The following is a 122,842-nucleotide window of genomic DNA, read 5'->3' on the forward strand; positions in this document are numbered from 1 at the left end:
ATTTTACCAGGATCTGTAATCCAAAAGCTCTACTACACTGAGCTCTAGTAGAGGGGAGGCAGGAGCCTACAGGAAGGAGAGAGGAGAACCAGGGAAATGAAGGAACATTTAAGTAGGTCCTTCAAGGGTTTGAAGCAACTGTCCAGCACTGGCAAGGGGGATGGCATTGTGCATTGGGGAGACAACCAAAGCAAGGATATGGGGGTGTGAACATGCCTTCAGAGAATGGGGACGAGTCTGTTGTGTCCTTTCATGTGAGGTCCCACCCTTGGTTTGCAAACACCTGCCCACTGCATAAGCAGTAGGGACTGGACGTTTTCTTCCAGGATGGCCAAAAAGTCCTCTATGTCGCCTCTAAGTCAGGCTGAGGCTAGCCCAGACACCCCAAGAACACCGCCACCCCCACAATCTGCAGGCACAATGACCAGGGAGTGACAGGGGTCTTTGCTCAGCCTGGCTTCCCTGAGTTCCTCCAGCCCAGCTAACTCAGGCGGGACCTTACTCCCTGCCTTTATGTATGGCCAACACCACCTCAGGAAAGATGTTCTGTCCACCATACCCCACAGACCTGGCAACTGGGCTTCTGGCCTTCACCATGAACCTCTTGGCTTTATTGCCACTGAATTATTAGCTCATCTCCACAGGCCATTCTCTAGCCACACTGGTCCCTTCTTTTTCCTTAAACACCACCTCAGGACCTTTGCATTGCCTGTTCTCTTTGCCTGGAATGCTTTTCCTTCTCACCATTCAATCTCAGATCACATGGTGCCTCCCAAAGTCCCTACTTCCTGAAGCACCATTTCCATTCTTGCACTCCCATCACATAGCCCTGTTTATTTTCCTGTGAGTTTTTATCACCATTTATTACCACCTTAAGTATTTTTTTTCCTGTCTCCCCCCCACTCATGGAAGAAAATCTTCACTGTCTTGGTCACCTTGCAGCTACCAAGTGCCTGGCTTACAGTAAGCACTTAAATATTTGTTGACTGACTATACGATGGAATCCTTATTTCTGGTTGGCTTCATGGCTGCCCAGTCCAACTTTGGAGTGTCTCCTCTCCTCCCCCACACATTACTAATTGGGGACACTGCCTGCCTTACCTTGGGGTCCCAATGCTCATCGTCTTCCTGGGATTCCATCCTTGAACACCTCCTAGACTGGCCCCTGCCTCGGCCCCTGCTCCAGCGGGCAGCTGAATTCCAGAGCCACTCTGCCCACCTACATGCTCATCCTGTCCCAGGGCCCAAGTTGGGGACCAGATAGCAGCCTGGGGATGTGAGGTAGGCAGAGGCAGCTGCAGGCTCCGCAGCTGAATCGTGGGCCTGCTCAGTGCATCTCCATCTCCTGCCCGCCTCTCCTCCCTGTGTGGGCCTCTGAGAGAACATCCCTCAGCGGCATCACCTCCCGCCCCATTCATCCCCATTAGCTGCTGTCCACACTGGGCCGGATGGAGATCAATTATCAGTGCTGGCCACTGAACCGTGCTAATGAGGATGTACGCTTGCTTGGCCGGCGGCGGGGATGGGTAAGAGGTGCAGCGGAGGCTGAGGGGCAGACAGGGGCAATGGAGGTTACCTCACTAAAGGCTTGGGGGACAGGCCCCCTCTGGGGACCCTAGTAGGTGGCCCCTGGGGACAGAGACCCCCCCAGAAACTGAACTTAAGTTCAAGCTATTGCAGGAGCAGAGGAAACAGGGGATTAGGGACTCAGGGAGCAGATGTCACACTGTGGAGAAAAGGGGTGCCCCAGGCCTGGATCCCACTGCCCCTGACCTCCCCTCTGTCAAGAATGCCTTCTCTGTGTCTACCCCACACCCCAAGGGCCAGCTTGGATGCTTCACCTGCAACACTCCTAGACCACCTCCATTCTCACCTGGAAAGAAAAACCACCCAGCCTTTTTGACGCCTGGCCCCATTGGACCTCACTCTGTATGATTCTGACTATACCAGGTGACACTGATCTGTATGAAAACACCTCCAATCTGCCACACAAGAGCAATGCAAAGGAAAACCACAAGGGGGAATGTCTTCTATCAGATTGGTAAAGATAGAAAGGTGAGTATGGCAGCTGGCTCTGGCTGCTGGGACGGGAGGGCAGGTGCACCTTAGTAAATGGCTGTGACCTCTTCAAAGGGCAATTTGGTAATAGCTCTGGACATCTAAAATGCATGTGCCCTTTAAGCCAGCCATCCACTTCCAAGCATTTATCCTCCGAGATACAAGTGCCCAAAGATAAAAGTACAAGGAGTTCACTGCCTGCAAACATCCGGCATGTCCCTCAGGAGTGGCCGTGAAAGTCAGTCAGGCCACATCACACCGTGGGGCGCCCCAGCCCCCTGGCCTGCAGAGGGCCCATCTCCCAGCTGCTTGGGGAATAGATCAATTAATATAAACAACGTGCTTAGAGGAGTGCCGTGCACATAGTAAGTATCAGTTCTTGCTATTAGTATCAGTTTGCTGTTGTTGGAAAGAGTTGGGTGAATCTATACATACTGATATTATCTCCCAGAAATACTGGTCAGTGAAAAATGCAGACAGAAGAGTGTGCAGCAGCCATGCAGCGTGTGGACTGGGTTCTACTTGCTTTGTTTCTTGAGTAGAGCTGCTTTTGAACACATCTCCAGAGGACAGGACAGGGCTGGCAACTGTGGCTGCCTCTGGGGGAGGGAGGACACGGGCTAGAGGGAGATTGGCACATACGCTCCATGCAGCTTACAGTTTGTAACCACATGCCTGCACCACATTATGCAACAAACAAATCACGTGTAATGACTGGCAATTCACCTGTCTGCACCTCCCACCAGACCGTGAGCCCCCTGAGGACAGGAACTGTGTCGGAATCACTGCCGGACTCCCAGCTCCCAGCATAGCCTGGCACTCAGAGGTACAGGGCAAATGCTGGCTGACAGGCGAGCCTGCTGGGATCTCACGTGGCCCCTCCGCTGGGACCTGTCTCTCCAGGCACGATTCCTAGGAGATTCCCACAGATTGGGGGTGGGGCATACCAGGGCAGCCTGGGCAGGGTCTGGCCTGGGTGGAAGGCAGGCCTGGGGAGCTATTTCCCAGACAGGATCACCCCAGACACAGGACCCAGGTGTTCAGGTGTGTCCACGCCCCTGGGCACCTACAGCAGCCTTCAATCAAGGGCTAGACACTCGTGTCACCATGGAGGCCCCTCTGTATGCAGGATGCTGTGGTCCCCAACCGCCCACACAGCTGCACAGTGGACCAGGGAGGCATTGCTGTGGCAATAGCCTTGGCAGTGCCAAGGGGCTAATTGCGTGGCTTTCACACCTCTGATGGGCATGATATCCGGTTGATGCCTGAGCTGAGGAGCAAAATGAGGCCCCCAGGCCAGGGAAGCATCCTGCAGGGGCCACCTGCCATCAGGCCCAACGTGGAGGCACCCTTTCCTGTAGCACTGTCCTCCTGCCCAGCAAAGCAATGGCTGCTCCAGGGAATGGGGCTTGGCTTTGCCTCTAACCAGAGACTTGGGGTGGAAAGAGCCCCAGAGCAGGAACAGCTAGACTGTCCACCATCCATCAGGTGAGGGACAGAGAGGCAAGCATGGCTTGTCCCTGCAGGAAAATGCCCCCACAGTCACACAAAATGAGCAGCTTTAATGCACAGACATGATTGGGTCTTCAAAACACACTGTGAGGGCAGAAAAGCAAGCCGCAGTGAGATGGGGACGGTCACCTGCCACTTCAAACACACAAAATACAATACTGAATGTTTTCTATAGGTACATAATATGAGTGCAAAATTTGGAGAATGCAAAAGGTCCAAAAGGATCTATAGCTCACAACTGGGGGAGGGGAGGGGTGTGGAACAGAATGGGACGGTACAGGGACCCGAGTTTCTTGCATTTTTAAAGTAGGTTGGGTGCCTATTTTACCTGTGCTATCAAAATAATTTAAAATGAAAATCAAAAGTCTTTGCTCCATCTTGCTTTCTCTAGGAGGCCCCCTCTGAGGACCCAATTTAATACCAAGGCTTGCCCCACCTCCACACAGCCAAGGCTCCATACTCACTCTTTTTCCATGGCACTCACATCCTCTCCCAGGTGAGTGACTTGTTACCCAGCTCACTGTGTGTCGTCTCCCTTCCTAGGTTAGGGGTCAGCCATTCTAGCCCACTGCCTGTTTTTATACAGCTCAAGGGCTAAGCATGGTTTTGTGTTTTTAATGGTTGAAAATCAAAAGAGGGATAATATTTTGTGACACATGAAAGTTATATGAAATTCTAATTTCAGTGTCCAGAGAATTTTACTGGAACACTGCCATGTCCATTCATTTGTCTTGTCAAGAGCTGCTTTCTGCTATAAAAGCAGAGTTGAGTGGCCCGAAAGCCTAAAATATTTACTCTTTGGCCCTTTGCAGACACAAGCTGCTGGCCCCAGGTCTGGAGGTTGAGCACCACGAAGGGGATCTCCATTTTATTCCCTTATGTGTCCCAAGTGCCTACAACAGTGTCTGGCACATAGAAGGTGCTCAGTAAGTCTGGCTGAATGAGTGAAAGGAAGTGTATGTGGTGGAGCATGTCGCTTCAGCCTCCTAGAGAAAGTGAGGCCCCCCCAGCTCTGTCTGGCGGACATCACCACTTGTGGGAGCTGGAAGGTGGGCTCATATCTCCTGGAACACTGGGAGATTCGGGGGTAAGGAGGGGGGCAGTGTCATTTGCTTCAAGTTCCTGGAAAGGACAAAGCAGAGGGTGACAAGGCCTGGATTTAGCTAAAGGGTGGACCCCCAGGTCTCTGGAATGATGACCTGGCCTTACTCAGCCACAGGTGCTCCCCTCAGTGACCCCCACACCCACATCCCCTCTCTGCCCTTGGATAAGACGAGGAGGCGTTGGCTGCACTTTGGTGCCCTCTGGTGGGCACCTAGAGTGGCTCCCTCCAAGGCGGGTACCACCTTAGCCTCACGGGCCATCCTGAGAGAGTTCCCTGACCTGACCTCCCTAGCCCATCTGACCACTTCACCCAGTGATCCAAAAGCTTGCCAGCCCAGGATCTCTCTGTCCCTTCCGGTTCCCCCTCCGGCCCTCTCTGAGACAGCCCAATGTCACAGGCCCTCACACGGAGCTGGAAGCCCCCACTCTGGTTAGACGAGGCAGGCCCAGGGCTCCTGGGGAGCTCTCAGGCTGCCAGGTAATGCACACCTGTCACCTCCAACATGCACACCTCCCTGACAGAGGGTGGGAAGGTCACCCTGGTCCATACGGCCCAGGGACCCGCCTAGAGGAATGGGCAGGAGTGGCCTTACAATCTCCCTTGTGTTCTTTACACATCTGGAATGGTCCCAATGTAAGAGCTCCTCAGTGCAAGGCAAAGAACTGCTCTAGGTTCTCCTTTGGGGACAGATTTGTCTGTAACCAGCGTAATATCCCACCTAGCAGTGATCTTCATGTGCCCGTCACCATGTACACATTACACCACTACAGCTGCTCCATCTGCCTCTGCCAAGAGACTGAAGGCTCAGGAGGGCAAGGGCAGTTGTGAGCTGCCTCAGTAACCCCAGCCTCCAGCCAGTGCCTCCCTGAGTGGATGGTAGTGGATGGGGGATGAGTTGGTGGGTAGATGGATGCATGGATGTCCTGCAGCAAAATTGAGCTTTGCAAAACTCTGGGTCCCAGCCAGGGTCACAACCAAGCCCTACCAGTCACTCCTATCCCATCTCATGAATCCTAATACCAAACATAAGCTGGTTCCACCACTTCCCTCTGTCCATGCCCACTGCCCCTCGCCCACTCCGTCCTCTCTTGGACCCCAGCCTCCCTCATGCCGAGCCCACTACAGCTTCAGGGCCTCTAGGGCAGCTGGTACCAAAACCTGGAACACTGTCCTCCCAGAGCTTCCCAGAGACAGCACCCCCTCCCCAGGTCACCCCATCAAGGGGTCCCTTCTCCCACAGCCCAGCTGTCATTGTTTAGCCCATCACTCTTACATTCTCCACAGCATATATTACCAACATGAATGCTTACTTGCCTACTGTCTCCTTCACAAGAAGGCAGCATAAGGGCCAGACCCTGCCCTTCCCTTCGTCTCCAGCACCTAAGCGGTTGCTCACCTCCCACTTGGGGAATGATAGCTGACTGCCCCTTACTGGTGGGCACTTGAGTTCGCAGGTCTCACCCTGATGTGTCAGAAAAGCAGGACGAGTCTGGTGCAAAACTCCAATGAAAGGGGCCAGAGCTGGGTGCCTTCTCCAGCTGTGTGCTGGGCAACTTCCTCCCCTGTCTGAGCCACGGTTTCATCAGAAAAGAATCTCCACCTCACAAGGGGATTGTGAAGTTGGGGGGGTGGGGGGGTAGTGAAAACATTTGAAAACATGAGACACGTGCACAATACTGTGAATTGCATTTATTGTAACATCTATAAAACACTTGCAGCCAGCGCCTGTCAGGGACCCAGGACACGTCCAGTCTGCATCTGGGAGCCACGATGCTGGCTGCATGCCCAACGCCCTGCCCACCTGGCAGCAGCTACCAGCATACCTGAATGGCAGAGCAGCTGGGGCCCCGATGGGTGACTAGCCCAGAGAGGTCTACAGTGGCACAGGGGGCCAAAGCTGGCCCCCACGCCTTTTGTTTGGCTTGCAGCATTTTTAAATTTTTTTCATTAGTTGCCAACAACTTAAAAGTTGAAATATTTTACATAAAAATCTGGATTTCTGCTTCTCCAGATTTCTGACATTAGACCTGCATTGTTACTTCAGAGCAGTTAGCTACAACTTAATGAAAGCCACCAACTTCAGATGGGGATCTGTGCTTTGCCCTAGACCCCAACACACCCTATCGTCTCCCAAGGCCAGTTGCCATTATCAACCTGATCGTGCAAATATTTCTTGTCACAAAACAGTGTCCCAGCTCCAGTACCACTGGGAAAGTCAAAGTTGTACTGCAAAGGCCTCACTACTCAAAGGCCTGCTTCACTCATCTATGAGCTCCCTGGCCCTCGGGACACCTGTCTGAGTTTGAGATCTGGGAACAAGCCCAAAGCGCTCCTTTCATCCACAGGGCAGCCCAGGGAGTGGTACAAGTCACTCCACACACACTCCTTCATGCAGCTAAGAGGCAGAGCTGGGGGCAGTAGCTAGACTCCCCCAAGTCTGAGCCAGTTGGCTCCTTCTGAAGTTGTCAAGCTCCTGAACCCCAAAGCACTAGTAAGCAGGGCGGACACACCAAGCACTTGGCCGCACCCCGAGGTTGCCAGAGGAAAGCCAGACGCAGGGAATGCTGTGCTGGTGCGCCCTCTGGTGGCTGCTCTGCAGGCCACGGGGAAGAGTCTGAATTTGATTCCAAGTAGTGAACCCAGGAGTCAACAATCATCGATGGCCCCCCAACCAGGCTACCCAACCCCATGGGTGCCCAGCTCTGGGCTTCCAGCTACTTCTTTCCCCAAACCTTGCTGCTCTCTATACTACCCCTAAGCCACCCTCCTGGGCCCTCTGGCACCCGTCTCAGTCCCAGCAGGGGCGGCCCCTTCACCAGCCTCTTCAGGGCAGGGTCCAGTCTCCCCATTCTTCACATCCCTGTGCCTCACTCCAGGCTTGACCACAGCAGCCTTGCGGTGTCAGCAAGGAATAACCCTACAGAGGTGGGGGAGGTCACCTCCCTGTCTATGAGTTGGGCAGGGCACTGAGGTGAGTAGGAATGGGCCAGGCGGGCATCAGAGAGCAGGGACTGTGTGTCCCAGGAGACTGCCACTGAAGAGCTGCTGGGGCCAGATCGCCTCTTCCCGAGAAGCTGGGGATCTGGACTTTTATGTGAAATATACCAAGTTTTAAAAGTTGGCTCAAATGTATGCATGACCCAGGCCAAAGAAAACAGGGCAGGGTAGGTCCAGGCCAGGGGCCCTGAAGCTGACACAACCTTCGAGATGGTGGGCGTAAGCCAGTGGTTTTCAAGGTTTTGTTTATTTGTGTAGTTTGTAGCCATCATCTTGTTTGAGCCTGAGAGGAAAGCAAAGAAGAGAAACTTCTTGGACCCATTTTAGAGTCTGAGACATTGAGGCTAAAAGTGGGCTCCTGGTAGGGTCAAGGTCACAGCTAACAGATAAGGGAGCTCTGAAGCTGCATGAGGCTGTTTCTGGGCAACAGCAGGCCCCAAAGCCCACCCCGTCGTCACCATGCACAGTGTGTCCCAGCCTGGGCCCTTCCCAGACGCCTGGAGAGCTCACCACACAACGTGTAAGAAGTGGCTCCCTGTGCACACCCACACCGACACACGCGCCTCCATGCACACAGCTCCAGGACAGGCAGCCTAGGCAGAGCCACGTGGCTTTCTCTGTGGGCGCACAGCACACCCGCACACGAGCCCCTTGTGGGGCTCAGGTCCAAGCAAAAACGCATCCTGCAGCCTTGCCCATCCCGGCACAGTGGAGGGTCCCTGGGAAGGCCAGGCAGGTGGCCATGGCCAGCATGGCAGTCTCACCAGTTGGCCTTCACTGCCTTGATGTCACTCACGAGGTTCTGGGCCAGGCAGATGCCAAAGATCTGTGAAAAGGAGGGCAGGTGAGGGAGAGGCAGGGTGGGGGGTGGGGGCCCAGGGTGGGGGGGCAGCATGCGGGGCCTCGGCAGTACCTGGAGGAGGGCGATGCCCACAAAGACCCCGGCCACGATGATCAGGTTGTCCTGCAGCCACTTCTCAAACTGGCCCACGCAGCCCTTGGTGTGGATGGAGTCCTGCTGCTCCAGCTCCTGGCAGGGTGGGGGGCACACAGGCACTGCACTCAGCCCACCCACCACCTCAGGCCTCATCTCAGTCCATCCTGCCACGCTCACACCTGCCCCGGGGCCGGGCGCCTCAGCCTTGCTCCTCAGCAGGCCTCCGCATGGCTGGCTCCTTCTCATCATGGGGGTCTCAGCACAGATGCCCACTCCTCCGAGACATTCTCTGAACTACCCAGCCTCAATCCCATCATCTCCCTTATTTTATTTTCCTCCAAGCTCCTAGCTGAAACGGTTACATTACTGTTCACATTTATTTATCATGGAGCTTCCTGCCTCTTCCTCCACTGGACTGGGAGTGCCTTGACAGCGGGTTCTGTGTGTCTCAGGAGCACGAATCCCGTGCCTAGGGTAATGCCTGGCACCCAGTGGGTACTCACATAAGTTGGAATGAGTAGACGCACCGGTGCCCATGCCGATGGGCCCACTGCCCCCATGCCTGGCAGTACCAAGGCCTGCATGCCTGGATGGTTCTTGGGACGCTGCATCCCCTCCCCCACAGAATCCTTGAGGCCCCTCACAGGAGCTTATGGAGGGCCTTTGCCATCCCAGGGCCCCCGGCTACCCCCATCCCTGGCCCTGGCCCTCTCACCAGTTTGAGCCGGACATCATAGCCACACTGGGTGTTGAGAACATCTTCCTGAGGAGAAACAGACCAGTGAGCCACTGGTGAGGGGGCACCCCCAGGGCCCATGGCGCCCAGCACTGCAATGGTTCTTGCTTCTCAGGTGAAGCAGATGAAATGTGGATTCTACCGCATCCACTGCTCCTGAGCGAGGCTCGCTGGGGCCCATGCGCCTCTTTGCCTGACGCCAGCACACGCCAGCTTGAGGTGCCTCCTGTTTAGGAATTGTACCTACTCACGTTTTACAAAAATGCGAAGAAACCTGGCCCTCAGTGTCCCAGATGAACTGTACTGGAGGGATATCACTGTAAGAATTTTTTGCTCTGAAACCATAAAGGGATCAGAACCCCCACCCCCTGCCACCCCAGCATGGTGGCCCAGGAATGTGGCAGCCAGCTGCAGCCTGGGTGGCCCCTGCCACATACACCCATGACTAAGGGAGTGACCCAGCCCCCGGCCCCAAGACAAACTTCAGGCTGGCCAGGAGCAGACACTGCCTGAGCTGCATTTAGCTGGGAACACAGGGTGCTGGGAGCCCGGTGGGCCAGGCCATGTGCCCGGGGTCCTGCAACTGCCATCTCACCACAATCAGAGATAGGTTTCGCTGAAAAGGCACAGCCCCGGCTCCAGCAGCCCTCAGTGCTACCCACGGACACAAACTCCCCAGCCTGGTAGGGGTACCCCATGTGAAATGACCTCCTCCTGACATGCATGGCCCCTAGGGCAGGGCCAAGTGAGCCCTGTGGTGGGTTTTTCCCACCCCCTCACCAGCCCCACTCACCGAAGGGTCCCTAACGCAGCAGGAGAAGGGCACCCCACAGCGCTCCCGGCTGGGATTCAAGTCAGTGCAGTTGAAATAGATATTGAGGTTCCAGTCGTTGGGCCCTCGGGCTCCACAGCAAGACCACTGGAAGGGGAAGGGGAGAGCCCCAGATGAGCCAGGCCCACCCTGTTTGGGGACAGGCCCAGGCTGTAGAGAGACAAGACCGGGCTGGGGAGGGGAGAGGGGGTAGAAGCAGCCAGGAGGGGGGATACCTCCCCATACCTCAACCCCAACAGACAGGCTGGGCCCGGGCCCGGGCCCAGGGCCATCAGAGCAGCTCTACGCTCCTCCCCAGGTTGGTGGGAGCAGGGAGGAGTGGGAAGGGGCTCCTGAGCTTGTCCCCCTAACCCAAGAGAAGCTGAAAAAGCAACGATGGGGCAAGAATGTTGGCCCAAGGACTCTGACTTCCTCCAGGACACCCTGAGGGGTGGGTGCCAGGCCAAGCCCTGTGGGGAGAGGCACCACTGAAGCCATCGGTGCCAGGTCTCCCCACACTTCCCCCCGAGATTTTACGAAGCCCTCTCTTCCTTCCTGCCACCATCATAACTTTCCCATTCCACTTAGTAAATGCTGCTGTCAGCACCCATATCCCCATCACCCCCACCCAGAACATGGTGAGACACCTCCCTAGGTAGAGCAATGGCGGATGTGGGCTGTGATAGAGCAAGGTGGTCACGACCTAGCAGGAGAGACAGGAGCGTGCAGCACGGGCTGCCGGCCAGCCAGCCCTTGAGGGACCAGCTGAGCAGCAGACACAGTAGGCCACGGCAGGGGAATGAGGCATGGCCGCGTAGCTGTGTGTGCACAGGTCCTCATCCTGGCCTCTGCCAGCCTCCTCTCCTCCCCAGCACCTGCTGGGGAGCACTGCCCCCTCTCTTCACAACCCTGCTCCCTCTCCTGCCCCAAGGTCACCCCCCACAGGCTCTCCCCTTCTCTACCCTTCCCCATTTCAGTCCTTACCACAATTTGTAACTTTACACACACACACACTCCATTTGTTTGCTTTGCTTGTTTATAATCCGTCGCTCCCCCCCACTGCCATCCCCACAAGGACAGGTCCCTGCTTTTTTCACTTCAGAATCCCCAGCACCCAGCCCAGGGCCTGGCACACGATAAGCCTGTAACAATTCCGTGTTGAATGAACAAACCACATCCTAACCACCTGGCTATATGTCTGCCTTGGACCCAGGTTGAGAGCTCCTGAAAGCAGGCACCAGCTCTAATTCATCTCTGGATCCCAGAGCAGACAGGATGTGACTGTGTAAATGAGTTTGACTGGGGGTGACTGTGTGAGCAGGTGAGAACTTGTAGGTGTGAGGTATCTAGGATTTCATGAACTGTTCACTGACTGCTTCTCCACAGGGGTAGGTTGTAAGCTTGAGGGCAGAGCTTCTGTCGGGAGTCTCAAACTCTAACATGTTCAGAGGTCAAACAATTAATATAAATGAGAGAAGAGGGGGGCGGCCGGATGGCTCAGTTGGTTAGAGCGTGAGCTCTGAACAACAGAGTTGCTGATTCGATTCCCACATGGGCCAGTGAGCTGTGCCCTCCACAACTAGACTGAAGACAACGAGCTGCCTGAGGTTCCGGAGGGGCAGCCGGATGCCTCAGTTGGTTAGAGCCGGAGCTCTCAACAACAAGGTTGCCGGTTCAATTCCCACATGGGTTGGTGGGCTGCACCCCCTGCAAAGATTGAAAACGGCGACTGGACTTGGAGCTGAGCTGTGCCCTCCACAACTAGATTGAAGAACAACGACTTGGAGCCGATGGGCCCTGGAGAAACACACTGTTCCCCAATATTCCCCAATAAAAAAAAAATTTTTTTTTTTAAGAAAAGAGGAAGAGAAGAGAGCCGACAGGTGTAATAGAACACAAAGTGGTGGGGACAGTGGCAAAGCACCCCTGCACTAGCAAAGACGGTAGCAGCAGTGTAGCCCCAGCCAATACTGTGGGCCCAGGGTTTAGTGGAAGGGAGAATCTATAATTTTATACGACATTTCCTCCCATAAGAGTCATGTATGCGCTGACCTACAAGCTGCCACTTTGGAGCTTCTGGCCTCTGTTCCCCAACCCTGTGTCTCTGCAGGGCTAGGCACATGAGGACCCGCAGGGATCAGCAGGGGCTGGCCTCCCCTCGGACAGGGGACCTCCTGGCTCTTCCTGGGGTCTGCCTGGCCTCAGTAGGTGAGGGAATGGTCCCAGCACACAGGGAACTTGCTCCCACACTCCTCTGCCCAGCAGGTGCCTCCTGCAGGTGGCTAGCCCGTGCTGGACGCTGGACTCACGTATTCCTGAGCAAAGTCAATGAGGTTCTGGAGGTCAATGTCGTCCCGATAGGCCTTGACGTTATTGTTGATGAAGAGGTTGAGCTGGTCTCGAATCCAGTCCTTGAAAACGAAGGCCAGGATCCCTGTCGCCAGCTCCAGGAAGAAGATGAGACCGAGGAACACGGAGAACTGGGCATATAGATGGTGGAGGTGAGTCACAGATCCTGGGGTGCCACTGGGCAGAGCTCCACCCCTCCCCCACCCTGCCTGGATCTAAGACCACCACCCAGAATCCCCACCTTCTATCATGTCAGTGTTGTTTTATGATGGTAAAGACAGTGCTGTCTTTATCTATGCGTCCATTCCATTTCCTCTAGTAATCACCTGTTTTCTTTGAGAAACTACCTTCCACCTACACCTTCAGTTTCTGTGGCTCAGCTGGAGCATTCGCCACCTCCTCCCCCATTCCCAGACAGAGGATTGGGCATGCTCCGGGAGCTCACCCATCAGAGCCCTACCTCCCCAGGGGCCACAGGGATTGGTCCAGAGACAGCCAATCAGAACCAAGAAGATACAATTAAAGGACTTGGACAGAATAGTTGAGAAGAGCCTCAACCTCCAATAGGAGTTCCTAGGAGGGGAACATGAAGCTAGCACCTACCACCCACCGTTCCTGGGCATCCTTGTACCCCATGGGGAATGGAGCCAATCCAGAGGGTTAGGGCTGAGAAACAGAGAGACCAGGCCAAGTGACACTGTGGTGGCCCCTGGATCCGAATGTGCGGGCAGCCAGCAAACCCCTAGGCTTTTCTTAGTGACCCAATAAATATCCTTTTATGCTTAGGCCACTAGTTTTCAGTCACTTACAACAGAAAGGATCCTATAAATATAGATAACACAAATCTGATGATTATTGTTATAATAACATAATAAAACTACCTGTTATTAAGCACAAACTATATGCAAGAAGTGGGCGGGAGGAGGTTGGGGTCCCCAGTGGATCTAGGTGGAGGACACTCACAAACTTGAGCAGGAAGGTGTTCTCCCGGAGGGCCCCGATGCAGCCAGCAAAACCCAGCACCGACATGATGCCTCCAACCACTACAAACAGCCACACGGGGTCAAAGCCTCCCAGATCTGTCAGCGCTGAGATGTTGGACAGAACGCCCTGTACCAGGGGAGCAGATGCAAATGGGGTGGTGATCCTCCTACCACTTCGACCCATAGCAGCCCCACGCCCTACCCCACCACCTTACCTTCTCACCCCAGGCCCAGAGACCAATGGCCAGAAACAGGGCTCCCAGCACCTGCAAAAGCAGCAGCAAGGGGCTGAGGGCTGGGGCACCAGCATCCTGCTCCAGTCCCAGTAGACCCTCTTTTCCCCCAGCATTCAGGGTATTCAGGGGGAAAGAAAAGAAGAGGGCACAGGGCTGTAGATGGGATCCAGGGTCCTTTCCACCTTCCCAAGAACACATGTCAGTGCTTCTTCCCCACAGGACACAGCCTGGAAAACTGAATGCTCTCTAGCCCTGGGGTGGACATCAGGGGCGCCTTCCTGGAACTCAGAACTGGAGCAGAAGGGAAACAAGACACTCCCACCAAGCAACAGCAGTTGCTCCCACCCCAGCCCAGGCTGGGGCTCCAGGCCTCTGCCCCCTCCCAAGTCTGGCCCTACAGCTGCCCTGCAACTCTGTGACCACCAGCGCACCGCCATCCCACCATTTCAACCTCTGTCTGCCAGAGGCTGTTTTCTACCAAGTTCCATTCTCATAGCTCACAACCAAAGCCCCCTAAATGACAAGGATTCCTGATGCCGAGCAGGACCCAGCTGAGGGGCTCCAGTGGCTGTATCCCAGAAAACGTGGCCACAGTTCTGCCTGGGCCTTCTAAATGCCACCTGCCATCCTGCCCTCAATTCCTTACTGGGAAGAGACCCGACGGAGCAGATTCCTGACCACCCATCACCTCCTGCCCATGCCTAGGGCCATGAGTTCATCTCTTCAGATCCCTCCCCCAGACCTGCTTTCTCTACAGGCTGCTTTCCCTCAGGACATAGCCTCCTCACCTTTAATGCCTTCTCCTCTCTGACCCCACGCTCCTCCCACTGCTGTAGGCTTTCTTCAAAAATGTCTTCCCTTCCCTCCCCCACACTGGATCTGGGATGTGAAACCAAACATCACTTCTCCTGCCTCATCCCGCTTGACCCGCCCATGGCCTTTAGACAGGCTACCATCACTACTTTCTCCTTCCTGAACCCCTCGGTGGTTAACTCAACACCATTCCTCACCATGCCTCTTCTCAGCCTCCCTCCCAGCTTCACCCCCCCATACACGGGGCCACCCCATCACCAGTTCCATCCTCAGCCTTCTGCCCTTCTTCGTCCTCACACTCATTGTCCACGCCTTCATAACACGAACATCTCCCTATCACCATCAGAGCCTCTGCTTGGCTCCAGACCCCCACTGTAAACACCTCCATGGTCCAGGCTCTGTTCTAGGTGCTGGGAGTACATCAGCAAATAGGACAGATAGCTCTCAGCCCTTATGAAATTTTCACACTGCAGCAGGGGAAATCCACAGTGAGCAAACAAGGTAATTTCAGATTCCAACACATCCTTTAAAGAAAATCAAACAGGGTGATGCAATGGGGAGTGGCTGGGGGTGGCGGGGGTGTGCTTTAATTCGGGAAAGTAGTGACATTTTAGTTTGAGATTTGAATGATGAAAAGGAACAACGAGAATTCAGGGGGAGGGAATGACAAAGGCCCTGAGGTAAGATCACGTTTGGTTGTGCGAGGGACAAACTGAGGGCATCAGGACCAGACCCCACATGGTGCTGGAGGCCATGGGGAGGAGTCTGAACTATATTCTCGTGAGAAACCACTGCAAGGCTCTGGGCAGGGTAACACCAGAGTTTGCTTTCCATTAAAACAAAACAATCTCTGGGACTATTTCATAGGCACCTCCCTTAGGCCATCTTGACCTAAACCTGCAACCTTCCCTCCACCTCTAAGTGACCCAGTCCTGTCAGTTTAGTCTTACGACTTCCCCTGAAGCCTTCCTCATTTTTCCTACCCCCCCACCACCCCAGATTTGCCCCAGCCCTCCTCCCTGGTCTCCCCACCTCCAACCCTGCCCCTGACCCACACTCCCCATGGCAGCCAGACAGATTTGCCTATAATACAAGGGACAGAACAGACCCATCACCCAGCAATGATGCCTTCACTGGTCCACACCGCCCTCAACATAAAACTCAAATTCTGCCCCAGCTCAGGGGCCCTGGAACAAGGCTAGGTCTCTTATATCTGTCCCCTCTTGGAATTTGGGGGCTCCCTCTGCTCAGTGCTCTGCCTTACCTCCACCCACTGCCCACTGGGCTGTCACCTTGGCTCTGCACTTACTGGCTGTGTGACTAGATTAAGTGACTTACCCTCTCTGTGCCTGTTCCCTTATATGTAAACTATAGATAATAATGTAGCCTCAAGAATACAGTAAGTTAGAATTCATTTAATCTGTCTAACCCTGAGGGGCTGGCTTCATTATCACCCTGTCCCAAGCAAGGAAGCAGAGCCCCAGAGAGAAGTGACTTGCCCACAGTCTCACAGCTAGGCCTGCTACAATCCAGGCTTCCAGACTTCCCCACCAGCATTCTCTGCACATGTCCCACACCCTCTGAGAGCTGAGCACTGCTGGGGCCAAAGGATACCCCCACACACACATGACTGCACGGGCAGCATGTGGTCAATGGGCAGTGCCACTGAGTCCTGCTGAACAAAACTAAATAGGCCTGGCATTTTGACCAAGGTAGCAGGAGCAGAGACTGCAGAGGCAGCAAGCAGCCTTTGAGAGATGAGATGGGGGAGGGAGAAGGAAAGACGACTTGGCAGGGCCCAGGGCCACAGATGCCACCCTGGGAGAGGCACTAGAAGTTCCCTCCTCAGGACAGGGGCAGGCCCGCTCTGGAGCCTCGGCTGGGTCAGCAGTGGAATGTAGAATTGTTCCCCAGGGCCAGCTCTAGGCCTCTCAACGGGAGATCTCTCCCCCTCCCCCAGGACTCTGTCTATTGGCCCTTTCAGCCCCAAGGCCTCCCAGAAAGGTGCTGGGGGTGGAGGGGCTTTGGCCCAATCCCCTTTGCCGGAGCTTAAGGCGAGGCAACAGTCCCAGATACTGGCGGGGCAAGGGGGCAGGAGGAGCCTGGCCCTTCCCGTCGCACAAGACTCGCCCCCCTAAATCAGGGGTGGGGCTCAGCGTGCATCCTACACCTCAGGGTATCAAAGAGGGCTGGGCAGGAGAGAGGGTGACCTGCACCACGCGTGCCCCTGGGGCCTTCAAGGAAACACTCCCCTTTCTCCGCCGGGCTTTGGGAAGACACAGGGAGGCTCCCAACCCCATCCCCGGGGCGGCTAGGATCCGCCCCCCTGCAATTTGGGCTTCCCGGCAGTTCCTTCTGGTGGTCCTGGAGATGGGCGTGGAGGTAGGGGTGGGAGGAAGGAATGGGGAGACCATCCCAAGCCCTTGTGGCAGGGTGTGGTCTATCCCCAGTAGGGGACTGAACCTCCTGCTCCGGTCACCCACAGCACAAGGCCCGGAACCCACCCGGCGCTCACCCAGAAGACAATGTTGAAGCCAAACAGGAAGTATTTCCCGCAGCAGCCGACCTCGGGTTCGTGGAAGTGCTGGTGCTTGCCGGGCATGGTGAGCGGCCGCCCGCCGGCCCGGGAACCGGAGCCGGAGGCCAGGCCCAGCCCTCCGCGGGCTGCCCTGGGCTAGAGCCGCCCGGGACCTAGCCGGGCGGCTGCGGGTTCATGGCCTCGGCCACACCAAGCGCCCGTCGGGCCCCGCCCTCCCCACAGGGACCGCCCCCTGCGTCGGGGCTGCCCAGCTCTGAGCCCGCTGAGTACCCTCAGAGACTTAGCAACCCCTAGGCCTGTCTCCGCCCCCGCCCCGGGCTCCGCCTCCGCCCCCCAGCGCGACTCAGTCCCCCGCAGTACCCTGTTTCTGGACCTGGACCCGCCCCCAGACAGGCTCCGCCCCCAGCTCGCTGCACGCGCAGAGCCGCAGAGTGCCCAGGCGTCCTTCAGTACCGCCCGAGAAGCTTACTAATGGCCACGCAAACCACATGGAAGGACCCTCCTCCCCAGGTTCCCCTACCCCGCAAGGCTCAAGACCAGCGCCATCACAATCCCCGGCCTCTCTGTGGGAGCCCGTCTCTAGATTTAATTACTGCGCTGGTAAGCAGATGGGATTCGACTGGTGTTAATACATGTGCAGGGCATTTTATTACAGTGAAGTCGAATCAGACGCGCGTTTCACTCACTGGAAATTCAGCCCTATCGATACTGGCTCGAACGCGGGCCAGACTCTTTTGGGTGCTGTGCTGGTTGCTCCCTGCTTTTTTGGGTGCTGTGCTGGTTGCTCCCTGCCCTTTCAGTTTTGCAGGGGGCATACACCCCACCCCTAACTCAAACCCCTTTGGCACTTGGAGCCCCCCAGTCTTACCCCTCTCCCCCATCCCAGCTAGGGCCTGCTGGGCTCCTTGGTACCAGGGAGTCTCACACGAGCCCCTTTAAGGACTGGAGCAGATCGAAGTTTGGAGGGGACTGAATCTTACTCAATGTTAGAACCCTTCCTAAAAATCATTCCCATTTTGTTCAAACGTGAGTATTTAGAACAGGAACAGAACAGAAAGGGGCCTCAAGTTAACGCACCTCTAAGGAATCAAGAGGTGCCTCCTAAGCCCCACCCTGAGATGGGCAAGGCCCAGACAGCCCTGACCGCAGGGGAGCAAGATGGGAAGAGACTGCAGAGCTGCCTCCCTCAGCTCTACACATATCTCTCGGTGAGATGTTCTGCCTCTAAGCCGCCAGCCTTTGGGTGGGGGTGCAGGGAAGGTGTGAGATTCAGGGTGGGCTCCAAGGCTACAGATCTGATGAGGCAATCCACAAGGTGTTTTTTAGCACAGTGATCACCAAAATGAGAGGCCCTCACTCCTGTCCCTGAACTCTAGCTATCAGAGCATCAGTGGCCTTGAGTCCCCTCCCCCACAATGGAAGAGTCTGGCCCTCAGGCCACCTAGCCAGCCCACTACCAGGGTAGTCACACAGTAAGTGCTGGATCACAGGGTTCTCTCTCCTGACATCTTTCCACCTGTGGTTGAGCCCACCTAACCCCAGTGATATCCCACCCTCCTCCCATCCTCCCCCATGAAACAAGAAAACCCAGGGATTTCCTCCATCTTTCCGCTGCCCTGTGTCCTCAGCCTGCCCTGTGTCCTCAGCCTGCCCTCCCCACCCTGACCTCACCACCCCAACCAGCACCACCACCACTTACAGACTAGAGCCTGGGCCCCAACTCATGTCAAAAAGTGTTTCTATTCACTCTAGAACAGGTGAGAACCAGGCCCTCTGCCCCTCCAGCCCAGGATCGACACCCAGTAGTGAGAGGCTCAGGGGTGGCTGCATGGGGAATGGTGCCAAGGTCCTCTCACACCACAAACTTGTTCTTGGCTAGGGTGTTGCTCTTTGTGGCCGTGTCTGCATGGGGCTGGTATCCAATGATGATCTTTGTGGAGAGTCCCAAGCGCTCTTTGTAGACACGTCTGGAGGGTGAGTGGGAGAGGAAACAGACAGGCAATCAGCAGTGTGTCATGGCGATAACCTGGGATCCTGGGTCCTTTGTCCAGAGCTCCTACCCTGGTTCCAGCCACAGTCACTCCTATTTTATGTCTTGGCCATGTGGAAACACAAAATAGGACTAATGCAAAAGATAACAGTTCTGGTAGAAATAGTTTGAAATCTCAATTCCAAACCCTTTGTACATGTGGGTAAGGCAGAAAGGGGAGACGGCAGGGGGAATCCCAGAGGTCTCCCTTGCAGGCCAAGCCAGCCTCATTTCACCTTCTCCCCTAGAAGAGAGCCAGCTCCCACCCCTGCCAGAAACATCCTCACCCAATGTGGAGCACGCCTGTCTGGTTCTCTGCCTCCCGAGTCCACAAGGAAATTTTGTCCCCCTTGGTGCGGATATTGATGACAGCCCCACACACGTCTCGGCTGTACTCCTCAAAGCTCTCGCCAATGAGACACAGTAGCTGGAGCCAAAAAGGGGGATGATGAGACCTCCAGCTGTGGCACAAGGACTGCACCTGCCATCCTTGAAACCACTGCCATCACGATCCCATACCAGCTCTGCCCTTTCCTATGGGGACCCTCCCCTCCCAGCCCCCTACTCACTGTTTCCAGCCACAGGTGGTCCAGCTCGATGTGGCGTCGCTGTTTGGAGAGGTTGACCAGCCAGCGACCACCCCACTTATTCCTGGGGTCTTCCCACATGGGTTTGATGCCATCCTGGGACGCAAATGGCAAATCAATTGCCTCCCTTTGTTCAAAGGGAAGTGGGGGTACAGCCCTGCCCCCACTAGGCCAGCCCCTCAGTAGGTCTCTACAGGCCAAGTTCTCTCTTGCCTCTATTTCCTCTGTACAGGCAAATGCTACCACCAGCCATTCAGCCCCCAGACCCACCTCTAAGCTCCTCCAGGCCCCTGAGCCTCAACATTTGTCCCCTTTTGTAGCCTTGCAGGTATGTGTGTGTCTCCTTTACTGATCTGAGTTCCTTAAGACAACACTGCAAATGGGAGTGGTGAACAGAACCTCTGGGGCAACCCCCCTGTGGGCCAGGCCAGACATCCCAGGCTCAGCTGGGCACAAGGTCACCTGGGAAATCTTTAAACACTGATGTCAGGGCCCTAGCCCACACACCTGCTGGGTCAGGACCTCCAGGGAGGGGCCTGGACGTTGATGAGCAGTAGCCTCAGGCAATTCTGATGCTTGTCTCTAGTTAAGGAGCCCAGCCAGTCCAGAAACCTGGGCTCCTCCCTTATTCCCCCTTCTCCCCGCCCACCCCCCTCCCAGACTCTTCAGTGTGCTTCAAGGTGCAGCTCAGGTCTGACACTTTGGCCAAGCTTTTGTATAGCATTCCTTCAATCGGAACTCAGCTTTGAGGGAGACTGTCCTCCGCACCCCACCCCCAAAACCCCTGTAAAGGAGTCATACAGCAGATGCTGAGGAAAATCAGCCCCCCTGTGCCCGGGGGCAGGGATGGGGTGGGGGGACCAGAGCTTACCTTGAACAGGGCATAGTCACAGCCGGAAGAGAGCTTACTGGCCAGCTGGATGTGACTGTACAGCCTGGAAAGAGACCCCCCAGCTCAGGCTGAAAGTCCAAGCTTTTTAGGGCCTGGTTCCAACTGGCCTCAGCCCCCTCAAGTTCTCACCAGACCCCACTGCTTTCCACCTACCTTACAGCCTCCAAGCCCTTACTCACACTGGCGCCCGCACCTGGAATTCCATCACTACTTACCCAAAATTCAAATCCCACCTCCTCCCTGGAGCCTTCCCTGACCCATCATCAAACCCGCAGGCCTTCTCACCTGCCCCTAGGGTTTGCACAGCACCTTTCAGATCCCCTCACTTGATCTCCCACCGACAGTGAGGCAGCCTCATCCTTAGTTTGTGATTGAGACAAGCTCAGAGACGGGAAGGAACTTGCCCAGGATCACAAAGCATGAAGTGGCAGAGTCAAGGTCAACTCCTTGCTTCTTCCACTTCCCAGGCTCTCTCCCTAAGCCCCAAGAAGGCTTCAGGGGGCCTGTGCCCCAGCCTCAATGCCTCCCCATAACCCACCAAGCCCCAGGGAGGGCTAGGAAAGCTGCGTAGGAGGCAGCGTCCTGGAGAAGTGGGGTCTGGGAAGGATCCTGAGCTCAGAGCTCCCTGACCCCCACCTCCTCCATAAGGAACAGACACTCACGCCCAGAAGTCCTCCACAGTGTCAAACGTGGTGACCAGTTTCAGGTTGTCCTGCCAGGCCCGGCTGCGGTCATTCTTGAAGAACCACAGAGCCCACCTGGGGGGAGGGGTAGCCAAGAGGAAGCAGAGAGCCCCCATGCCCACCCCTGGCAGTACCTGGGCTGGCAGGGAAGTCTCATACCTTCGAGGACAAACTGGGAGATGGGATCTGAGGGTACGGACCCCCTAAAGTCAGTTATCCTGAAGGGTCAGGGGAGTGGAGGACAAGTAGAGGCATTTAACCCAGAATGCCCTCTGGGTGAAGGCTGGAAGGGCCAACAGGGCCTCAGTCTGAGGCCAGCCCTGGCCTTCCCCAATCAGGAACTGGGGCCACCAGAGGAAGGGATCATCCAAGGGGCAGAGCAGGGGCTGCCCTACCTGTTCTCCAGAGGGTGCAGCTCTGGCTTGACCTCCGCGGGGCCCTCATCCCGGGCCTTGCTCCTCAGGGAAAGGAGGTCCCTGGGAGAGTCTAGACCCTCCTCTTCCATTGAGGCCCCTGCTGCTGCTGCTGCTGCTGCTGCTGCTGCTGCCTCCTCTTCCTCTTCCTCTTTCTCTTCTTTTTCCCACTTTTGGATTCTACCCTCAGCCTCCCTGTCCTGACCAAAAAACAGAGTCCGAGTAGGCTGTGAGCCTGGCCGGCTTCAGCCCCATCCCTTGCTTCGGATAGAACAGCCAAGGGGACTTACAGAGTTGGCGGTGGCCATGCTGTGGCAACTGGGGCTCCAGCAGAGGGCCTGCCCCACCTGCTTCTTTTTAACCCACTAACACCCCGTCTGGCCAGCCCAAAGTGGGCGGAGCCAACATGGAAGTGCTCAGAGGGGAAGAGGTTACACTTTTCCTTCTGAAAGCAAGCCTTTAGTGAGTGCCTTCTGCATGCAGGCTCAGGGTTGGGGACGGGGCTGTGACCAGGCGAGCCTAGCCTGCCCCCGTGGTGCTGGCCACGTGGGGGCTGAGACAGAATGATATGGGTCAATATTAGGAATCTGCCCTTGGTGAAACCACATCCCACTGAGGGCGAGCCCTGAATTTAAAGCGACTGTCCCAGAGGTGGCAGAAGCAGTGACTGGGACATAGCCAGGGCGAGGCCAGCTCAGACCTTATACATGCATTGTGGTATCTCTTTGTTTGTCTCTGCTGCCATTCACCCCCTCAATTTGGCCACCAGTGTCATCTGACACAGGCATTTATCTGGTCTCTGGATGCATCTAAGTTTATTTTAAATGTAATCATTCAGAAAGGGGAAATGATATATTAAAAAGCCACATTTTTGGTTTCTCTTGAAAATTTGGGAAGATCTGGCAACACAGGTGCCTCCACCTCACAGGTCCACAATCCATGGCAGCTGAGGCTGTCCTTTGGATGAGCAAATTAGGTTCCATACGGCCCCACCGGCCCACCACACATGTGGCATTTCGGAGTATCCCCCTCCTGGGCATGGATGGCAAGGGGTAGTGCCATATAGCCGGGTTCAGGTCCTGCCTGCCGTGACCTCAACCCAGTTACTGAACCACATGGAGTCTATTTCCCTATCTGTAAAATGGGAATGTTATGATACACAACTCAAGCTTATTGTAATAAGTGATACAAAACACAAAAAGCCCATAGACCAAGGTCTGGCTCATAAGTCATAGAAATCACCTGAGGGCTACCCCAGGGTAGGGAAGCGATTGGGAAGGGGAGGAAAGAAGAGGGAGGGGAGGGAAAGCTCTGGCTCAGGATACCCTCCCCAGCCTTCCAAATAGCACCCTTTTCTGGAGAGGCTGAAGCCTCCCCAAGTTTCTTAAGGTTTCTCACCCTCCCCTTGGCCAATTTTAGGGGCCCCTCCTCTCCTCCACACCCATGGAAGCCCATGACCACCTGGAGGCTGACAGTCACTATCTGTTCAACCTCCATCCCCTAAGCGCCAGGTATGTGCACAGGGTTATGTGCTAGGAGGCAGTGAGAAGCAAAAACTGGGTGGCCCCTGTGCTCTGGTCTACCAGGGAGCCCGACATCAGATGATCTCATAAGGACCACATTTGTAACTACAGATGCAGACCTCTGAAGGAAAGGAATTTGCAGGTGGAAAAAATAAAGTCCATGACCTGAACCAGAGGATTTAGGACTGCAGTTCTCAAGTGCATGGATCAGAACCACCTGCAGGGCTTGGTAAACCAACCGCAGGGCCCTGGCCCAGAATTTCTGATTCCTTAGCACTGGGCTTGGGCCTGAGACCTGGCATTTCCATCCAGTTCTCTGATGATGCTGGTCAGGGACCTCATTTCGAGAACCATCAGCTTGGAGGTAGCTGGTGGAACAGGTGATGCTGGAGCAGAGATCTAAAGCATGAGTGAGAGTTAACCAGGTGGGTGGGGCACCTCAGGGTGTGGAGCCACACGAGCCTCTGGGGGCAAAAGGAACGTGGGGTACTGGAGGAAGAGAAGAATGCAGTGAACCCCAAAGGAGGAAAGGATGGTAAATCTTGATCCTAGGAAAGTGGAGAGCCACTGAGTGCTTCAGGTGGATACAGGTGGGCTGGGCAGAAAGTTATCTGGGCTGCTGTGTGGAAAACAGACGCAGGGGCAGCAAGAGTGAGTGGGGGGAGCTCTGTTAGGGTGCTAACGTAGTTGTCCAGGAGACAGGGAAAATGGAGACAACATGCTGGGTTCAGAGGCATTTAGAAGGAAGACTCAGTGGTGTTTGGTGATGGACAGGCTCTGGAGAAGTGGAGCACTGTGTCCCAACTACCTGTCACTGCATAATAATCCACCCAAACTTAGTGGCTTAAAACAACAATAATTTTTTTGGGTTTTTTGCTCACAGGTCTGCAATGTGGGTAATGCTCAGTAGGGACAGCTTGTCTCTGCTCCAAAGCACTGTGGGTTGGAGTGGCTCACAGGCTGGGGTTGCAGTCATCTGCTCACTCCCCATGGGGCAGTTGATGCTGGCTCTCAGCTGGAACCTCTGCTGGGGGTGTCGGCTGGGACAGCTCTACATGGCCTCACAGTGGCTGGGTTCCCAGAACGAGTGTCCCAAGGGATGAGAAACAAGCTGCCAGTTTCCTAAGGCCTGGATCCCAAACCTGGCACAGCATCATATCCACTGTGTTCAAGTCCCAGGACCCACATTCAAGGACGGGGACATAATAGTACCTCCCAATGGGAATTTTGTCAGGGGAAGCACTGGAAGAAGGCCAGGCTTGGGGAGAGAGCCTGAATCTAGATTTGATGGAGAAAAAGGGAGAAAGAACCTTCCCCAAGTGCCGGGCATGGCCTTAGCTGCCTTAGAGTCCTGGCCCAGAGCCTGGCATGGAATGACCCTGCCAGCCACAGCACCCTTCCCACCATTTCTCACATCTTCCAGCCCAGGTGACTACGGAGAGACCCTGGCCCTACTGGGGTCCTGGCCCCTACCAAAGCCCTCCCAAGCCTGTCTCTCAGGGACATCTTCCCAGTGTGGTTGAACAAGCAGGAGCTCTTAAACCCCAATCCTGGCTTTCTGTCCCTAAAATGTCTTGAATCTGACAACTTCCCCCCCATGCCCTGCCCCCACGCCATGCCATCCCCGGCCTGCGTCACTGCCCCGGTCTCTCCTAACACTCTCCTAGCTTCCACTCCTGCCTCCCTATAAAACATTCTCCCTGTGCCTCAGAGGGATCATTTAAAATACTAATCTGATCACTTAATTCCTCTGTTTAAAACCCTCCTGGACACCCAGGATGTGATTCAAAGTCCAGGTTCTGGGCCTGCAAATTCCTGCAAGATCCAGCCTCACAGTGCCCCAGCACACGGATCTTTCAACAGGCCAGAGTCATTCCTGCCTCGTGGCCTTTACACTTGCATTTTCTTTGTAATTCTTTACATGACTGACTTTTTGACATTTGAGGGCTTGACTCAAATGTCACCCTCTCAAAGAGGCCCTCCCTGGCCAACCTATCTAAAGTAGACCACTCTCTGCCACACACTCTTTAACACATCACCCTGTTTTATTTCCTTCTTAGCACTTACCACCATTCATTCATTCATTCATTCATTCACTCATTCATTCAGCTATTCATTCAGCAAACACTGACCTAGCAATTACTTTGCACCAGACACTGTTTTAGGTACTGAGGAACACAGATACGAACAAAATCGATGGTTCCTTCTCTTTGCTTTAGAAGATCCCAGAACTAAGCCCTTGGATCTCTTCTGTACTATCCACATTTGCTATTTCATGATCTCATCCAGTCCTGGCCACTACATGTCACATATACAGTGTACCTCGGGCCCCGACCTGAAATCCAGAAGAACACATCCAACTCTCACAGGTCCACCTGGGATCTAATGTGCCTCTGTCTCAGGATTATTGCATGCAAAGCTGAATTCCTGTCTTTCCCCGGTCTCCAGACCTACTCCTCACACAATCTTCTCTATCCTTCCAATTTCTGGAAGTATCCAGGACTCTTTCTAACCCATCAGAACATTCTATCTTCAGCTCTACTTTCATAATAGATCCAGGATCAACCACTTCTCTCCACCTCTATCGCCACCACCCTAGCCCCAGCAACAGTCATCTTGCCTGTATCATGGCAATGGTATCTGAACTGGTCTCCCAGCTTCCACCCTTGCCCAAGCACCATCTACTCCCTACATAGAGGCCACTGAAAATGAAAGTTAGGGCACATCGCTCCTCTGCTCTCAGTACAGGGTCTGCAGGGCCCATCAGCTCTCTGCCCTTCTCTCTTACTCGCTCTGCTACAGCCACACACTGGCTTCCTCGTAAGTCTTCAAATATGCCAGGCCCACTCGTGCCATAGCAATTCACATTGGCTGTTCCCTCCATTCCAAACTCAAGTGAGGTCTTCCTTGTCTAGCGTATTGAACTGTCCAGGCCCTCAGGCCCACACCAGCACCATAGATTTTACTTATTTATTTTCCTTATTATCTGCCTTCTACAAGAACATAAGGTCCCAAGGCCTCTTTCATTCACGGCTGTGTTCTCCAGTGCCTAGAACAGAGCCTGGCTCAAAACAAGTACTCAGAGGTCAGAGTGAGGAAGGAGAGTTGACCATTAGATTTAACAAGGCGAATGTCGCTGTTTTTGGCAAGAGCCGCCCAATCTAAAGCATCTTATTTGGTTACTAGTTCATTCAATTCATTGTCTGTTGTTTCCTAGTGAACCGTTCTAGAAGAGTAAGCACTTCATTGGTCATTTTTTTCTGCTGAATCTGTGGTACCTAGAACAGTGCCTGGCACACAGTAGGCCCTCAGGAAAAACAGACAGGATGGAATAGATGTCAATGGCCAGTGAGTTCCCCTCTCTGGTGTCAATTCCCTCATCTGTAAATTCAGAATGAAAATGCCTGCTTTAAAGAATTGTTTCTAGGGCTTAATGATATACTGGATGTAGTGCCTGGCACACAGTAGGTGGTCAATAAATATCACCCATTCCTTTATCTGTTGTCAGCCCCCCCGTCTGGCCTGCCTGTCTTCCTCCCCACCCTGAGGCTTCTGAACCACAGGAATGTTGATAAATGTTTAATCAGACTGTCAAGCACCACACACAGAGTTATAAAGGCACATTTGAATTTTTGCAGAACCAGGCAGGGCTGTGAGAATGCCTTCTGCTCCAGCTGCTTCTGCTGGGATTTTCTCCCACCCCCTTTGCCACATTCTCCTCCCCTCCCCTCCCAGGAAGCTTCAATAGCCATTCCCCTTAGTACATTCTTAGGGAGGGGAGAGGGAAGAGAGGAATGGAGGAGCCCATTTTCCAGGGGCAGAAAGAATTCACAGGTTTAAGGCCTCGCCAGAAAGAGACCTAGAGGCCTGAGCTCTGCCACCCTATACCCTAAGGGGGGCCGGGAGTGTGGCATGGGGTAAAGAACCCACTGTGCTAGAAAATGGCAGCCCAGTAACCATGCCCCCTTCTTCTGAGGACAGCACATGTAAAGAAAACAAGAAAAATGTAGCAAATGTTAACAATTGGTGAATCTAGGTGAAGGATATTCGGGTACCCATTGTACTAATATTGCAACTTTTCTGGAGATTTTGTTTTGTTTTTTCTTTTTTAAAAAACTTATTTTAAGTGTGTCTTTCCAGGACCCATCAGATCCAAGTCAAGTAGTTGTTTTAATCTAGTTGTGGAGGGCACAGCTCACAGTGGCCCATGTGGGGATCGAACCGGCAACTTTGTTGTTGAGAGCACCGCGCTCTAACCAACTGAGCTAACCAGCCACCTCTGGAGGTTTTGTTTCTTGTACTATGCTTGCAACTTTTCTCTAGGTTTGACATTTTTCAAGACAAAAGAGTTGGGGGACAGAAAGAAATAGTGACAGAGACGCTAGTGCCTCACCAGTAACCATTCTCCCTTTTAATTTGATTCTGGGAAATCATATGCCCAGCTAGATGACCGCACTTCCCCAAGCCTTGCTGCAACTTAGGCCTAGCCAATGAGAGAGAAGAGGAAGTTGTTGGGTTGGCTTTTGGGGAAACTCCTTATGAAAGAGACAGACAACAGGAAAGTGCTTATTTTACCCTACTTCACTTCCTCCTGCTTTCTGAGTAGACATGATGGCTGGAGCTGCAGCAGCCATCTTGGACCATGAGGTGGCCTTGAAAATGGAATCCATGTACTAAGAATGATGGAACAGCAAGGTAAGAGTCATCACACCAACTGTGGACTGCCTCCTGTTGGACTTCTTTCTTTAAGTGAAAGGATATACACCTGCTTTGTCTAAGCTGTACTAGCAGCCAAATGAACTTCCTGCCTGATTCAGAATATAACCTGTTTCCTGTCCCATCAGCACTCTGGACTTTTCCACCTGCCAGATCCTCTGCCAGGAATGCTCACCACCACTTGTAAGGTCTTTCTCATCTTTCAAAACCCATCTTGAATGTCACTTTCTCCTGGCCACTTCCCCTTCGCCCCCCCCCCACACACACACACAACCAGGGCAGCTGTTAAACCCCCCACTTGCTGCCAATCCAAAGACCACCCACTACTCATGGCTTTGGCCACTCTAGTATTTATGCTGTTGTCCTCTAATGTCCTTGGTTTCCCTGCTACCACTTTCTCCAACTTCTCTTCCTCATGGGGCTGTTCCCTCTCAGTCTTTTCCCCAGGTCTCTCTGCTTCTGAAGGTTGCAGTGCCTCAGGATTCTGTTCCAGATTCTCTCTTTGTTCCCTTGGGCAATTGCACCCTCCCCGTGGCTCCAGCCACCACTTCTGTGCTAACAACTCCAAATCCCGTGGTGTACTGGGCCAGTTATGGGACTCCTGAATGATACTCAAATCTCTCCCTCTGATCCTGTTCCAGGCTCACTGAGGCTTCATGTTTGTCACCCCTCTGTGGGTTATGCCCCAGCCTCCTCCCTGATCTCACCATGTCCCCTCCAACCCACCTCCATTTGGCCCCATACAATGTAAATCTTATATAGGTCTCTCTCGTGCTTAAAATCCTGCAGTGACTCCCAGCTCCTACAATAGGAAGTACAAATCCTCTCATCTGGTCTTCTTTCTCTCTTCCTCCCCTCCTCCTTCCTCCTTGGTCCTACCTCATCACCTACTCTCACTTTCAGGGGTTCCTTAGTCCCAACTCACAGAAATCACTTCTGGCTAATTCAAGCAGATACATTTATTAACCAATACTGGACAGCTCAGAAATTCTCCAGGGAGGCCAGACAATTCTCCCTGGAGACCACAGCCTGGAATCATGCCCCAAATCACAGTGCCGAGCAGACCCAGGATGACTCCCGTGATGTTACGGCTGGGTACAGACAATGCAGCTTGCCCTGTCATGCGGGATGCTCCCAGAAGCAGTGTCACTGCTGCCCGTGGGCCATGACAGGAGCTGCCATCACCAAAGCCACATGTCCTCACCAGGGCAGACTCCCTCCTTCCCTGCTGCTCTGGCACTAGCTTCAGGTTCTGAATCTGGGGCTGGAGTGTCTGGGGCTGATGTCACCAGTCCTGGCTGCAAGGAATGCTGGGAAAGCATTGGCAGCTCCTAGAGGGGGAAGTGGGCTCTGCCTCATAAGGTGGGGAATCCCCCAAACATAGGGAGGGGCAATTCCAATGCTGAGAGGCCAACAATAATGATGTCTTTTAAAAATGTACAAGTAAAATCCTATTCAAGGTAAAATAATTAAACAGCACAAGAAAGAAGGCAATGAAATGTAAAAGCATCTCTCCTTAGCCTCGTTTGCCAGGGGCAACTACTGTTGACGGTTTGTTTGGAAGTCTGTATATAAGGTACCTATAATGTATATAGTATGTGATAAGTATATACATATATATATATATATATATATATATATATATATATATGATTTTCTATGTATCAAAATTGGCTTGTCCCACGTCAGTGCACATGGGCCTGGCTTATCCTTTCTAGCAGCAGCATCACATTGACTGACTGGATATACCACAATCAACTAGCCAGTCTTTTACAGATGGACATTTAGGTTACTTTCAATTTTTTGCTACAAGAAACCATGCTGCAGTGAACATCCTTGCACAAATGTCTTTGTGTGCTTGTGCAAGTAGAGATCCAAAGGATAAATTCCTGGAAGGGGAACTGTTGGCTCAAAAGGAGCATGCATTTATGTCTTAGGTAAACATTGCCAAATTGCCTTCCAAAAAGCATGCGCCAATTTACAGTTCTACCAGCGGCCTGTGAACATTTTTTTTCCAGGCCTTGTACTCTGGCTGCTGGCTACCCCCTCACCTCATCACCTACCTGTCACTTACACACTCTGCGTTTCCAGCCATAGTGCCTCCGCCCATGCTGCACCCACAGACTAAAACTCCCTTCCTCCCTTGTCTGCTAGATGAAATCTTACCTGTCCCACAAGGCCCAGCTTAGGTGTCACCTCCTCTGTACAGCTTTCCCAGACTCCTCCAAGCTGTCAGATTCCCCTTCCTCTGAGATCCCAGCTTCTTCATTATAATTCTGTCATAGCCCCAGCTGAGAGCCTCTGTGTGCCTGGCATCCTATGACCATTTTGACAGTCCTCACTATGACCATACAAAAAGTGGTCTTGTCCACTTCCTTCTCCCTCCCTCCTGACTCTCCAGCCGCACTGCCTTTTAACTGTTCCAAAGCACAGCCCTGCCTCAGGGACTTTGCACCTGCAGTTCCTTTTCTATGGATCTTACCTTCACCCCTCTTGGCCTCAGTGCTTCTCTGTGCTTCCTTCCATTCAACTCCTTACAGAAGCCATCCCTGACAACTCTGTCTCAAGTACCCCTCCGCTAATCACTCTCTTACATCATCATTTTATTATCTTCACAACACTCCTCACAAGCTGAAATAACCTTCTTTGGTTTAAGTGTTGTCACGTTTATTTTCTGTCCTGTGTCCCGTCTCTGCGGCACACACCACTGTAAGCTCCAGGAGAGCAGAAAGCACGGCTGAGATTCGAACCCATCCGAACTACAAAGCCAACTGCATTATTCCCACCCCCGTCCCCGCCCCATCTCTTAGCACGCGGCACTGTCTCCCTCACCAGACTGGGCTTTTGGGGGCAGGACGTAAGTCTGACGCCCTGAGGTCCTCAGCGGCGCGTCCCAAGCCGGGCCCGGAGGCCCGCGGGCTCTGCGGAGTTGTCACCCTCCCCGCCCCCTTGTCAGTCAGGCCGAGGGGGCGGTGCGGCCGTCAGGCGGGGGCGCTGAGCTCAGAGCTGCCGCAGCGCCGGAGCCGGAGCCGGAGCCCCAGCGCGCGAGCCAGCAGGGCGCAAGGCGCGAGTGGTGGCAGGCGACGCACCCAAGACCCGGGCACTGCTGCGCCCGGCTCACGTCCCGCGCCCCGCCTGCTGCGGACCGACCTGATCGCCTGGCGAAGCCCCGCTTCCCCACGGGTCTTGAGCCCACCGCAGCCCGGCCTAGCCGAGCCCCAGCGTCCGCTCGCCGCAGCCGCTGTTCCATCCCCTGCTCGGGCCCCACACCCAGGTGAGGCGGCCGCGCTCCAGAAGCGAAGAAAGGGAAGGGATGGGGATCGAGGGGGGATCGGGTGGGATGGAGAAGGGGCTAGGGATGGAGAAAGGTCCGGGTAGGATGGAGACCGCCCTGAAACTGGAGAGGGGACCGGGTGGGATGGGGAAAAAGATCAGGAAGGAGCTGGAGAACCGAGAGAGGGCGCGGCGGTTCTGTGTCAGTGTGCGCCCCGGGGTATGTGTGTCTGCTGCTCTGTGTCTGCAACTGCCTGGGTGGCCGTGTGGACGTGTGTCCGCGCCTGTGTGCCGGTGTGTGTTGGAGTGTCAGCGCGCATTTGAACGTCTGCGTGTCCTGTATGTGCACGTGAGCGTGTCCATGGAGTATGTTTGTGTACATGGTCGTGTGACACTATCGTGTGCGTACAGGCAGGTTCCGGGGCTTCGCGCCGATTCCAGCACTCCGGTTCCGCGGGGCTGCAGGTTGCGGGGCCCCGTATAACCGAGAAGGTTGCCCCTCCCGCGTCCCCGGATTTCAAGGACGCTAGGACTCGCCGCGGCCCAGTGGCCTCGTGCTGGAGACGGGGAAAGGCGAGAGGGGGCTCCGGGTCGGAAGGGCGTCGAGGTCTCAGGAGGGAGGGGAGGGGACCCCCGGGTCCCTCCGGAAGGGCTGGGGTGAGGGTGCGGAGTCAGCGCACCGTGCCAGTGTGTTCATCCTCCCCAGGCTGCCAGGATGGACGTGTTCATGAAGGGCCTGTCCATGGCCAAGGAGGGTGTCGTAGCCGCCGCGGAGAAAACCAAGCAGGGGGTCACCGAGGCGGCAGAGAAGACCAAGGAGGGGGTCCTCTACGTCGGTGGGCAAGGGGAGGGGTTTCCTGGCTGCGGGGTCCAGGTGTCCCCTGGGGGAGTGGGGCTGGGGTCCGTAGAAGGAGTCTGGGCAGGAGAATATGAGTCAGCAGATGAGGTGGGGTCGGCAGGGGTCACTGAGGACACAGCACATGGGTGGCGGAATGGGGGGAAGGGTTGGTGAGGGTGGGGTTCAGCTGAAAGGCCAGGGACTGAGGGAGTGATGGAAGCAGATAGTCTCCCTTTTCTTCCTTTTCGCATTAATAGTTACCTGGTGTTGAGCCCCTACTCTCTGCCAAGTACTGTGTGAAATGCCAACACATCCATTACCTCATTTAATGCTCCCTGCCCATTCCACAGACCAGGGAAACTGGGATTCTCAGAGGTTTGACTATCTTGCTCAAGGTCACACAGCTGATAAAATCTGAAGCTGTAGTTTGAGCCAAGCTTTCTGTACTCCAAAGCCCCACCCCGCCTCTTGCCTGCCCTTTCTCCTATATTTTGGGGGCTTCAGCTACTTCCACCACTGAGTTGCTCTTCATGTCTTTTTGCCTCCCCGTGCTTGTGGTTCTACAATTGCCATCTCTCATCTGGGTCCCCTCTCTTTGCACCCACCAGCTGGCAACAGGACAGAAGCCAAGTGGTTAAATCTCTCACCCTAAGTGTAAAAGGAGAGGGAGCCTGTGGGCTCATTTGCATAAAGGGAGGTCGGGGCCCAAAAGTTGACATTTACTGAATCCTTTTTGATAATTGAGGCCTTTCTTGTGTATGGTGTGTAGAAGTGTCCCTTATGCAGGCTGAAGAGGGCTGGTTAACCTCCCCGTGGAAGATTTGGGTTTGTGTTCATTTGAAGAATATTTGACCACCTACTATGTGCCAGCCGTATGCATGGTTCCTAGAGATGCAAGAGTGGACAAGAGAAACAAAGATGCCCTCTCCTAATGGTGACTCAGAACATTCCAATAATGGGACTTGACATCAAGTGGCTGTGGTGAGGGGCCACTTTGGTAGGGAAGTCAAAGAGGGTGGCATTGGAGCTGAGCTCTGAGAATAAGAAGCCAGGAGGTAGGTGTAGGAGGCTGGAGAGCAAAGGGCAGGAAGCAGGGATAGGTGGGCAAGAGCCAGGTCATGAGGGGTCCCTAGGAGGCCAGGCAGAACATTATTACAATTGCCATGGCAGAGTGGAAGCTAGGGACTGACAGGGTCTGACTTCAGTTTGGAAAGGTCCCTCCGGCCTCTGGGGACAGTACAAATCACAGGAGGTAGTGTAGCCTCCGGACAAGGATGGTTATAGCTTAGGGAGAAGTGATGGAATCAGGGAGAAGGCTTGAGCCCACACCCGCCTGACCAGCTCCAGCCTCCCTTCTGCCTCAGCCCCTGCCCAGGAGCCCCCACTAGCCCCTAGTTCCTACACGGATAAGCCTCGGCTCCCTGTAGCCTGGCTTGGTCCTGCCTCCAGCTATGTTTCCAGCTTTGTTTCTCATTCCCATTGCTGCAGGCACACAGACGGCATGGATGTGCTTCGCGCAGGCCCTGAACGCACACCCCTCTGTGCCCTGCCTGCATGGTTCTCTGTGCTTGAAGTACCCTCCCCAGTCTCCTTTCTACATATCCACCTGCTCCCCATTTGTCAAGGCCCAGGCAGTGCCTCTTCCCCTTATCACATACTGCCTGCTTGAGGCTGGAGGTCCTCTCCCCACTGCTTTAGGTGCTAGGCACCGAATCTGCTCTTCTCTTAACCCCACACGACAGTGAGTGGTTGGCCTGGGGCCTGGCACAGAGCAGGTGCCAACAAATGTTTGTGGGAGGAATGAATGGGCACACATACAATGCCTACCCCCATCCCTGGGTCTGGCTGACCTTAGGTGTGAGAATCCTGTCTTCCCACACCGGCCTCTCCTCCTCCATGGGCCTCAGCCTACCCATACACCCAATTCTGGGTCTATTAGGTGTCCTCTCCCCTGAAGTCTGTCCCCCAGCTCAGATCAGGCCCCTTGGCTTCTCTCAGCAGTCCCACATTTACCGGGAAGGCCCAGTCAGTGCCGTGGGCGTCAGCCACAATCTGCACATCACCCTTAGACCCACCCAGCACCTAAGACATTCCCCACTCCGGCCAAAAGGAGGAATTTGTACCCTTGTTAGAAGAGAGTCTTTGGAAGAAATGAAGAGGGGGGTGGTGAGACGGGGATGCCTACAGGTGGGATGTGGGCAGCCAAGCACCAGGGGAACCTTTCCAAAAATACATAGTCTGTTTGCCCCCCACCCCACTCCCACTCCCACCCCCACATGCTCCCACCCTGGGCAGAGAAATGACCTGGTACAAATAGAGCACTTTGCACAGTGCTGGCACTCAGGCAAAAGCCACCTGAGAGCTGTGGGTACCACATCAGGTGGGGATGGTGGGGGACACACAGTGAGGAGAACTGAAAGTCCTGAGGAAGTAGGCGTAGGGGGCTCAGTGCAATGATGAGCCGGGACATGTGGGATTTTGAGGACCAAGGTGGCAGTGATAGGGCCAGGAAGCCAGCTAACAAGTGAGTCCCTCTGCCCACTTTTTAACCCCCATGCTTGCCAGAATCTCTCCCGCAGCTCAGAGCCCTTAAATGTGCCCCCTTTGTCTTCCTGCAGGAAGCAAGACCCGAGAGGGGGTGGTACAAGGAGTGGCCTCAGGTACCAGTCCAGTCCTGGCACAGCCCCTTTCCCTCCCCCAGGCTGAGAACTGGCTCTGATCCAGGGGGTGGCAGGGAGGGGTGGTGGAAGAGGGCTCCATGGGGGTGCTCCATGGGGAAGGCAGGTCCTGGGACACTACAGGGGGAGGGGGACACCTATGCCTCCTTCACCCTGGCCCCCAACCACCTTCCCCAACACTCTCCCTGCTCCAGTGGCTGAGAAAACCAAGGAGCAGGCATCACATCTGGGAGGAGCTGTATTCTCTGGGGCTGGGAACATCGCAGCAGCCACAGGCCTGATGAAGAAGGAGGAATTCCCCACTGATCTGAAGGTGAGCAATCCTCCCACCACACACACTCACACATGCACGCGCACACACACACAAATGCCAGGCACACCCATGAACCTGCCACTAGGTTCCCTGCTCCCCCAGCGAGCCTGGGGCACAAGACACCTGTCTCACATTCTGCAACCATGACCCAGATCTGGCTATATACATGTATTCTGCTTGCAAGTGTGACCTCGACTGCTTCTGGCCATGTCTGCATGTGTCACTGATTGTTCATTCTTTTTTTTTTTTAATTAAAGTTTATTGGGGTGACAATTGTTAGTAAAGTTACATAGATTTCAGGTGTACAGTTCTGTAATACATTATCTATATCTCACATTGTGTGTTCACCACCCAGAGTCACTGTTCATTCATTTCTTTTCATTCAACAAGTATTCACGCCAGAGAGGAATTGTTCCAGGGGTTACCGCAGTGAATCAGTTCCTACGTTCATGGAGCTGACACTGTAGTGTAGTGGGAAAAGATAGTAAAAAGCCAACCAATGAGCAAGATGATTTCAGACAAGGTTAAGTGCTATAAAGGAAAGACAACAGGGTGCTGGGATAGAGAGTCCTGGGATAAGGAGGCTACGTTGGCTGAGAGGACCTCTCTGAGGGGGTGACATTTGAGCTGACACCCAAGTGGGAAGTGTAGATGAGGCAGTAGGAACAGTGCATGCAAAGGCCCTGAGGCAGGCATGAGCAGATGTGGGCCGTGGGGGAGGGGCGAATTGCATCACAGCTTTGCGCAGGCCTATTCCCCCAGGGGCGTGATGACGGCTATCCCTATGTGCACAAAGAAGAGGCCTCCAGTAGGACACAAGGCAGAGTAAGAGCTGTGAGCTCTGGAGCCTGACAGAGCTGGATCTGAATCCCAACTCCACCACTTCCTAATTGTGTGACCCTGGTCAGGTCCCATCCTGTCTCCGAGCCTGATTCTTTGCCTGTAAGAAGGGAGATGAACATAATAGCGCTCTTATGCAGATTAGGTAATATAGGTCAAAGCTTAAGTGTGCATCAGAATGACTTTGGCCAAATTCAATACAGACTGTTGGCCCCACCCCTAGAATTTCTGATTCAGTAGGTCTGAGGTGGGGCCTGAGAATCTGCATTTCTAACAAGTACTCAGGTGATGCTGATGCTGCAGGTGTAGGAACCCCACTGTGAGGACCACTGGTAAAGGGCCGGGCTTGCATGCAGTGAGTGCTCGGGAAGAGATGGCGGCCCCATGACCGTGTGAGCGGTCCGTGTCTGCCCCCAGGGGCTCATGTGACCACAGGTGTGCATGGAAGGGTACTATTATGACAGTGCACCCTGCCCACTCATCTGCACAGACAGCCCGCTGTGGGCCGAGCACGCCTGTCCTCGGACAAGTACAGATTCTGACTCTGTGGGGGTGGGGGCTCCTTCTTCAGCGGCTGGTTTGGGAGATCAGTGTGCTTTATGCATGAGTGTATCCATCAGGCTGTGCGAGGAGACCCTACCCCACCCTCCCTTCCAGATCTTTTACACAGTTGGTTCCTTCCCCTGTCAGAAGTCTTGGACTTCACTCAGAAGTTCTGATTCAAGTCCTGCCTGTGCATTTTACCAGCTGGGTGACTCCCCATTTGTTATCATTATGTTTCCAGTGACCCTTGCTATTATTTATTGACCTCTTGTATGGGCAGGCACTGCTCTCGATATGTTACATGGAGTAATTCACTGAATCTTCACAATGTCCCTATGAAGAAGGTACCAGAATTAGCCCATTTTACAGGCGAAGGAACTGAGGCTCAGAGAGGTGAAGTGACTTGCCGAAGGTTCCATTCCTGCCTGCCCCCCTGAGAAGGTGGTCAGGACGATAAGCTCAGGTCCATATCACTAGAGTCACTTGGTGCTGACATGAGGCCATGCCCTGCGCTGGGAGGCGGGGGTACAGAGAAAGGCAGGTTTGGGCCTGAGCTGTCAGTCTTGAGGCTGTTTGTGAGGGGCATTTGCACAGAACCATCGTCTTTCTTAGGCTGCCTTCCTCTTATCAGCACTTGTTGACAACTCAAGTCTCCTCTCTCAAGGGAGCTCAAGAGCATGGATTTACAATCCAAACCACAGCCCTTCGGGGCCACTGGGCACGGGGGAACCCGTGGAAGCCCAGGGTACATGTTCCTGAGTATCTCTCCATTCCAACCTGCTCATATACGTTACCATGGAAGCCTCCTGTACTCCTCCAAAGCAGAGACGCCATCTCATTTCCCACCTGAGACCACTGAGATCAGAGGTGAAGTGACTTCCCTAATGCCAGACAGCTAGTGAGTGGCAAGGCTGGGAAACTCCCCCCTGTTACCAGCCTCCAAATCAAGACACAACATCAGCCCCTCAGAAGCCCCTCTCCAGTCCCTACCCCTAGTGCCAAGACTAAGGTGAGATGAGGGAGGTGTCGGGGGTGCAGAATTTAAGGGACACTCATTCTGGGGTCTCACTTGCATAGCCCTGAGAGTGAGTGCCTTCTTAACACTTGCATCCTAGGCACCTTGCTCTCCTCACCTTTGTTCGGCCTGGCCTTGTTTCCTCCTCCATGGGTAACTGCTTTATGGCTTCCGTCACCACAAATTAGTGGAGTATTTTTGAATTGCACATAAATGTTATCCTAACGCACATGCTCTTCTGTACCTGGCTTCTTCCACTCAACAGGAAGCCGTGGTATGCACTATTGGGCTCCACATTTATTGTACAGTACCCATGTGTGATGAAACCACAACGTACACATCCTTCTACTCTTGTTGGACATCTGAGTGGTTTCTAAATGATGTGCTCCAGCTGGGATTTTTAACACTCTGTTTCTTTCCTGGGTTCTGGTCAGAGCTGAGTGACTTTGAGCAAACTAACATTTCCCCACTTCCTGGACCTTGGTCTATCCATCTGTACACTGGGGGGAATGAGCCAGTTCAGGAGCTGTAAACTCCTGTGCCCACAGGGCCCACCTAGACAGGTAATATGAAGGACGTGAAGCTGCCTAGACGGGGCTGGACCAACTACAATGCAGAGATGGCCAGGGCAGGCCGTCTCAGTGCCAGCCTTCCAGGGTCCCAAGAGTCTTATCTCCACGCAGTAGGGAGGGACAGTGGTATGTGTGAAAGTAGAAGAGGTGGTATGCTGCCCTGCGTAGTTTCTACCAGGGTTTCAGGAGTGTACTAGCCCACATGGCCTTGTGCAGCCACACATGGACCCCAGGTTATTATTGTATGTGCAGCCAGCTCGGTCCTGTGTTTGTGTGCATACATGTGCTCACCTGCAGGTGGCTGGCCATGTGTCTGGCCACCCCCCACTTGCATGCCTGCTGGTTTGCACCCATCTGGGCAGCAGATGTAGGGGGAAGGGAGAGTCTTAGCTCACACATCCAAGCAACACCATGAGCTGTTGCTTCCAGCTTATCTTAAAATAGCAACAGCTGAAGAAACCAGGCCACGCAGGGCCCTGGGGGAGGGATGGGTGGAAGGTGGCAGGGGAATGGCTCAGAGCCCCTGCTCAGCCCTGTATCTGAGCCTCTATTTCCCTCCAGCCCAGAGGAGTCTCCAGGGGTATCTCTGGGGTCCCAAAGCCCAGCACAGAGTCTGACCCAAAGAGGTAGGGATTAATGGGCGACTGAAAGTGCTATCTCCCCATTCCATGCAGTCCAAATGATGGAAGTGCAAGCGGCTGCCAGGTGCTGGGGAGAGGGATATGGAGAGCCCCGCTCCGCTCCCTACCCACAGCCTCAAGTAGGATTTGGAGGGATTTCACTCTTCATGCCTCCATCTCACTTCCAAGGCACTCCATATAAACAATTTAATTAGAAATTCTTGATTGTACTGCCAACCAAGCCTAGCCTTCCCCCAATCAACCAAGAGTTTCCCAGGGTAGGAATCTGAGGGAGCATCCCCAGCTGTCTTCACAGGCCCTGTCTTTTCTCTGCCCGCAGCCCGAGGAAGTGGCCCAGGAAGCTGCTGAGGAGCCACTGATAGAGCCCCTGATGGAGCCAGAAGGGGAGAGTTATGAGGAACCGCCCCAGGTGAGGGGTGGCAGGGCTGGGTGGGGTCTGGGCATCCAAGAGGATTGCTGAAATCCCAGCAGGGTGGGAGGTCCCTGGCAGGGTAGGGTTGGGCCGGGAAAATTCAGGCCCCTCTTTTCTAGAACCCAGGCCCCAGGATATGGCAGCAGGGAGGGAGGACAGATGGGGCCTATCAGTGCCCAGGTACCAGTGCCCAGGACTGGCCAGGCTGTGCCCAACTTGCTGTTACTCACCAACCCAGGGGGAGGGGATATACTGTTTCTCCTTGAAAGGAAGGGGTCTTGGGCCCAGGGCCTGGCCACTTGGTCTCCAACCCCTTCCTCTTTTGCTCTTCTCCACTCCACCCCCATCCCTTTGATGCAGGAGGAGTATCAGGAGTATGAGCCAGAGGCGTAAGGGCCCAGGAGGGCCCCCCCACCAGCAGCACAATCCCTTCCCTGTCCCTGTCCCTGTCCCAACCCCCAAAGCCAGGGCTGTCCTTCTACCCCTTCCCCCCAAACAGGAGATCTTCCTTCACTCTGAGGGGCCCCCTCAGAGCCTGTGTTAGTGTCTGTCCATCTGTCTCTCCTACCCGCCCACATCCAACCCTGTGGCGTGGACAGGGCAAGGGCTGCGGCCTTGACTCGGAGCCTCTCCCCACCTGTGTTGCCCGCTCCTCACCCCATCCTGTCCAGTGTGTGCAGGGATGTAGCATGTTCTATGTGTTTTTAAACGAAGATCTAAAAGCGATGGCTCTCCTCTCCCACTCCCGACAGAAGCTCTCTGAAGGGCCATCCGGCAGCCCCAGAACCCCCCATCCCCCCGCCCACGTTGACCCCAAGAACCATTTTTTTAACCAAAACCAGGAGCCAGGCTGTGCCATGCCCCCTCCCCCAGCCGGCCCGGTCCAAGCGCGGGCGTCATGTGTCGTGATTGTGGCATGGAGAGTCCCCCAATCCCCGTGTGAGCGTGTTCCAGGAGGGCAGCATTGCCGCCCCCTCCCCCCCTCCGTATCCATGAATAAAGCCAATCCGTCTGTAGCCGGCAACGCAAGAGCAGGACAGGGCTGGGTGCCAGATGGGGGTGGCCGACGAGCTTCCAGGTCCCAGCCTGCCCCACTTCCCTCTTTGGGGCCCGCACACTTGGCCCAGGTATGAGGCTGACCACCTCAGGCTTCAGCTTCTCGGTCTCCTACCCTCCCCCGGGATGACCTGGAGGGAGGGGTTCCCCCCCAGGCTAGGACACACAGTTGGCTGGCAGGCGGGAAGGTGACCTGGGGCGCCACCTGCTGGGCCGTAAGTCGACTATTAGGGGTGCAGGCCGGAGCGAAGTCCGGTGTCGCAGGCAGCGCAGGGTAGACCAGCTCACACCTCTCCTCACACGCAGCGCCCGCTGCCACGCGCGCTGGTCCCTGAGCTCCAGCCCAAGTGTATGCACCCTGGCAGGTGTGCACGTGCAGACACGCGTGCACGCACGCTGGCCGATACGTGCACACTCAACTGCACGCGCGCCGTGAGAAGTCCTCGGAAACCAGCAGCGCGGACACCGCAAAACGCTGTACGTGCAGACGGACCTCTACCCAACACAGAACGTTTACATACACACACACACACACACACACACACACACACACACACACCTGCCCACTGCAGGAAAACCCATCCAAGGGGAGGGGAGATGGGCAACTGCCCCACACCCCTCCCGGAAAGACGCCCGAAGGTTTGCGGCCTGGGCTAAGGTGGGCGAGGGTCCACAGAAATCCGAAAGCCGGCCAGGCGCCTCGAAAGGACCAGGATCGACACTAGAGGGACCCCAACACTGCTTCAGTGAGGGAAAGAATGGGCGGAGACGCCGCGGAGCTGCGCAGAGGCCCCGCCTCCGTCAAAGCGAAGCGCTCTTATTGGCTCAAAAGACCCGCGCCGAGGCCCCGCCCCCATCGATGCGGCTCTCCAGCAGTCTGCGACAGTCCCTGTAACTTCGTTTTCCGAGGCCGGTCCCCGCCCCGGCGGAAGCCCCGCTTTGTTTGGCCACTGGGACCCCCAACCTCGCCTGCACGAGACCCCACCCCCTTCTGTGTCTGGTCCGACGTTCTTTCCGACTCCAGCCCCAGTGTTGGAAGGAGCTTGCTCTATTCAGTCTACCCCCAAGTGTGAGCACCGCCTCCCTCCCTGAGTGGTTGGGGGCGGGGGACAGTGCAAGGCTCAGGAAGGCCTTGAACACTGCGGGAGACCAGTCCACTCAAGTCACTTTGGCCTGCAGTGTACTGAGCTTTTACTTCCGTAAGTCGGAGGCGGCTGGCAGACGTGTGCGTAGGGAGAACAAACCGGTGGGCTGGGATTCTCTGACTCAACGTGAGAGTGCCAGAATCCCAGATACCTTTTGGCTGAATTAGGACACTATTTACAACCCGCAGTCCTGGAGGATTGCAAACTCGTGGCCCGCAGGTTGGATTTGGCCTGTAGAGATGTTTCATTTGTAGCACAAGGTTTAATTTTTTTTCATTTGATGCCAGTTGGCAAATGATTCCAGTTTCTCTCCCTATCCACTCATTTTCATGAACTGCCTGGTCTCTAAAGAATTTGAGTTTGCCACCTCCTCTCCAGCTACGAGCACCTGATCCCCAATTTTAGATGCCAAAACCAGATTCACCATCTGGCTTGTGGAGGGTTTGGGGGTTATTTGTTTTTCCCGGGTGCCAAGCCACGCACCTGGTTTTCTGAGCCTGGTTTTTTGCCCAGAACCAATGTTCCCATCTGCTGGGGTCAGTTTAAATGCATTCCAGGCACAGGCCCAGAAGCGTCAGCGGAAGATGCCAGCCCTGTGTCAGATGGCAGCCCTGACTGTGGGTGCACATGTGAGAATACACAGCTCATGGGTCCCTCCCTCATGACAGGAACGGAGCTATTTCCCAAGTGCCCACCATGTCCCAGGCACCTCACACTTGTCTCCCTTAATTTCACCTGAAACCGTGCTCAAGGATTCATTATTAGCTTCAATTTACAGATAAGAGAATGGAGGCCACAGAGGCTACGTTACCTGCCCTGGGGAACATTGCTAGAAAGGCCACATTCAGCTGGAAGCCTGAGTCCAAAGCCCAATTTTCCAAAAGAGATTTGCCCTTAGGGGAGACAAACAACAATAGGAAAACGTGGGGACAGTAGCACAAAGATAACAGATGCCTGTGCAATTTCATGCAGACTGTGTATGTGGGGGTGTTGAGTTATGTGTACACACAGATATGCGGTTATCTATTTACGCATGCACATGGGTGTTGCCCATGTGTGTTGTGTGTGTTTATTTTGTCATCTAACAGTGTGTGTTGCACACCCACTCTGTTCTTAGAAGTGAGGGGCCGCAGGAAACAGCCCTGCAGGTCACTGCCCGGACAGAACTCATGTCCCATGGATCAACAGATACATGGATCAAGATACTTTTGAGTTTTATGAAGAACATAAAACAACAGTGGGATAGAATATGACAGGGAGGGGGTGGTGACCAACATTAAATTGGGTGGTCAGCTCAGGTGTCGGAGGAGGTGAGGTTGGAGCTGAAACCTGCATGAAATGTGGTGTGGAAGGTGTGGGGAGAAGAGTGCTATAGCTACGGAGTAGCCCACCTCTCTGTGTCTGCATGGATGCGAGTGTGCGGTCAGCCAGATGAGCCTGGCCAGGCCTCCCAAGATGTGTGGGTCCAGTCCCACCTCACCTGACCCTAACTTCCCTTCTTTGCCCGCACTCTTTCCTCCACAGCTGCCCTCAACTCTGCCTGTTGAAACCCTTACCCCCTCTGAGCTTTCCCTAGTCCTCCAACCAGAAATGATTTCCCATCACCCCCATCCTGCTCAGCTGTGCACACGGAGATCCCCTCCCCACCCATGTCGGCACTCTGGATTTTTGCCAGCAAGCTAACCTAAAAACTGCCCCCTCTTCCTGATGAAGGGCTGAGGGCCATCTCCCCCTCACCCCCAGCTCCCCACCCCCACCCCCTGGTAATGCAGCTCCACAGCTTTCCCTGGAACTTTATTTTTGTTTTCTCCCTTCCCTATTTATAGCTCTCTCCCCTTCAGAACCATCCCTGCATCCATCCTGTTGCCTAGAAACCAGCTCTGGGCTGAGGGTGGGGGAAGGCCAGACCAGCCCAGGCAGGGGAAAGGAAGAACTGTCACCCGCTCCCCCTCTCAGCACCGCTCCCAAGATCCCAGAAGCCCACCCTGCCCTTCGTCCAGCACCCACGAGTGTTTTATAAAAGCTAAAATGTGGAAAACAGCAGCCTTTGTGAAGTCCTTCACAGCTTCTAAAGGTCATGAAGCATGTGATTTTAGTCAGCACCTCTCAATCGCCTACCTTGCCAGAGGCTTGGACCCAGTTTTCCAGAGGAGGAAACTGAAGTTTCAGGAAGCAAAGATCCATAGCTCAAAAGTCTTCTCAGTAGAAACTCCATGGCTTTGGACGGTTAGCCTTGGGATATCAGCCTAAAACATGGAAAGGAAGTAAAAGAATTTTTAAGAGCATGAATAATCCCATAATCCATTAATTTCAGAAGGGTAAAGAGAAAACTTTTGTCATGATCTTGCCACACACTAAGCCACCAGTCCTGCCTCCACTATACACCCCACCATACATTCTGCCATGCCCTCCACCTTGGCCCCAACATGCCCCTGAAATGCCCCCACCATGTCACCGCACATTCCACCCACCATGCCCAACCACAGCCCGACTCCTGGTTCTAATGCTTACCTTCCACAAATCCAATTAAGAAGCCTGAGTTTGCTTCTTGGCTCTGTTACTTCACCAACTGTGTGACCTTGGACAGTTCACACAACCTCTCTGAGCCTTGGTTTCCTCAGTTTGAAAGTAAGAATGCTAATTTCCACCCCTTAGGGCTAGTTAGAAAATTAAATGTGATAATGATGAGACAGTGCTTTTAAAACCATAGAGTTCTGTAATATGTGTAATCAATCAAAATAGTTAATGTTGTTATTCTTGTTATTAGGACCAAGAGGTGGGACAGCGGAGCCAAAATGGGCTCGGGGTTGACAAAGGGAGCCCCTGGCCCTTGTCCAGGCAGAAGGACCACTTTCCCTAGCAAAAGGAGGGACATGGGTGGGGGCTGCCTGAGAGCACCTCCAGACCACTGAAGAGTAGGGAAGGGCACAGGGGCCCCCTTGTGCCGGACCCCCCCCCATTCTCAAATGCCCACATAATGCCCTACTCCTTATCTCCAACCCCAAGGCCCACCTCTGCCTTCGACTTAGGCTCTTTGGGAAGAACGAGGGAGAGGTCTGCCAAAGAGCCTCTGGGGTATGATTCAGCCTGAGTCACCCATCCAAGTCCCAGGACCACCCCCAACTGAGCTGTGGCCTGCAGCTGCTGGGGGGTGGGGACGTAGAGAGGGAGGGAGGGAGCCTGTGTAAGTGGCAGGCTGTGCTCATATGTGCCCAGGCCAGCGGCTCTCATGAGTATCAGGGCAACACTGTGAGGGACTGGGAGTGGTGCACATGAGGAAGGCAGAGTGGGGACATCAGTTACCTGGGCTAACTGAGGAGGCAGGGTTTGTGTGTGTGTGTATGTGTATGCCCATACATGCATGGGGTGTCATGGGTATGTCTGATTAAATGAAGAAGAGCTAATAGTGTGGGCTGGAGTTTGGCTCCCAGCTTTGTCACTTTCCAGCTGTGTGACCCTGGCAAGTTACTTACCCTCTCTGAACTTCTGTTTCCTCATCTATGAAATGGGAATAAATCTCAGATGGTTTTCCTCAAGGAGTAAATGTAATGAGATGATGACTATAAAACAATTAGGCAGTCAGTAAATGGCAGACCATCGTCATCTAGGGTATATTGGGTTATGCATTGCATGCATGAGTACAGGTACATAGCTGAGTGTCTGTATTTAGGGGTGTGTCTGTACAAGCCTCAAGGGGATGGGGGATCTGGTGAGCGTTTCTTGAAGGAGCTGGTGAATGTGTATTGTGTGTGCATCTCTGAAGCAAACATAAGAACTTTCCAGAAAGTTGGGTTTATATGGCAATGCCTGCCACATGATCTCACACACACACACACACACACACACACACACACACACACACACCACCTTCTCTAAAGGCTGTGACTTGCAGCAATTGGGCCTCTACCAGGACCAGTATCCAGGCAAAGAGGTCATGAACTGCAGATGCTGCTGTATGGGGACTCTCAGACCTTCTCAAAAGCCTGTAGCCTCAAGAACAGCTGGAATGGGGGTAACTGGCTAGACCCCAAGTGTGGGTGTGCCTGGGTGTGAAAGGGGGACTGTGTTTGATAGAGGGGATGTGAACATGAGAGAGCACGAAATGTGTGTGTGTGTGTGTGTGTGTGTGTGTGTGTGTGTGTGTGTAGAGGTGGCTTTGGGGGCTGGCTGCTGTCTCTGCTCTGGTACAGTCTGCTTGTCTCCATGGCGCCTGTTGCCACACATGCTTGCTTTTCAGAAAGTCACTGGGATTGTTTATTCCACCCCCGGCCTGGGCGCCAGCCAAGGAGCTGCAGGCACTTGTTTATCTTCTGGTGCGTACGAGTGTGTATGGCTTCCCAGCGGTAGACCAACTGAAATATGTGCACACACACACTCACATGGGTGTGGATGACCATGTTGGTCGTCACAGGATGAGCCTGAACCCTAGGATGAGCCAAAACCTGACTCTAGGAAGACTTGCTCCACACCGAGGACAAAGATGATCCCCCAGCAGCCCCAGGGGACACACCACTAATTTAGCAACCCCCAAAAGCTACAGAAAAGTGTGAGAACCAGTTGATCTGGCCTCCAACCTGTGCTCTACTCCCACCTCCCAGACCTCGTCACTGCATAGTGATTGGCCAGACCTGGGTCACTGCCCACCCCTAAAGCTGGCAATGGAGTAAGTCCCACCCCCACTTAGACTGGAGTGGGGAGGTAGTTCCCCAAGGAAACTGGTGGTGCTGTGGTCAGAAAAGGGTGCACAGTGCCAGGCCGGCCATTATCTTGGTGTCTAGCACGCAAGTTACCCTATGCCTGGTGCTTGTTTTTTGTGTGTGTTTGTTTTTTCTCCCTACATCCTCTTCAGAGCTCTGAGAGCTAAGAGTTACAAGTGATGAAGTTGAGTCTCAGCGAGACCTCAGTAATGCCACACAGCTAGTAACTGACAAGGCCAGGATCTGAACCCACACTCCTGTCTCCATGCCATTTTTGAGCTACACTCTGCCTTAGCAAGTGTTTTGTTTCATTGTCTGGAAATTTTCATTTTAAAACATGTTTTTATCAACAAGTCCCCATGGAACAAGAGTGGTTGGAGAGTGTGGCAAAGGGCACAGATGGAAAGAGGCCCTGACTGTGCCCACATAGCAGACATGGCCAGAGCTCTGACCACATCCCTTCAGACAACTTTACCAAATCTGTGCCCACCAGCAGGACTCCCAACAGCCAGGACCTGCATCTTTGTCAAACAGCTGCCCCCTGACTGCAGAACCCACTTTGCTCGCAGGCACTGTGGGCCAGAAGCACCTGGAATTAACATACAGCATCCGTGTCTGCCAGGTGCTCAGAAAAAAATACACCGGCTTCCTTGCCCTTGGCCAGGGGAATTCTGAGATGTTCATTTACTCCATTTCCCAAGACTTCCTGAAGGATTAAGCTCACTCACCCACCGCGGTAGCTGGCTTAATAACCACTTCTTGTTGGATGTCTTCTCCTCCTGGATCACCTTCCCACCCCCTACTGGTGTCCCTGCACCTCCCAAATAAACCACATTCCCTTGATCTTCATTTCAGGGTCTGTGAGCTGCCCCAGGCTGCTGGATCCATCCTAGCCTTCCACCCTGAGCATCTGGGCCCAGCCATCATGCTCTTCCTTCCTGGCATCTCCCCTTTCCCTCTCTGCTGGCCCCTCCCATCAGGATTTAAATGCCTCCAATCTCCTCCTAGGCCCCTGTAGAGACTGTCATATCTCCTTTCTCCCTCCAAGTCCAAACTTGTTGAGATAGTCATCTGCTTGCCCTCTCCACTTCCCATTTACTCATCAATCCCCCCTGCCAAGTCTGGCTTCCACCTCCACCACTCCACTGACTGTGCTTTCATCAAATTTCCATTACCTTCTTTCCAAGTCCAGAGAACATTTCTCAGGCCATATCCTGTCTTCCCGATGCGGTTGGCCCTGCCCTCCTTCTGGAACATTCTCTCTCCTTGGCTTCTGAGACATCACACTATCCTAGGTTCCTTCTGGTTTCTCACACCACTGTTTCTCATTTTTCTTTGCAGCCTCCTTTTTCCAGTTGGCCCCTTAATGTTGCTGTTTCTCGGAGTGGACCTGGGGCCTTCGTCTCACCCTATATGGTCTATACTCTCCCCTCATGTACTGACACATGCTCATGATTTCCATCACCAGTCCCCTGGTCTGCCCACTCCAGAGCTTGGTTTTGGGCTTGGATGTGTCAGTATAGCCCACAAGCTCCTGCTTTGCCCAGGACTCATCAGGTATCTGTCCTTCATCCACTTGGCTCCCCAAGGCATAACCTCAGAGGGGCAGCAGAATCCCCTCTGCCCTCACACCCATTTCCACCCCATGACCAAGGCATGTTGGCTTTACCCCTAAATAGGTATCAAATCTGTCCTCTCCTCTCTATCCCAACAAATGCTGCCATGATTCAGGCAGCATCATCTCTAACCTGGGCGACTGCCATGGCTTCCTCACTTATGCCATGGTCCCACTCAGATTCCCCCCTCGTTCTGCCCCAGTAGGACATTTTAGATAACAGTTTGGTCTTACTACTTTTCACATCTTGTGAACCTTCCCAAGCCTCCATGTCTTCATCTGTATTAGGGGGCCAATCATGTTTACCTTGAAGGACTATAGGCGGAATAAAATGAAACGACAAATGTAGAATAGCGTTTTTAAAGTGTGAAGGGAAGTACCCTTGTGGGCAATGAATGAGCAGTTTTCAGGGCCTGCAACATTAGGAAGCAGCCCGGGTATGGATGTTGTCCGTGGTGCTGAAAATTGGTCCGGCCCTCTGCGGTTTTCTGGTTCCCGGGAATGCTGGCTGAAGATGCCCGCCCGTTCGACAGATGTTCTTCATTTGCTATCTATATTTTTTAAAGAAGTTTTTTAAAAGATCACGGTGACTTAGGGTTCACCAGGTAAGTGAGAGGAATAGAAAGTGAAGGTTAAGCATGAGCTTTCAGGAGTTAGACAGCTCCGCTACTAATTAACTGTTCTCATCTGAAAAACGGGGATATAATGCATTAATATTAACTTGTTTCTAAGTGATTGGAAATTGAAATTATATGAAACCATGCACGGTGTCTGCCCTTAAGTAAGTGTTACATTAACGTTAGCTGTTACAGTTTTTAGTAGATGGTTTCACAGCACAGGCAAGAGGGTTTTTTATCATCTCTCAGCAATTACAGAATTATTTCTTCTTCTCTGGGAAGTCAAGGCAGAGGGGACAATTTCTCTGCCAAGAAACGTCGAGGCGGGGTGTGCAGCAAGTCCTCGTGTCCTTAGCAATTCAGAGTCAAGTGGAAGCCCCTGAACATCTTCAGGCTCCTTCATCCTTCCAAGACCACTGTGAAGTGATTAATGTTAGTCCCATTTCATAGATCGGGAAACGAGCTCAGACAGGTGAAGTGATTTGCTCGAGGGGTAACCAGGGGGAGGAGAACCGGACCTGCACTGACTAGAGGGTGGGCGGGCACCTGGCGAGGGCGGCCGGTGGCGGAGGAATCGAAGGGACTTCCTGGAAGAGGGGACAGAAAGGACCACTCGTGTCCGCTCCACTCGCGGGGGCGTGGGCGGCGGCGAGACAAAGGGCGGGGCGGGAGGGGGGAGAAGGCCGGAAGTGTGGCCAAGGTGGAGGCGGGAAATTTCCGCGCAGTGGGAGCTCGGAGATATCGTTGACCTGGGTCCCCCATCCAGACTCGAGTGTCCTCGGGAAAGTTGCTTGCCCTCTCTAAGATCCAATTTCCTTTTCGGTGAAACATGGAGAGGGTGTTCGCGGGGCTGGACTGAGTGAGATCTGAGACAGCGCGCCCGCCCTCAACAAGCGCGCAGCAAGAGGGCAACCTCGCCGCCCTTCGCTCTCCTAGTCTGTAAAATGGGAACCGGGTCGAGGACGGCGGGGAACCCAGGAGCCCAGTGGCCGCCGTGAGGGCGTCCCTCCCTCCCTCGGCCCCAATTCCCCGCGGGCACCGCCCCTCCCGGTTCCGAAGCCCGAGTCGGCCAGTGCGCATGCCCGGGGCGGGGCGCAGGGCGGGAGCGCGGAGCCGGCGCGGAGGACAGCGGCGCCGAGTCCGCGGGTCCGCCCGCCAGCCCGGCCGGAGGCAGCCGAGGCCGCTCGGGCGGCGGCCGCGGGAGCCGGAGAACAGCGCGTGGAGGAAACGGAGCGGCGGCACTGCCGGGTAAGCGCCGTGGCCGCACCTGCTGCCCCTCCGGGCGGGCGTCGTCGACCCCCTTCATCTCTCACGTCAACCCCGGAGTCGCTGTCCAGGGTCCTCAAACCGCCCGGGTGACGGGGCTTCGACCCCGCGCGCGGCTTGTGTCCGGCGTGAGCTCGGGTGCGTGTGCGCGCGCGGCGGGGGCGGCGGGTGTCCATTTCCAGGCTCCTTGACGGGCCGGGGCGGGGCGGGGGCGGGTCCCGCAGTCCTGGCAGAGCCCCGGAGGGGCCCTGCGGGCCAGCGCGTATGTGTGTAGGACCCGGGCTCCGCGCTGGCCATGCCTCCCGCAGCCCCTTTGTTCCGCATGGCCGTGCGGGAGGGGGCGCTTCCCGCCACCGAGGGGCGGGGGTCCACCCGCGTTGATTCATAGCTCCCCTGGAACAAGCTCAGCGCTGGAGTGGCTCTGCTGTCTATGAGACACTGAGCACACTCGCCGTGGCACATTTAGTGTGGCACACACGCTGGGGCCCCATCACACATTCACCGTGCGAGGCCACGGGTCCACACACATACACTATGGCCTTTGGTCATTCCATTGGACTCGTACATTCGGCCACCTGTGCACCCACCCAGTACACCCAGCGGGAGCCTTGTGTACACATCCACACATAGCTAGCTACGCACTCACACCAGCCATCGCCTATCACAGCACACTCAACTCGACAGTACTCCCTGATGATAACACTCGCAGTCACCCTGCTCTGGCCTGCTTATGCCTGTTCACACCTGCTCATCACAGTGCTCCTCAGGTACTTCCAGACCCTGGAGTAGGCTGGCACAATTGTGCACACGCTCCCTGTCACACACTCTCTGTCTCTTAGCTTGCTGTCCACCCCTCACCCACACTCAGCCCAAGTATGCACACACTCTTGCCCTCCTGGGGATGGATGGATGGATGGGTGGATGGATGGATGGATGGGTGGATGGATGGATGGATGGTCTGGGGGCTGTTTCTGAAAGGTTTGGCTATCACCCTTAGCTAGACTTCTTCCTTCTCCCTTCCAGCCCCAGACAAGAAGCTTTGCTGCTCTGAGGGTACTAGCATACAAGGGGGTGAGGGGGCGAGGGCCAGCAGACACAGGCATACACTCACACCTGCCAAAGCCCCTCAAGCCTTTGTAAGTCTTGTCACCATGGGAGGAGGTGTTCGCTGGTGCCTGGCATCCCTGGCTCCACATTGGGAAGAAATCGTAGAGGGAGAAGCATATGCTGGCCGGGTGTCTGGGCCAGAATGGGCATTTACAAGGGCTTTGCTGCTCAGGAGCAGGACACAAGTGCCTGTGCATACATCCAGGCCAGCTCTCCCATGAGTGAGACACTGACGCCACGTGGCCACACATGTGCACTCCCACAGGGTCCAACGCCCCCCATGGGACACAAACAAACAGGCCATTCTGCACATACAGGTTGCCCATGTGCACACCAAGCTGTTCTTGAACAGAATGCAGGAACCAGGTCCTGCTCCCCAGGCTGGCCTACACTGGCGCAGACAACCACGAGCTGTCTACAGGCCCTCTGCACACCAGGTGAGCTGGCCCACACACCTAGGGAGTCATTTTAATCTTTTACCTTAATCGGGCTGTACCTCTGCTCATAGTGTGTGTGTGTTCCTGCAGACGGGCATGTGCATGGGGGACACTCTTGCTTCCTCTCCTGGATGCTCCCTGTACTGTTGCCTATTAGGTCCAGGGGATGAGGAGGACCCTTGGCCTGACCCCAAAGAGCACAAGCGTCAGTGTCCAAGACCTTAGCTGATACGAGTGGGAAGAACCCAGGCTTTGGGTTTAGACACAATAAGCTTTGAGCCACAGCCCCCAGCCCCAGCTTTGGTGTTGTTTTCTCTCCCTTGACCTGTGTCCTCCTATGAGAAAGAGGATGATAATGTCCCCTTCATGAGATTGTTGTGGAGTCCAGATGCTAAAGTGAGGCTGAAAGTGCTCGGCCCAGAGCACTGGGAGAGTGAAGGATCTGGGTTCTAGAGGGAGGGGTGGGGGTGTGGAGGTGGCGCCCTAGGCCTAGCCTGCCTCTTGGAGAAATGGCTGGAGGAGACCGAGTCTTCCTCAAGAGCCAGGAAGGGCCTGGCAGAACTGTGAGCAGCAAAGCCTCTGGGAATGGTATCTTGGCTGATCTTAAACTGAGGTCTGGGCCAGCTCTTCTAGATATAACTACATCCCCTCCCCCATTTCACAGATTGGGAAACTGAGGCTCAGAGTGTGAAAATACTCAACTAAAGTCTTGGAGCAGGTCAAAGTCACTAAACTCAGGCTTGACCCCACATCTTTCTAACCCCTGGCCAGGCTCTCTGTCCCTACCCCAGACCTGATCCCGTGTCAGAGAACCTCGAGCTGAGACTTGAGAAACTGGCTTCTTCCAGGGGACGCTTTCAGAATGGACATGTTACCAGCTGGATCATGCCTGCCTCCCAGAACCTGTTTCTTCCTCTGGAAAATAAGAACACAACACCTGCCTGCCAGGTGTACAAGATCTGCACATATGTAAACACAATAAGGGCTTGATGTATGTGAGGTCACCTCCCACCTTTCTGAGCATCTAAGTCAAGGGTCAGAACTCAGGTGGCTACAGGCCACGCAGATAACATACTTGAGGGGCTGGCTATAAGAAAAATGATGGTACGAATTCAGTGACCAATGGCAACAGTCAACCTCAGTGTCCAGCACACCATAGGGAGGGTTGGAGATTGGGGCTAATTGAAGAGCCCACCCGTATCTAACAAGGCAGCCACTTGGCTCCAGCCGTGCAGGAAGCACACTCAAATAGCCAAATTTAATTTTCCAAGAGAAGCTGGAAATCGGATTTTCACATGAAATCTTCTAATTTTTAGAAGTTAATGCTGTAAAAAAAATTTTTTTGTTTTAGCACACTGGGTCAAACAAGCGTGTCTGAGGGCTGGTTTTGCCTGCTTGTGCCTCTGCTGTTGGCCTTCCCCTCCTCTGTCCCCTCCTGGGAGCACAGCTGGGCTCTGACAGACTGAGAAGACAAAAACTGGTCTTCCATGTACACAGCCTGGCCCTAAAGTGCAGAGCACATGCACCCCTCATCTTCTTTAATTCTCACAACAGCCCTGTGGGAACGGGGTGGGTTTTGTCAAGGTCCCTAATGAGGAGCAGGGACTGAGCCGAGGTCACAGAGCTAGTAAGTGGGGAGCTGTCCTGACTTGCTGCACAGGCCGCACCCAGGGCGAGGGAGCTTATTGGAGTGGCTCCTGTGAGGGGACCCCAGGCTAAAAAGAGGGGTTGAGGACTCTGAGCACTCCTCCTACGGCCCTTGCTGACTCCTTCCAACTCCGTCTCCAGTTCCCCGTACACCTGCCGGGCAGCAGTTCAATTCCTATTTTCCGCAGGAGGAAACAGGTTCTGAGTCAGGCATGGCAAGAAGATCCCAGCCGTCACCAGAACCTGAGTGCTCTCTCTTGCCCATCTACCCAGTCGACCTGGCTTTTAGCATCCTTTCCCATAGTCACAAGGACCAGGTAGATGAGAGGTCTGAAGCAAGCGACCTACGGGTCAGAGCTGGCTCACAAAAGTGAGTTCTTTGGCCCGTGCGGTACTTTTTAAATTAACCAACATTGAAAATATAGAAAAATCCAGATTGATGACTTTGCTCCAAAAAATTAGGAGGACTGCCCATACAGGAGCCACACTTACTTCCCTGCTTAAAACACCACAGGAGTTTCCCTGTAGCCTAAGGCTAAGCCCCCACTCCCCCGTGGGGGCCCTGCACGATGCTCTCACCTGCCTCCTCCCTCTCCCCCTTCCAGCTCCACTCCAGCCCCTCAGGCCTTGTCATGGCTGCCTGTGCTGTGACCTCCTCAGAGGGGCCTTCCTCGACCATGTGTTAAACCAGCTGCCCACTCCTTTGTCTTCACAGCATCTGTTATTTAAAATTACATTTCTTATCTGCTTACTTGTTAATTGCTCTCCCCCCAATCTTTACACACCTGGAAGGGCATTCTTATTCACTACTGTATCCCCAGTACCAAAAACAGTATTTAGAACATTGCACATGTGCTCAATAAATGTTAAATCAGTAAATAAATTCCTAATTCACTGGTAGAACTGAGCACAGCTGCCCCTTTAGAAGGGCCAGTGCCCTCCAGGTTACCACAGTCCCCACCCCTCCCTCTTGGCTCCCTCACCCTGAGAGTGTCAGGAGTCTTTAATCATCTCACTTACTCTGCTGTTTTTCCTTTGGGAGAAAAATACTTATCTGTGCCCATCTCACCATCAAGAGGCAAAAAATGATGGATGCAGTCCATACCACTCAAATCTAATGACAGCCTGATCCCGGTGGGCCAGTGACCTTCCAACTCATTTTTATGCTGCTGAAAACCAGATCCAAAGAATTCCAGCCAGAACTCTCCTGTGTTTCAAACCTGTCTCCCACCTGCTGGACGTCCCCCCATAAGTCCTGTAGGCACCCAGTTCACCTTCTCCAAACCAGTGCCCTACCATCTTCTGCAAAACTGCTGCTCCCTCTGCACCCCCATTTTGGGGATGTCCCCCACCCCAAAGTCGTATAAACCCAAAGCCTGGGCACCCAGTGGTGAACATTGGGAGCTGAGTCCCCATCTAGGGACCTGCAGTCTAGGCAAAGACCCAGAGGAGTAAAGGGCTAAGGGCAGAGTGACACGAGTCTGGTTCCCACTAGAGGCTGTGGGAACCCCACGGGAGCTGGGGGCAACGAAGGCTTTCAGAGGAGGAGGCATTTAAACTGAGACCTGAAGGTTGGGTGAAAACCAGCCAAGAGGGTGTGTAGAGGCTGAGGTGGGAGAGATGTGAAGCCATGGAGGAACCCAGGGAGGTGGTGCATGTGTGTGCATGTATTTGTGTGTGTGCGCGTGCGTGTATTTGTGTGTGTGTGTATTGTGTGTGCGTGCGTGTATTTATGTGTATACACATGCGTGTATTTGTGTGTGTGTTGTGTGTGCGCGTGCGTGTATTTGTGTGTGTGCATGCGTGTATTTGTGTGTGCGTGTGTATTTGTGTGTGTGTGCGTGTATTTGTGTGTGCGCTTGTGTGTATTTGTGTGTGCATGTATTTGTGTGTGTGCATGCGTGTATTTGTGTGTGCGTGTGCATGTATTTGTGTGTGTGCGTGCGTGTATTGTGTGTGTGCATGTATTTGTGTGTGTGCGCATGCGTGGGTGCACATGTGTGAATGATTATGGGTGTGTGTGCGTGTGCATGTACATGCTTTGGGGGAGGGAAAACATGATGAAACATATAGGCCAGCATGTCAGTAAGTCTGCAGGGACTTGAAAGCACATTATGGAGTTGGACTTGACACTAAAGGTAATATGGAATCATGAAACGTTTCTTTCTTTCCTGTTTTTTTAAAAAGTAATATGTGCACATATAACCCAAATTCAGACTTCACAAAGGGGCATACAAAAAAGTCTCTTCCACTTCCAGATCCCCAGTCTCCCTTCTCAGAGGCAATCATTGCTAAAATTTCATAGGTTTCCTTCCAGAAATGTTCTCTTTGTAACCAAACCATAGATGTGTATCTGTTCTTTTCCTTGACTACACTCATGGAATCCCACTGGCCATGCTGTCCCTGGCTTTTTTCACTTACCTTGGGCATCTTTCCTCATCACGCCACATATTCTGACAGTGGTCGTCCTGCATTTCACAAACCTGCTTCCTGGTTTTCTTCTCATCACCAGCCATGGCCTTGAGCACCTTCCGTGCACCATCAGTTTATCTTCAAAAGCGTCTCTGGAGGTGGGCATGCTGGCCCAAAGGCTATGTGCACTGAAAACTTTGATGGAAATTGATAAATGTCCTTCCAAAAAGATTATAGCTGATTTACTTCCCCAGGAAGATCCAGGGGAAGTAAATTGTATGGAATGGCATGGTTGGACCAACAGCTTAGAAAGATCACTTAGTCCTTCATTTACCAAATACTTATTGGGAGCTACCAGCCTACTACTTACCAGTCATTGTTCTCCACCCTGAGGATATATCAGTAAACACAACAAAATCCCTCCATCTGAAGCTGACATTCTAATGGGAGAGACAAATCGTAAGCAATAAAGCAATGTAATATGACAGATACTCTGAAGAAAATCTGAGCAGGGCACTGGGGCTGCAGAGCACCAGCAGTGTTGGGGAGGAGGCTGTTTTATACAGGATGGGTCAGGGAGCGGGCCATGCAGCGATCCGGCCGGAAAGCGTTGTAGGCAAAGGCTCCAGGGCAGGAGGTGTTCAAGGTTCAGCCAGGCAGCCAGTATGGTGGAAGCAGCGTAATCGAGGGAGAGATAATGGGGCCAGAAAATACAGGGTGTCATGGGCCATTGTAAGGAGGTTGCTTTTACTTTGCATGAGATGGGAATACACTGCCTGGTTCTGAGCACAGGAGGGGTGAGGTCTGCCTTGGGTCCTACCGAGATCCCTCTGGCTGCCGTGTTGAGAAGGAGCTCTGTTGGGTGAAGGACAATACGTTGGTCCTGAGGGCAGTTGCTGAACACCCAGGTGGCATATGGTGCAGCTTAAGCTCAGGGTAGTGGCCAGATTGTGGGTATACTTTGAAGGTAGAGCCGTTACATTTTGCTGATGGATGGGACATGGGCTGTGAAAGTCAAGGGTGAGTAGGGATTTGGGCCTGAGCACCAGCAAAGTGGCTTTGGAGATGAGGGCAGGAAGAGCAGGTTTGGGGGAATTGGGAGCTCGGCTCACTTTGGTGGCTGAGTATAATGAAACGGAGTTGCTTGCAGACCCTCCCCCTGGCTGTCCCAAGTACCACACATGTGGCTTACCCAAAACACAACTCTCCCTTTCCCCACATCTCCTGCCCAGCACCATCACCCAGCAACCCACCTACCCCCAGCCAGAACCCTGCAGGCTACCCCCACTGTCACCCCCGACAGCCAGCTGGTTCCTGTCAGTTTCCCACCTCCCCATGCCCAGGACCTCTGCTGTAATGTCTCCCATCTAGACCACTGCAGCTGCTCAGGGTCGCCTGCAGAGAAGGGGCTGCGTGAATGAATGAAGAACTGGATGAATGAGAGATTCATTCGCAGCCTCCTCATGGGTCTTGGCCAGCCCCTCTCCTCCAGCCCGGCCTCTACACCATCCCAGAGCAATCTCTGAAAATGCACATATTGGACTGTGTCCCTTCCTCGACTATCAACTGTTCACAACTCCCCAAGGCCTACATAGCCGTGAATTGGTGGCCTGCAGACACATTTTGTTTGACCCCCATAGTGTTGTTGTTTTTGTTTTGTTTTGTTAAGATTTTATTGGGGGAGGGGAACAGGACTTTATTGAGGAACAGTGTGTACTTCCAGGCCTTTTTTCCAAGTCAAGTTGTTGTCCTTTCAATCTTAGTTGTGGAGGGCGCAGCTCAGCTCCAGGTCCAGTTGACGTTGCTAGTTGCAGCGGGTACTACCCACCATCCCTTGCAGGACTCGAGGAATTGAACTGGCAACCTTGTGGTTGAGAGCCCACGCTCCAACCAATTGAGCCATCCAGGAGGCAGCTCAGCTCAAGGTGCTGTGTTCAATCTTAGTTGCAGGGGGCAGAGCCCACCATCCCTTGCAGGACTTGAGGAGATGAACCAGCAACCTTGTGGTTGAGAGCCCACTGGCCCATTTGGGAATCGAACCAGCAGCCTTCGGAGTTAGGACCATGGAGCTTGAACCACCTGAGCCACCTGTTGTTTTTTTAAGTCTTAATTAAGATGCTTTACATCAAAGTACTGGACTTCCCACTTCTCACTGGTCCTATCAGGATACATTTCTCCAGAGCAGCACTTGACTAGTGGAGTAGTGGTTCCCCCTTCGACAGGGCATGTGCTCGCACTTTGCCATAGTCCTCACCACTCCCTACTGTTTTATACCTAACCTGCTTCCGTCACTTAAATTACTTACCTGGCTCCTATGGCATCAGAGATTGTGTCCCATGGGCAAGAAGACAAAAGCATAATTTCTGGGTAGCATATTGCGTGGGGTGGGCTGACAAGGGAGCGGTAGATGAAGTTAAAAAGTTAGACTGTGGCCAAATTGGGAAGGGTCTTGAATGCCATGTTAGGAAGTCTGGCCTTTATCCAGAGGCCTCTGGAAGCAGTGAAGGAGGGGAGTGATGTGGATGGGTTAGTGCTTTTAGCCCAGACTCGTTGGACATGAGGAGACCAGACAGCGACAGAGAACCTGGTGGGGGCCTGGCTACCAGGAAGAGGGTGAGAGAGGAGACACGGGTAGAGGCTCCTCCCGGCTGGGTCTCCCCTGAGCCTGAATCTGCTCTTTCTGTGTTTCAGAACCAGACAGCAGCCTGGGGCTGAAGCATGGTCATGAGGACAGTTGGGCTGTGCTGAAGACCCAGCTGGCTCCAGCTGTTTTGAAAGGACTCCAGCCCCCCAGGACCCCAGCCAATAGCCCACTGCTGCCCACAGGATGGGAGCCTGGGCGCTGGGAGCCTGGCCATGAGGGACAACTGCCCCTCCCAGCTAAAGGCCAGCCCTGCACCCCCCAGGCATACCTCTGCCCAAAGCCCTGGCATGGACTCCAGACACAGCAGCCCCAGTGGGGCTAGGGAAGGGGCCTCCTGCTCTGAGGGTCTTGGAGGGAGCTTGGCCTGCCCCTCCCTGACCTGCATTCCTCCCCAAGAGGCAGCCACCAAGGAGACGGTTGGGGCACATGGAGCCTCAATCTCAGGGACACCAGAAGTCACATTCTCTGGGAAGCCAGAGCCTGTGTCCTCAGTGAAAACTGATCCTTCGTCCTTGGAGAACAGAAATCCTATGTTCTTGGAGAAGGTGGACTCCAAGTCTTCAACGCAGGCAGACCCCACCTCCATCAGAAAAGAAGATGCTGGGTCCTTGAGAAAGGCAGATCCCACGTTCATAGGAAAGACAGAGCCTGCAATCTTGGGAAAGGGGGATCCCATGGCTTCTGAAAGGATGGATCCTGGGACCCCAAGAAAGAAGGATCCTGGATTCTTGGGAAAGGTAGATCCTGCATGCTCTGGCAAGATGAATACAGTGTCCCCAAGGAAGGAGGATCCTGTATCCTCAGCCAGAGTGGATCCTGTGTGCCCAAGACAGGCGGAGTCTAAGTATGCAGGACAAAAGCTTCCTACGTCCTCAGAAGAGGTGGGTCCTGCATCTGCGGGCAAGGTGGGTCCTGGGCCCTTGGAAACGCTGACTCCAGTGTCATCAGGCAAAATTGAGCCTGTGTCCTCTGGAACAGTGGCTCTGGGGTCAACAGGAAATGTGGGCCCTATATTCTTGGAGATGACAGACCCTGTGTCTATGGGAAATGCAGAAACTGTGTCCTCCACGAAAGAAGACCCTCAGTTCTTGGGAAAGACAGATCCTGCTTCCTTAGGAAAGGGAGATCCCGTGTCTGTGAGAATGACAAAAACCGGGTCTGCTGGACAGGTGGAATCTGTGTCTTCAGGCAAGGTTGGTCCAGTTTCTTTGGGAAAGGTGGATCCTGTGTCCTCAGGAAAACCAGAGCCCTCGTCTCCTGGGCAGGCTGAACCGATGTCTGCAGGAAAGGCAAAAACTATATCCTCAGGAAAGGAGGACCCAGAGTCCTCCAGAAAGGTGGATCCCATTTCTGTGGGAAATACAAAACCATCATCTTCTGGAAAAGTGAGTCCTGAATCTTTAGGAAAGGTAGACCCTGTGTCATCAGGTCCAGGGGATCCCAAGCTCTTGGGGACAGCAGGACCCTCATCCTCTTTAAAAGCTGAGGTTGTGACTGGGGGGAAAGCAGATCCACTGTCCTCAGAAAAGGCAGGTCCTATGGCCTCGGGGAAGTCAGATCCCCAGGCCTTGGGCAAGGCAGACCCTGTGAGCAGGGGAAAGGCAGAAACTGTGCACCCTGGAGAAGTGGACTCCATGTATCTGGGAAAGGTGACCCCCACGACTCTAGGAAAAACAGTCCTGGCACCCTCAGGAAAAGCAGAAGCTATACCAGAGGGAAAGGTGGGTCCTCTGCCTCTAGAAAAGAGGAATCCTGTAAATGTCACAAAGGTGGACCCCAAGACCACAGGGAAAGCAGAACCCAAATTCCAGGGCAAAGCTGAAACAAAGCCCCCTGAGCAGGGAGGCCCTTCTTCATCAGGAAAAGCAGAAGCTGCATCTCTGCAGAAGGAGAAGCCACTGGCCTTGGAGAAGGGGGATCCCGGATCCTCAGAAAAAGCAGACCCTGTTGCTTTTGGAAAGGTGGAACCTGTGGCCCCGGGGAAGGCCGACTCTGCACCTCTGGGAAAAGCCGAGTCCCCATCCTCAGGGAAGGTGGCCCTCCTGACTCTGGAGCAGGTGGAGGCCTCCTCGTCCAGGCAGTCAGATGGCAAAGCCTGCGGCTCAGCCCCTTCTCCCTCGGGTGCGGGAAGTGGCGGGGACCGCGTGGAGCCAGTGACGGCATCTAGCACGGAGGCCTTTGGCCTCGTCCAGAAAGACCCGGCGGCTGCAGGGGCCCAGAGAAGCCCCGGCCTGGAGGCCGCTGCCCCCTTGCCTGGGCCACGGACTCGTGACAACTTCACTAAGGCACCGTCGTGGGAGGCGAGCGCTCCATCGCCGCCGCCACGCGAGGACGCGGGCACGCAGGTGGGCGCGCAGGCCTGTGTGTCGGTGGCCGTGAGCCCCATGTCTCCGCAGGATGGCGCGAGCGGCCAGGCCTTCAGCTTCCAGGCGGGGCCGGGCGCACCCAGCCCCGCACCCAGGCCGCCCTCGCGCCGGGACGCGGGCCTGCAGGTGTCGCTGGGCGCGGCCGAGATGCGCTCCGTGGCCACGGGGCCCATGACACCGCAGGCCGCCGCACCGCCCACCGCGCCGCCCGCCTTCCCCGAGGTGCGAGTGAGGCCCGGCTCCGCGCTGGCAGCCGCCGTGGCGCCCCCGGAGACGGCCGAGCCTGTGCGCGACGTGAGCTGGGACGAAAAAGGCATGACGTGGGAAGTGTACGGCGCCGCCATGGAGGTAGAGGTGCTGGGCATGGCCATCCAGAAGCATCTGGAGCGACAGATCGAGGAGCACGGCCGCCAAGGGGCGCCCGCGCCGCCGCCCGCCGCCGGCTCAGGCCCGGGCCGTTCGGGCTCAGTGCGTACCGCGCCCCCCGAGGGCGCCGCCAAGCGCCCACCTGGCCTCTTCCGCGCGCTGCTGCAGAGCGTACGCCGGCCGCGGTGCTGCTCACGGGCAGGACCCACGGCCGAATGATCTGCCCCCCCAAACCCTTTTTGTACGCCCGGGTTTCCAACCTTCTCAGGCTCCCTTCTTGACCCCAGGCCCCTAGAAGGGATCCCCTCGACGTGCGACAGCCCTCCGAGTGGTGGGCAGCCTCTAGGGCCCTCATCCCCTTCTTTTCAGCCCCCTCCCATACCACACAAATGTACCCCCTCTACCCAGCTTCCTCGTGGCCATGAGCCCATGAGCCCAGCCCTGAAACCCTACTGTCCCCTCACAGCCTTCAGCTCCGCTCCCACTCGGTCACACTGTGTGACCTCGGGACCTGCTCACCACCCCCACCCTCACCTCCAGCCCTAAGAGCTGAGGCAGCCCCGGGAGATGTCCAGATTGGTGCGCTGACATTGGCGGCCAGGTCCCCAGAACGGGAGAGACTGTACAAAAACTCCAAGTGTGCAAGGATTGGCGTGTGAGGCCCCCGAGTGTGCAGGGCTCTGAATGTGAGGCCCTGGGCGTGTATGAGTGTGTGTCCTCGCCATGGGCTGGCCCCCGTGGCCCGGGCATCTCTTGCATGCTGGTGGTCATCCCCAGTTCCTGTCAGACCCTCCCTGGCCCCTCCCCCAGCCCTGTGTCCACCCTCACAGGTCACCCGGTCACAATTCCCAGGCAGCTGCAGGGGTGCCCTGGGGGCTCAGTTAAAAGGAGAGTCTCAGCAAGGTCAGAGGGTCTCACAGGTCTGGGGATCACAGGCAAAGCCTCATTGAAGGTCTCGGGCCACAGGCAGCCTGGTGACAGCTGGTCTTGGGTATTGGGGACAGAACGGAGAGCACGTTCTACCACAGTTGTCCTTTAATGGCCACCCTCTCCAGCCCCCCATATCCCCTGTGCTGTGAGCCCCACAAGTCTCTGAGGACCAATCAAGTACCCCTGTCCCCACTCCTCGAGCCACAGTTTTTGGCTACAAACTGTCACAATATACATTGGTAATAAAACTTTCCCCCAACTCTTGTTAGCTGTGATTGGCTACAAGTAGAAGGGTGCAGAACAATTATGTCCAGGGAGGGTAGGTGTAGTTTGGGGGAGACAGGTCATCTTCTGAGGTAGACCAGAAGAGTGGGGGCCCATGTAGGGATTGGTGGCAGGGCCCCCATCACAGGTCTGTGGTGTCTAGGCCAGCATTGGTGAATGACAGCTCGTTCTGCTGTCCCCCTGTGCCTGCCTTTCTTCCTGACAGCACCACACTCAGGGGCTCTGCGTCTGGCTCCATCAAACTATGCAGGGGCTCCATCTGTGGGGAGAGAGAGGGGAGATGTGAAGGACAGTGGCAGGGGTGGGGTGATCTCCCCAGGCCCTAAGGGAGTGGGTAGGTTTCCACGCCTCCAACCAGATGATTGCTTGGCTGGAGTGCCAGCTTCCTGGCTGTGTCCCAGAGGTGGCCATGGCCTCTGGAGGTGCAGACGGGTTCAGGTAAAGGGCTGGGCCTAAGGTTGTCTACTCTGGCCTCTGCCCCATCCATGGACACAGCAGCACCTTCGTGTTCTGCCCAGTCCTGAATAATGCCAGGCCCTCGGCCCTGTGCCAAGGAGCCAGTCCAGTACAGTTCCTGTCACCTGCACCCCAGCACAATTCCTGTCACCTGCACCGTGCTGGGTGCAGTAAATCCATTACCTGAAATACCACAGGAACCCTCTGAGGGAAGGATCATGTGGAAACAGGTTCGGAGGGCTTGCATGGCCAGAAAGGGGAGAGCAGGGTTTGGGCTGCTGGTTTTGCTGGCTTTAAAGATTGTCCACAGCACAACACTACCCCTGTTCAATGTGACATCTCCTGCCAGCCTCAGAGAGACACATCGCACCCAGAGTCCCACCCTTTCATGGTGGTACTCACTCACTCATCTCCCTGCCTTTCTTCTTCCCCCTCCCCATGTGACAGGTTGTGACATGCACACACACACATCTCACAAGTTCACCCTCCTGTGGACCAGCCAGCCCCAGGCTCAATTACACAGCAGGGACACCATGGGGCAGGGTCCCCTCTGCCACCACCTTCCCCAGGACACTCCAAGGGCTATTTCCAGACTGGAGCTCTTCCAGTCCCTGGTAAACAGTGGGACATCTGAGGGGCCCCAGGATGGGCTAACCATTCTCCTGGGCTCCCTAGAGCCCTTGCCACAGACCCTCCACAGGAGCTGTTGGCACAGTGTAACCCAGGAAAATGTGACCTGGCCTGGGAAACAGAAGACCTAGGTTCTGGTGTGTCCTGGCCTGGCGAGCTTCCTGACCTTGGGCAAGTCAGCATCCCTCTCTGGCCTCGGTTGCTAAAAAAGTTTGGATTAAATGATATCTCAGCTATCTCATACCTTCCACACACACTTAGAGAGGTCTTGGGTGAGTCAGGGTACCAGGGATCCAAGGAAAAAGCCCCCTCACTACTGTGTTCCCTACCCAGCCAAGGGAGAGGAGGAGCAGCCAGCTCCTGAGAAAGCCCCATGGCCCCCTGGGCCTGCCCAGAGACCCCAAGGCCCACCAACTGCTGCAGGAGAAGGGGTAGAGCCTTGTGAAGCTTCTGGAAATAGTGTCCCCCTATCATACCAGGACAGTCTTGGCTCTATCCTGGTTTTGAAGGCTCTCAGTGGCCTGGCCCCTTCCCTCTCTAGACTCTTATTTCAGAGCTCCCTGCCCCTCCCTAGCCCACAGGTCCAGCCCCATTGCTGGGGCCCCTGATTCCACACTCCTCTGGGGGTCAGCTTTGGCCTCTGCCAGGAGCCACCTTTCTGGCTACCAGCTCTGGCAGGTAAGACTGTTCCCTTCTGCCTTAGTTCCCCCAAGACATGTTCTTTGGAATTTTTGCCTCAAACCATCTTCAGCCAGAGATGAGCCACCCACCCAGGGGCCTCCAGTTCTTCCTGGTAGCCTGGATTGCCATCTATGACCCCCATCCTAAGAGGCCTGTTTGGAAGTCTCCATGACACAGCTGGTCCCTATGTGACATTCTGGTATTTTAACACCCACTAGAGGCTTTGGAAGAACACCTACCAAGTTTTTCCATGTAAGGCGTCCTCAAGGGAAAGTAAGTACCGAAGCATGAAGGAAAGGTGGCGAACCCCAGAGAGCAGGGCCCAGCTGAGGGCAGGACCCAGAGAGGAGTGGATACAGTGATTGTGAGTGGATATTGCACCCCACCACACACACACACACACACACACACACACACACACACACACAGAACTGCAGACTTAAAGCTCAGTGGGCCTTAGAGCTTCTACTCCAGTGGTGGTTTTCAAAGTGGGAAGGAGACATGGTAGTTTCTTCCGGTTCTGGCTCCCTGCTTCTCTAGGAAGAGGACCCATCCCCCACCCCGCCCACTGATCTACTCTCTGCTTCGCAATCCTGCCTACACATGAGAACCCCAGGAGCTTTAACAACATGTTCATACCAGGCCCACCTCAGCGATCGGATCAGAACCCCTGGGCTATGACACTGCATGTCTAAAAAGCTCCCGCATGACTGCAGTCAGCAGCCGAGGCTGTGTGAACTACTGATCTAATCGATCCAACTAACCTATTAAACAAATGATGGGCCTATTGTTTATTTGAACCTACCTGCTCTCCTTTGCTAGGTTATATTCACCTCCAGATCTCTTCCCCCACCCTGCCAGGTTTTATATAAAAGCTATAAAAGCAGATTTTTCAGTATTTGCTTTGTGCCAGGTAGTTTTTATACCCACTATTATTTCATCCTCACAACAGCCCTGCATGGTTGGTGTTCTGATCTCCATTTACAGGTGAGAAAACAGAACCAGAGGGAGAAGTCGCCCAGGGTCACAATGAACCATAAAGGAGCAAGGACACCCCATTTCAGAGCCATAGGGTGTCTCAAGGCCCGGAGCAGAGACATGCCCAAGTCAGCAGCAGGTCTTTCAGCTCTGTCCTGAACGCCACCCCTTCAGAGAAGGACCCCAAGTCAGAATCCCCAGACAACAACTCATCCTCCATCTTGCCTTGGTTTCCTGTTTGTCCTTTTCCAGGTCCACAGAGTTGTTGTCCAGGGAGTTGAGGCTGTGGGGGAGATGATGGAGTTCAGATACTTGGTAGGCCCAGGCCTCCCTGTCTGTGTCAAGAACCACCACTGCCTCTACCACCTTCACCACCATCACCACCACCACCATCACCATCATCACCACCACCACCACCATCATCACCACCACCACCACCATCACCACTATCATCATCATCACCACCACCATCACCACCATCACCACCACCACCACCACCACCATCATCACCACCACCACCACCATCACCACTATCATCATCATCACCACCACCACCACCACCACCATCACCACCAACACCACCAACACCACCATCACCACCATCACTACCAGAACCACCTCCACCACCATCACCGCCACCACCACCCTCACCAGCACCATCATCACCATCAACCAGCCTTGCTGTGAGGGGCACTGCTCACCTGATATGATCCAGGTCGCTGGAGGAGGACTGACTCTCAAAGCCTAGGTCCTTGGTGGAGAGGTTCAGCATGGGATTGGCCCTGGAGAGAAGGCCTAGTCAAGCAGCCGCGGACCTCAGCTGTCCTGAGGGGCCTCTTACCCACCCTCCACGCCCTGCTCACCGCTCAGAGGTGTACACGTTAGTCCCGGGGATGGCAGAGACTGAGGGCATTACCCCTGCCGCTGTCCTACGGGCCTCCTTGGCAGCCTTCATAGCCCAAAGCTTCCGCTGGTAGCTGTGGGGAACCAGGAAAAGGGTTACTACTTTCCCTGCATACCCACTGTGTGCCCAGTGCAGGCCCTGGGGATGTGTCTTCACAACAACCCTGGCAGGTGTGAGTGTTCACTCCATTTTGTGGAGAGTACAAGTAAGAGTCAGAGAGGGGAAAGGATTTGCCAAAAGCCACACAGTTAGCTAATGGCAAGGCCTAGAATCAAACCCAGATGTGGCTGCTGACTGCAAATGTATTGGAAAGGGAAAAAGCAGCAGCATTTATTAAATGCACAGTATGTGCCAGACATCTTGCTGAGTGTGAGATGCACATTGCTTCTTTGAAGGCTTTGAGGAATCTAGTGTCACACCCATTCTATAGATGAGGAAACTGAGTCTCGGGGAGGAGAGATGACCTGCCCAAAATATCACAACAGGTAACTGGGGATTGAATACAGATATGCCTGACACCTAAACCCAAGTTCTTTCTCTTCCCTCCCCACCATGTGTTGAGGGGTAGGAGAGGTGGGGCTGGAGACAGGGTGATGGGAGCAGCACCTCTTTCGGACACACACGAGGACCATGGTCATGATCACGATGACCAGCAGCAAAGCCACTCCTAATCCTATGATGCTGCTAGTGAGCATCTTCAGCAAGTCTGACTCCTGGCTCTGCTGGGACCCCTGGAGAAGAAGGACTGTGAGGGAGGCTGGGGTCAGTACGCCCCACCGCACCCCCGTCACTTCCGCCCTGCCGGCACTCACCAGCACCACCAGCCCCAGCTGCAGCAGTTGTGTCAGGGAGTCCTGGTCTTCCCGGATTAGCCTGTCCACAGAGCCCCACTCAGGCCCGAGGGACATTGGCATCCCCCAGGCTTCCTGGTCACCCTCCTGCCCACCCCCAGGGCAGCCCCACTCACACATTCAGCTCATCAAGTGTCAGGGCTGACCCATTCGAGAAGACAAAGTAGGCATCGAGGTAGGAACGGCCTCGGGCCCTGGAATGGGGCAGGGGTGAAGAGTCAGCAGCCTAGAACCGCCCAGCAGACCCGGCCTGCTGCTGCTTCTCTCCCTCCCCAAGCACTGCGCTTGTGGGCACTCACCGAGCCGTGGAGTCTAAGTCCTTAATGTCCACAATGTAGACAGTAGTCCTGGTTGCCTGGGCAAGAGCCCTACAAAGGGGGCAGGTGTCACAGAGGCCTGGGTAAGGCCTTAAACCAGGCCTATGGCCAGAGCTCTGCCAGTGGAATTAGGAATTGCATGAATTAGAAAGGGGCACTTCCTCTGGACAGCTCCATTGGCTAAACAACTAACACCTATGTGCAAACGAACAAGGAAGCCCTTTCCTCTGGGGTTGGGTTTACAGCTAAGCAAGCAGAGTATCCTTGTGCAGTACACAGCCTTAGCAACTGTACATGGCAGCCTCATGTATGCCTCTCCCGGCCAACCATAGTCTTCTAGGGACATGCAGAAAGGAAGTGCAGGTACAGGGTCAAGGACAGGGGCAAGACAGTGTGAGTCTGGGACAGGGTTGCGAGACATTCCAACCAGGTCTTATCAGGGGCCAGGTTTGCAGGCCCTGTTCTCCCACACAGCCCTCTTCCAGGCTCCCCAGACCTACGCCATAATCTTCTCCGTGTTGGCGCCCACCTCCTCCTTGTTCGTGGAGAACTGCAGCCTCACACGGAAACTCTGGTCCACAGTGAAGAGCTACGAGAGGAGGGCATGTGGGGAGATGAGGCACAAGGGACCCGGGGGCTGGCAGAGGGCACGGGGGGCTGGAGGCAGGACCCAAAGCTCACATTCAGGGTGATTTTGGATGCCTGGGCAGGACCCACGGAAGGTCTGTCCTGGGCCTGAACTGTCACTTGGTAGGTACCTCGGAGAGTGGAATCAAGGCTGGTCACCAGCCTATGGAAGGTAGGAGGGCACAGCTCAGTCTTGGAACCTGAGCTGGAGTTCTCTGGAACCCACTTGTTTACCGCCAAGGGTGGGGAACTCACTGCCTCGAGGGCCCACCAAGGCTCCCCCTGCCCCCATCCAGGGGCTGCCCACAGTTACTCAATATTGCCGATGAATGTATTGGCCTCTGAGGAGGTGGAGACCCGGAAGAAGCCCTGGAAAGGGATCACGGTCCCATCCTCAGTGATGAAATCCACTTGGAGGATGGAGAACAGGATGGCCCCATTGCTTCCTGAGTCATTGTCTCTAGACTGGGAGCAAGAAGGGACAATATCTGTGGACCAGGCCAGGCACCCCTCCACCTCCAGCAGGATTCAGAGGCCAGGGTGGCCTGGGAGGCTGGTCTCCATCATCTCTGTCAGCCTTTCATGGGCCACCCAACTGAGAAAATGCTTTAAACAAACTCAGGTTTGGGCAAGTCCCTGCCTCTGGCCCCCCAGCTCACCAGGTCACCATCCAAAGTCCCTTTCATGTGGAAATCCTGTCCTGCTCCCCCCACCCACTACCACATACACACAGACAAGCACAGGAATACTCAGAGTTCCTGAGCACCTACTGTGTGCCAGGCACCTTCCCTGGGAGCCCTTATTTCAGTGCTTACTGACGAGAGTACCACTTCCCCTCCTGGACCATGAAATGACTGGGGGAGAAGGCACAAACATTTTTATCCATTCCAGTGCCTTTTAAAGGAAAACATAGCCAACACTCAGAGCCGCGAGTCCACTGACCTCACTGCTCAGGATGCGGCCAAAGCTGGGGTTTAAGTCTCAAAAGGAGTCGATTTAAAGAAATTGTTCAAAGTCATGGCCAGACTCATGACATTGGAAGGCAACTGGCTGGAGATTGGAAAACTGACCATTTAAGGCTTGAAAGAACCTAGTGAGGGAGAATTACTATCCCCATTTTCTGGGAGGAAACTGAGGCTCCAGGAGAGTCCCCATCTTACCAAAGACTTGGCTCTCAGTGGGGCAGGCTAGGCTGTGTATCTCCTGCACCCACGCCCTTGCCACAGCACAGGGAGTGGCACCAGACACCACTGCCTCAGCCCTAACAGCTTACTGCCAGCTTCTTGTCCAGGAGGGAAACTGAGTTCCAGAAAGCCATGGGGGCTCCCCAGGTCAGTAAGAGACCCGGCCTGGCCCGGGCGTCTGGCTGCGTGGGAGGCTTCACACTCTGCATAGCATAGCCACCGCCCTCTAATAAACACACTGCATCCAACACCATAACAAAAATTGAAAGTCTTTTTATGTTTCTCTGGAAATTATTTAAGTACAAGGAACTCATTTAATTTACAGTTGCTACAATTTCTCTGTAATGTTCAGGAATTCTGGTGTAGTGAGACAAATCTAGCCTGCAAGTGGTTTTTACGGTCATGAAATTTTTATGAATACTAAATTTAACAATTAATGGAGTTTAATCACATCAATTAGGCAGGTGTTCATTTCCATTCTGGGCTTTCTTTTCACATGTTGGAGCCAATACGTTTCCTTTCCAGTGTTAAAACATTTTGGGGGTGGCTCAAGGGCCTGAAGGCCATGGCCCTATGTCTCCTGGAGCTAATGTGACAGACAAAGGCTGAAGCCAGGGACTTACCCGGACAGAAGCCACCTGCTGATTGGGCAGCACAAGTTCTGGGATGATCACTATAAGTGTGGACAAGAAGGGGTCAGTGGGGTCAGGGCCAGTGCCCAGCTGGCCTAGTGCTGACCCCAAGCCCAGCTCATCCCCTCAAAACTGCCTTCACCTCTCTACCACCAGAGACCCCCATGACAACTACCCTTGAGCCATTCGTTCACAGGTCATCCACCTCCCATTGCGCAGATGGGGAAACTGAGGCCCAGAGAGGGACAGCCTGGCCCAGGGTCAGACAGGAGTTGGGGCACAGCCTTGGCAAACACTCAGGTCTCCCCTCTTGTTGGAAACTTGAGGGAGAGGCAGGACTGGAGGGGCCTTCTTCCCCTTCTAAGGGCCCACCTGGGGCTTGAGGAGGGTCTGTGGCAGTTGCCCACAGGTAGTCCTGGCAGAGTACAGTGCGGGTGGGGAGGGAGAGGACTGCTGCTTACCGAAAGTCTTATTCTCAGGCAGAAAATAGGGTGCGTTGTCATTCACATCCTCAATGCTGATGAGGAGGCTTCCTAGGACACAAGGTCGGCGGGCTCTGGTTTCAAGGCAAAGGCCTCGCCCAGAAAGCCTGGGCCTCAGCCATACTCCCAGCAGCCTCCCTCCATGCACCACCCATGCTCAGTCACCTCCCCTGCTCTGGACCCCGGATGCCCACTCAGTCTCCTCTGGCCTTTGTGGAAAGGAGTTTCCTTCCCAGACCTCAGAGAGAGTAAGCAACTTATCCAAGGTCACACAGCCAGAGCAGTGGGCCAGGACTGAGCCCAACCCAGGTATATCTCACCCAACCACAACATTATACTGACACTTGTTAGCTACGTATGTGATGTTATTAAACTGCCCACTCTGTGCCTCAGTTTCCTCATCTATAAAATTGAATAGGGATTACCTATTTCGTGGGTTGTGTGGGAGTAAAATGAAGGCATGCTTACAAGGTGATTGGCATAGCTCTTGGCTGTAGTAAGAATTCAGTATATGCTAACTGTTAATACAGTTATCATTGCTACTTGGTGTCAGAGGTGGGATACGAGTACACATCTGACTCTGAAGTGTGCGCTTTCCTTTACACGACCTCACAAAATAATAGCACTAATTGAGTGCTTACTATGTGGCAAGCACTACACCAACGCTTTATAGGCATAGTTTCATTTGATCTGCACAGCCAACCTACTCCATTTGACAGACAGGGAAACTGAGGCTTAGGGAGATGTCATGACTTTCCCGTGACACAGCTGGAAAGGGCTGGAGCCAGCATTTGAACCCAGACCTTGCAGGTCCCTGTCTACGGCTCTTTCCCACGGCCCCTATGCTGCAGCCCGCCGAGCCCTGCAGGCCAGGCGTCTCACCATTGTCACTGTAGGCCTGGAAGCGGGGGTCCGTTGTGAGGTCATAGGCCCGCACGACCAGTGTGACGAGGTCACAGGTCTCGTAGTCGATGGCCTCGCTCTGGTTGACGAGCACAGAGCCGTTGGCCAGCACAGAGAACCAGCCGCGGCACAGGCTGCCCACGTCAACCCCAGCCTTGGTACAGATCACATTCACAAGCTGCACCTCCAGCTGGGCAGCAGTGTCTACATCCCGGGCAACCACCTCAGCCACCAGGCCATGCTGCGAGCCGTTCTCAGCCACACGGATGCCCCGGAGCGAGGCCACGTCCAGCGTGGGTGGCTCATCATTCACGTCCTCCACAGGCACGAAGATTCCTGCTGTGGCCTCAGCCCCCTGGGGGTCTGGGTTCTCGGCACTCACTGTCAGGTTGTAGGAGGCCTGGGTCTCGTAGTTCAGGCTCACGTCTGAGGCCAGCCTGAGGTGGCCCTCGGCCTGCCCAGACTCCAGCACTGAGCCTCGGATCACGAAGTTGCTGGCACCGCCCCCTGACAGGCTGAAGCTGATGCGGTTGTTGGCTTCCGTCTGGTCTGCATCCCAGGCCTTCACCACACCCACCAGCACCCCTGTGGACAAGGGGCAGAGTTCAGAGGGGCCCCTGGCCTGGCCACCTGGAGTCACCCCTGCTCTCACCTCCCTCAGGAGCTTCAGGCCCTCCCTGGGGGTGGCCGGGTGCCACACTGGGCTCCAGAACCCCATGCCCAGCCTGGCCCAGGGAGGACTTACCTGGGTCCCTCTCCTTCACCGGGAAGGTGTAGCTCAACTGGCTGAAGATGGGCACATTATCATTGATGTCCTGCAGGCAGGGGCAGCTCTGAGTCCAGGGACCTCCGGAGACCCCAGGGCTCAACCTCCCCACAGCCAATCTGAGAGACCACCACTTCCTCTGGCCCAAGGCACAGACTGTGTGGTCTCCGCAGACAGCACTGCCCACTTCACAGAGGAGGGAACAGCCTTGGAGAGGAAGGAACTGGCCCAGGTCTCACACCTGGGGCTCAGAGGCCTCTGCTTCTCCAGCCACACTCAGAGCTGTCTTAGACCCTGTTCTCTGGAAGGACAGTTCCGTGTCCCCGCCTGTGTCCCTGTCTGCCCAAGCTTGGCTCCCACCTTCCGGATTTATCATGTTGGCACCAATACCGCTGTGTTTCCACAAACACCCTGGAACACAAGCTTTCCCTCATTCCCTCTTCCGTCTTGTCCCTCCTGCCCTCAGCTGACACTGGACATTGCTCTGTGCTCAGGCACCTGCAGGGCTGAGACTTGGCCCTGCCCTCAGAAGCCCACTGTTTTCTGTTCTCGCTGTCTCTCTCTGGCCCTGGCCACCTGCACAGACAAAGCACTGCCACTGTTGTCACAGCATGGAGCCAACATCACCTATCGCTTCCGCCCCTAACACTCGTGTGTGCTGGGCATGCCCTTGGCTTTTCCAGCCCTCCCCCGGGGAGCCCACAGACATCTGCTTTTGCTTTCAGCTTTTTCTAAATAACAGTAGAATGGACATCTTTGAAAACAAGCTCTCTTCCTCTTAACTAGACATTTTCTGATGGTGATTTCCTAGAAATGGAGTAACTGGCTCAATGCACATGACCCCTGCATTCTCGAGACTTTCCTAACTCACAGGACTGTCTAAGAGCACAGCTCTCAGTCAAATCCAACTCCACCTCTGCCTCATGTGTGGCTTCTCTGGGCCTCAATGTCTTCATCTGCAAAATGGGTAGTAGTCCAGGACCTACTCACTCCCTAAATGCAATTCTGCTTTCTTCCTTCTTTGTGGCCTCCTTCCACTCCAAGGACAGTTGACAAGTCCTAATTCAGCTTCTGTTTCTCCATTTTCCCAGAGGGGTCACTTTGATCCTTGTAGGAAAGTCGCATTTCCCAACCCAATGGGACACAGGGCGGCTGTGTAAGGTGGGGGAGGCGGTGCACTGCACGACCCCTAGGGGGCGCCATCCACAACATGGACATTTTAGATGCGCACATTTTTTACAGGACTTGCCTGCAAGAAGGTGACTTTTGGACTGATAACAACTTTAGAACCAGACAGGCTGGGTTCAAAACCCCATTCTGTGACCCTAGGCAATCTACTCAACCCCTCTGTGCCTCAGTTTCTTAGTCAATGAAATGGTAATAACCACCCCTACCTTGCAGGGCTGGGTGTGCAATAGACACTATAAATGCTGATTTTTGACCCTTCTCTTCGCCCTTGAATGGTGATGGGACATAGGAGGGTGTCAGGTAGATTTGTAAATGACAATTAGAGCTAACATTTACTGAGTGCCTTCTATGGCTCAGGCACTCTTTGAAGCACTTTCCATTTGTTAACTCATTTGATGTTATTCTCATCCCCATTTTACAGATGAGGAACTTTAGGGCACAGAGAGGTTGTGTGCCTCGAGCCACACAAGTAGGGAGCCAGGATTCTAACCCATCAGCCTGGCTCCAGAGCTCTCTTACCCACCATACCGCAAAGAGCAGAAATGTAACTCTAATTGGGGAGAGGTAGGGAGCTGGCCATCTGCTCAGGAGCCCCCAGTCCGGGCCCATCGTGGCCCCATGCCCCCAGCTGCGCCAGGCCTTACCTCCACAGTGATGATGACATTGACCTCAGTGTAGAGGACAGGCTGTCCACAGTCAGCCACACGCACGGTCAGCACAATTCGGCCCCCCAGGGCAGGTTGGATGGCCTCTCTGTCCAGGGGCCCCAGGTTTCTGAGGAGCCCTGTATCAGGGTCCACTGAGAAGTTGTGGCTGTAGGGACTGGGCAGTAGGCTGAAGTACAGACGGCTATTGTTGGTGCCTGGCTGGTCGTTGTCATGAGCCTGTGCATATAAGCAGCGCTGGGCATCAGCCTTCAGGTGCTCCCCCCTCCCGGCCACCCCCCTGCAGACTGGCCCACGAGGCAGTAACTGGTCCTGAAGCCAGCGGGATGCTGGCCAATCTCCCAGCCTCAGTCTCCCAACTAAGAGGGTCCCATCAACAGCTTGCAAGAGCTTCTGAGATCTTAAACACTGAGGTCATTCATTCATCCCACGTGTTTACTGCACACATGCCCGGCCCTGTTCTAGGCACTGGGAATAGAGCCAGGATCAAGACAGTTCCCTTCTGGAGCTGATATTCTAGTGGGGAGGAGGGCATGGGGGCAGTATATTATAGAGATTCAAAATTTAAACAAACAAACATAAAATAAGTGTGAAGTGTGACAAGATTCTGATTTTTCCATGATGACTAGTGCTGTATTTTCAAAATAGCTGATTCTTTACCCAATGTGTGTGTGTGTGTGTGTGTGTGTGTGTGTGTGTGTGTGTGTTTCACATGCTGGGTTTGCCTTTGGGGTGATCCTGCACGGAGAATACTATAGAGCCTTTGCACATGCTGTCCCCTCATCCTGTATACCCTTTACACCTTTTCTGCCTGACTCCAGGCCAGGTTGGTGTCTCCCCCAGGCCTCTATGACCCCTGTGCTACCTTCAACACAGCACAAGTGACACCCTTGAGTGACTGTCCAGTGTTCTCCCCTAACTGAGAGTCAGCTGGGGCAGGATTATGGTGGATTCATCTCGGGACACCTGGGGCCCAGCCAAGGGCCTGGGGTATAGTAGGTGCTCAGCAATGTGGCTCTGAATCCAGAGCTGGGCTACTCTGACTTGGAACCAGTTCTTTCCCCTTCCTCCTTGCCCGCACCCTCAACTGCAGCTCTTTCATTTCAGTTCTGTTAGAATCTTGTTTATTCAATGACTCCTGGGTACGCAGCCAGAGATGTTTTTTCTAGAAGCCTGACCCTATCTGTTCATTCCTCAGTACCCTGAACTCAGGCCAGCTACTTCACCAAGTGCTTCTCTGGGCTCACACTGGGCACTGGGGTTACAGCAGCAGATCTGACATGCTCCTGCCCAAGGAGCTCACAGACGGGGTGAGAAGCATCAAGGAGCAGGGAAAAGGCCCGTCTCAGGGCAGGGAAGTCTGACTTGCAGCCCAGCGCTACAACCACAGAAAAGTCACTTGACATCTTTAAGCCTCAGATTTTTCCTTCTGTGAAATGGGGACCATTAGAGCAGAGCATCTGCTTCACAAGTCGGTCAGATCAGGGATGGGAACATGCTCTGGAAACCACAGCTCCAGAAAGATGGGAGGGCTCCATGGTCACGTGTATGTTATTCTAATGACCTGGTTTCCCGCTTCTCACAAGACTCCCTTTCAGATGACTCAGGGGAGAAGCTTCTCTCCTGTGTTTCTCTGGAGCCAGTAGTGCGTTTTTATCTCATAGACTCCATAAACCCAGCTGCTGATCTCATTTCCTTTTTTGCTCTGGCCATTAGGAAGCTCAGAACTGAATTTTCAGCCTACTCCTAGCAATTGTGTGGCTCTGGGTTCTAGATCTATCTTTGCGTCCTTTAAAAATGCCATCTTTATTTTCCCTCTGTCTTTATTTCTTCCATATTTTTGCCTTACTTTTTAATCTAAGCCACCTCAAATCCTTTTTGGAATGAGGCAGAGGCCTGAATTTAGAAGAGCAATATGTTTGGGGGGCTCACTCTGTGCTAGGCTTTGTGGCTTTGTGCTGAGCACTTTACATCCAGTATCTCATTACTCCCCAGTGACCTGGGAAATAAATCGTATGATTGCCCTAATTTTCCAAAGAGGAAACAGAGGCCCAGAGAGACTGAATGGGCCACACAACAGAGCCCAGGTTCCAACCCAGGGCCAGCACCCTACCCACCCTACCCACCAGGTCCAGGCTGGCTCGCACCTGGATGGTCACAGAGACATTGCCCTCCTCCTCCTGGACAAAGATGTTGTAGGAGCCGCTGACCACTGGCGCGTTGTCATTGATGTCCAGCAGGTAGATGTGCAGCATGGTGGAGGACGACAGGTTCCCGCCGTCCGTGGCCTGCAGCGTGAGGTAGTACACGGCCTGCTTCTCCCTGTCCAGCAGCTCACTGTTCCTCACCGTCAGGTTCCCTGAAGCTGGGTCCACCTCAAAGATGTCTGCCCTGTGCAGATTGCGCAAGTGAAAGGACAGGGTGCCATGTAAATGCGAATTTCAACTAAACATTGAAATTCAATGTACCACAGACTATCTGCAACCTACTTATACAAAAAAAAAAAAAAAAGATTCGTTGGTTTATCTGAAATTGCAATGTAACTGGATGCCCTGTATTTTATCTGGCTAGCCTAGCCCCACCGCCCGCCTGCCCGCCTGCCCACCCCCTGCCCACCCTGAGCACGTACCCATTCCCTGGAAGCAGGCTGTAGGTGATGCGGCCCCCCTCACCTGTGTCTGGGTCAGAGGCCTGTGAGGCAGAGAGACAGGCAGTGGCACGCTCTTTGGAAGTGATGGCAGTCATTGCCAACTATACAATTGGGGACAGGGCTGTCCTGCTTCCTGGCACAAAGGGAGAACCCCCTGACACAGATTCACACATAGGCACCCCACACACTCAAACATGCATGCACACTTGCTGGGACCTGAAGCCATTAGATGATACGGAGACTCGGGCAGGGCCACAGTCCCCGGTCTGCCCTTCTCCGTGCCCCTCCAGCCCGGCCCGGCCCCGGCCCTCGTCACTCACATGGATGCTGCCGGTGATTAGAAAGCCGTTTTCACTGTGCTCGGGGACACTGAGGTTGTACAGGCCATGAGGGAATGTGGGCCTGTGGTCATTAATGTCTCTAAGATGGATGGTCACCATGGCGACCGAGGAGTTCCTGCTGACGGAGTCAACGGCCACGACCTGAGGACAGGGGAGGAGGCAGCAGCATGGGGACCACAGCGCCCCACGGCCTGTGCGCCCCGGTGCCCCAGAGCGCCCCTCACCTTCACCAGCATCACGGGCTGCTTCTCATAGTCCACCAGCGACGGGGCCCTCACCAGCACCTGTACCTCGGCTGAGCCTGCCGCTCGCTCTGGGGAGACGCTGAAGGCCTGGGCATTCGGGCCCTCCAGCGACAGCAGGAAGGTGCCATTGCTGCCCTGCAGAGTGGACTGTGTAGTAGGGACCCCACCCCACAACGTACCCACCGCACCTTCCCCCAATCCCTGGCCATGGGCTCCTGCCTTAGGTAACCCTGCCCCCTGGGGTACCATGAGAGGGGAACTCTCTGAAGACTGAGGCACGAGGAAGGCTGGGCTGGTCACTAGTCCCTAATGACCCCGGTGGGCTCATCAGGAGACTTCCCCAGGCACTGGGGGGCCCGGCCTAGGCTGCAGACATGGAGCCTGGACACACACACCCCAGTCTCATAAAGCGTTGCAATGAGCCTTACCAGTCACATCTCACCACCCTCCATCACCCATACTAACACCAACATCCAGCATCACCTCATGACCGACACCCCCTCCACTCCACTCAAGTGTGTCCAGTTGGCCAAACACCAACTGGACACACCCACCCACCCACCACCACCCAATACCACCCTCCACACCACATTTTGTATTCACTCACTATCACCGAATACAACCAAGCGCCATCCATAGCTACTCACAGTACCACCCAACTCACCCACCACTCAATAGCACCCTCCACTTAAGAATACCCTCCAGCTTACCAGTCACGCAGACCATCCTGTGCTCGGCACTGCCCACATCCCCAATACCAATATCCAGTACTACCCCAACACCCCTCAACTTCACCAACACCATCACCATTCTCTCTTCAACACCACCGAAAACTATGGGTCTATTCCCTCCACATTACCAGCATCCAGTACCACCCTCCGTTCAACGGCCTTTCTGTTCACCACCACCTGGCACCGCCCTGAGCACAGGACTACCCACCAGCGCCACATCCCCATCATTTCCAAATGTCGCCCAACAACTCTGATTTTCACCACACTCATGATTGGCACCACGTCCCTCACCACTCACCCCCCACCACGCACCGTGGTACTTCGGTCTACGGGTCACTGTGCACCTCCTTCCCACAGCCATCTACCACCGTCCCGCCTGCCCACCCGTTATCTGGGGGTGCCTGCCTTGTCGGGGTCGTACACCACCATGGTGAGGTCATCGATGGGGATGCGGGTGGAGGCGTGCTCATCCACAGAGCCGATGAAGTTGGCTTGGGCCTCTTGCGGGCTGAAGGTGCAGGCTGGGAGGCTGCAGTTGAAAAACTCGGGTTTGTGGTCATTGACGTCTGTCACCCTCAGCATGATCCATATGCTCACCTTGGCTTCCTGCCCATAAATGTTGGGGTGCTCCTCGGTAGCCTAAGAGCAAATCAGAGGCCAGAGGGCGGAAGTCAGAGAACCAGAGCTCAGAGAGCTGAGATCAAAGGTCAGAGGTTAGAGAGTGGGGATGCAAATGGGGCGGTGGGCCCCTCACTCACCGTGACCTGGACCTGCACCTCCTCATCGTCCTTCAGCAGCTGCTCACGATCCAGGGAACTGCTGACCCTGATCACCCCGTCTGGCCCGATGTCAAACCAGCCTGGCCTTGTGGAGTCTGGCAAGAGGCAGCAGGAGCGGCGGCTTCCAGTGGCTCTGACAGAATCCCTGCCCCTTTCCTTGTCCCAGCCCCAGCCTGGGGCCACCCCCGTTCTTACTGGAGATCCTGTAGGTCACACGGTCGTTGATGCCTTTGTCCCTATCCACGGCCTCCACCTTCAGCACTGAGGTTCCCTGCAAGGAGGCATGGTCAGTGGCCCAGACCCTTTCTCTGCCTCTTGTCTCCACCCAGACCTCTCCGCCCCCACCCCAGTCCCTGGCACACCTGGGGTGCATCCTCAGCCACAGAGGCCGAGTACAATTCTCTGACAAACTGGGGGTCCAGATCTGGCTGGTCAACCACAGAGATGGACAGGAAGGCGGGGGAGGAGCACTGCGTGATGACGCTGTTGTTGTACTTGCCGCCTAAGTCCTGCGAGAGACGTGCTTCAGTGAGCCCGGCAGCAGCCCCGCGCCCGCCCTGCCTGTGCCGGTGCCGGCGCCGCCACTCACACAGGCCTTCAGCTCCAGCTGGTAGAAGGCACTCTTGTTGTTGTAGCTGAGGCTGCCATTGAGAATGATGGAGCCGTTGGGCAGGATCCTGAAGAGGTCCTTGCTGTCCCCGGTGCTCGGGATGACCTGAGGCAGAGCAGTCAGGCCAGGCTCCTGACGGCCCTGCCCCCAACACCTGCTCTGAGAGACCTGGGCTCGAATCCTGGTCCTGCCATGGACCAGCCTTGTGACCCTCGCGAGGTCACTTAACCTCTCTAAGTCTCCATTTCTGAGCCTCGGTTTGCACTATCAGGTGGTGTGACACGATTCGGTAAAGGCTCAGACTGCCCTGGGCAAGAGGGTAGGAAGAAGGGTCCTGTCCGAAGCAGGTACCCTCCTTAGACCCTCAGGAGGTTCTGAGGGGGCCAGCAGAAGGCTTGGCCACCGGGCTGGACCACCACACAGCCACCTTCCTCACCCAGCCCTCAAGGTCCCTGCAGGGAGATGCTGCCCCCTGGTGGCCGTGAGGGGCAGTGGGGCCCACACTGCGCTCACCTCCTGTATGAAGTACCTCACCACACCAGCAGGCCCTGTGTCTTTGTCCTCCGCCAGCACAGAGAACACCAGGGAGCCGACCGGCAGGGTCTGTAACAAAGGATTTGTCACCTATGAGCTCCAATCCGTCTCCTTCATGCCCGAGCGCATCACACCCTTGCCCTGAGCTTGTGTCCCTAACTGTCCCACAGGGATAATGTCAGAAACGTCCAGGGCCTGAAATCCAGCATTCCACAGAGGTCTCCTTTTTCTTCCCACCTGGGCTATGCCTCTGGAGGCAGCGGGGGGAGGGGGGGGAGGGGGAGGGGCGGGGGCAGGGAACAGAATCCATCCTTCCTACTCTTCCTCTCCCCACACAGCCTCCCCACCACTTAAGCTGGCTTCTCATTTGCAGAGCGACCATTCCAGAACCCAGGATGTGTCACTCCCTTGATCAGACATCCCTGTGGACTCTGTATAGCTTACAGCAGTAGGTCCCAAACAGCATCCTACAGAGCTGGAAGGTTCTTTTGGGAGCCTTTGCCCTCTGGGAACAGGTCCTGTAATTTCTGTCCACACCTTCTCTATTTCCACATGGTGGCCAAAGGTATCTTTGAAAATCATGAATCAGACCACATCACTCTAGTGCTAAAAGCCCTCCAATGGTTCCCCATTCTACCCAGAATACGGTCCATGCTGTCTCCATAGCCTCCGTGGTCGGGCCACTGCCCATCTCTCTGACCTCACGTCCTCCTTGCCCTTCACCTTCCATCCACACTGGCTTCCTGGCTGTGCCTACAACCCCACACTCACCCCACCTCAGAGCCTTTGCATCTGCTGTTCCCCTGACTGGAGCATCCTGGAGCCGGCTTCTTCTTGCCACAGAGGTCTCTACCCAGGTGTCGCTTTCTCAGAGAAGACTTTCCGGACCGCTCATCTGAAAGTCCTTCCCCAGTCACCCTCTCTCACTTTGCCCTGTTTCATGAGGCTCATGGAGCTCAATTCCATCTGAAATAATCCTCCTTATTTAATGTTTCCCTGATGAGTGTCTGTGCTCTTAACTAGAATGTGAGCTATTGAGGTTGGCAGGCAGGTCTGTCTTGTTCCGCAGATATCCTTAGCGCCAAGGACATCCTCTGCCACATAGTAGGTGCTCCAGCAGAGCCTGTCGAATGGCTGTCTGGACCTCACAGGCCTAGTGTCTGGCCTCACATGGGGCCCTAACCTCATGGGTCGTCAAGCCATGTGGTAATGAAGTGTTTGCTGCTCAGGGACCACTAGGGCACCTCTCCCTGCCCAGGCCAAAGTGAGAGAGGGTGACTGGGGAAGGACTCCTTTAAGTTGAGCGGTCTGGAAAAGCTTCTCTGAGAAAGTGACACCTGAGCAGAGACCTATGCGGCAAGAAGAAGCTGGCTACAGGACGCTCTAGGAAATGGGCGCTCCAGTCAGGGGAAGAGCAGATGCAAAGTCTCTGAGGTGGGGATGAGTGTGGAGTGTTCTAGGCACAGCTAGGAAGCCAGTGGGGCTGCCTCCCCTTACTAGAGGGGAGGGCCCATGATGCTGACCTAGCCAATCAGAGCATTCCGTACCCCTAGATTGATGAGCACATGATCTAAAATGGGCTAAGGAGAATCAGCCCTAAGGTTTTGGCTGGGACCACTGAGAAAGGGACAGTCTGTTTGGAAGCTTCAAAGCTACTGGGATATGAGCCTGGAGCTGCTGAGGAGACGTTTATCACCTCAAGGAAGACCTCCAGACCCCCAGGATGGAGGCAACAGGAGAAGCAGAGCTGAGAGGTAGAGAGAAATCTCTTCTTGATGACATGGTTTGGGTACCTGGATCCAGCCATTCCTAAATCTAGATATACCCCCAGATTTTTCAGACGCATGAGAAAAATCAATTCCTTTTTTCCCCTTTCATAGCTGAAAGAATTCTAATGCAATCTAATTGATTACCAAATGTTGCTGTACCTATTGTTCATAGGGTTACATTCCACTAAATTTGGTCCGAGCAGCCGCCCCTTCTAGCAGGTGCTTTTCCCAATCCTGGATCTCCTGCTGGCTGTCTCTGGCCCATTCCACTCTGAGAAGAGTTTCTAGGATGCCTGCTTCCCTCCTCCCCACCCCCCCACACACAAACACACATCCTGTTAAGGCAGATGTTACCTCACTGACGTTGGTGGAGAAATCGGCGGTGTTCTTGAAAACGGGTGCGTTGTCATTTCTGTCATCCACGATGACCTGCAACGTCTTCTCTTTCTGTGGGGAGAAGACCCAGGTTAGCCCAGAAAATGTGGGCTCCTTAGAAAAGAAAGTGAGGAGCATCTGGGTAGGAGAGCAATTTGGCATAGTTTCTCAGGCAGACAATTAGGCAATGTTTGGGGTAACCTTTTGTTTGATACAATTTCAAATGCCAGACAAGTTGCAAGTACAATACAAAGAACTCGTCATCCCCTTCATCCACATTTGCCCAATGTTTGGTTTCTCTCTCTCTCCACGTTTATGGAACCATTTGAGTGTAAGTTGAAGACATCATTAAGTCACTTTTTTAAAAATCTAAAATGTTCCTGTCCTATTACAAGAATGTTCATTTTAGCTTTGTTTATGACCACGTAAAGCTGTGGACAACCTAAGTGTCCATCCGAGCAGACCAGCTAGACCACCATGCTCTGTCCCCACCCTGGAATAGAGACAATAAAGAGACAGGGCCTTGAGTGCAGATACTGAAAGAGCTCCAAAGCCGGCAGTTCAGTGGACAAGGCGATTTAAGACAATACGGACAGTGGGATCCCACAAGTGTTTCAGAAAATGCACAAAAAAGGATCCCCTTTCTTCTGTGGATACGTATATGTACGTGCACACTTAGTGAGAAAACGAAAGAACACAACAGCGCAGATGCTTTAGGTGGCAATGGGCTGGGAGGATTGCCCAAGGGGACTTGACCTTTATCTGCAATTTTTGAGATATTTACAAAGAGAATGTATTCATGAATATCCACATCATTGAAACGATTTCTGTTTTAAATGGATGGGGTTTGGAGAATATCTTATAAAGACAGAATCCTCAACTTTCACAGATACAAGGCGCAGTGGTACAAGTGTGTTACTTAGAAATATGAGTGTCGATATCAACACATGCAGCCCAAGGAGTTGAAGGGGATCATCTCAGAGGAGACAGGGTAGGAAGGTATTTGGCATTTGCTTTTTTATTAATATGTATATTAATTAATAATGTAATTCCTTGTGTTATAATATAAACAATGTATTTATATAATTAAATTAATGATAAATATTAAAATCTTGGTCATATTGTGTAACAAAAAGTGGACAAGTATAATTTTGATATAAATAAACATTCCATTTTTTTGTCGTTGTTAACTGGGGCTCTCTCTGCTTGTTGGAGGTGGGGCATACAGTCAGGAGGGGGCCCAATTCCCTGACCTCTGATCCCTGAACCACCCTCCCCTCCACACCCGACCCGACTCACTGGGTTGTTGTGATGGTCGGTCACAGAAATGACGACGTCGAACAAGTAGAGTGTCTGCAGCAGGAGGAGAAAAGGGGCCCAAGGTAAGCCCTTAGTCGAGGTGAGAGCACAGGCAGAGCACCCACCCCTGGGACACTGGCTCCCAGGGCCCTCTGTGCCTGCCTGTCTGCCTCACGGGGCCTTCCCAGGCCACTGTCCTTTACCTCATAGTCCAGAGTGTAGGCCAGTTTTACTTCCCCAGTTTCTGGGGTGACACTGAAGAAGTAGGCGTAGGTGCCACTAATCCCATAGGTCAGAGGGTCATGGTCCAGGTCCTCAGCTGCCAACCAAAAGGCCTCGGCACCTGGAGATGGGACAGAGGTGCCCAGGCTACAAAGCCTATCCCCCATTCTTCCCCATGTACCCAGACCCGCCTTCTGAATGCCAGGGCAGGGTCTGAGTTTCACCTTTGATGCAGTCTCTTCCTTCCTTCCTCCGGTAGTTTTAGCTATCTGAGACCCCAATTCTAACTCTGCTGACTGCAAACTTCTGGCCAGATGTGATGAAAGGCTGGGCCTAAAGCCTGTTCTCTCTCTTTTTTTTCTTTTTTTTTTTGACAGGGGGTGAAGCAGGGGTGGAGGAAGATTATCCAGTGTGAGAGGCGTAAAAGAAGTAATGGGACCAAATGGATACTTTCACCTTGGGGAAACCAGAATGACTGAAAGAGAAAGAAAACGGGAGGACCATTCTTGTGGGTAAGTCTGGATTATTTGATGCTATGTGAGAGGACCCTTGACCAAAATGCTGAAGAGGTTCAAACAAACTTCTGGAACAAACTCCCTTCAGGCCACCTTTACCCGATGATGTGCCCTGAAGCTGCAGGATGGGGAGCAAGTCCCGCCTGGGACTCTCTTGTGGCAAAGGGTTTAGCACAGTCTGGGCACAGGGATGGTTACTCACCCACTGGCAGGTCCTCGGGCAGCTTCACTGCCGTCATGTTGGGCAGAAACGTCGGGGCCACGTTGGCTGCCACTGTAGGGACCACAGGGCGCTGGAAAAACTCGACGCCCCTGTAAGGCTGACCCCCTATCTGCCCCTGTGGGAGCCCACACCCATCCCACTGGCCAAGCTTCAGTCCAGCTCAGCCGCCTGAGTCTGTATTCCTTCCCAGACCGCCCCAGGGCAGCCAAGCACAGGGCTGGGTCATAGAAGCTGGGTGTTTGCTGAAGAGGGAGCCTTTCCCTTCTGGAGGGTTCTGCCAAGGGTCCCTAGGGAGGCCAGGCACCCACCAGACATGATGAAGGCAGGAAGCAGGAGGCAGGACAGCTGCAGCCGCGCCATCATGTCTGAAAGGACCTGGAGGAAGAGGCGTCAGGGAAGGGGTACCTGTACCCAGGCCTTCCTCTGTAGGAGACCCTCATCTGTGTGGGTCTGACCCAGGCCCACCCACCACTCAGCGATTCTCTCCCAGGCCTCTATCTCCCTCTGCCCATTTTCCAGATGTCCCAGGGTAAGGGGAGTCGGGGGGAACCAAGAGGGTGAGCTGAGTTTGGTCCAGAGACCCAGCCTGAACTTGACCCCAGAGTTCAGAGCCCACTGTGTAGCAGTCACTGATTCAAGCACATGTGACACATAATCTTGTTATACCTATAACTGAGGTGGCTGCTAAGGAACCAAGACTAAGGGAGTAAGGGGCTTGCCTGAGGCCACACAGAGAATCGATGACAAGACCATGCTCTGAACACAGGTATTTGGGGCCTGAATTCATTCCCTCAACAACTGCACTATCTTCCCTGTTTGAAGGTTCACGTTCACAGAGCTGAGAAGCAGCAGAGCCTCACTGGGCCTTGACTGCCCTTCTCTGACCTGTTTCCTCACCTGCAGGACGTGAAGGATAACTAATAAATGATTGGGGTGCAGGGATGGATGAGAATGGAATATGCCAGCTCAGCTCCCAGCACACAGTAGGTGCTCAGCAAATGCAAATCCCTTCCTTCTGCATCTTGTGGGATCATCTTCACCTTTGGACTCCTAATGCCAGTGCAGTCACCATGGAAACTGCTCCCGTCTCTCCCCTGTGCCCATCACCATGCCTGTGCCCTGAGACTGAATGCAGAGGTCAGGGACAGGGTGGGCTGTGTGTGGATGAAGCCACGGACTGTCTTCCGGTCACTACCTGCAGTGTGACTAACCACTGCCCCTTGGGAAATGGCTGGGAAAACTGCTGGCTTGCCGAAGTCCCCAGAGATGATAGCTGGGGACGACCCACATGCTGGACAGCCAGGCTACACTCAGCCAGGTCGGAAAATGCTGATTGGGAGGAATTACTAAGTCCTCAGTCCTCGGAATCGCATGTGCTGAGCCACAGTCCTCAGTGAGACAGAGACGACGCTGTGGAGGTGCTGGCGTGACGGAATTGTGGTCAAAGTGTAGTGAGAGGTGTCCTGGAGCTGGTCGCGGGGCTGGGAACCAGGACAGCAGGGTGGTTGGGGGTGGTAGGGATGCAGTGGGGATGGAAGCCGTGATGGATGGTGGTGATGACGAGGCGGGGATGGACACGCTGGTGACGCGTATGACGATGAGGGTGGAGATGCAATGGAGTTGACAGTGGTGATGGTGGTGGGCTGCTGGCGTCCGCTGTGTGGGCAAACTCCAGGGCATTTTAACACTGGCTGGACACAGCTAGTCCTGGCATCTCCTTGTAGTGTGATCTTGGACCTGACGCCCTCACCTCTTTTGTTCTCACGTGTCCCTTCCTTCAGAGCTGAGTCAGCAGTCACAGGACAGTTAGTCATACAGTGTGCAGCCGCAGGGACACACCGTGGGCTCCTCACCGTGACAAAGTTCGCCTCAGTGCAGTTGGGAGGACAGGAAGGAGACTCCCCATCCCCAGGTCCAGCCCCAAGGGGAAGGGAGCTGGCTCAGCCACATGCTGTGTCTGGCACTTTGTCCCATTACCATTTGGTCCTCAGCACACTGTGGTCCCAGAGGGGAAGGCATGTGGCCCAGTCAGTGATGGGATCGGGAACCAAAGCAGGAAATCTCTGCTTTCTCTTTCTAGTCTCTGATTTGCCCTTTCTTGGCAATCAGATTTCCTCTCAGGCTTGCAGAGCCCTCTCCGCCCTCCCCCCAGGCTCCCCACCGTCCCTACATATGTGTCCCTTCGTCCAGGATGCCAGTCCCTTGCCTTATAGAGTGTGCAAATTCTTTCCACTGCCTGAGGCCAGGCCCCCTTCCTACACTCAGATACACATCGCTCATCAAAGTTTCTTCCAGCTGCCCTCCTCCCATTCTCACGGGGCCTCCAGAAGCTTCCCTCAGAGCAACATGACAGCCCTGACATTTGCATAGGGCGCACACAGACTTCCCCTGCAGCTGGTCCTCACCATGCCCCTGGAGGGAAGAGATGATAGTCAACTCCCCCTATGCCTGAGTCCCAGGGAAACTACTGCTCCTGCTCAAAGCCCCCCAGCCAGTCGGGGCGGAGCTGGGATGCCACCCCTCTGACTACCAGTGCCACGCTTTTTCTTGCGGTGGTCCTGCCTGTCCTTCCTGCACTGCCTGGGTCGGCCCTGGGTTTCCACATCTGCTTCTCACAGAGACTTTTACAAGCACACACTCATTTGCTCATAATAAGGCCAAAGTCCTACAGTGCATGGTGTCGTCCTCTGGATTCAGTCACTGAGAAAACAGTACAGCCTGTGTGAGCTGGGGAAGGCACGGGAAGAACCTGCCCCACCTCACTGGGTGGCAGCCACCTCCAAGCTCAAACCTCAACCATGGTTCCCACTGGCTGCAGACATGCTTGCTGCCCCTTGGGCCAGCAGGCTAGGTCCTCACAGTCCTGGCTCTCTCCCCCCATACAAGCTGTTCTGGCCGGTGGCATGAATCCTCCTCTTCTCAGTTCGCACCCTATGTTGTCTTTTGTCCAGGCATTTGCATATGTGTCCCCTTTGACCAGGATGCCTTCCCTTGCCTTATAGAATGTGCAAATTCTTTCTACCCTCTAAGGCCAGGTCAGGTGTGGAGCCACGTTCAAGCATTGGTGACCCCTCCTCTGGTCCCCTAAGCTCCTGGGACCCCAGCAGGGACAGGAGACAGAGCAGGTACAAGTGGACAAGAAGTGAATGGAGTTGCGTTTGACAGTGCCCAGGCTGTCCATTCGTCAGGCCTCGCTGTGCTGGGCAGCCAGGCACGAGAATGGAGGAGGCACAGTCTTACTCCAGCCCCCAGTCACTGCACAGCCATACCCAGGGGCTCTTTTTAACTCCTCTCTGCCCCTCAGTTTGCTTTCTAAAATGGCACTATCTAGTCCCAAAAAATGGGACTATCTACATCCTAGAAATTAGTTTCCTCCCCACCCCCTCTTTCCCTACTCTCAAAAAGTGCTTAGGGAAGAGTAAGAAAGGACACAAAAGTAAATTAGGGTGGCTTCTAGATTCTATCACATGAGACATGCAGCTTGGACTGGCACACCCACCCCGGCCCGTGAAGACTCAGCCTCCATGGGAGGAGGCATCAGCCACAGCTCTCAATAGCCCATGGCTCCAAGACTTTCTAGAATTGGGAAGCTCAGGGAGTGGGGACCCCAGACCTGCCCAGGCACCCAGGGGACCAGAGACGGAGGTGGCCCTCCTCACCCTCAGGCCCCCAGCAGGCAGGCTCAGCCACCACTGTTCCAGCACCTCCAGCTTACCACATACTTTAACTTCCGCTTTTTCACAGTTGTTCCCCAGTTGTAGGAATGGTCATTCCAGGGTCCAGGTGAGGAAACTGAGGCTCAGAGAAGCTCAGAGAGGGATGCCCAGAGTAAGGGCAGAGGGTTACACCCAAACTGGCTCCAAAACCATGAGTCCCTGGGCAAGCCTTGGTCTGGGCTTCACTTGACTCCACAGGGGCCGTACCTGTGCCCACAAGGCACACAGCAGCTCAGCCAGGGTGCCCTCGTACAAGGATGTGGACCCCAAGGCCACCGAGCTCCCTGCTGGGAGCCCTTTCCAGAGCCCATCACCCAGGCTGCTTTGCAAGCAGACAGATACATATGGAATTAAATGGTTCTGGGTTCAGATTCCAGCATTTCACTTACTTGCCGTGCCACCCCAGGCAAGCCCTTACCCTCTCTGGGTCTCAGTTTCCCTGCTGAGACTTGGGGTGCGAATAAGAACCACAGAGTCCTCACCCACTGGTCCCAGCCTGTTTCCATCAGTCAGATCCCAATGATCCCTGAGCCCCTGCTTTGTCCCTGCTGCCCCACCCAGCAGTCCCGGCCTCCAGGAAGAGGCCCGGGCCTGGCCGTGGCTCTCAGCTGAATCTCCACCTGGTACACCAGGACAATGACATGTGTCAGGGCCTGGGAATGAGTCAGAGGTGGGGACCATCAAGCCATTAGTCCCAGCCGGACCCTTCCTGGTGCTGGCTGAGGTGACACTGGAGTTAGTCATGACCACAGGCCGAACTCTGTTTCAAGGTCCTCTCCAGCTTCCTTCCTGCACTATCACCATCCCTGTTCTACAGGTGAGGAAACCAAGGCCCAGAAGAGTTCCAGAGCCCACCCACAGTCGGGATGGAGCTGGGAGCTGAACCAAAGCAGTCAGGGTTAGAGCCCAGCTCTTTCTCCTCCAACTCTGGGTCCCCCAGTTCAGCCACCTGTGACTTCAGCCCCTGGATCTTCCTGTGAAAGGGGCCCAGGCAGGTTAGCTCATTCCCCTGGGGCAACCGCCTCCCTTCCATCCTGTGAAAACTCCTCAGTGGGTCTAAAGGACCCAAGGCCTTAAAAGGGGAGGAAGGAGCTGTCAGAACCGTGGGAAGAGGTATTACTGGCCCCACACTGTAAAGGAAACTGAGGCCTGGCAGCCAGGCTGAGACTCACTCCAGGGCTGCCCAACTCAGCGCCTGTGCTCACTCCCTGAGGCCAGCGCTCCCAACCAGCTGGGGGTGGGACCCCCAAAACTCGCCTTGTCTCCAACGATCCCACTTGGTCCCTACCCCTGGCAGGAGACTCCACGCCCCGCTGCAGCGGAGCTGTATGGTCCCTACCTGTGCACCGGAAGGGGCCGCGGAGGCGGCGGCGGCGGATGGACACCTGCAGGCACAGGTGGGCACGTCTGGGGCTTACAGCATACAGCCTGCAGACTTTGGCACCATCTCCGCCTCCCCTGAGCAATCATTAACTCTGCCAGAGACCGCACCCCCGAATGGGGCTGACTCGACTCCTCGGGCGGGCGTGCGGGCGGGGAGGCACTGACCACAGCGAGGGAGGAGGCCGGAGGGCAGGACAGCGCTGGCAGCCCCGGTGCTCCCAGGATGGAGACCCAGGCCACAGGAGAGAGGGCCCAGCAGAGCCTGAGCCCAGAGCACCTGGGAGCCAGGTCCAGCCCTGGGGCAGGCAGGAGGCAGGGAGGGTGACAGTAGACATCTAGGGCCACTTCCAGGCCCTTGGTCCTCTTCCCGCTACAAGGGGCCTCCACAGCAGGTGACCTGTGGAGGAGATGAGACAGTGTGCGGTCAGGAGAGGGAACTAGTAAAATAGTGTAACCATCAAGCTTGAGGTTTTCACAGAGGACTGAGGACAGCTTTGAGCTTGGTCATTGTTGCTGTTCCCCTTCTGCCGAGGCCCCCAGAGGGTGTCAACCTCTCCCCATACATCTCGGACATCCGCATTCAAAACTTGGAGAAAATAATATTACTTCACAGGGTTCTTGTGAGGATAAAACCAGATAATGGAGATACTGTTCCTGGCATGTGGCCTGGCATGCAGCGTGCACCCCATGACCCCCGCCAGAGCTCTCAGGGCCCTGAACCCACAGCTTCTTCAGGGCACAAGCTCCCTGTGTTGCCATAACCCCGAGTGGCCTCCCCACTGGGCATGGGCCACACCCGACTCACAGTCAGTAGGTATGTAGCAGGTAGCTACTATATGCCAGGCACCTTAACAGGGATATTTGTTCTTCAAACCCCCAAATTCAAAATAGATTATGAAAACATACATGCATGTACATCTGTTCATAGCAGCATTATTCACAACAGCTGAAATGTGGAAGCCACCCAAGTGTCCATCAACAGATAAATGGGTAAACAAAAGGTGGTCTATACACACAATGGAATATGATTCAGCCTTTAAAAAGGAGATTCCGACACAGGCTATAACATGGATAAACCTTGAGGACATTACATTAAGTGAAATAAGCCCATCACAAAAAGACTGTGTGAATCCAGTTACATGAGGTACCTAGAGTAGGCAAATTCAAAGAGACAGACCGTACAATAGAGCATGGCAGGGGGAGGGGGGGAGGGGGTTGGGGAGTTACTGTTTTATGGGCAGAGTTTCAGTTTTACAAGATGAAAAGAGTTCTGGAGGTGGATGTGGTGATGGCTGCACAGCCATGTGAATGTCCTTAATACCACTGGCCTGTACACTTAAAAATGGTTAAGATGGTAAATTTTATGTTATGTGTATTTTACTACCATTTTTAAAAATTGGGGGAAAAATGCTACAACAAGCTTAAAAAGGTGAAGAAATCTGGATGAAGGGAAAACAAGTGAGAAAAATGAGGAGCCATCTAGGCTTGACTGGCGTCCATAAAATATTTAAATATTTGCCCTTAAGTTTTGGGTAATTGTCAGAAGTGAGCCATGAATTGAATTCCAAGCTTCCCAGCAGGCAAGGCAAAAAGGGAAACAGGATCCATGGAGTCCAGCATCTATCCATTTAAATATACACATAAACATATATATGTATATATACATATATATATATGTATGTTATATATATATATATACGTATATATATATAGAGAGAGAGAGACAGAGACAGAGACAGAGAGAGACAGAGAGAGACAGAGAGACAGAGAGAAGATGCCAGGATCTGGGAGCTATGGTACAGTTCTGAGTTCTGACACCTGAGAGGAGTCTCCTCCTGTGTGTCTCCAAGGAGAGGATGCTACAGGAGGTGGATGGCACTTGGCGTGACTATTACAGTGTAATTATTCAGATATCAGGCTCAGGGGTCAGGGGCTGCATTCAATTGTGGTGAGGCAAGTTACAGAACCTCCCTAAGCCTCAGTTTCCTCATCTTTAAATTGTGAGCAATGTATGAAGTCTACCTCAGAAGGTGGCGGTCAGGATAAAATGAAGTCACACACTTAAAGTCCTGAGCCCAGTGCCCAACCCAGAGTAAAGTCTCAGCGAATGTTAGTGTTTGGAGTGGCAGGTGGGACAGCTGGTGGCCTAACTGGTAGCAAGAGAGGCAGGCGACTCCTTGCCAGGCTCAAGGTCTGTCTCTGACCAAGGGAGTCTGCCTGTCTCTCTCTGCCCAGACCTAGGCAGGGCAGACCCCAGACCCACGCCCTGCTCCCCCTCCCTGCACTGCCTTCTGAGACCAACAGTTCTGAGTCACTGCTCTGGCCCCCACAGGACATGTCCTGGCCTGCCCACCTTTGGACAGCATCTGGATGAGCCAGGTGTGGCCAGATGGTGCCCTGCCCATCTCAAGGGACACTTGTCTGCCTGTCACAAGGCAGCTGATTGGCTGAGTGGGCTCTGGGCTGTAATGATCCAGGTCTGAGCCCAGGGTCAGCTTCAGGGAGTGGTGGGAAGCCAGGCAGAAGTGGGGCCAAGAGGCCAGGATGTGGACTTAGATGACCTAGGTCCTAATCCCCTGCCCACTACTTGCCAGTGGGTGGCCTTGGGCAAGGGAGCTCATCTCCCTGAGCCTCGATGTCTTGTTATGCCCCAAAACAGCAGAACCCAACTCGGAGGCTTGTCATAAAGATGAATCCAAAGAAAAAAGAAAATGGAAAAAAAAAAAGTTGAATCAAGTGATGCAGTCAGGCACTTCGCACGGGGCAAGTGACAGAGAGATGCGCACGTGAGGTAGCAATTCAGATGCACCTCCAGCTTCCTTCATAGTCACTGTCTTGGGTGTGTGGTTTTGACAAATTTTGAACTGCAAACCTCCTCATTTCCTGTCTTTGCTGGCAACCTCCTGTGTGTACCCACTATGCGTTCAGACACTGATCAAGTTGAAATCAAGTCCTCATTGCCCCGGACTAGCTGTATGACATGGAGCAAGTCACTCCTCTCTAAGCCACCACTTCTTCTGAATCATGAACATGCCGCCCCCTACAGTGGATGGCTTCAAGGCCACCTGGAGAGCCTGTGCGGAGGGTGGCTCTTTGCTAGGAATGTGTCCAATCCCTCCTCAACTTCCCAGCCATCCCTCCATGTTGCACACGGCTTTGCAGAGTACAAAATCCTTCACCGCTCTGTTCTACAGTCTGAGCACCCCCTGCCACTTCTGTGTGCATTCAACACACTGAATGCTCATTTTGTGCCAGGCACTGTGCTGAGAGCCGGGCACTGGGAGGGTGTGTGGGGGGATGTGCGTCCCTGCCCCCACACATGGAGACTCTGTGTGAGAGCAGAGTAGGCCAGGCCCAGAGGAAGGAAAGGGAAGCCCAGACACAGGGAACAGTGTATACAAAACCCCACTCTGGAAAGAGCCTGGCCCTTGAGGAAACTGAAAAACTATGCTGGCTGGAACTCAGAGGTCAATTGTTCAGAGGATCAAGTTTCAAAACCTGTTGTACATTCATACAATGGAATATTATTGAGTCATTTTTTTTCTTCCCCCTTTCTTCCACCTTCCCCCCCCCGCCCCCCCCCCCCATTCAAGCCATTGTTTCTCAGTCTAGTTGTGTAGGACACAGCTCCCTGGCCCCTGCTGGTATTATGAGCCTTGTGCTCTCCCCGGCTGAGGCAGTCAGTAGACAGTCGCTGGCCATTTACAGCCGCACACAACAGCCCAGCTCCAGGGAGAGCTGTTGTTCACAATTTTAGCTGTAGAGGGCGCAGTCACAGGTCCATGTGGGAATCAAACCTGCGGCCCTTCAGCGTTAGGAAGGCAGCGCACCAACCGCCTGAGCCACTGGGCCCGCTCAGAAATTTTTTTAAAAAGCATTCATTGCAGCATTCACAATAGCTAAGACATGGAAACAACCTAAGTGTCGATCAACGATGAATGGATAAAGGAAATGTGATATAGAATGGGATATCGTTGTCATAAAAAAAGAAAATCCTGCCATCTGCGACAACATGGATGGACATGGAGGGCATCATGCTAAGTGAACTAAACCAGACAGAGAAAGAGAAATGCTTCATGATCTCACTTATATGTGGAATCTTAAAAAAAAAAAAAAAGTCAAATACATCTAAACAGAGTGTAGAATGGGGTTGCCAGATGCTGCGACTTGAAATGAGAAGATGTTGGTCAAAAGGTACAAACTTTCGAGCGGCTGGATGGCTCAATTGGTTAGAGCGTGAGCTCTGAACAATGGGGTTGCCAGTTCGATTCCCACATGGGCCGGTGAGATGCGCCCTCCACTCCAGCCGGATGGCTCAGTTGGATAGAGCACGAGCTCGCAACAAGTTTGCCGGTTCAATTCCCACATGGGATGGTGGGCTGCACCCCCTGCAACTAAAGACTGAAAATGGCAACTGGACTTGGAGCTGAGCTGCGTCCTCCACAACTAGATTGAAGGACAATGACTTGGAGCTGATGGGCCCTGGAGAAACACACTGTTCTCCAATATTCCCCAATAAAACTTATTAAAAAAAAAAAAAAGGTACAAACTTTCAGCTATAAGATGAATAACTTCTGGGAGTCTAAGGTAGCTATAGTTAACAATACTGTATCTATCTTAGACTTGAAAGATGCTGTTAGAGCTTTAATGTTCTCACCATAACAACTACAACAAAATGGTAATCATGTAGGTGAATGACTAACCTTAACATAGCAATCATTTTGCAACAAATACATGTATCAAATCATCATATTTGTACCTTAAACTTACACAATGTTATATGTCAATTATATATCAATAAATCTGGGGGGGGGAAAGACAGATTACTAACACACACAACAGGATGGATCTCAAAAACATGATACCGAGGGGGAAAAGGCAGCATTTACACAGCCAGTCATTCCATTGACACAAAGTTCGAAACACATAAAACTAATCTATAGTAACAGAAACCAGATCAATAGTTATGTTTGGAGGGGGCTGACTTGGAGGGAACAAGAGGGAACTTTCTGGAGTGATGAAAATGTTCTAGATCTTGATCAGGGTTTTAGTTGTATGGAGGCATACATTTATGAACAATTCACTAAGCTATACACATAGATACAGATAAGGTTACAGATAGGGTTACAGATAATGTTTGTATCTGTAAAGTACGAGTATACCCTAAATTAGGCCTTAATGTAGTTCTAGTTAAAAAAAAAAAAAAGGAAAAGACATTTGTTAAAGGATGAACCAAAGTGAGGTAGAAAGCAGGTTCTTCTTCGTCTACAAAATGGACATAACATTTGAACCCAAGTCAGGTTCGTTATAAAGATTAATGAGGTAATGCCATCAAGCACTTAGCACAGGGCCAGTGATAGCGAGATCTGCAGCTGAGGTAGCAATTCAGGTACACATCAGGCTTCCTTCCTGGCCACTGAGTAGAAATCCTGGGTCCTGTCACTTCTTAGCAAAATCCCTTTACCTCATTATGCCTCAATTCTCAAATCTATAAAACAGGAGTGATAATATTCCAATACTGGGTTGTTAGACTTTAAGGAATAACTAAGCAAATTCATGTTAAGCACTTAGAATATTGTTTGACTGTGACAAAAGCTCAACAATTGAAAGCTTTAAAAAAATAAGCTGGCCTCGAAGCAGCGGGCCTAACCTGAGGAGCCAAGTCCTGAGCTGAGAAAAGGGGACCTCGTGAAGCCAACTCTGGGAGGCGAGGTCTTAAGGGACTACAACTCGCGAGGTGGCCGGGCCAGAGCGGGGCACGCTGGGAGTTGTAGTCCTCACCCGCCTAATACGCCCTGGATGCGGGGCATCGGAGATGCCCTCCGGCACTCGGAAAGGCCAGCTTGAGCAGATATCCACCATGCTCTGATCTTGGTTGGCTCCAGCGATGGGCATACGCCTCCTCTTGTCACTGGTGTCTCCCAACCATCCCGAGGAGGTATTATTGCTTCCACTTCGCAAACGAGGAAACTGAGGCTCAGAAATGCCCCAACTTCACTACGAGGTTGGGGGAGAGGGACAGACTCTCTGGGAAGGAACCGTTCTTTGAACGGCCACGGAGTCATATTATTCTCCCAATTTTATAGACTAAGAGACGGAATCAGTCACTAGTCCAATGTCACTGTGGGCAATAAACCTGTGGCTAGGATGCCAGGTTCTGGGAACTTCGTCTTTGCCCTCCCTCTGCCGCGGGAAGCTGAGCGGGCGTGGCTGAACAACACCACGCCCCCTTTCACCCCCCGCTCCCGCGCGTTTGGTGCAGTCCAGGTAGTTCCATACACGCGCGGGAGCGGAGGTTAAGCTACGCAGCCGGTATAGGCCCCGCGGGCGCCCGCGCGCCTCGTGATGAGGTCCGCGGACGGTTCCACTGCGCTGGGCCACAGTGTGGGTAGCAGCAGGACCGGGACCCCGGGCTACTGCGGGAGCTACATGCTGGCCGCCGGATGGGGGTGGAGTCCCGCCGCGGCACCAGGTAATGCCTGGCCTGGATCCTGAGCCTTGCGCCCCCGGCGCAGGGCCAACGAGGACAGAGCTCTAGGGGGCGGACGCGGGCTGGCAGAGAAGAGCGGAGACTTCCAGCGAGGCCTTTGCCAGCATCCTTAGGGCCGAAGCTCGACGTCCCGGGACCCGGAGCGAGAGCCGCTCCCTTCTAGCCGCTGTCTGCCCGCTAGGTCCAAGTACCCCAGTTCGGGAAGCCCCTGGGAACAAGTCCCAGTGTGCCCTGCGCATGCCCCAATCTCAAACCCGGGTGGGTCACAGCTTCAGCTGGGGCCCAGGCGTCCGGGACTAAGAGCTGCAGTCCTTTGGATTTGTTACGTCGGTCCCACTTTACCAGCGCTCCATGTGCCAGTCGCTGGGGAGACAGAGCGTCCTGGGCCCTGCCCTAGAGTGGCTGCGGGTCCGGAGAACAGATCACTAAACCCCAGCGCCGTCGTTACTGCTTTCAGGATGTCGGATCGCCGGGGGGTACAGAGAGGGTCTGTGTCTTGTCCGAGGTCGTACAGCTTCCGTTGCCTGAGGACCACTAAGCCCAAGTCGAGTTGGTGCTGGGGATTGAGAAGGCTTGTGGGCCCGAGGGGGATGGTGGTAGGAAGTTGGTCTTCGAGTAAGAGAGACACTTAAAACGGAGAGAAAATGGGGAATTCGGGTGGATTCACATCTCTGGATTTGCTCGGTGCTGCAGTCCTGTAGCCCCTGGTGACGGTACCTGTTCCCTCCTGTGCAGACCCTGGGGGTTCCAGTAGTGAGAGCTTCAGGGAAGAGGAAGTCGGGAAAGAGAGCAGAGCGCCTCCTAGCGTCATACCCACAAAACTCCCCCATCCAAGCGCAGCTCCAGACCCTGAAAGTCAGGCAGGTAGCGCCAAAGATGCAGATAGTGAGAGAGAGCCACTATTAACTCGCTGAGGTATGTACTCTCACCCCCATTTTACACCTGGCCAAACAGCCTCACAGAGATGGTGACTTCCTCAAGGTCACGGAGCTAATAGACAAAGCCAGGGTCCAAGCCCACACAGCCCGGCTTCAGAGTGTCTATTTAACACATGAATGTATGCCTGCCTCCTCAGTAGCCAATAGGAGGTGAACAACAGAGCTGGCACATACTAAGTACTCAATAAACGTCATCTGCCACTAGTGTTGTCATCAATGTCCTGATTTTACAAATGAGAGACTGAGGTGGAGAGAGGCCAAATAACTGACCCACAGTTTCAAAGCTGGAGCCAGAGTGCTGCAGACCTGAGCCTCAGACCCAGGAACACCCTTCCTGCATCTGCACAAAGATGCTTCTTTTTAGAGGAGCTAAAGCTTGGGGCTCATGTGAGGGTGGTGTGTATAGGCCTGTCCTGAACAGAGAGGGCTTGGCAGAGGGCCTGTCAATCCCCACCCTAGTGTGTGAGGCGCTGGTAGCTGGGAGGTCTGAGTCCTGAGCTGTCCTGTGTGTCCCTGGGTGGTTTCTCAATCTCTGTTCTGCCTGGGCCTGGTTTATTGGAGGAGAGTTTGACAGGTCTTAGAAGAAACGAGTGGGGTTCTTTCTGACCCTGACGGAGGGAGGATGGCAGCCAGCTATCCAGGCTCCTGGGTGGGCCAATGGAAGGTGGCAGGGCCCCAGCAGGAACAGATGAACTGCCTTCTTCCTGCCCAAGCTGAATCCCTCCCATCTCCTGCAGAGGAGCCTGCGTCTGGGAGCATCCAGTGTTTTGTATTGGAGCAGTCAGGATTTGAACCCCTCTGCCACTCATCCACCCTGTGATCTAGAGTCATCCACTAATCCCTGAGCCTCCATGGTCTCTGTCCTCATGCCCGAGAACATATGTGCTTTTGATTATTGAACAACCCTTGGGAACCCTGTGTTGACATTTGCATGGCACGAATCAGACTTAATATGGGATCACAGTGTGATCCTAGGTTTACCCCTTGATGGCTGTATGACAATGGGTGAGTCATATCCCTTCTTCCCATAGTTTCCTCATCTGTGAAATGGGACAAATGCTGGTGCCCAGCTCTTAGGTCATTGGGAGGACCAGTGAGCCGATGATGAGGACAGGACTTGCCCAGACCATGCAGAAGACCCTACACCCCGATTTCTCCACAGAACCTCTTGACAGCTGCCTGGGCAAGGGAGAGCCACCACCTATGGACCACACTTCTGGGATCTCTTCCTGAGCCACTTTCCTCATCTGTAAGATGAAAGGAACAGAACAGGCTTTCCAGGTGGAGTAGAGTGGGTTGATGAGACTGAGGCATGCAGGAGGTGTGCAGGCCACATCCCCCCATGGGGTTCCAAAGCGCAAGACTTGTCGGTGAACCTGAGAGAGGGTTTCACAGGCAAGTCCAGATTTCTGGCTTCTATGGAAAATCTGGTAAAATTGAGCCTCCTTCCCACGTGCTCCAGAGTGATTCTGCATGTGCCCAGGAAAGTTTTTCAGGTGTGTGTGGTGGGGGTATTATTGGTCTTTGGCCCTGGGGAGAACTCTGGGGCTGTGGGGATTTACTCAAGGCCCCAGAGGGTCATGCTTGAGAGAAGACAGGGTGGGGACTTCCTGGCCCTGTAGCATCAGGGGCAAGAGTCAAACCCAGTGGATGTTCTTGGGCATCCACTGCCCAATGTGAGTTAGACCCTGCTGAGGTAGTGAGGGGCAGTCGTGTGGAGCTAGCCTTCTGCTGTCTTGATGCAATATGATGACAGTCATGCTGTGTGTTGAGGGAGATGGAGCAGCCGACTGCCAGAGACGGGTCAGGAGGCCCTGGGAGGCCGTCTGTGAGCTAAGCCCCAAAGGTTAAGCAGGGTTTTGCCAGAGGTGAGTAGAGGGTGTTGAGGGTGTTTTAGGCAGAGAGAATAGTACAGTCAGAGGTTTGGTGGCTTCAAAGTATATAACTGGATTGTGGCTGAAGGGTCACTTTCTGAGGGTAGAGAGTGGGAAGGTTTTCTCACTGTGTGGCCTGGAGCAAGGTCACATCCTGGAGCCACAGATCCTCACCTGTAAAATGAGGTCAGGAGAAGAGTATGGAGCGATGGATTGTGATGGGGCTGTGTGCAAATTAAATGACCTGAAGTGAAGGTCAGGATGCATCTACCCCAGAGTTCAGAGATGGGGTAGTTCAGTACAAACTGGAGACTTCACAGCTTCCTGTAAGAGGTGAGATGGGAGTAGAGCCTCAAAGGACAGAAAAAAAGAGGGCATCCCTGGCAGGCAGGGAAGGCCAGAGGGTTGGGGAAAGGTGGGCCTGAAAAGTTTGGTGGGGGATCTTAGTAAGCATACCCCTGAAGGCCAGGCAATAGGGAGCCATTGCAGGTTCTATCCCTACACAGGCAAGCAGGGTGTTGTCTTAACAATGTAGACACCTTTGAATGTGGGATTTTCTAATTGCTTTTGCATAGTGGGAAAAATAAAAGATTGGAAGGGATATAGGAGAAGAGAGTTGATGAGATGGTTAGAGAAAGCCATCACCCTGTACATCCCCATTTATTCTCAGGAACACATAGTGTTAACTGTGATGGAGAGAGTTTGGCTTTCCAGGTAAAATCGGTAGCAATGCATCATGAACTTGATCTGTGCCTAGAAGTCTGCAGACAGCCCCCAGGGTACCATTTTCAGTCATTGTGTTGCTGGTTGCATATCCACAGTGCAGTATCAGATTATTGCTGGTCTAAACAACACTTCGATAAGCATGTCTGTTCCCCAAACTTCTGGATTTTTCCTTTGGATACCTTTCCTGAAGGAGGATTTCTGACTCTAAGGGAACAGAAGTTTTTATGACTTAAAAGACTAAAACCATACTCACTGACAGTAATTTTCTTTAGACTTTTCAGTAGGTTATACTCTATAGGTGTTCTTTTTTAAGAGCAAATGTACAAAAACACATACAATTAAAAAGAAACTATCCTCTTGACCCAGTGTGCTGTTCCAGTTCTCCCTGAAGACAGTTGTCAATCAATTTCCTGTATATCCTTCCAGAAATATTCTGTGCAGATATTGTATATATCTAATGTTTAAAAAACAGATACATATGCTGTTAAACTCTGTTCAGCATCTTGTTTTCAATTTTTATTTTTAAATTTGGGATTATGAACTATACCAAAGCAGCAAAGAAAATGACACTACCCTCTACTACCCCAGTAGCCCACCACACAGGTTTAGGAAATGTTAACATTTTGGACTGGCATGTCATTTAAGGCTGTCTTGGAGGTAGCCCTCTGCCAGTGCAGCTCCATACAGAGGAGCCCAGTTATTGATTATAGGCATACACCATTCTTTATTGGGCCTGTTCCCAGCTCTGGATATTTTAGGGCATTACTGATTTGTTTTCGCTTAAATAATCAACATGGGGTTATATCCCACTTTGTATGTCTTCCTGAAGAGGCATCAAGACAAAGAGGAACGAAGCTCGGCTTTGGCTTAGGTTCAAATATCTGCTCAGCCACACTTTCTTAGCTGTGTGACCTGGGGTCAGTGACACCCCTCTTGATCCTCTTTACCCATCTGTAAAATGGGCAAGTTGTAGTAGTCCCTCCGTTTCATAGCTGCTAGGAGGAGTACAGTTGAAAACTAAAGACTTCGTTGGGCTTAGTTCCCCAACCCCCTTAGCCAAGAAGCACTCCAGGACCCCAGCTGAGAACACCTGGAGCTCCAGACCTCCGCAGTTCAAGCTTCAAACTATTGCCCGCCCCTTTCCCTGGCCACGCTGGGGGCGGGGCGGTTAAAATATCACTGTGACGTCAGTGCGCGCAGGACCAATCCCCGTGCCGGGCAGGCGTTAACTTATTTACATGGGTTGCCCGCTATTGGTCCGTTGGGCAATCCAGGCCGTCTCAGCTTTTTAAAGCCGCCGCGTAGTATAAACAAGGAGATGGGGGGCGGCCAGGCCATGATGTCATCGCAGCGATGTAGCTCTTGGAGCTGACGTCATCTCCGGGGAGTTTGCCGGCACAGAGCTGTTAGAGCTTTCCTAACCACACTGGCTGGCCTAAGAGGACGTCCCAGCCTGGTCGAAAATTGGCCCCATTGCACTTCAGTGTCCCAGGCGGCACCCCGTCTCCGAGGAGGGGACCATGACACAGTAAGTCCGTTTGCAGCTCTCCCGGCGGGACCCATTTCTCCGGTAGGGATACAGCCTCAGAGGCGCGAGTGGTTCGGGAGTTTGCATAGCAAGTTCGAATTGCAGCTGATTGGTCTTGCCCACCCCGGGGTCTCCCATCTTTAGTCAGGCCGTGGCCCCGCCCCTTGCCTGTGATGGCTGCGGTCACTTTAAGTGTGAAGGTGGGGGCGAGAAGGTTTTTAAAAAAAAATCTGCCTTACAAGATGGCGGCCTGCTTATCACGTGCCTAGTCGCTTCTAGTGATTGGCTCTCGGGGCACTCGCGGGGCGGGGCTGCCGCGGGCAGCTGCGGGCTACTGTTTGCCGGAACCTCCCGGCGCGCCCCCGCGAGGCCCCTCCCGCCCAGCGCGCGACCCCGCCGCTTCGAATGTTGTGAATCAAATGTGGGGTTTGTTACATTCCGCTGGCGCTGCGGACAGTTCTTAAAGGGCCAGCCGCGGGCAGCTGCGCAAACCTGGCCGCGTCCTGCGCCGCCTCCCGCTCCCGGAGGGTCTGGGCTGAGAGAGGCTGACCGCGCGTGGGCCTCGCGAGGCAGACGCCGCGGACGGACAAAGAGAGGGCCCCGGCAGGAGACGGACTCCCCCCGGACTGGGGGGCGGGGAGGGGAGCACATTGTTCCGCAGGGCGGGGGCTCTTAAAGTGTCCAGGCTGGCCCCCCCGCCCCCTTGCCCAGCTTGGCCATCCTAGATCGGGAACAAAGGAATCAACGTGTGGCCTGGCGGCTGAAGGTGAGTCGGAGCCAGAGCCCCCAACTCCCGATTTCCGCATCCTTGTAAACTCCTGCCCCCCTCCCCTGGGACTCGGGGCTGTGATATAGGGTACTCCGCAGGGGTTAATCACGGGCGGTCTGGAGGGAGCGGCCAGACCTCTAGGATCGGAGACGTCCTCCTCTCAGCGCCCCCCAAGGCCAGGACGAGTCTCCCTTCTCCTGAGGCTGAGCGCTGCGGTTGGAGAGGAAGGAGCCGCCCCCTCCCCCTGCTGCCGCCACTTCCTTTGTTGTTGCTTTTGTCTCACGCCGAGCACATGGTCTGGGATCCTCCGCTCTTAAAGTCACAGCGCTCTTGCCCAGACGCCGCAGTCTGGCCTCCCGCTCCTCATGTCCCTCCGAGTGTGGCCCAAAGAGTGAGAAGGGGACGAGGGAGGCCCCTCTCCGGGCGGGTGTCCGCACCGCCTTCCCCGAGGAGGGGTGGCTGAGGAAGCTCCCCCGAGCCCCTCAACCTGTACCTGGCCTGCGTTGAGGTGGGGCTTGCCCCTCAGGGATATTGGTTTCCTATCCCACTAACGTGCCCACCAGGTTTCTTGAGTCTTGTCTCTCTGGTTTTATATGGATGCTCTGGGAAGGAGAGTTTTCCATCCTCATTTTACAGTTGTGGCAACTGAGGCTCAGAAGCAAAGAGATTTCCTTGACCCAGGCCATTCAGGGAGTCGGGCTGGCCAAGAACTCCTAGTTCCAAGCCTGCTGGTCCTGCCCTCAACTGCCTCCAGTCACCTCACGTGGGGGGAGCTTTGCTTGCCCACCAGGCAATGCTGGGCCTGGCCTACCTCTTGGGGTGGGGAGAGTTGGGAGGGGGCTTCGCTTCCTGCTTAGTCTACTCATGCTCTCAGAGGCTGACTTTGCTTATCTGCAGAACAGCCCCTTTTTCCTACAGACAGCCCCTGGCCCCAAGTGACATGCCATGACAGGGGCTCCCTAGACCCTGATGCAGGTAGCTGCTGGGGCACTGAAAGTAGGTAGTCGGCTGCCTCCTGGGGGAGGGTATGGATGCAAGGTGTGGTGCCTGCTTCCATGCAAGGTTGGATTTAGGGATGGGACCCTCAAGACCCATTTACACAGACCTCATTGAGAGCATGGCCACCCTTGCTGTTTGACCTTGAGCACGTTGCCATCTCTAACTCTGAGCCTCCCTTGCTTTTCTCCACAATAGGAGGAGTCACAAGCACCGTACAGCTGTCCTGATCTCCTTTAGGGCCTGGAATAGAGAGTTGGGATTAGGCAGTTTTGGGGGTTACTGATGCTAGCGAGACAGTCAGGAGTTGGGGGAATCTGGGCCCAGGGGCCAGCCAGGACCAATTTTGTCCCTCTCTGGCTTTGTGGCCTAGAGCAAGTTACTTCCTTTCTTTGGGTCTCAGTTTCCTTAACTGTGAAGTGGGTATGTTCGCTCTTTGCCACCTCTGTTCCTAGTAGGACTTCAGGGACCAGGGGCCCCTCCCTTGCCAGCTGGGGTATCCCCTAGGGAGGCATATTTCCCAGCTGCTTCCTGCAGAGCTTGAAGTAATAGCCCCTGATTTCTGCCTGGGGGGTGGGGGTGGAGGGCAGCCTCTGTTGTTTTCTCACGGTGATCACTCACCCTTACAACTTTACAGACTACTCCTGCCGGGGCCTGTGAGCATCGCTTGCCAATCTACTGGGAGGTTGTCATTGGGCTGGACTCACTCACAGATGAAGAAGCTGAGGCTCATAGAGGGGAAGTGATGTGCCCAGGACTCTAGCCAGAAGTCGGGGTGTCATGTGTGAGAATGTAGGGGTTGGCACTGTCATTTGTGGCATCAGTGTCCACATCTGGAGTCCCTTCTGTTTGCTGGTTTGGTTTCTGAGCTCCTTGCTACTTCCCTTTTCCGAGGAGTGGGTGTCTTTGAGGGGCTGGCCATAGAGCAGATTCCCATGGGTCTGGGCCTCTGTGGGGTCTGCACCCATGAGCCTTGACACTACCCAGACTTAAGCAAGATAACCTGGCACAAGAGGAGCAGTCGAGGCCACTTCCTAGGTCGTGTCCCAGTGTGTTCACAACTTCAGTCGACTGGCCTTGGACCTTAGCCTCTCTAAGCTTCAGTGTCCCCACTTCTGAGGGTTGCTGTGAGGACTCACTGAGATGGCACATGGGAAATATCGTAGTGTTTGTTGCTATTCCTCTGTGGCAGGACTGTAGGTTCCCAGGATCTCTGAGGTCTATTAGAGCAGAGGTTCCTAAACATGACTGTGCTACAGAAACTTCTGGAGAATTTAGTAAAAATCTATGTGCCCTTGTTCCCCAACCGTCCAAAGATTCTGATCCAGGAGGTCTGGGTTGGGCCAGGGGTCCGCTGTTTCAGTTATTTGGAGGGTTCTTCTGAGTCTCTCTTGGCCTTTGTTTGCTAGGCTGGATTGTTAGCAGGAATCAGGGAGGCTGGTTTTGTACACACACGTGTAAGGATGTGCACTTGGCCTCACCAGGGGTTACAAACCCAGTCACCTCTGGTGGTCAGACAGGGAATGGGCCTGGGGTGCCTGGAGAGAAAGCTCATGATGCAAGTGAGGGGATCCAAGCAGAAATGAGGGCCCAGTGGAACCAGATTTTCTGGACATCCCAACCAGAAAAACCCAAATGTGTATGTACTAGTCTCCCAATTTTGAATCATTGGCACTAACTTCACTGCTGCCAGACTGTGGCCTTGGCCTTGTGTGATGGACTCTCCCGTGTGCGTTATCACATCAGGCCTTCCTTGTGCTGGACACAAGCTGGTCACTGGGCCCTGCCCACCCCTCTGCCAAGTGCCAGAGCCTGAGTTGGGCCGGAGAGGTATGCATTCCAGCTCTTCCACTTCCTGACTGCGGCCTTGATGGGACTCTGTCCTGTCAGCTGGAAAAGAGCCTCCCTTGCAGGCTCATTTTGAGAGTTAGGGGCCAGGCTCTAAAGACGAGCACAGAGGAAATATTCTTGCCTGTTGGCAGGAAGGAATGAGGTGTTGAGGGGACAGTACACAGGTCCCCTGGCTGTATCAACGGGGCGGCAACATGTAAAGCTGAGTATCGAGGATGAGGAGGTGTTTTGTCAGATGGAGAGGGACAGTGGGGCCTCCCTGAGGCAGGAACTGCAAAGGGCTGGTCCTGTTTGATGCACCCTTCAGCTTTGCAGGGCCTGACAGGTTCCAGAGCTTTCCCTGTGGGGGCCTCATCCCAACCTCTGGAGTTAATGAGTAGTCCCCCCAACTTCCCCCACCTTGGACCCCCAGGGAGGGAGGAGATCTGCCCCGCCTCCGCCTCGTTCCCCACTCAACTTCCTTCCTTAGGTTCTGGCTTCCCCTTTTTTCTCAGCAAGCCCCACCTCCCACTTAGGGGCTGTGTGGGGCCCCCAGAGCAAGGGCCTGGCTGCGTTCCAGACCCACCTGCCAAGCACTGGTGGCTGGCTTCTTTCATCGCTTCCTGGGAAGCCCTTGGGCCAGACCCCTCCCATTGGCAGCAGGGTGCAGTGAGAAGGTTGTGGTCACCTACCCCTTCAGCTTTGACATTTGGACAAGTCCCTTCCTCTCTCTGAACCTCAGTTTTCTCTTCAGTAAAATGGAGCTGACAGTATCCTTTTTGAAGAGTAAATGAAGTCACACATGGGTAGGCACTGTGGGAATGGGTTATGGAAAGAAACAAAACTGACCTGCCTTGGACTGGGAGCCCCTGAAGGCAGGAACTGGATCAGAACCTCTTACCTGGCAATAGTGGAAGGAGAACTGGGCCCAAGACTGATTGGAATTCCCCACCCCCAACCCTGAGCCAGCCAGGTGGGAGGAGGAAGCTGGGGAACCCCACCCTGAGGGAGCCTGCCTGGAGCCACCTGGCTCAGAAGCCCTCTGACACTCCCACAACGCCCAAGGAGGAGCGAGATCCGTTTTGCAGAGCAGAAAACTGAGGCCTGGGCTGCCTGCAGGCCAAACCTGTCCCTGGTCTCTGCCCTGAGCCCCAGTGCCAAGAAGAGGGTCAGACCCAGAGTGCGTGTGCGGAGGTAGCCCAGGCGCGCTGGACACCAGCAGCCCCTGGAATCGGGCTGCAGAGGTTTGACTCTGTCTCCCAGACAAATGGGGCAAATGACGGGGCTTCTCTGTGCCTCAGTTTCTTTGTCTGTTTGACTCCTAGGGTTGTGAATCCCAGCCCAGCCCCTCCATCCCTCTGCCACTCCTGATGAGACCATGGGCTCTGGCAGTGACTAGGAGGCCACCTTCTGCCCCTGTGGGTCAGCAGCGATTGTCTGCAGGACCTGGCAGCACTGCAGGCCAGATCCAGGGAAGGTAGGAAGGCACCTCCTAGTTCTGTGGACCCCGGAGCCTCTGGTGTTTGGCTGTCAGCTTGGGCTGAGGCACGGGGGCGGGCCAGGGTGGTGGGGTGCAGGGCCCTGAGCTGTCCCCCTTCCCCAGTGGGCAGTGGCCTTGGCTTCTCTCCATGCTCTGTGAATGAGTGGCCCCCCCTCAGTCCTACCGAGGCCTCCTCTTTGTGGTGCAGCCCTGGCCACGAGGGCCGCCCACCTGCCCAGGATGAGCGCTTACCCTCCCAGCAGCCGCCAGCCCGACTGCCACACCTCCCCGTAGAGGAGCGCCGAGCCTCGGCTCCTGCCGGCGGGAGCCCCCGAATGCTGCACCCAGCCTCCCAACAGAGCCCGTTCATGGTTGATCTCCACGAACAGGTAGGCAGAATACCTTTACCTGCCCCCCACCCCATGTTCCCCAGCCTCTGGCAAGCTTGTCTGCAAAGCAGAAGTGGCAGGGCCCTGATTTCACCTTGCTTACTTAACTCATTGCATGTTTAGGGAGCGCCCTGCTTTACAGGTTGGTAAATTGAGGCCCAGAGACAGGAAGGGCCTGCCCTGGGGCCTGGTGGGTGCATGGTAAAGCTGGAAGCCTCTCCCAGGTTCCCAGAAGGTTCTTTCTGCCTTCTGGGGCCTGGGACGGGGGACAGTACTTCCGTAGATCCCAGCTACAGAAGGGAGGGGAGGTGGCCCAGTAGGACTCTCTCACCTGGGGAGTTGCGTGGCCAGGCTTCCTCCCTACAGTTCCTGGGTCTCTGCCCATAGGTGCACCAGGGACCCGTCCCTCTGTCCTACACAGTCACCACAGTGACAACCCAAGGCTTCCCCCTGCCTTCAGGACAGCACATCCCTGGCTGCAGTGCCCAACAGCTCCCAGCATGCTCCGTGATGTTCAGTGGGCAGCACTACCCGCTCTGCTGCCTCCCGCCCCCGGTGAGTGGGGCCTCCACCTCCCACCCTCCCACACCCCCCATCCCTGAGAAAGGCCCACACAGGCCAGGGGCAGAACTGCCAAGCTTACGACGCCCCTCCAGGCTGTCAGAGCGCCACCTGGCTCCAGGCTGCAGCCCTGCCCAGAAAAGCGTGTGTTCATGTGCAGTAAGAGCTTTTCAGGGCTCAGGGACCTCCCTGCATCCAGTGCCTGCCTGTGGTTTGGGGTGGTAACTATGGACCTTAAGAGTGTACTGTCCTGCCTGGGGGTGGTGTAGGCGAGGAATGGGTCCCCCCAAAGGCTTTCTGTGCGGACCTCTCGCTGGATGGAATGACCCCTGGACCTTATCACAAGCACAGGCCCAGCCCAGAGCCCAAAAGAACATTCTCCAGCCCCCCGCCCCTCTCTCAGCAGCTGATCCAGGCGTGTACCATGCAGCAGCTCCCGGTGCCCTATCAGGCCTACCCCCACCTCATCTCCAGTGACCACTACATCCTGCACCCCCCACCGCCAGCTCCACACCCCCAGCCCGCCCACATGGCGCCACTTGGGCAGTTCATATCGCTGCAGACCCAGCACCCACGTATGGTGAGCCTGGGCAATGGGGCCAATGCTGGAGGGGGTGGCATGGGGCCAGGGACTTCCCTGTCCCGGACCCCAGCTGACCCATCCTTGCCTCTTGCAGCCCCTGCAGCGGCTGGACAACGACGTGGAGCTGCGGGGGGACCAGCACCCCCTAGGGAGCTTCACCTACTCCACCTCTGGCCCTAGCCCAGGCCTGTCCCCATCTGTGCCCCTGCACTACCTGCCCCACGATCCCTTGCACCAGGAGCTGTCCTTCGGTGTGGTGAGTGCCACCCCCACCCAGGCTCTGGGGCAACGGGAGCCGGGCCGCCGGCTGACCTGTCCCGGCCCCCCTCCCGCAGCCCTATTCCCACATGATGCCGCGGAGACTGAGCACCCAGAGGTACCGCCTACAACAGCCGCTGCCCCCGCCGCCCCCACCACCACCCCCGCCACCGTATTACCCCAGCTTCCTGCCCTACTTCCTGTAAGTACCAGCACATCTGCCCCCGAGCCATGCTGCTCTGTTCTCCTGGGGCCTCCCGTGGTTAGACCCAAACACAGCTGGTGGGGTCCAGGGGCCTCTCGGCTGTCTGGCACCCTCAGCAGACCACACTCACACATGCTCACGCTCATGCTCACACCCACCAGCTGGGCTCTCCCCTCCTACCATGCCCTGGGGCAAACACTGGGCCTCGGTGTGAACAGTGCAGAGCTCTGGGCTTTGTTTCATGAAGGGAGTCGGGAGCAGCTCTATGCCCTCACACCAGCTGACCTTGACCTTGGTCCCCTGTACCTGTCTCCCCTAGCTCGATGCTGCCAATGTCACCAACAGCAGTGGGACCCACCATCAGCCTGGATCTGGACGTGGATGATGTGGAGATGGAGAACTATGAGGTCCTGTGGGGTCCTGGGAGGTAGGAAATGGGGGGTCTTCTGGCCTCGGCCGCTGCTGACCGTTCCCTCCTGCCCATTTACAGGCCCTCCTGAGCCTGGCGGAGCGGCTGGGAGATGCCAAGCCCCGAGGCCTCACCAAAGCAGACATCGAGCAGCTTCCAGCCTACCGATTTAACCCAGACAGCCATCAGTCCGAGCAGACGCTGTGAGTGTCATGCCCCATCTCCTGCCCTCTGGGCGCAGATGGACTGCAAGGGGACCCCCCTCCAGGGGCGGGGGTGGCCTCATGCTCTGAGATGAGCCTTTCCTTGGCCATCAGTATGGAAGTGACGCTCTGCCGTCCTCCCAGGTGTGTGGTCTGCTTCAGCGACTTTGAGGCACGCCAGCTGCTCCGAGTCCTGCCCTGCAACCACGAGTTCCACACCAAGTGTGTTGACAAGTGGTTGAAGGTAACGCAGCCCAGGCCGCTCCTGGGCATTCCTCATGGTGAGGGAGGAGGTGGGCCTTGGGACTTCCCTCTTCATCCTGTCATCAACCACAAGTTCTGGCTGTATTCCAGGGACTGAGTCCCCACCAGAGGGGATGGGACAGGTGAGAATGGGGCCTGATATGTGGCTGCTCCCCACAGGCCAACCGGACGTGTCCCATTTGCCGGGCTGACGCGTCCGAGGTGCCCAGGGAGGCCGAGTGAGGCCCACAGCTGCCCAGGAGAACCCTGCCCGAAGCTCTGGAAACCCGGGGGGACCAGGGAGGACGAGGAGGGGATGGCCCAGGCCTGCCCCGTCGTTCCCGCCTGCATCTCCAGAGCTAGTGCCAGGGTCAGGCCTGAGAGAAGCCCCTGCAATAAGTCCCTGCATTTGCCAAGCTCCAAAGACTCCTTCCCCAGTCTGCCTGCCAGTCGACCTGCCACAGGGCTGCTTGAGTATCTCTGACTTTGGTCTCCCTCCCGTTTGTCCTCTGGCTCGTCTCCTTTTCCTGCCAGCACTGGGAGCCAGGGGTCGATTCCCTCAGTGTGGCTGGTGGAGATCCTTGGCCCCAGGATGGGCAAAGGGGACACCATCTTGGGTCACTTGGTCTCTTGCACTGAAATGGTGTGCTGTCTGCCCAGGTGGCACTGACAGGCTCGGACAGATGGTGGCATGAGGCCATTTTTACAGCCCCAGACCTGGGTCTTCCTGCCTTGACCCAGTCAGATTCAGGCTGCCAGCCTGGCCCATCCTGCTGTAAGGGGTACGTCTGGCTCCCTAGAGAACGCCAGGCATGACATTCCAGCCCTACCCCCAGGCTGGAGGGCATTGGAAGCAGTCTCCTGTACAGAGGCACAGGCCCTGAGCCAGGCGGCACATCCTGAGGGGCCTGGGCCATGCCGAGGACAGTGACCTTCTGTGTTCTTGGTGGCCACCCCTCCATGGCATTGACAGGAGCCAGACCCATGTCCTATCTCCCTTCTCTGTCATTTTGCATGAATGTGAGGAGCAGCATTTTTTTTTTTTAATTCATTTGGCCCAAAATTGTGTGTAGGATTTCGGGGTGTGGAGTTTTAAACAGTATGGGGTTTTTTTTGTTTTGTTTTTTCTTAAATGGGGGGGTATAGGGACCAACCAGGACCAAGTGCCCAGAGGGGCAGGGAATGGTCCCGGGGTGCCACCCGGTCCGCATGCATGTGTGCGGCTGGGCCGGGCCGGGCGCCTGGTGGTCATGGGCAGGGTTAGAGGGTCTGTGCTCAGCTGATAACTGCCATGCACCGTACTGCACACGTCCCCAGAGCCTGCCGGGACCTTACGCTTTTCAGGGCATTTCTCTCTCTCCAGCCAGGGCCCATCTCACACCTGCCTGGGCGAATCTCCTCCAGGGAAGTCCCAAGAGGACAGGGAGCAGGAAGGGCGTGGGCCCCACTTCCAGAGGCCCCTTCCACCCTGAGCCCTGTCCTCCAAGGTCTGGAGGAGGCCCCCCTGTAGGGTCTGGCTGAGCTCCCCTTCCTCGCTCTCCTGGTCCCTTTCCTGTCCTACCCCCAGCTGGGGTTGCTGCCCCAAACGAACGAACCGCGTGTGGGGCCGGCACATCCTAGCAGGCAGCCCCTGGCGCCTGCTGCCTCAGGGATGCTCCATCCACCCTCGTTCTCGGCAGCAGCCCTGGCTGCCCCCTCCCCAGCCTGCCATAGGGCCCCATCAGCCTGGCCCCACCCCGTGGACAACCCAAAGTCTTACTGTACAGAACTCCAGGTGACGTTTCTATATTTATAGCAGTGTTGAAACCCCACCTGTTTTACACAGAGAACCATCTTCTCCAACCCCTCCCTTCCCCACCCAACAAAAGGATTTCAAAACCCTCCGGTTCCTGGGGCAGGCGGAACAGGCTCTCGGATCGATCGTGTCGGCTGCAGCAGTGGTTCCAGTGAGCAGCTATTTCAGGGGGGTGGGGGGAACACAACATTTAAAAAAAATCATTAAAAAAAGATTTATAAAACAATTATTTAAGATGTTTGTGATTTGCCGACCTTGCTATAGATGCCATGTTACCAATGATTTCCTGTGGTGGGGGCTTGTTACTGTTTACTCTTATTTACCAATTTCTGGCCTAGGCATGACAGTGCGCAGCATCCCCCAGCCTGGCTGGGCCCAGCACCTGTTCTGTGTTAGAAAGGTTTTATATATATATATGTGTGATTGCATATATATATACTATACAAGTATATGTAATTTGGGGGGCCCTGTTCCTTGCACATTTTACAGTTACCTCATTTTTCCCATGTATGTATTTGAGAAAATGCTAATATATAGAGAAAAAAATGGTTCTTAAAGCTTAAATGTGTGGTTTTTTCCATTCCATTGGATTCACATTGGTTTGTAGCATTTAACATGACTAGTATGTTGTATTATATATATATGTGTATACTGATTGAAATTTTTAACAGATTTGTACTTTTTTTAAAATGAAAGTTGCTAGTTCTGCTTGACCAAGTAGTGCAATCATTATTTTTTTTAATATTGTTGCTGATTTCAGAGGGATATTCACTAATAAATGTATGACGTATATCAAGTATTGCCCAAGCTGCCTTTGGCTGCCTGTGTCCTTTGGTGGGACGTGGGAGTGGGGGGGCGTCCATCTGCCAGTGGGTAGGGAAGGCAGTTCTCTGCTGTGGAACCTTGAGGGTCCCTCCTGGCAGGAGTCGGCCAAGCCGTTTCAGTGAGAACTTCCTCTGCTTCACAACCAAAGGAGACAGGATTCCGTTGACAAGTGATGTGATTCTATCTAACTGGTTTGAGAAAATTGTCCCTGGTCTGTCATTTACATTTTGGAGGCAGGTTCTGCTTCGAGCATGACTGGGTTGGGCTCAACGTGCCATACGCGCCCTTCCTCTTACAACTTGGTTTCGAAGGAACTCTTGTGTGGTGGTTCTTGGTAACGTGAGCTCGTTTTTCTGTAGTTTAGCATCATCTCCATAGGAAAACAGTTTATCCAGGAATTCTAACAATTTCTAGTGTGGAGTGTTGTTAGCCAAATCGGTACTTGGGTTGTGTACCCATCCCTGAACCCTGTGCTGCCGGCTGGGGCTCGAGCGGTGTGATAGGCCCGGCCTGCTACACACCCACCCACCCTAAACTGACCCCACTGTGAGAACCAGAGCCCCTTATCCCCAGGCTCAGTAAGGACAAAGGGCCTGAGAGCCACCAAAGGAACCAGATTGGTGATGGTTGCATTCCTCTTATCCTTATGGTCTATAGTGCTGCTGGGATATTGGCTGACTTGTTAGCCTGTCAAAGCAGCATGGTCTGGAGCAGGAGCAGTGGGCTGGGGTGTGGAGACCCTGGGACCTTGTGTCTGTGACGCCACTATCTGTAGTCTTGGCCTTTAGGTCAAATGCAAATTAGGGGACAGAATCAGCTGAGTGACTCCCTAAGTGTGTTTCAGAAAGTCCTGTGGGAGCATGACGAGGTTTTTGGCGAAAAGGGCTCTGGTCAAATAAGTTTGGAGAATCCCATGTAAAGTTAACAGAAGGCTGCATTTCAGGGCTTTTCTGGGCCTTGGTTATGTTGACATGGATTGTAAATCTCTAGGAGTGGGTACTATGGGCAGCATTTCCATTTGGCCACATGTAGGGCTCAAGTTGCAGTCTCTGGAGCACACTGGGACATGGTGGACTAGACCAGAGGTAGCAACTGAGTACCCCGGCCCTAGTCTGAGAAAATGGTCAGGTGTGGAAGTCTCGAGGCTTTTTTTCAGTATTTCAAAAAGCCAATGGGAAAGAAAAAGCACATGATCATATCAACTGATGCAAATGAAAATTGCCAATATTCATTCATGATAAAAACTCAGCAAGCTAGGAATAGAGGGTGACTTCCTCAACTTGATAAAATAACATCTCCAAAAAGCCCTACAGCTAACATTTAATTGTGTAAAAGATGATGCCTCTCACTGAGAGGGACAAGCCAAGGCTATCTGCTCTCACCGCTCCCATTCGTAGTGGAGGTTCTAGTCAGCACAATAAGACACGGAAAAGGAAACAGTTTGGCATACAGATAGAAAAAGGAAGAAATAAAACTCCCTATTTGTAGATGATATGAAGAAAATCTATGTAGAAAGTCCCAAGGAATCTACAACAAAGACTTCCTAGAACTTAAATGAGTTCATCAGGCCCTAGGATACATCAATATACAAAAATTAATTATATTCCTATATAGCACTGAGCGCAAGAAAATTGAAATTAAAAACACAATAATACTGGGGGCGGCCCGGTGGCTCAGGCGGTTAGAGCTCCATGCTCCTAACTCCGAAGGCTGACGGTTCGATTCCCACATGGGCCAGTGGGCTCTCGACCACAAGGTTGCCAGTTCAATTCCTCGAGTCCCGCAAGGATGGTGGGCAGCACCCCCGGCAACTAAGATTGAACACAGCACCTTGAGCTGAGCTGCCGCTGAGCTCCCGGATGGCTCAGTTGGTTGGAGCACATCATCTCAACCACAAGGTTGACGGTTCGACTCCCGCAAGGGATGGTGGGCTGTACCCCCTGCAACTAGCAACGGCAACTGGACCTGGAGCTGAGCTGTGCCCTCCACAACTAAGATTGAAAGGACAACAACTTGAAGCTGAACGGCACCCTCCACAACTAAGATTGAAAGGACAACAACTTGACTTGGAAAAAAGTCCTGGAAGTACACACTGTTCCCCAATAAAGTCCTGTTCCCCTTCCTCAATTAAAAAAATCTAACAAAATAAACCAATAATACCATTTGCAATCACTTAAAAGAGAAATTAAACAATGTATAAATGTAACAAAGCATGTTACAGAGGTTCTCCCTTATCTGGGGATGTGCTCCAAGACCTCCCAATGGATGCCTGAAAGGGCAGATAGTGCTGAACCCCATATATACTATGGTTGGTGTTTTTGTGTTGTTTTTTTACACACACTTTCTCTTTGGCAGATCCAAATTGCCAGCATCACTTTTCTTGCACTTTGGGGCCATTATTAAGTAAAGTAAGGGTGACTTGAACACAAGTGATACTGCAACAGCTGATTTGATAACCGAGATGGCTAAGTGACTAACAGGTGGGGAGCGTCTACAGCGTGGAGATGACGGAGAAAGGAATGAGAGGTGTCCCAGGTGGGACAGAGTGGGACGGCGCGAGATTTCATCATGCTACTCAGAGCAGAGCGCAATTTAAAACTTATGAATTATTTATTTCTGGAATTTTCCATTTACTATTTTTGGGCCTCAGTTGATGGTTGGGTAACTGAAACCACAGAAAGTGAAACCATGGGTAAGGGGGTACTACTACAAAGTAACACTGATAAAAGAAAGACCTACATAAATGGAGAAACGTCATGTTCTTGGATTGGAAGATTTAGCACAGTAAAGATATCATTTCTTTCCAAATTGATCTGCAGATTTAATGCAATTCCTATCATAATTCCAGCAAAGTTTTGTGTGTGGTTTTTTTTGAGATAGACATGAATATAAAATTTATATGAAAAAGCAAAGAAACCAGAGCAGCTAAGGCAATTTCAAAAAACAAGAACAAAGTACGAAGAATCATAATAGCTTATTTTAAGATTTACTGTAGAGCTGCATTAATCAAAACAAGTATAAATAGATCAATGGAACAGAGTAAAGAACCCAGATAGACCCATGAAAGTCCCAGCCTACTGATTTTTTAACATTTCATGAAGAATAGTTTTTTCAACAAATAATATTAGTGTAATTAGACTTTTGTAAGCAAAAAAACAAAAAAGGAATCTTGACCTAAACCTCACACTGTGTACAAAAATGGACTTAAAATGGATGATAGATTTAAAGGTTAAAAACTAGAAAACTTTTAGAAGAAAACAAGTGAAAATCTTCACTAGAACATAAGGCTAGGTGAAGGGTAGACATGACACTAAAACACAATCCATAAAAGAAAAAAAACAATAAACTGGACTCCATCAAAAATTAAAACAATTTGCAAGTCATATATCTGACAAAGGACTCACAGCTCCGATATGTAAAGAACTCTCAAAATTCAACAACAACAAAAATATCCAATTGGAATATGGGCAAAAGGTATCAACATACTTTTTTTTTTAAACAAGACTTTATTGGGGGAACAGTGTGTACTTCCAGGACTTTTTTCTTTCCAAGTCAAGTTGTTGTCCTTTCAGTCTTAGTTGTGGAGGGCGCAGCTCAGCTCCAGGTCTAGTTGCCAGTTGCTAGTTGCAGGGGGTGCAGTTTTTTTTGTTTGTTTGTTTTTGGTTTCCTTGCGGGAGTCGAACCAGCAACCTTGTGGTTGACAGGACGCACTCCAACCAACTGAGCCATCCGGGAGCTCAGTGGCAGCTTAGCTCAAGGTGCCGTGTTCAGTCTTAGTTGCAGGGGGCGCTGCCCACCATCCCTTGCGGGACTCGAGGAGTTGAACTGGCAACCTTGTGGTTGAGAGCCCACTGGCCCATGTGGGAATCGAACCGGCAGCCTTCGGAGTTAGGAGCATGGTGCTCTAACCGCCTGAGCAACCCAACCGGCCCCTCAACATACATTTTAACAGGATATATCTTGAGTTCAACAATGTTAGCCATTAGGGAAATGCAAATTAAACCACAATAAGATTATTACCTATTTTTAAAACAAATAATAAATCGTGATAATATCAAATTTGAGCGAAGATGCAGTTTCCACGAGGGGGAACTAAGCCTCCGAGAGGCCCAGTCTAGGCCCAGGTAGAAAATCGCTCTCCACTCCTTCCTTCTCCAAGTTGGAGATTCCACTTTTGAAAACTCCTAATGGAGCCCTCCCTTCAGTCTCTTCTTCCCCTTCCCCCAGGCTCCAGGGGCCCTTCCCCACTGCCACCTACAACTTCCAGGGCTTAAGAGGCAGTGGAAGTCCTCTGTCCTTTATGGGGTTTCTTGGGGGGCTGGCAGCCACAGTAGTTTTGTTTTTTATTTTCCCTTTTTTATGAATGGGGAGACTGAAGTCAGACTGATTTCAGCTCCAAATAGAAACCTCCTTTGTCCTTTCAGGGGAAGGTAGATGATGTCAAAGAAATGGGTCTCCGCCCTTGTCTTTCCCTCGTCTCCATTTTCTCTGGCTTCCCTTCGGGAGAGGATGGAGGCAGGGGAAGACCAGTGTCCCCAGCTAGTCTTGCTCTTGTCAGCCCCATCTCTCCTTGTTCCCCTCTAGCCACCCCCAGTTTCTCATGGTTTTCACCCCTGCTGTGTGTGTTCCCTCTGCTTGGAAGACCACTCGCATTCCATGAACGCCCACCATGCTGCAAAGTTATCTCACACAGGAGCCTTCTGTTTTCTTGACTGTGAAACGGACTGCCTTCCTCACAGTTCCTGCTGAGGAAACTGAGGCCAGAGGCTCAGAGAGCAGAGACGACTTTCCCAAGACCCCAGAACCAGATCAACAGAGCTGGGATCAACCCCAGGTTTGTCTGCCCTCAGCACCCTTTGCCCCTGAACAACACTGGGTTGCCTCAAATGCCTTAAGTTCTCCGTTTCCAAAGGCCAGCTCCCCTCTTTAGTGAACTTCCGCAGCCCCTCCCTCAAGCCCGAGCAGGCCACACTTCTACTCCTGGCCGGCTCTTCTCCACACCTCACCAGTGGTGATCCAGGCTGCTGGTCTCCCAGGTCTCTGTTTCTCTAGAACGAGGGCTGTCACACTCGCTACACTCCCAGACCCTAACAAAAGGGCAAGGACACAGCAGACATCAGCGAGTCATTTCTGAATAAATGATTGAATAAGTGAAGCAATCAATGAGCTGCTGGCAGGAAGGCCCCAGGGCCCAGGTGATCTTACATAGGCTTGCCCTCTCTTTCCAGTGTCCCCTCACAGTGAAATTAACCACCATGTCCATCTCCAATGATTCTTTCATATGGTGATGACTCCTTGCACTCCTCACCCCACCCCCGCCTCTGCAGTTCTGATGAGCTGGGACAATCCCAAGCCCATCAGCCTCTGTTGTTATTTCCACCCCAGAAACAGCCTCTGCAGAGGAGTGCACGCCGGGAAAGCCCTCCTGACAACAGAGGGCTGGATGCCCCGCAGGTCGCCTGAGGGGCCGGCAAGGAGCCCAGCTCAGTCAGAAATCAGCCACATCGGGCGCATGGAGTTATTTTTGCAAATGTATAAACATTCTACATGATTTTAACTGAAGTATGTCAGTTAAAGAGGGGAGGGAGGAAGCTGGAAGCAAATATGCAAAATATTAATCATTTTGGGTGGTGGGAATGTGAATAATGGTTATTTTTTTCTTTATCTTTTTCTGTAATTTTTAAAAAGCGTTCTGCAACTAAGCACAGAACCCCAATATGCTTGCCAGTTATGCTTCTCCTTCCCAAAGGTGGGAGTCCTGACATCCCAAAGGTGTCCTCTAGCTCTGAAAACCCCCTTCCCACACCTGCGCTCAATCCACCCTTTCTGAGGTCTGGCTTTCAATTCTGGGACCTACCCCATCTTTCAACGCACCAGTGTTTTCCTTAAATTAGCTAGAGCGGGTTTCCTGTTTGTTGCTTGCCAATGAAAGACCTCTGATAAAGGCACCAAAAGGTAAGAGCTGTGTGAGAACGCCAGGGCATGCAGGTTCTAGCTGTCTAAACTGGAACGCTGTACCAATTGTGATTATATCTTCTCTCCTTGCAGGTGCCTGGCTTACAATGAAGCCAGAGTTAAGCCAGAGCCTTATATGTGATTGTCAAAGGCAGGAAGCATGAGGTCTATCTAGGCACTTGCCTTGTTGACAACCAGAGCAGTTTGAAAAACTGACAGCATATTTTTAAAACCATTTCTCTTTGAATATCAGTTGTCTCAGTCTAGCTTTAGGTGGGAAAGTACATGGTGTGTCTAGGGGACAACCAAGACAGCTGTGTGGTTAATTAGTTGACTGTGTGGAGAAACAAAAATGAAGCTATGATCCCAAGGGCCCCAGAGCTGAGGTCTCTGGCTTCCAGGCTGGGGAGCTGGACTCAGGTGACACTGAGAGCTTCTCAATGTCCATATGTGACCTGTTTTCAAAAGAAATGGGCAGCAGCGAGGAGGAAGGTAGACTGGTGACAAGTGGGTGCCCACTCCCACCCTGTACTCTGGGCTCCATCAGTTTGCCCAGAAAGCCTCCTAAGACTTCTGACCCTCTTTCTTGCTCTCTCGAACAGCTATTTCAAATCTTCCTCAGTCCTCAGACCTCTGAGCCCATTTTCTCCCCCAAACCCGACAGATGCTTTCATACGGGGACACCCTCAATATCTGCCTTCAAATGCACTGACTTCTGCCCCCATCCTTCCTGCTCAGGCCCACCCCCCACCAACCCAGGGATGTCTTTCTCTATGCATCTTCAACCTCTTCTTTTAAAACCTCATTGCTTTCAGTGTCTAACATAATGAAGTGTCCCCTACCTTAAAACAAGTTCCTCATCCTGACTCCTCTCTGGCTTGCGCTGTGCACCGACAGCTTGTGTGAGAGCTGCCTGGATTCAATCTCTCCACTTCCCCCATTTCATTACTTCTGCCTTCTCACCCAATGCTCCACTGAAATAGCACCTGTCACGGTCACCAGTGACTGTCTCTGTTCCTACATCCAGTTGTTAAGAAGCCTCCCCTTTGGGCACCAGCCCCAATCTCCCCTCCCCCCTTTTTCGCTGGCCAGCTTGCAAGTCCTGGTCATTGCGTCTTGTATGTAGTGCTCGTGGCCTCCACTAGCTTCTCTCCATCCCACGCCACTCCTACTCCAGGACTCCATTGTGTCGCCTTAGTCTTACCTGCCGTCTTGGCCCCTCTCACCCAGTCTCCCCACAGGTGACAGAATCAGCTTTCTAAAACCAAAATCTGATGTGTCTCCCTTGCTTAAGTTCCTCAGTGGCCTTCAGGATAAAGTGGAAATTCCTTAACCCAGTTCACATACTCTGACTCCAACCTGTAGGAACAGAAACAGGGACACTTACTCTGTGAAGGTACCAGCTGGGGAACTTCATTCAGAAAGGACTTGTAAGAGACCAGTGAAAATGGTAGAGGGGTCACAGGTGACCATGAGAGATGACAGCACAATTAACAGGACGTTAAGAAGGAAGTGGAAGCTGGTTGTGCAAACTATCTTGGAAGGGAACAAGATGTGGCTGGTGTTTAAGATTTTGTAAGGGAGCAGATGCCAAACATTTTTAGATGGGAGATAAAGAAATCTAAGCGATGGAAAAGGGGATTATTGGTGAAGGTTTCGGTGATGATGATACAGATGGGAGACTGTGTACTGCTGCTACCAGCATTATTTTCTGGACCACAATTTGGAGATAACACGAACAGGTAAAAAAGTAAAAATTTCCATTCCTTTTTTGACTCTGTAACTTCATATCTAGGATTTTTTTCTCGCCCCTGAAAAAATAAGAATGGATGTGCACATTTAGCTACAGGGATGTTTATCAACCTGCTACATCGAAAACCAAAAAAAAAAAAAAAAAAAAAAAAAAAAAAAAAAAATTAACATAGGCATTAAAAAATATATAAAAGAAATGTGTGAGAGATGACCCAGTATATACAATGTTATCCCATTTCCGTAGAAAACTGTTTATACGCAATGAAAAGTCTGGGAAGCCCTGCATCAGAGTGTTAACCACTGACATCTCTGGACAATGTGGTGTTATGAAGTTTTTGTTTTTTCACACTTCCTAACTTTTCCTATCATGAATAGGAATTACACTTGAATCAGGAAAACAACTTATTAAATCACACACACACACACACACACACACACACACACAGTCCATTTATATGAAGTTTAAGAACAGGCAAAACAATGGTGGGAAGTCAGAATAGTGGTTCTCTCTGAGGGGCTTTTGACTGGGAAGACGTATGAAGGAACTTTGTGGGGTGATGAAGTATTCTGCATCTTGGTTTTGGGGTACACACAGATAAAATTTTATCAAGCTGTGAAGATTTGGGCATTTTACTGTAGGTAAATTCTCTCCTTTAAAAGAAAATACACCCACAAGACAGAAGGGAAAGAGGAAGCAGGTGATGTCACAATTTCAAGGTGAAAAAGGACGATGATGATGATGATGTGACCTCAGTTTTCTCAGGAAGTCGGCTGTTGTGGTAATGGGCTCGGCCCTGAGAAAGGGGGACACGGTGGAGCGAGCGGTGCTTGTGTGCTGGGAATGCCAGGGAGCTTCCAGAGCTGGATCAATGGAGTGGTTGCCAACCTAGGGTTCCTCAATTGCTGTGATAGACGCTAGGGGTCTGCAGCTAAGGGGCAAGAGGAGAAAGCAAAGGGCTGAGCTGACTTCGGGAACTGTGACAGTGAGTGCTGGCTTGTAGTGGAGAGGTACGTGAAGCCAAGTCAATTCCAGTAGGGAGAACTGAGACACATGGGGAGGCCCAGAAAGGCTTTGAGGGCAGAGAAGGGACAGGGAGGTTGGAGACATCATGGCTGTGGCCAGAGGGGTGGTTCTGAGGTCCTGGGGGTGGAGGCCACACTCAGAGCCGGCACTGCTGGGAGGGGTAGGAGGGAAGGATGCGAATGTTTACTAAGCATCCGACTACCCACTGCCAGGCACTTCTGGTCCCAGCTCATTTCAGGGCACCTGAGCCTTGCAAGGATGTACTGCGCGTGACATTTACAGATGACAGAACTTGCCCTCATCAGTCAGCAAGCAGCAGAGCAGTTTCAAAGCCAGATTTGACTCCAGAGCCTCTTTCTGCCATGCTCAGCTGCCAGTCAAATCAGGAGCGGCAGATCAGTTTAGGGAATCCATGTCGTCTAGTTTGCTGGTGGAGAGGAAAGCATCAGTTGCCAACATCTGGGGAATGGCCAGTAGCAACCAGAACGGAACAGGCCGAGCAAGTGGCACGAGCTTCCGCAGCATTGTCGTGGACAGCGCATGAGAGCAGCAGGGGAGAAGCACAGACCCCGCCTCCTGGTGCCGAGATGCATGGGGAAATGAGAGTGCCTGCTTACGGGTGTTTTGAAGTGGTGTCTTCAGGGGAAAGCCAGAAAGAAACCCGGGAGTTCTGGGCACAGATCTGAGTTAGCGAGAGGGGCAGACAGGAGAAGGGAGGGATGGGGCTGCGGGAGGTGGGAGAGGCTCAGCAGTTAGCTGAACTCACAGGCATGAGGAAGGGACTCGGGGTGGGGGGTGGGGGGGGGTTCATGGCTCCATGCAGTAAAAGTACACACGGAGCTCCAATTGCAACACTAGAGGCGGCTCAAGGACAAAGTCTCCGGCATGGTCTGCCCCTAAACACTCAACTGGACCCCCTCCCCTTTTTCTCTGCTCCCCGGCCACCTCCAGGGTGAGCTGCTAGCAGTGGGCAAACTACCAACTATTTTGACAGTACTGGGAGCTATTGCCCACCCAACGCCTACTGTGTGCCCGGCCCATCGGCTGCAGAAGGGCTATAATCCCCCGTTTTACAGAAGATGACACTGAAGCCTAGAGTTGAGGTCACTTGGCCAAAATCATGGCCACAGGCAGGATTTGGAACCAGGTGTATCTGGCATCAGAGTTTGAATCTTTCTTGATTCTGTTAACTGATGGCAAAAATTTTAGATGTAAGCTTCACTATCAATTATGAAATGTCTACTTTTAGTGGATTCTGGCCCAAGTCAGGTGACTAAACTCTTCTTGCAGACTTATGAGACCGAGAAAACGTGCTAGTTTACACTTACGATGTACGTTAAAAACTAAAAGGCGCCACGTCTCCAGGAAGCACCAGGGCAGACTCTGAAGGTCACAAGAATCCGCAACTCACAGGAATGAGGTCTTTGCACAGGATAAAGGGGCCAAGAAAGGCAAAGAACTGAGGCTTAAACTTCCTCTCAGAAATGAAAATACAGGGGCCGGCTTGGTGGCGCTGTGCTCCTAACACCAAGGTCGCTGGTTGGATTCCCACATGGGCCAGTGAGCTGCGTCCTCTACAGCTAAGTTTGTGAACAGCTCTCCCTGGAGCTGAGCTGCCGTGAGCAGCCAGAGGTTGGTGTGAGCTGCTGTGGGCTACGGTGTGCCACCATGAGCGGCCGGCAGCCGGTGAGAGCTGCCATGAGCTGCCGAGTTCCTTCAAAATACACTCCCATGGAGAAAGGAACAATCACTTATTGACACTTCTGTCAGGTGGCTTCATGCACATCGATTCGATGTAATCTAGACCTACCCTGATGCAGGTGGCATTACCCCCCTTTACAGCTGGGGAAACCAAAGCTCAGGGAAACTAGACACTTGTCTGAGGTCACAAAGCTGACAAATGAGAGCCCGACTCTGACCCCACACTGCCTCAGCTGCCGTTCCCACAGGAACACACTGTAGAAGAGCTACTTTTAAGTCCTTGCTTCTCTTTGATTCTCTTGCTGCATGGCAGTGTAATGTCTGTTCCCTCCCCCCGTTTTCCAACCTGCCCTTCACACATAGAAAGTATCTATCGCCTCAATCCTCAACAGAAAGACCCATGACTTATGAAATTTTTTGTTATAAAACATTTAATGTTAACCTACAATACAATGTAAACTTTTATGAAAAAAATTTAAAGTACACTAGATTTCTTCAGTAAGTTACACGGAACTATTCAGGTGCAGTGCTCGTCGGGTCACTGCATCCGTTGTGGATGGACTTCCTGTTGCTGCGTTCCTCCAAGTCCGAAAAAAACCGCTTGTGAAGTGGAGCTTCTTGTTCAAGCACCAGATACTCCCCCGACTTTGCATTCTGGGGGTTCTCACTCCTTCCCACGGTCGTTTTCTGAAATTCTTTCCTTGGCCTTGGCACCATTAGCATTTTTCATAATAACTGCTCAGTTGAAGATTCGAGTTTCTTTTTCTTTTTTTTCAGTTAAATATTCTCCCCTGGCCATCTCTTATCCAAACATCATAGTGGAGGCAAGCAAGGAGAAATATTTGCTGCAGGAAATTCTGCAGAAGTGGAAGAAAAGACTAGAAGGGCCCCACTGAAGCTGCAGAAATTCAACTGACTCCAACTGGGGGTCTTCGCTTGGTCACTTCCCACAGTCACTCAGCTGAATCTACAACTTGTCTAGGGAGAACTAAACGAAACTTGACACACGTGTTTTCCTTCAGTTGATGACTTACCACTTGGAAACAAAAGCTGAAAACACCCAGAGGTGATTTGGAAACAAGAGCAAATGCTTACAGATCAAACTACCCAGAGGTGACTTGGAAACAGCAAATGCTTACAGATCGCGGGCTTCTCGGTATTTTCTTCCTTGTAGGTCCCATCGAGCTCCCAGAGGTCCCTGGGAGTGACATACAGATTGTACTGGCATTGACAAGGTGTGCATCTTTCACGGAGGAAAGGAGATGGCACCTGGGCAGCAGCTCTAGGGTTGGCAGAGACAGGAATGGGGTCAAGGTGAAGCAGGGCTATTGCAATATGGACCAGGAAGGGGCGTGTGCTTCAGAAGCCTCTGGAAACCTACTGAAGTAAATGCGTAGGCTGTCACAAGAGTTGTACCGACAAACACAGAAAATGTTTCACATTCTGGCATCTGACCTCCTTCGCTGAACAAGTTATCAAAAGGCATGAGGCTGAAAGTGCACGTTGTAGAATAAGATGCAGATTAAGGAAAAACATTTACAACTTCCCAAAGAGGTGTGGGCAAGACACGTAGCACACTCAGCCTAGCGAATCTCCCCCCCACCCCCATGTATTGCCATGGGGAGCAGCTGTGAAATCAGGGAGGGAGGCTCTGTGAGTTAAGTGGAAAAATTCCTCTTTGCATAGTTGTCAGCAGGAAGCAGACTTCACACAAGGTTGAGTGGAGAACACGGTTTATCCTGGTGTTTACTCCAGACACATTTCATCACAATAGACAGTGATTTCCCACTCATCTGGCCTTGGAACAGCAGGAAACAAAGTGGAAGAATAATAGGCAGCCAGGAGCAAACTTAAATTGTCTAGAGTTGGTGTTCTAGACACTTGTGCCAAGACCCCTGGGAAATTCTCAGGCTCCCCAGGAGATAGCCTGCCCCAGGTGTGTACCCCAACCCCTGAGGATGCAGAGAACAGCAGCCAGGTCACTGCGAGGGCCACTGAGAGAGGGCCTCAGGTTTTGG

At 53.6% G+C, this 122,842-nt stretch overlaps 6 protein-coding genes across 25 annotated transcripts; 3 read left to right on the forward strand and 3 right to left on the reverse strand.

Moving 5' to 3' along the window:
- Positions 1 to 6,349: 6,349 nt before the first annotated feature.
- TSPAN17 (tetraspanin 17) lies at positions 6,350 to 17,388 on the reverse strand. 5 transcript variants are annotated; one of them, XM_019756128.2, is made up of 9 exons: positions 17,053 to 17,385; positions 13,704 to 13,754; positions 13,469 to 13,615; positions 12,466 to 12,636; positions 10,139 to 10,264; positions 9,325 to 9,372; positions 8,586 to 8,702; positions 8,437 to 8,498; positions 6,350 to 7,955 (listed from the first exon to the last, which is right to left on the reverse strand). In XM_019756128.2, the coding sequence occupies exons 1-9, from the start codon at positions 17,137 to 17,139 to the stop codon at positions 7,919 to 7,921; spliced, it is 846 nt and encodes a 281-aa protein (XP_019611687.2). In that variant the 5' UTR covers positions 17,140 to 17,385; the 3' UTR covers positions 6,350 to 7,918. The 5 variants fall into 5 exon arrangements, 4 of the variants coding, with proteins under 4 accessions (XP_019611687.2, XP_019611688.2, XP_019611689.2 ...); XR_012489765.1 differs by having other exon boundaries at positions 7,901 to 7,955; positions 9,325 to 9,368; positions 17,053 to 17,386; XM_019756129.2 differs by having other exon boundaries at positions 6,350 to 8,498; positions 9,325 to 9,368; positions 17,053 to 17,386.
- A 1,409-nt stretch (positions 17,389 to 18,797) lies between these two features.
- EIF4E1B (eukaryotic translation initiation factor 4E family member 1B) lies at positions 18,798 to 30,848 on the reverse strand. 2 transcript variants are annotated; one of them, XM_074313434.1, is made up of 7 exons: positions 30,752 to 30,848; positions 21,663 to 21,880; positions 21,247 to 21,342; positions 20,564 to 20,627; positions 19,675 to 19,788; positions 19,393 to 19,532; positions 18,798 to 19,043 (listed from the first exon to the last, which is right to left on the reverse strand). In XM_074313434.1, exons 2-7 carry the CDS (start codon positions 21,770 to 21,772, stop codon positions 18,929 to 18,931), a joined length of 639 nt encoding a protein of 212 aa, XP_074169535.1. In that variant the 5' UTR covers positions 21,773 to 21,880; positions 30,752 to 30,848; the 3' UTR covers positions 18,798 to 18,928. The 2 variants fall into 2 exon arrangements, with proteins under 2 accessions (XP_074169535.1, XP_019611578.2); XM_019756019.2 differs by lacking the exon at positions 30,752 to 30,848 and adding an exon at positions 21,971 to 22,588.
- Positions 27,868 to 40,060, forward strand: SNCB (synuclein beta). Of its 3 annotated transcripts, none has more exons than XM_074313432.1 (6): positions 27,868 to 27,898; positions 30,576 to 31,193; positions 34,649 to 34,690; positions 34,903 to 35,021; positions 38,952 to 39,041; positions 39,405 to 40,060. In XM_074313432.1, exons 1-6 carry the CDS (start codon positions 27,883 to 27,885, stop codon positions 39,435 to 39,437), a joined length of 918 nt encoding a protein of 305 aa, XP_074169533.1. In that variant the 5' UTR covers positions 27,868 to 27,882; the 3' UTR covers positions 39,438 to 40,060. The 3 variants fall into 3 exon arrangements, with proteins under 3 accessions (XP_074169533.1, XP_019611629.1, XP_019611630.1); XM_019756070.2 differs by lacking the exon at positions 27,868 to 27,898 and adding an exon at positions 31,899 to 32,028 and having other exon boundaries at positions 30,862 to 31,193; XM_019756071.2 differs by lacking the exons at positions 27,868 to 27,898; positions 34,649 to 34,690 and adding an exon at positions 31,899 to 32,028 and having other exon boundaries at positions 31,055 to 31,193.
- An 8,856-nt stretch (positions 40,061 to 48,916) lies between these two features.
- On the forward strand, positions 48,917 to 61,608 carry GPRIN1 (G protein regulated inducer of neurite outgrowth 1). Of its 4 annotated transcripts, none has more exons than XM_019756067.2 (3): positions 48,917 to 49,422; positions 50,865 to 50,984; positions 57,735 to 61,608. In XM_019756067.2, the coding sequence occupies exon 3, from the start codon at positions 57,900 to 57,902 to the stop codon at positions 60,636 to 60,638; it is 2,739 nt and encodes a 912-aa protein (XP_019611626.2). In that variant the 5' UTR covers positions 48,917 to 49,422; positions 50,865 to 50,984; positions 57,735 to 57,899; the 3' UTR covers positions 60,639 to 61,608. The 4 variants fall into 4 exon arrangements, with proteins under 4 accessions (XP_019611626.2, XP_019611625.2, XP_019611628.2 ...); XM_019756068.2 differs by lacking the exon at positions 48,917 to 49,422 and adding an exon at positions 49,429 to 49,578; XM_019756066.2 differs by lacking the exon at positions 50,865 to 50,984.
- Positions 61,590 to 88,390, reverse strand: CDHR2 (cadherin related family member 2). The gene is made up of 32 exons (XM_019756063.2): positions 88,247 to 88,390; positions 83,500 to 83,566; positions 83,171 to 83,242; positions 82,435 to 82,574; positions 82,232 to 82,285; positions 80,912 to 81,004; positions 78,768 to 78,857; positions 78,234 to 78,359; positions 78,007 to 78,153; positions 77,840 to 77,915; positions 77,624 to 77,739; positions 77,271 to 77,504; positions 76,114 to 76,269; positions 75,869 to 76,030; positions 75,528 to 75,589; positions 75,046 to 75,289; positions 72,878 to 73,117; positions 71,025 to 71,094; positions 70,259 to 70,864; positions 69,356 to 69,427; positions 68,886 to 68,935; positions 67,392 to 67,543; positions 67,133 to 67,241; positions 66,952 to 67,040; positions 66,434 to 66,502; positions 66,251 to 66,328; positions 66,096 to 66,156; positions 65,890 to 66,014; positions 65,243 to 65,356; positions 65,081 to 65,161; positions 64,605 to 64,662; positions 61,590 to 61,893 (listed from the first exon to the last, which is right to left on the reverse strand). The coding sequence occupies exons 2-32, from the start codon at positions 83,552 to 83,554 to the stop codon at positions 61,756 to 61,758; spliced, it is 3,939 nt and encodes a 1,312-aa protein (XP_019611622.2). The 5' UTR covers positions 83,555 to 83,566; positions 88,247 to 88,390; the 3' UTR covers positions 61,590 to 61,755.
- Positions 88,391 to 94,141: 5,751 nt separating this feature from the next.
- RNF44 (ring finger protein 44) lies at positions 94,142 to 110,374 on the forward strand. Of its 10 annotated transcripts, none has more exons than XM_074313439.1 (11): positions 94,142 to 94,762; positions 104,767 to 104,918; positions 105,100 to 105,310; positions 105,698 to 105,865; positions 106,275 to 106,451; positions 106,549 to 106,710; positions 106,790 to 106,914; positions 107,237 to 107,324; positions 107,408 to 107,529; positions 107,674 to 107,773; positions 107,953 to 110,374. In XM_074313439.1, exons 2-11 carry the CDS (start codon positions 104,812 to 104,814, stop codon positions 108,013 to 108,015), a joined length of 1,323 nt encoding a protein of 440 aa, XP_074169540.1. In that variant the 5' UTR covers positions 94,142 to 94,762; positions 104,767 to 104,811; the 3' UTR covers positions 108,016 to 110,374. The 10 variants fall into 10 exon arrangements, with proteins under 10 accessions (XP_074169540.1, XP_074169537.1, XP_019611668.2 ...); XM_074313436.1 differs by lacking the exon at positions 94,142 to 94,762 and adding an exon at positions 99,599 to 99,846; XM_019756109.2 differs by lacking the exon at positions 94,142 to 94,762 and adding an exon at positions 99,601 to 99,846 and having other exon boundaries at positions 105,130 to 105,310.
- Positions 110,375 to 122,842: the final 12,468 nt, after the last annotated feature.

Source organism: Rhinolophus sinicus, linkage group LG10 (assembly GCF_036562045.2).
Source record: "Rhinolophus sinicus isolate RSC01 linkage group LG10, ASM3656204v1, whole genome shotgun sequence".
NCBI lineage: Eukaryota > Metazoa > Chordata > Mammalia > Chiroptera > Rhinolophidae > Rhinolophus > Rhinolophus sinicus.

Bases quoted from the DNA above. Each gene is read 5' to 3' on its own strand.
- TSPAN17 (XM_019756128.2), bottom strand. From the start codon at position 17,139: ATGCCCGGCAAGCACCAGCACTTCCACGAACCCGAGGTCGGCTGCTGC. The intron at 12,637-13,468 runs GTGAGTGTCCTC...CTATATGCCCAG, and splicing joins ACACCTTCCTGCTCAAGTTT to TTCTCCGTGTTCCTCGGTCT. The intron at 9,373-10,138 runs GTGAGTGGGGCT...GTTTCTCCTCAG, and splicing joins GCTGCGTTAGGGACCCTTCG to GAAGATGTTCTCAACACCCA.
- EIF4E1B (XM_019756019.2), bottom strand. The intron at 21,343-21,662 runs GTAGGGCAGCCC...CCCTCCCCCCAG, and splicing joins CTGCACCCTCTGGAGAACAG to GTGGGCTCTGTGGTTCTTCA. The intron at 19,044-19,392 runs GTGAGGATGTTT...CTCACCCTCCAG, and splicing joins ACAGGCGTGCTCCACATTGG to ACGTGTCTACAAAGAGCGCT.
- SNCB (XM_074313432.1), top strand. The intron at 31,194-34,648 runs GTGAGGCGGCCG...GTCTTCCTGCAG, and splicing joins TGCTCGGGCCCCACACCCAG to GAAGCAAGACCCGAGAGGGG. The intron at 35,022-38,951 runs GTGAGCAATCCT...CTCTGCCCGCAG, and splicing joins AATTCCCCACTGATCTGAAG to CCCGAGGAAGTGGCCCAGGA.
- GPRIN1 (XM_019756067.2), top strand. From the start codon at position 57,900: ATGAGGGACAACTGCCCCTCCCAGCTAAAGGCCAGCCCTGCACCCCCC.
- CDHR2 (XM_019756063.2), bottom strand. From the start codon at position 83,554: ATGATGGCGCGGCTGCAGCTGTCCTGCCTCCTGCTTCCTGCCTTCATC. The intron at 77,916-78,006 runs GTGTGCCAGGGA...GCCTCCTTGCAG, and splicing joins TGGCTGAGGATGCACCCCAG to GGAACCTCAGTGCTGAAGGT. The intron at 77,740-77,839 runs GTAAGAACGGGG...GCCTCTTGCCAG, and splicing joins TGTGACCTACAGGATCTCCA to ACTCCACAAGGCCAGGCTGG.
- RNF44 (XM_074313439.1), top strand. From the start codon at position 104,812: ATGAGACCATGGGCTCTGGCAGTGACTAGGAGGCCACCTTCTGCCCCT. The intron at 104,919-105,099 runs GTAGGAAGGCAC...GCCCCCCCTCAG, and splicing joins GCAGGCCAGATCCAGGGAAG to TCCTACCGAGGCCTCCTCTT. The intron at 106,452-106,548 runs GTGAGCCTGGGC...TGCCTCTTGCAG, and splicing joins AGACCCAGCACCCACGTATG to CCCCTGCAGCGGCTGGACAA.